General features: G+C 36.7%; 3 protein-coding genes across 4 annotated transcripts; 2 read left to right on the top strand and 1 right to left on the bottom strand.

Annotated features, from left to right (window-relative positions):
* Positions 1–3041: 3041 nt before the first annotated feature.
* On the top strand, positions 3042–60170 carry cdk17 (cyclin dependent kinase 17). Of its 2 annotated transcripts, XM_059510779.1 has the most exons (17): positions 3044–3414; positions 34594–34742; positions 43755–43919; positions 47928–48061; positions 50281–50406; positions 51983–52039; positions 53161–53275; positions 53395–53489; positions 53571–53633; positions 53770–53893; positions 54689–54809; positions 54889–54986; positions 55950–56055; positions 56406–56448; positions 56634–56724; positions 56802–56879; positions 58551–60170. In XM_059510779.1, exons 2-17 carry the CDS (start codon positions 34616–34618, stop codon positions 58586–58588), a joined length of 1581 nt encoding a protein of 526 aa, XP_059366762.1. In that variant the 5' UTR covers positions 3044–3414; positions 34594–34615; the 3' UTR covers positions 58589–60170. The 2 variants fall into 2 exon arrangements, with proteins under 2 accessions (XP_059366763.1, XP_059366762.1); XM_059510780.1 differs by lacking the exon at positions 43755–43919 and having other exon boundaries at positions 3042–3414.
* Positions 60171–60692: 522 nt separating this feature from the next.
* On the bottom strand, positions 60693–77355 carry LOC132105567 (ETS domain-containing protein Elk-3-like). The gene is made up of 5 exons (XM_059510778.1): positions 77027–77355; positions 67693–67901; positions 66668–67438; positions 63240–63362; positions 60693–61346 (listed from the first exon to the last, which is right to left on the bottom strand). Exons 2-5 carry the CDS (start codon positions 67897–67899, stop codon positions 61230–61232), a joined length of 1218 nt encoding a protein of 405 aa, XP_059366761.1. The 5' UTR covers positions 67900–67901; positions 77027–77355; the 3' UTR covers positions 60693–61229.
* Positions 77356–84596: 7241 nt separating this feature from the next.
* On the top strand, positions 84597–95918 carry lta4h (leukotriene A4 hydrolase). The gene is made up of 19 exons (XM_059510777.1): positions 84597–84802; positions 85755–85885; positions 86423–86543; positions 87552–87620; positions 87769–87873; positions 87953–88005; positions 89097–89169; positions 89969–90109; positions 91396–91419; positions 91530–91600; positions 91695–91806; positions 91955–92099; positions 92665–92768; positions 93017–93087; positions 93172–93226; positions 93329–93424; positions 95061–95143; positions 95227–95331; positions 95495–95918. Exons 1-19 carry the CDS (start codon positions 84647–84649, stop codon positions 95610–95612), a joined length of 1833 nt encoding a protein of 610 aa, XP_059366760.1. The 5' UTR covers positions 84597–84646; the 3' UTR covers positions 95613–95918.
* Positions 95919–124350: the final 28432 nt, after the last annotated feature.

The raw sequence follows: 124350 nt of genomic DNA, 5'->3' as shown, positions 1-124350 counted from the left end.
ATCTTCCAAGTATAGTAGGCATTGGTTGGAGGAATGTTGAGATTATCTGCCAGCCAAACCCACAGTCTGGAGCATGGCAGAAGACCCACAGCAAAGTACAGCGGCTCTTCATTGTCCATCAGGTTTCTGTAGAAAGAAAGATACTGTACTTCTTCACAGCAGGGGTTTGCTGAAGGCTCACCCTGTGGAGTAAAGCTCTGCCTGCAGGCTGCCGTTCTCCATTTGCCTCAGGAAGTCTAACTCGATTGTCTTACTGGCGATGTCTTTATTCTTCTCCCACAGATATTCATACACATCATCCACTGCCAGACTGTAACTACAGCAGAAACCATGTGAATTACAGTATAATGCAAAAGTATCTAAGAAATGCACAAATCATCACTGAAGGTATCAAAACAACTGTTCATTACATTTTTGCACATATTCATACCTCATAAAATGTAAAAAAAAAAAAAAAAATAACATCTGGAATCGTGTAAATGGCTCATTAGGACTCACCTGAAACCTAGGAAACAAAGACAGAAAGTTCTTTCTTTTAAGATTTAATGTGATATTATGCAACACAATTTTATTCTGAAATTGCCATTCTGTCAATTTCATGGTTTTGTTTTTACAAATCTTCATTTAATATTTTCATGAAGAATGGTATGTGTTTTATCAATATTCGTAACCCAATACAGTTTTAAATACTTTATAAATGCTATGTAAATAATATTTTACTTGTTTAATTGTTAATGATGTTTGTGATTTAATGTTTTCCTTCACATAAAATTACATGCCTTATAATCTGACATGAACTGCAAGTGTGAGTGATCTCACGCTCACTGGTTCCTTAATTACATTGATGTACACTATGTGGTAATTAACTTTTGTAAGACATGACAGGATGAGGTCTTTCTTCTTCTTTTTTGTCTCTGAATTCCTGTAATAAGGATTAATTCTCATTATTTAAATGAAATGCAAATGAAATACAGTAAATCTGAGTTCATTAAGAAAAAAAGTGTTTTTTTCTCAATTTGTGGTATCAGTGTGTGATTATGAACATGTTTTGTGCTGTTTGTGGTCTTTGTCATGCGTAAATTGAGAATAAAATAACTATATCAGTTGCAACATTAGTTTTTAATTGCATGAATCTTTTTAAATTTCAATAACTGTATTCCCAAATTATGAAGGAAAGACCACATTTTTTTTAGAATGAGAGTAAATTTATTAATTATAAATATGTTAGTAAGTAACTATCATATACATGATACATATGTCAATATGAAGTATTCAACACATTATTTGTTTTTACTGTTTTTTTTTTTAAGAAGTCTCTTCTCATCAAGGCTGCATTTATTTGATCAGACATACAGTAAAAAAGCAGTATTGTGATATATTATAAAAAAAAATTAAATAAGCTTTTTTTCATATGCTTTAAAACATCATTTATTCCTATGGTGGCAAAGCATATAGCTGAAGTTTCAACAGCCACTGCAGTCTTCAGTGTCATATGATCTTTCAGAAATCATAATATGCTGATTTATTATTAATATGTTGGAAAGATGTTGTGCTACTTTTTTTGGAATCTGTTGTAGCCTACTTTTTTCAAGATTCTTCGATGAATAAAAAATTAAAAAGAACATAAATTATTCAAAATAGAAATCTTTTGTAACAATGTGAATCTTTATCACTATATTTGTCCATAACATATCCTTGCTGAATAAAAGTATAATTTTTTTTTTTAAGTACTGAACCCAAACCTTTGAACGTTTACAAATATTTTTTACAAAAGATTCAACCGATAGCAGAACTTCTGACTCATAGCATATAGTTGCTAAGGTATTGGGCTTGAGGAAATTTAATTTTGTATATACTGCATATGAATCATAGTTTCACAACAATTATTAATTATGAAATGACCCGTTGAGCAGTTTAGTGGAGACCAGGACTAGTTTTCACAAAATGAAATTTCCAAAAGGCCTATAACTTAGCAACTATATGGTATGAGTCAGAAGTTCAATTACACAATTGCACATAATCTTCTAGAAGCATTTTCCCAACTTTCGCCATATACAGAAATAGCTTACATATCATGTGACATCACGCTACTTTTTTTTCAATGATAGACATGATTAACATCAATTACTTGGAGAGGCATATATATAAATAAACTATAATAATAATAATAATAATAATAATAATAACCTATCCTTAAAATGATTTACTAACCCCAGTCTCCTCTATAGATTAACAATCTTAATTAGACTCTTGCTTTAACTAAAAGCCAATGTTACCCAAAACTGTCAGGACAGAGGAAGTACAGTCTGTTAGAGGAGATGCAAAATTGATTAATGACTGGTTTCATTAACAATAAACCTCAAACTAAAACATTTAAATCTTAATTTGGCTTAATTAGGCTGCATTATATGTGTGTGTGTGTGAGACCCTGGACCACAAAACTAGTCATAAATTGCATCTGTATATTTGTAGCAATAGCCAACAACAATACAATATTATTTTTCTTTTATGCCAAAAATCATTAGAAGAGTAAGTAAGTATAGGTAAGTTTTTTTTTGCACCTTTAGGTTTCAGATTTTCAAACAGGTGCATTTCAGCCAAATATTGTCCTATACAAACCATACATCAGTGGAAAGCTTATTTAAAAAGCTTTCAGATTATTTATAAATCTCAATAATAATAATAATAATAATAATAATAATAATAATAATAATAATAATAATAATTATTATTATTATTATTATTATTATTATTATTATTATATATATATATATATATATATATATATATATATATATATATATATATATATAAAATAAAATAAAAAATTACCTGTATGATTGGTTTTGTGATCCAGGGTAACATATATGCTAATAAAATTTCTAATTAGAACCAATAAGCTTTTACCGCTGCCATTGAAAAACCTTTTCAAGTGCATGAGGTTCAAACCTACAACCTTTTTTGGCTGTCAAATTAGGTCGTAACCACGACGCCAGTTCACCCACGAGAGCAGATGCGTCATAGCGGCAGTTAGAGAGCAGGTGGCGCTGTTTGTCAACTTTCAGACGATTGCTATGTTCAAATAATTGTTCGAGAAGGTTTTCCTCTTACTCCGATGTCACCCCTGCGCGGAGGCGTCAGTAGACGGGCAGCAGCAGCACCCCTCCCGGCCACGAGCACCCTCACCGAACGCTCCAGGGAAACGATCGCCATAGTGAACCGCACGCGGAACGCTCTTCTGAGGACACCAGCGCAAGTTTGACCGATAAAGGTCGGCCGAAGAAGCTGCGTGTTTTGCGTCGGAAAAAGCGGCTTGTGTTTGTGTGTGTTGGCGGAGAGTGGAAAGACGGCATCCGGCCTCCGAGAAGCAGGCGAGGGCAGGGACTCGCGTCCAAACAACGTTTACCGTCTCTGGTGAGTCTTCCGTGGCGTTTCTTGTAACGATCCGTGTAGGCTGAAGGTAGACGTTAGTTGCGACGCTCTTGTAATGTTTGTCAGTTATGTTTAACCAACCAAACTGCCAGGTTTGGGGAGTGTTTGGATCTGATTAAATTTTGTTTAATCGACGGTTGGTTTGTCAACACGAACTATACGTCATGTTTAAATGCCGGGTTGTTGGTTTAGCTATGAAAGGAAAGCACAACCGTTGTTTTTAAGTGTTTATTTAAGCTTTGACTAGTACCGAATTCCACCACCTGGTTGAATAACAATCCTGACAGGCTTTGTAACGTTAGAGTTGTTTTTGTAGTTTTGTTTCACGTCTGTCTTATAGACATTATAGAATCCATAATGTTGGAATTCGGTTGTTGTTTTGAATAAACATTATAAAAAGTTGTTCGGTTGAACCAGTTGTTATGCTGTCTGGGGAAAATGCAAAGAATGTTAAACAATTTAATCCCATATTTTTCTGTTTAAAATACATTTTATTGTCTGGAAAAGTTTTCAAAAGTTAGTTAAAGAACTTATTTGCTGTCAGAAACTTAAGTACAAATGTATGCGTGTATGTATAAGTAATCATCCAAGAATAATAGGTGCTTTAAAATAATGTAGCATGCAGTTTTACAAGGAGAAACAATCAGCTGCTTATTCAAAATCTTAGTATGATCAAAGTCATGCTGATTTGTGATCTTGTTTTATTGTAATAATGAATAACACCCTTTAAACATTGCATCTGTATTATGCCATTAAAGTTTTCACTTAAAAAGAAGGCAGTGCGCATTTGTAGTTGACAGTCTTTGCACTTTCAGACCCTTTAAATTTCAACATTTATCTGAATATCAATCAGTGTTTTTAAATGGCTTAATAGACAAACCACAGATTCAGTCCTCATCCTCACATCTTCCTACAGTCAAACCACAGGTGACTTTGTGACGGTGGGAGATGTGTTGATGGGTTTAATGAATCGTGAACGTGGACAAATGTATCTCCGCCCTCCAGCACAGCAAAGGGGGTTGCATTAAAATCCGTAACTGTGTAGAATATCAACGTGGTACAAACTTCACATGCCCTTCGTTATGCCAGGGCTATTTGTGAGTCGTGCAAATGGGGAGGATGAAGATGTGCATGCATTGAATTCTGCAAATGAGCATGCATGTATGCATGGATATGAGTGCATGTGCCTTCTTTGGATGCGATTATGGGCCCGTGGCCAATTTAGGGATTTGCCATCCCCGGGATGATGCCTATTTCTCAATCAGTGGCTCTTGAGATGGAAATGAGGGTGCGTTTCACAGCCTGGCATGCAGTTGTTGCATGGATGACCCAAATCAGGGACTGTGGTTTTGCTGTTCTCAGTCTGGGTGGCTGGATGTAATGTGACCCACATGGTGATGGACGATTGTTGAGTATATGAGATATTATAGGCACGCCGTTGTTTCTGTGTATGCTTTAGTGTTTGATGATAGTTGGTGTAACAGGAGGACAATGGGTCCATGCCTCACCCAGATGAAGTTCATAATACAGTTTCACGTCGTGTTAGTGTGTTGTGAGGAGCAGGGTTACATGGCCTTTGTTGCTTCTGGGCCCTTTGTACTTGTGGTGGTAGATCATGCTGAATATGCATGTCCCATAAAAAGGCATCATGAAAAAAGCATCTCTCACTCTTATTCTCCGCTTGCTTTTTCACACACGCCCACGCACACTTTGCGCTTTTATTTTATTTTATTTTAAACTACTAGTCTAGTTAACTAGATTTAAATTTTTTTTTTTAATTATTATTATTATTTTTTTTTTAGGAAATTGAGTCTTTGTGCAAAATCCATCATCATATTGTTTGGGTGTGCTTGGTTTTTGTCAGGGGGCCTGTTCTTCAGTCATCGCTTATTACATCTGAGATGAAATGTCACATCCAAGATGATATCATCGTGCTAATCAGGATCTGGCAAATTCGGTTCTTCGGATGCACCTGTTGTTGATGATTAGAATGGCTGGATTGAGTTATCTGAGTTAATTGTGTGTTCATGGGTTGGTTTAAAAGGGGCTATGTATCAGTGCTCAAAACCACGATCAACAATGCAGCGATTGGCTGTCTGCAAGACAGCAATGTAATGACATCATATAATTAAAAAAAGACACCTGACGAAAAAAACGTGACACATTTTTTTGACTTTTATAAGGCAACAGCCAAGCGAACAAAACTACATAAATGTTAATAGATAAATGGAATGTGCACAGTTTTTATTTGATTTTTTTTACATTATTCCCAATTATTTATATGCACAATTTCTAATATTTGTACAGGCTTTACACCTTCTTAAGGGTCAAGATCATGTTAACTGCATCTTCCACACTCCCATCAAGCCACTCCCATAATAGCTGTGGTCACTCAAATTAATGCGTGGCTCTACATTATCTGTATGTGTGTAAGACTCTATTACAATTATGAAGTAATAATTTTATGACGAATAGAATGAGTAAAACTGACTGTCCATAGTATTGAAGACTACACAACCAAATACATTTTTAAATGATCAATATTTTAAATTATTAATGTCCCTGGATCAAGTAGGATAATTAGATTAAAATAAGGCCTACATTTTAAAATACTCTGAATCAGAGTACAGTAATTAGCCTATTACTATTAATAGATAATTTATTATCAACAGGGCTAGTAATTATTCATAGATTATTGATTCTAGTTAATTCCTTTGTTTCGTCTTTTAAATGTTCCTTTCTAAAGGAAGGAGGTTTATTTTATTTATTTGTTTATTTTTAACTTTCAAACACATTAAAATGCACAACTTCACTTTATTTCTTATTTGCATGCAATGCAGGGATTCCCAAACTTTTCTTAGCCGAATCTCTTTCACCTAATATATTTCCTTAAAGTACCCCTGAGATTTTAAAATAAGAACTTTAATATTTAGGTATCATGCTTTGCATGTTCACAGTTCTAACATTGGTTATTGGTCACATGTAGGGCTGCAACTAACGATTATTTTGATAATCGATTAATCTGTCGATTATTTTTACGATTAATCGATTAATCGGTTTATGTACTTATATTTTAGTTTTTTCCATTTTTTCCCCCCAAGTAAATTATTAATAAAGGGTCTTTATCATTCAGCATAGATTTTTAAGAGATTTTAACCATTTTGCATGGTCATATCCTCATCAAAAATATACCTGGAGTTGTTTTATTATGTGTTAGTATTCCCTTTGTTGAACTCTTCTGCAATCAGACCACTGACCCATACTCTAGCAAATTTCACAAGGAGATTTCAAATAATGTTTTCACCATGGCAGTCCTTAGAGCTCCTAAAGTAGTTTAACATCCCGAACAAAGCTTATTAAGGAATCTTTCAGAACATATTTTCACGAAGAATAAGGATAAAACAGAATAAGATTGCAGTGCGTTGTATTTTATTATTTACTGGGAAACAGCTTTATAATCCTTTGAATAAAGTGCCAATGGCATGAAACCTGAATGGAACTCACAATTTAAAGTAAAATCCATCAGAAGGTTGTCCAGAAAAAAAAATCGGACACACTAAAAACCTGCTGTGTGAAAAAGAGCAGTGAATACTTAGAAAAAAGTGCATTTCAAATATCTTTAAACATTTACCTCTCTCATTCAGTCATAATTAGGCTGCACGACTGAATTATGAACTGGTAAACGACAAACTGATCACAGAACATGTTTGTAAAGCTTTAAATGTTAACTGTTAAAAAGCAATGTTATCAGCTTTTACGACTAAACATTTGCAAACAACATTGTACTGGAGAATCTGCACAAATAAAAGTCTTAGGGGCCATTCACATATCGCGCCTAAAAACACATGGAAAACGCTAGGCGCAGCGCTTTCTCCTTTCCAAAGCGCTCGTGCGGTTGAGCCCCTGAGGCGTCTGCCTTTGCTAAGCAACCATGACGTGCTCTCTCCTTGAAGACGCGGAAATTTCAGCAAAGGATAAATGGATTTGCAGCTCTAAAATCGCTTGCAGTAGCTCTGCTACTAAATTTATTTCAAAATGGAAATCCATATACAGCTATGATCAGCTGTTCCTTCATCTTGGCCGAGCTTTAAACGTTGTTACGGGAAAGGATGAAGCTGATTATTTAGTTCTTGTCACATGACCCGCGGTGCGCTTGCCGCATTCTGAAAAGTTTAAATGTTTTTAACTCGATGTGGTGCGGACGCGCCTGGAAAAACGGGCGCGTCGCGACCGCGTCGCTTCCATTATGAGCGCGCATACATTGGAAATAACGAACATGAGCGCGCAAAAGACGCGATATGTGAACGGCCCCTTAAACAGTTCAGTAGTGCAGAGTTTACAGGTTAATCTTCTTTTTTGAAGGCTCAAAGTAAAGTACTCCCACATCCCGCTGAATGCTGGAGAGATGCTGTTTCGGGAAGCACGTGACATAAAACGAGGCCAGCTATTGGCTATTCGCTACTTCTCCTGCTGTACTGGCTGAGTAAAACCTCCGGTGGCTCATTACTGCCACACTTTGGTCACCGCAGATTTGAAATATGCCCGAAATGAGCCGCTTACGGCAAATAAGTTATTTAGCAACGAATCGATGACTAAAATAGTTGACAACTATTTTAATAATCGATTTTAATCGATTAAATCGATTCGTTGTTTCAACTCTAGTCACATGATATGCAGTTCATGTGACTGTAAGCATTTAAACAGAGTCTAGAGAAATTAAAATAGGGAAAAAACAGAATCCAGAAATTTTTTAATAGACAATATGGAATTTTGAAAAAGAAAGAAAAAAACTGATTTCATAGGGCCTTCAGAATTAAATTGGTTCGAATTTGAATATATTGCTGTTTAATATTGTAGATTCCATGATTTCAGTTAATTAGACATGCTTTTTGATTAATAAAATTAAAATTTAAGCATTAAAACAGAGTTTAGAGAAACAAAAATGGAAAATAATAAAATTTGGAAATTCATAGGGCCCTAGGAACATATTGCCATGCGAGTGTTGTTGGTGGTTACCGATGTGTTGCTTAGTCACTAGATGGTTGCTTACCTTCAGTTGATCCTTCAAAGTAGGCAGTATATTCTAATTCTATATCTCCAGCTGAGTGTTACTTATTAGTTTCCCATTAATAGGGTTTGTGGGAAGGAGACAAAATGATGAAAGAAACAAATTGAGTGTAAAAGTGAGAAAATGAAGTAGCAGCGTGTTTTTTACTCTGGAGACATGCATGTTGGTCTTATTGTGTTTCAGCAGAGCGATTGTTCTTGCTTTCTTGTGTGTTTGTGGATGAGATGAGCAAGGTGGAAGAAGCACATTGTTGCAGGCATTAATGTAACTTGACCTGTGCAGAGCTGCTAGCAGTCAGGCGGTGGGTTGTGTTATATGAGAACCCGTGTCTCTTGTTCTCTCTGCAGTGGGTTCTTGTACTATCAGTAGGTCAAGGACATGATGGATACAGTTAATTTGTTGAAGAACAGCTGATGCTCTGCTCTTCATACAGTACAGATACCTCTGACTGCACACCCATACGCCTCTTCCCACAACACACTATTTTCATACACACCTATTCACACAAACCAGACACAAAAGTCAGTGTTGCTCCATGTGGTGGTCTTTCTCTGGTCGTTGTTCTTAATGTATATAACTATCTTTCTCATGTAAACCACCAAAAACATTGTCCAGAGTCTTTCTGAGTGCATCTGAAATGGTTTTTGGTTGAATCGGTTGAAAGAAAGGCACAGTATTATAATTACGCTGGTTTTGGGTTCATCTAAAGCAGATTAGGCGCATATTTAAAAGCTGCATTTTGTGCAAAAAATTAAAAATAAATACTTGGGATTTTGGAGAATTGGAGAAATGGTTATCCATACTCAGAATTCGTGCTCTGCATTTAACCCATCCAAGGTGCACACACACACACACACACACACACACACACACACACACACACACACGTTTGTTTTTGTGAAAAGTGGGGACATCCCATAGGCGTAATGGTTTTTATTCTGTACAAACTGTATATTCTATGGCCCTACACCAACCCTACACCTAACGCTAACCCTCACAGGAAACTTTGTGCATTTTTACTTTCTCAAAAAAGCTCATTCTGTATGATTTATAAGCGTTTTGAAAAATGGGGACATGGGTTATGTCCCCATAAGTCACCCTCTCTTTGTAATACCTGTGTCATACCCATGTCATTATACAAAATGTCCTGATATGTCACAAAAACATGCGCACACACACCGTGAACACACACACACACACACCATGAACACACACCCCGAGCAGTGGGCAGCCATTTATGCTGCAGCGCCCGGGGAGCAGTTGGGGGTTCAGTGCTTTGCTCAAGGGCACCTCAGTCGTGGTATTGCTGGCCCGAGATGCAAACTAACATTCTTAGGGTTAGGAGTCAAACTCTCTAATCACTAAGCCACGACTTCCCCTTAAAGGACAAAAATACAGCTGCAAAAAAATGAAAACAATTATTATAATAATTTTTTTAAATATTTTTCTTTATGTAATTAAATGTTAAGTTATATTATTTAATTGTAATAAGTTATTTAGTGTAGTATATAATGTTTATAATTTTTAAGGATATATAGGATATATACATTTTATAATTTTATATATTTAGCCGAATATTTTAACTAGGGCTGGACGATTATGGCCTAAAATCAAAACCTCGATTAATTGAACATTTTGCCTCGATTACGATTATTGAACGATTATTTTGGTTTCGTTTTTTTTTTTTTGCCCTCTTAGTTCACTGACAAGGTTTGTACTGTAAATATGATTGACTATCAGCAGTTATTTTATCTATGTTCTTAACATTTTCTTACTAGGGTTGGGTATCGTTTGAATTTTATCGATACCGATTCTTATCGATTCCTAGTTTCGATTCCAATAAGATAAATCCAATATAAAAAAATTAAGTCAAACATTTAAATGTCAAACATTTTTACAAAGCATTCTGTTGCAGCTGAATAACATGAGCAAAAATCAGCAGCCTAAAAAACTCTGCAAGAGGAATTTTGCCTGCGATTAAAAAAAAAAATACCATAGCAAAAACAACTAGATTTATATAAATTTCAAATATTAAAGTGTTAAAGACAAGTAATATGATATGTCAGTAATAAGAAAGGAACAAACAAATCAATTAGCAATATCATAAATAAATACAACTAAACTAAATTTCAGGTACAGAAACTGTAATTAAAACTTTAAAAACACTGCATAGTTTTCTTTTTATAAATAAAATAAAGATTAAGTTATTAATCTTTAAGTTATTAAATATATTCAGTCAAGATCAATGAATGATTTTCTTTTGTTCTTTGATTAACATTAATGACAGGCAGCGCGTTTATTAGGCTGTTGTCTCTTTAAGCAAAAATACTGCACATTTGTGTTTTCTTTCTCCTCTGTTTATGTTCACGTAAGACAAAAACGGCTGTGTTTATGATGATATACTGATGTAACGTTAGTTTTCTGTATCGTAGTTTCGACTCGGAACAACCTTTTCTACAGTTAAAATACATAGAACAGTCCGAGAACGGACACAAACCGGGAACCCGCAGCGCGACCGGCGACCGCTGCTCTCTGTGCACACGCTTGTGCTTCATGTGCGCTGCACACAAACATGCTATAATAAGTTGAGATTCTAAGCTACTTTAGTGATAAATCACAGGACAGCACTGACAACTACTTTCTGTGTTCCTCTGTGCGCGCGATCTTCATAGCTACTGTTTATATGAGTGTTCGTGCCACAATGCAGCTGCGCGAAATGGTAGCTCGATATAAGAATACACATCCGTTCATCTAATCGCTTAAATGTCCAAACCATAAATCAAATATAATTGACAAAGTTTAGTGAAGACGCAAGGCTCACCGCTCACACCACTTTGCTTTTATGCCACTGACTGGACGGGGCAGAGTCATGTGGCTACAAACTCACTAGTATTCTTTTAAGGGGGAAGTGTTAACAGGATAAAAAAAATAAAAAAATAACCGACATGGGAAAATTATGTCGGTTAGAGGTTATGAATTTCGGTTTTGATTAGGGATGCACCGAATATTCGGCCACCGAAGATTTTCGGCCGAAAATGGCCCAAAAGAGCATTTTTGGTTTTTGGCCGAAAGACTTTTATCACCGAAACAACACGGCCGAAATGTTGTGATGATGACGCAAACAGAAACCGCGACCTGAACGTGCACCTGCATAGCGCAGACCACGAGCTCCCCGCGTCATTCACTTCACACCAGTGAGAACATTCTCTCTCTTCTTATTCCTTTATTCGCAGCACTAAAGCGTCTCCTAACAAAGAGATTGAGACGGACCACGAAGTGAGAACAAAGAAAGGTACAGTCTTATAGAGTCTGTTAGCACACGTCTCACTGAGATCTTATCCTCTGCACTTCATCGCGAATGTGCTTGATCCGCGTTATAAAGATCATTACTTGGATGCGGAAATAAGGCAGCGCGCACGAGAAATGATCCAGGCCGCGCTGGATGCGGAGAACCCGCGTGGAGACGGAGAAGCGCCAAGCGCAGGAGACAGATCAGAGCGCGGAAAAAAGACTCGTCTCTTGGCATTCACCCTCGTTGTCTGATATTTTCAGTGAAATTCTGCAAGAAAGTGCCTCAAATAATAATACATTGGCTATTGTTCTAGTTCTTAGGCTACTATATATGTGACATTTTATTTACAGTAGCCTATATATATATATATATATACACACACACACACACACACATATATATATATACATATACATACATAATATCAGATTGTAGCCATATTTCTGCTAGATTTTCTGCTAGATTTCTGCTTTAATTTGATAAAACAAATTATTTATGCCCTGCCCCTATTTAAATACACTCTCTCAAATATTTCTCAAATGTCAGGCAGATGACAAGCTCAACTGCTCAACAGCTAGATGGTTATCTGTCTGAAGTCCCCATCCCCAGAAGTGATAACAGTCTTGCCTACTGGAGAAGTAATGCACTTTCTAGTCCTACAGAGAACAATTTCAAATGCACTTGACCTAAATGCACTTTGTTTTTATGAGAGAACAGTTCATTTTAAAACCTTTCTGCAGGCCAGTAGGCCTGTACATTATTATTTAATATTCACATGAGTGGGATACATTTTTAGTTTGAATTTTATTTTATACTGTGCATTGTTGCAATGTGCTTAATAAATATTGCATAATTTGTAATTATGTATTTTTATGTTTTTTTATAATTTATGTAATTGTAATTATCTTTGAAACTTTAATATTAATTTATGCAATTGCAATGTCTTAATTTTAGTAAAGTTAGTACATGGTCATAGCAATAAATGCAATGGAATAATTGGCATAATTTCTTTCGGTGTTTCGGTTTCGGTTTTCGGCCTTGGTTTTCTCTTTTTCGGTTTTCGGTTTCGGCCAAGAATTTTCATTTCGGTGCATCACTAGTTTTGATTATTTTTCGATTAATCGTCCAGCCCTAATTTTAACACTAATTTTGATAGCACTTATAGACGGTTTCAACGGCCACAACATAAACAAACGTTACTGCGCATGCGCGCTTTATTGGACCTAACTTAACTTCCGGTAGACTTCCAAATAGAATCAATAACAACAGCCAAGTCCCTCTAGAGTAGATATTTTTTGATAACAAACAAAATATGTTTGCCGCGTGAATCAGGCGGACTTAATGAAAATGCAAATTCATTCTTTGGCAGCAGGAGATGTTTTAAAGCATAGACATAAAGCGCGAGAAATAGAGGTTTCCCCAGTAACAGCTGTAAACCGAGCAAAGCTGGTACGCTCACACGCTGCTTTATCAGGCATATAACACACAAGTCTTCCTTCAGAAATACAGCGATATAAAAACATCTGTGCCTCGTTTTGATATTTAAACATATAAATGTAAGGAATTATTATTATTAAACGTGCAGTACGTAACGTTACTCATGTTTATTCAGCGAAGCCTTTTTGAAAATCGATCAGTTTTAAAATTGTGGCCAGTCTCCAAAAATAAATAAATGTATGGGAAACACATCCCGCAGCACAACCACCTGACCCCAACTTCAGTCTACTCATCACCTTGACTTTAACTGCGTTTGTAGAAGGCACTGCAGCCAGACCGATATACACAACACAGACCGGAAGTTAACTTAGGTCCAGGTGCGTGCGCCCGATGAAACAGTCTATTAAAAAAAAAGTTAACTGTTGTGACCCACGTATAGTGTTCTTTTTTTATTTGTATGTATGTATGTATGTATGTATGTATGTATGTATGTATATATGTATGTATATATATATATATATATATATATGTTTTTCCGCTTTATTGATTTAAATAATTTTTGGTACAGTTAAAACAGTTGAGACTGATATAAAAGTAGTTTTTTCCTGCATGCTGAATGTAGGTTAGTTCACATTCTTGAAGTGGTTCACACTTTTTGGACCCTGTTAGCAATGAAGACATCTTCTGGAAAGGGCATATTGCTATTGGCAACAAGATCTCGCTCCATTTCTCTCTTCCTCGTTCTGCCACTCTGGTCTCGTCTCTAATTGTCAAGAATGTGCCCCTGATCAGGTGCCATCACATTTAGTGTGTATTGACATTGATTCTTCCAGTTGTGATTATTCTCACTAGTTCAGTGTCACTGACAATATTGGAGGTGAGCACACATTGTTCAGAACCTTCTCTTCTGCCACTGAAAAAGTGGGAAACCTCACAGGAAGTGACCTAATTAGAGAGTTTATGCATGTCTGTCTTGTTGCTTAAATGACATCATAATTCTGTCATGTTCAGTCCCCACACATTTCTGTAAACTGCCGTCGGCTATTTGAACAATTGGTAACCTTTCAGGAAAAACAACCGGTTCCCAAACACAGGAAGAGAGGCGTGTAGTACAGGACCTGGATGTTGCTGTGTGATCTGGGTGAACCATTACTCGACTTTTCTGATACCTGCAGCCCTGGACCCTACACAATGAGAACTATTTCAGCCATGCAAAGAATGTACGTGTGTGTTTGTTTTAGAGCCCGACCGATATGGATTTTTGGGGGCCGATGCCGATATTAACTCGAAAAGAGCCGATTTATAAGCCGATATTTTGATTTTAAAAATAATCTGGATATTAGACCCATTTCCTATAAACTGCATTTACACAACATTCAATAGCAAAATATCTGCCTGTTCTATGTATGTGGGCTGTATAAACCATTTTCCAGAATGGACTATGTTAAAAAAAAAAGCCTTAGATTACAGTCTCAATGACTAAACAATTGCACATCAAAAGTATATATTTTTTAATGATCAAAAAACAGTCTGGTTTTAAACATTTAACACTTTTACTTTCTTCCAGTTGAAGCTGGTTTTAACAGTCTGTGTGTTTACTGTAAATAAATTATAATACTAAAGTTAAAGTATTTGCAGAAGTAGTCCCACACTTTGCTGCTACAGCATTCACCTTTTTCAGCCATCTGTAGGCAGAAAGATAGACAGAGAAAGAATAAGCATGTGTATTAATAATATCACCATGTATCATTACTCATGTCATCATTAGAATTATAATAATAATAAACTGGGATCTCCTACATAGGCAAAAATGAGAAATATATATATTTTTTTTATTTGTCAAGCAATAGGTATTACCTACTTATATTTAACAATATTATTTCAACATTTTCCTGTTATGTCTGTAAAGCTGCTTTGAAACAATATGTAAAAAAAAAAAAAAAAAAAAAGCGCTTGTTCAGCTCACATTTATTTACATGTCCCCTCTGGTTTAATCATTTCTGACGCACCTACTGTAGTTACTGTAACTACACTATATTTGCTCTCACAGACACATTCACAACAGACCCGTATATCTTCTCCTCTTCTCTTTGTGCAGTCTGAATCAAAAAATCGTCTTGCCTACTATTACCGGAAGATTACGGAATCAATTCGAAGTTGAATGGTTAACGTTAGTGTCATGAACACACCGCTGTCAATTTTGAGAAGAACCACCTTCAAACAAGTTAATAGCAAGCATTTAAGGGGCCTGCTAAAAAGGAAGCTATTAGCGTTAGAGTAACGTAACCAGCCTGAATTCACCAAATTGTTCTCTGGACCTGAGGTTAGCCTCTTCTTCCTTGCTTCTCTCTTAATTCTCATCAGCAGGACTAGCGCTATCGCTCGCTTCTTACAACGGGACAGATACATGTTTGCTGCTGACCGAAAGGAGGAGGAACAGACTATGAAAGAGCTCCCGCTAAACGTTTTTAAAACTCCGCCTATGCCATAGCGCAGCGCAAATCGCGTTGTATCTGAAGGGCAACGCTGAGCCCAGCGGCAAGCGCCGTGCATACCGCGTACTGTGTGAAATGCCCAATTACGCGGTCATTATGTGGGAAACACACCGCATAAGAATAAGTTAAACGCTAACGTTGTAGTTTGACCTCCTATTAACGTTCACGCTCTTCCACTGATAAACATGGTATTAGCTTTGTGGCTAATCTAATATAGCAATGCATTAGCGGCTGTAAGTGATGTTACAGAATATTTAGAAGTAATAATGATAGGACCGTTAGCTAGAACTACCACACAGTTTTTATATACAGGGTATGAACTAAATCTACAATCATTTCACATGACGAACGACAGACTCACCGTCAAAACAGTTGATCGCTTTCTTCTGTAGTGGACTTCTGGCGCTGTTGTTAACTCTGGAGCTGCAGAGCTACCTCTGGTGGGCACACTATGCAACACTCATAACATGAGTGAAGCATGAGACTCTGTTTCTCATGTTTCATCGGCCGTTATAAATGCCGATGCCGATTTAAATGCAATTAGCTTATATCGGCCGATAATATCGGCCGGCCGATATATCGGTCGGGCTCTAGTTTGTTTATTTGTGTGCAAGTGCTTGTCATTTCCCTCAAGTCCCAGGTTGATTTGAAGAGGTAGGCTATTAACTATATATATATATATATATATATATATATATATATATGTATATATATATTGCTGATATTGACATTTTGTTACTTACCGTATTTTCCGGACTATAAGTCACACTTTTTTTCATAGTTTGGCTGGTCCTGCGACTTATAGTCAGGTGCGACTTATTTATCAAAATTAATTAGCATAGAGCGCCCTCTCGCGGCTGGAGACGGTAATGTTTTTCTCTTGGTTCTAAATAAATGCGACTTATAGTCCAGTGCGACTTATGTTTTTTTCTCATCATGGCGTATTTTTGGACTGATGCGACTTATACTCAGGTGCGACTTATAGTCCGAAAAATACGGTACTTGGTTATATTAGTTAAAACATTTTTTTTAAATGGCATGGAATATTACCAAACGGCAACAAAAAAAAGTCATTTTAAGCTTAACTTGCATTCATTTGCATCACAATAATATTGCATGATGAAAAACAATAAATGTTATTATTTTTTAATAATAGTTATTTATATTTCGTTGATAGTTGAATAATTTTATTATTAAGTGTGATTATTAGATGTTTTATTTTTAAGAATGTACTGAAAGTTAGTTTATAAATAATAAATTATTATTAATAATTAATATGTTATTACATTAAAGTTATTATAGTACTACATAATATTTAATTATTATATTAATATTTATAGAATTTGATGAATAATATCTGAAGGATAGTTTAATAAATTAGTAATAATTTGTTTTATTCATGCATTTTTCTGATTGCATGAAAATTTCATAAATTATTTGAAAATAAATAGGCCTAGTATTGTTACTACTACTACTAATTATTATTATTTATTATTTTGATGACAGTTTAATAATTTAGTAATAAACTTTTTATTCATATTGTTATCACATGAAAGTTATTAAAATAATACATTATTTATATTTTGACGATAATTTGATAATAATAATAATAACAGAAGCAGTAATAATATTGTTAATACTGTATGGCACAATAATATAATGCTACATTAATGCAATACTATAGTATTTTTAAAATAAATATAGTATTAAAAATTGGAACTGAGTATTGGCCATTGGTCATTTAAACAAAAATCAGTACTGGTGTAGATCACTTCAAATAACCGAGTTCCTGAAACTCTAATGGTAGTGCATGGCATTAGCAGCTGCAAGGTCATGACTATACATTGAATGCACTGTAATTCGTTTTGCTAAAAACGTCTGCCTGATGAATTAATGTAAATATAAACAGTGTATTTAGCATGTAATATGAATGTATGTTCTGTCTCTGTGTGTGTTAGTCTGTTCCTGGTTCAGCTCTCTCTCTCTCTCTTGCCAAACTTCACATTCTGAAAGGTTTCTTTGTATAGTGCCGCACTGAGCTGGACTGCTTCAGCATCCCACAAATACACTCACACGCTAAATTCTTACAGTACCATCCAGTGCCCATCTCACATTTGGGCCAACTATGCTGCATTCGCTCTGTGTGCCATATAGTGGCCTACTTTACCCTGTGACCAATTGTGACACCAATTGTGCCGTGTGTGTCCATCTGTATGTGTTACGCTCTGATTGGCTGATAATCTCTGGATCAGATTCAGGATTGAGATTGAAAGGGTCCCTAAGTAGTGTTCAGTAAGCAAAAAATTTTTTTTTAATTATTTGAAAAAAATGTCAATTAAAAATAAACAAGTTGTATTTATGTTAATAATATCTTTTTTTTATAATTTTTTTTTTGGTGTTCAAAATGAAAATAAATGTAACTTAGTTAATTTATAATGTGTATGTTTCATCTTCACCATAATGACATAACTGCATTGTAAAGGTCACATATCATGTGTTTTATGCTCACGCTGTGGTGAACTGAGCTGAATTAAAAGGCAAGACTTCTTGTTACTGTGGTTATTGTACCTAAATTTGTATAGCTCTGTGTAAACAATACTTGCACAATGACTGGTGGGAAAATTTCCCTCTGCACTTCCTGTGAAGTGATGTATTGAAATGATGTGCATCTTTTCCCTAAGCTGTTGGCTTTGCACTAAGCATCGCAATGTTCTTGGAGGTAACTTTTTTTAAATTATTTAAATTATATTTATTTATTAGTTTTTTCTATTTGATCATTTTTTTGTTGTTGTTGTTTTTACAATTAAAAATGCTTAGCTTTTTGTGCCAGAAAAAAAAATTAAATTGTAATATTTATTTGTAAATATTTTAAAGCATAGCTTAACTGTAAATTAACTATATCATTAGCTTGTAAATTGGGGAGCTACTGCTTCTTCAGATGGCTGCCTTTGGCTGTGGGGTTGTGTTTCGCAGTATTTTTTTTTTTTCAACATCTCGCACCATGAATGTGCCATTTTCAAGCCACAGTGTCATAAATAGTTAAGTTTTTAAAAAACATGTCTCGAGCCCCTGCACTATTTCATTCTAGCTGTTTTGGAGTGCAAGAATGCGTCCTGTGTGAAGGGCCCCCTAGGGACATGGTTTCAAAAACTCTGTCTGTGAGACTCCGACAGAGTGAGAGTGTGTCTTTGAGACTTCTTTCATCCTTCTAGCTTTAAAATATTTATGGCGAGGCACATCGATAGGGAACAGACGCTTTGGTGTCACTCACGTTCGACTGAAGGAGTGTCTGTGTGTGTGTGTGTGTGTGTGTGTGTGTGTTCTCACAGTGATCTCACTGCTTCTCTCATCTCCCATGGTGTTTACATTCCAGCGTCTCTAAGCAACAGCGGAGCATCGCAGATCTCTACACTCAGCCCCCCCCCACCCCTCCTCGTTTTACTGCAGTAAAGCACACTTTGTTCTTGTACATAGAGGTTGATAAAGTTACCTGGAGTTTGCTGTCATGGTGTCACCACAGAAATGTTCTTTCCCCCATCAGTATGTTATGAAAGTCTAAGAGATCAAATGTTTATCACTTGAAATAAAATCAGTTTAACTGAAATGATTTAAAATGTAAATAATAATAATAACAAAAATCTTAATAATAATAATAATGAAAAAAAGTTTAAAGAAAATAAAAACTTTATAAACATGTTTTAAAACATTTTATTAGTTATATTTTAATATAACCAAGACAAACAACAAAATTACTAAAACTAACTAAAATGAATATGTTAAAACATAAAAATAGAAATGAATTCAAAATATTCATAAAAACTGTAGTATCTCATTGATACTAAAATGACACTGAAGGTCAGTCAGTGCTTATATTGATTGTACATTTATTTTATATTTAATTCAGTGCATGAAAATGTGATATTTGAGCTGTAAAGCTGTCATTTAAGGGTTTGACTGCTTAGCTGCATAAACTTTTTTTATTGTATTTTATTTGTATTACTTTAGAATTTTTGTATTTTATTAATCTTAAATGGCTTTTATAGCTTTTTATAAAAAATATAATTCAGAATTTTATGCTCCTCTCAATTAAAAAAAAAAAATATACTCTCATAATTCCCTCTTTGTGCAAGGTCTGCTTTCCAAGCATATATAGTTTACCCTGGGCTGTCCTTTTCCTTCAGCTGTGATCGATTACAGTACGTTCGTTCTTGTTTTATTCCCCAGGTCTTGGGTGATTTAGCTGATGTCTGAAAATATGTGCACATTATGTGCACTGGAGATGTCCTTAAAGGGACAGTTCACTTAAAAATGAACATTCTGTAAACATTTACTCACCCTCAAGTTGTTGCAAACCTTTATGATTTAGTTTTAGCTGCTGAGCATAATATAAGAAAGTTCAAACAATGTCAGTAACCAAGCAGCTGACAGTAGCCATTGACTTCCATAGTATGGGAAAAAATACTATGAAAGTGAATGGCTACCATCATCTGTTTGGTTACCAACATTCTCAACCCTCTACGTTGCGAGTAAATCACTCGCATATGTGACTAAATCTTCACTCTGAGCGACTAGATGTCTAATATTAGCCAATGGCTAATAAATTCTCAGATTTTACTCACCATTATGTGAATTGGAGGCTAGGATTAAGTTTAGCTCAGATATATGTTCACTCGCCGAACACTCTCTTACTGAGTGCTTCAGAGTTTCTCTCTCCGTCAAGCAATCTGTGATATTTTTCAGTTCATCTCAGTGGATGTACCTGTGTTTAACGTTACCGTAAACTCTACTGTAAAGCGAATCACTTGCCGTCGCTTTGGTGAGAGCAAAGAGAGCGAAAAAGTCTTACATACATGCAGAATTGACGCGCTACATCTAAACGATATACTTCGTTGAAATTTCCTGTCAAAATAACAGCGTTCCTATGATTTTTTTTTTTCAGCTTTTAAGAACTGCCGAGTTTTTGGTAGCGGGCGGAGCTAATGCGCAAATGACAACCTCATTGGCTGGTGCTCACCTTTTATCATCCCTGTTTTGATTTCAGCAAATCAGTTCACGCGAACAAAGACAACCTGATTAATATTCTTGAATCCAGTAGCTCGCTAATCCTTAGTGCGTTTTATAATGTGCTTATAAGTAGAATTATCATCTTATAAGTATTAATATTCGTTTTATTTATTTATTTTATTAACAGAAACACTGAATGACCAACAAAGCACCACCACCAGTCCAGTTAAAATGTTCAGTTAAAATGTGTATGCATTCATACATGGTAACCAAGTTTTAATTCTAATTACTAAAGTTCTATCAGTAAATAATACTTGTTTATCATATTATAATGCTTCACTGACTGATGTTAAGAGTGTACTTTCAGATATTTAAAAAGCGGTGGCATTTAAAAAAATAAATGAAGTCTCCACGTTCAGCGCAAATCCCGCCCTGCAGCTGATTCTAAGGCCGGTGACACTGGCTGCGTGGCGTGAGCGACGAGCGTGGCGTTTCTGCTGCGTGTCAGTTGCGTGACGGCTGCTTCGAGTTTTCTGTGTCTTTACACACCAGAATCGTTACTGACGCAGCGCTGGCGAAAGAAGAAACTTCTTTCAAAAACATTAAAAATAGTAATGTTTCCAAACTTTTGGTCTGTACTGTGTATATATATATATATATATATATATATATATATATATATATATATATATATATATATATATATATAAAATATAAATTTTACTAGCCAATGGCGATTCAATTGGCAAGTTGTCTGTAGAGGGTTGATTCTTCAAAATGTGTTCAGCAGAAAAAAGGAATTCATACAGGATTGGAACAAATAGAGGGTGAGTAAATGATGACAGAATTTTCCTTCTTGGGTGAACTTAACTTCATGCTTTCCACCACCAGTTAGCATTGAGTCCAGAGTTGGCAATGGTTTAGTTAGCACTGTGGTTAGTAAAGTGGGCTGTTGCACTGGGTGAAGAGTAGGTCAGCAGATGTAGACCACCCTTCCCCCCATTAGTTGGTCAATATGGTTGACTGTTATCTTTTGACAAATGCATTTCCTATTGAAACAGGAAGTTTAGGTGTGATATATATAATTGCACTTTGTATAGCATAACTAGCATAACAAAACCGTTAGTTGCTATCCATTTAAATCTTTTGCTTGTACAATACAAGACGAGTTATTAATTTGCTGTCGACACATTTGCACACACATTTATTGTCCGCTTTATCCGCTGATCATATATCAAATATATCAAAACTAAATTTTTCATAAGTAATATGCATTGCTAAGTACTACATTTGGAAAACTTTATAGGTGATTTTCTCAATATTTAGATTTTTTTAATTTATTTGGTTTTCTATTTGTCATATTGTCTTATTCATGCTTGTACAGCACTTTTGTAAACACACTGTTTCTAAAAAAAATGTATATGTAAACTTTAACTTTGACTTTGAAAATTGTTAAATATGTTCACTAATTGAAATGAAATAAATGATACATTAGACTGAAAAACTTCAACTTTAGCTTTGCAAGTAGGCCTAACTGAAATAAATTTAAGTACCAATATTACTAAAGCTGAATAAAAATGAAAGCTATATATATATAAAACTAATACAAAAACGCATAAACTTAATTCATACTGAAAATTTTTAATAAAATCTAAAAAACACTATATAAATAATTCTAAAATTACTCTACCAAGCAGTCATTGGAAATTTAGGTCAGCCTTTTCGATTAATTTTTGATGGTTAATTGTTCAGCTTTTTAAAGTTCACTGGTCTATTGATTAAAAATGTGTTTTTGAGTTGTTAGTTCAGGTCTATGCTAGCTAAACCTGTTTGTTATTGAGAATAGAAGAAAGTCTGGAATGATTAACTTTGAGTCAGACGGGCGTTAAACTCCCTGTCCAAAGTTTGGTTAGATTACATGGCACGCTAAAGAATCTAGCGCACTGCAGTGCCACCATTCCTCATAAACCGACCTAGTTTCTCACATGCACTGAGTTTTCAAAGGTACCTTTTAATATATTTATAGTATCAAAACCAATAAGTCTAGAAGTTCTTTTTGTATTTGTTTGTAGTTATTTTTATATTCACATTAAGTCCAAGGATGCAGGGAAATCTTTTTGGCACATTACCCAGAGGGCTCAGCATGCTTTTGTTGTTTTATTGTGCTATTTGTTTGTGATTCTGCACTGAAATGTTACTCACATGTTGTTTTTGTTATCATGGCATAAAAGAGGATCATGGGATTAGAAACCTGATTCAGTCATTCGGGTGTCAGGACGGTCAGATGAACTGCTACCAGACCCATCAGCTGAGAGATCTGAGCGAGTGCCAAATGTGCACTTCCTGTTGCAGGAACGTTGATTTTGACCACTGTCTTTCAGTGTGTTTTGCTGAAAGGTTTGTAGCGGGAGGCAGAAGCCCGGCTGAAGTGCCGGAGTGACACATCTGGGTGATGGAGGGAAGCTGGCCTGGGCTACGGGCTAAAAATATAAGGCTTAGTGGAGTAATAGAGCATCTCTCGGGCGAAGAGAAAGAAACGAATGTGGGACATTGTGGATGCTTCAGGGACACAGGGAGGGACGGGTGCTCTTATTCACTTACCTGTTAGTACTCGCCCCCTTTAAAACTCTTCCCTTCATCGCTCTCCTGACAGTTAATAACCAGGAGTACCATTGTAGTACAGTTACAACACAATGTGATAAGCCAGATGATTACATGTTATGATTCACTTTACTTTTTGTCCAGAGCAGTGCCTCATAAGTGGTTTTGAATTAAAGTGACGTGACATTCAGCCAAGTATGGTGACCCATACTCAGAATTTGTGCTCTGCATTTAACCCATCCGAAATGCACACACACAGAGCAGTGAACACACACACACACACACTGTGAGCACACACCCGGAGCAGTGGGCAGCCATTTATGCTGCGGCGCCCGGGGAGCAGTTGGGGGTTCGATGCCTTGCTCAAGGGCACCTAAGTCGTGGTATTGAAGGTGGAGAGAGAACTGTACATGCACTCCCCCCATGGCCCGCCCGTTTCAGTTTCTGCTTGTTTAGATGACCTGCTTCTGGATGATTTGAACTGCATATGACACAAATACCCATATAAACAGATTTTAAAAATATGTATACAAGGATCAATATTGATTCAATATCATGAGGGGAAAAAAAGAGAATACCTTTATATTGATGTATTATTGTTTCGACACTGCTTTATTTACAATGCCTTGTTTTATATCTAAACCTTATTTATAAACAATTTTATATATTTTTTTTTTTATTTGTTTGGATTTCAGTTGTGGTTGTACTGTGCTTTTGAGCATGTAAAAGTATTATTTTTAATTGTTGATTTTTACAATAGTTAGAAATGTTTATTATTATAATTATTATATGTATTATTATTATTATTATTAATAATAATAATATTTCAGTTTGTTTTTACAATATTTACATGGGTTTTAATAATAATTATAATAATACATTTAATTATTATTCTCATTAAAACCCATTTAAATATTGTAAAAACAAATCAATAATAATAATATATTACAGTGTTATTTATTTAATTAATATTAAGTTATTAATTTACATACTTTGGAATTCTATGTAGTTTTGTGAAATATCTTGGACTACTGTACCATGCCTTGGTGCATGAATATTTATTCATTCATCTTCATGGTATTCCTATCTGTACATGCTCCTTTCAAACTTTCATCCCTGTTGGTCATATGGACACAGACTGTAATATCGGTCTGAGTCTGACCTTCCATTGACACCAACGTGTGTGTGTGTGTGTGTGTGTATCAGAGACTGAGAACAGGCAGTTCCCTGCTGGAGTCAGTGCTGCTCGGTGCTTCATTCGTCATGGGGGATTGTGTGTGTGATCATCCTCTTATCTCTCGCAGACACAAACACGTGCAGACACATTAATGAGCACAATACTTTCTAGACTGCAGTGAGTGGGTGTTAGGCAAGGTTTTGTCTATTTTCATTCATAGGTAATCTACTATATTTGTCTAGTACTCATAATTTAGTGTACAGTACGGAAGGACAATACATTTGATAACAGTTGTATTCCATCCTGTGTGATACATATTACTTTGAAATATGATTGGATGGCATTTGTGTAGATGATCTGGATATTTGTATCCTGAGATACTTCCAACAGTGTCAGACACCTGAGAGTTTATTGAAATGAGAACCATAATTAATCATACCTTAACAGGATTGGGAATAATTTGCAACTGATTTGCAAATGATTTGCAAATAATTTGTACTGATTTGCAAATAGAAATTATATTTACTATTTTACACACTGTTATTCAGTAGTGGTGCCATGGAGCTACAGAAAATAAATTATTAAATTAGATTATTGTGTTAAATTACGTAATATATCAGATTAGAATTAAATATGATAATTATATTTATAGTAGTGGAGTTTGACCGTTTGATTGCACATTATTTCTTGTAATAAATGGTAAAAATGCTATCAGAAGTACTGATGTTTTGTATGGTAATTGCTTAATTGCTATATGACTGGTCAAAGGTTTTTTTTTTTATGTTTTCGAAAGAAGTCTCTAAGGCTCACCAAGGCTGCATTTCTTTGATCTAAATATAGATACTACTTTGAAATAATATTACAATCAAAAATAACTGTTTTCTGCTTGAATGTTTAATGTCATTTATTCCTGTGATCCAAAGCTGAATTACTCAAATCTTCAGTGTCTCATGATCCATCAGAAATCATTCTAATATGCTGATTTGCTGCTCAAGATGCATTTATGATGATTATCAGTGTTGAAAACAGTTGTGCTACTCTGTTTTCAACTACTAGACTACTACTACTACTAGAATTTTTGTGGAAACTGATACATTATTCAAAACTGCATTCTTTTGGGACTCATCTGATTGATACATAAATTCCCTGGGGTATTCCTGTCTCTTTCTTTTATTCTGTGTGCTTGTTTATTTCTGTGTAAGAATTTGCTTACAAAAGGGCAAATGTGGTCTGTTGTTGTGACGCTTCATCGCTTCATATCCTCTGAGTCTCTTCTCGTTCAGTCCTGCAGCTGAGATGTTTTGATTTTAGAGATCATGTGTGCTTTTGTTTACTTAAGGCTGACAGACTGCATTATCTGAGTATCGCCACATTCCTGTCTCAAGGATTTTTGTTTGTTTGTGTGAGAGAGACGGCTGGAATGGAGGATGGTACTTCACACAGAGATGCTGTTGTGACTCCTAATGATTGTGATTGAGTTTTTCTTCTGATTTCTGACTTGATACTCGAGTAATTAAGTCGTGTGCTAAAGCTCTTATAAATTATGACATTTGAATTCAAGAAGGTCTTAAAGCTTTTTAAGAGAGCTGGAGCCAGTCTTGAGCAGCATTTGAGAAGACGTCTCCATCAGGACTCTGTCTTCATGAAAAATTAATCTTGTTTTGGGTCTGTCCTGATGGAAGGCTTGCTTTTTGAGGTTTTCCAGCTGAATATTTCAGTGTTTATGTTGATACGAGTGGGCTTATATAAGATTCATTGTGACTGATACTGTAAGCTGCCTAATGCACTTAATTGAGTGTTTGTGTGAGTGTTTTGTTTAATAAACATATTAACACAGCAACAAAAGGGACTTGTGGAAAGAATTCAGGAATAAATACTCAGGCAGGCCTAAATAAATAATCAAAATGATTAAACTGATATATTGTGCATAATGGGATTTTGCAAAGTTTCGAAATGTAAAATAAATAATTAAATAACACTACCATTCAAAAGTATGGGTTCATTTAAAAAAAATTTATTCATGAATTCAAGTTGGGCTGCACGATGTGTCGTTTAAGCATCGATATCGCGATGTACGAATCCACGATAGTCACATCGCAGGATGTGCGATGTAGGCTGTCGTAGTTGATCCGTTATTCATTAGCTGCTCCCTGGCCCTTGACGAATGTGATTCGTGGATTAATTGCACAGCAATTGTAAAATTTTAAGTCCTGTCAGTTTAACAGGGCAGAGAGAGAGAGAGAGAGCGCGCGCGCGACATTATTTATTTTGCTTTTACGTGAAATCCATATTCCCATTTTTGCTTGCCCAAACAAAAAATTAAGCAAAACATGGATCTGCTTTCTGTTTCTGCTATACTTTGGTCCATATATAAATAACATGGCTGAAAACACTTCTCCCAAAACTGTACACCATTCTTCTAATTGAGAAAATAAAGGCACAAGCCTCCCACATTGAAGAAATAAATGAAATACAGTTTCAGTCATCCCACAAAAAGGACATCCCTCCTGAACCTGGGGATCGAGGTGTGCTCTGTATCTGTTTGTAGCTATTAACCCATGCACAACTCTCCACTGAAGGTCTCCGGACCTTTTTTCAATGGGAGGCTTTTACAAGGCCCTCCAGCAACCCTTCGGGGAAGAGCCTGAACCGAATAGCTCTTGCCATTTTGACTCTTTAACTCCTCCTAAAGAGTGAGTGAGAGAGAGAGAGAGAGAGAGCGCGAGTGAGCGAACCCCGGCCGCACGCTCACCGTCTTCAAACAACACGAGCACCATCTTGCTCTCTCTCCCTCGTGCATATTAATCAATTGACACGATGGTGTCGATGTTTAAATCATTTAAAATGAGAATGTAAGTGTGCTCACCCCATTTTTGTTTGTTAGAAAAAATTAGATTAGATTTCATATCGCAGAAAAATAAAATATCGCAATGTAATTTTTTCCCAATATCGTGCAGCCCTAAATTCAAGTCACTTTTATGCTTGATCAAGGCTGCATTTACTTAATGAAAAATGCAGTAAATACAGTAAAATTGTTCAATCTTATTTCATTTTAGAATAACAGTTTACCATTATAATATGTATTTAAAATGCAATTTATTCCTGTGATGTAAAGCTCATTTAACATCATTACTCCAGTCGTCAGTGTGACATGATCCTTCAGAAATCAATCTAATATGCTGATTTGCTCCTCAAGACATATTTCCTATTAACATTATCAATATTGAAAACAGTTGTACTGATGGTTTTTCAGGATTTTTTGTAACTTTACATATGTCTTGATTAGGGCTTGACAATATATGATCGTGTGCATGTCGTCAGTAAAGTCGGTTCTGTGATTAGCGCTAAATCCCCATCACTAGCAAATTTAATATGTAATAGTATGCAATCTTAAGTCCATAGAGTCCTGGCAACCTAAAACCAAACCATACCTGAACAAAAACTACTGGAGATTTTCCTCCATATAACATGGATCATTTACATTCACCAACACTACTTCTTTCATGCACAAACACAAAGCGACACGTCCTTTTGCCTTCGTCATTGTGCCTGACATCAGCCGTCCTGCGACTCTGCAGGCAGTCGTCTGTATGAATGCATTTATTCCATCTGTCTTCCCATCAGTCATCATGAGAACGTTGCTTTTTGTTTACAGCTGGGGCGAGAGTGATTTTGAAGAGCGTGCTAATGACGTGCTCAAGTGCTTTAAGCATCGCGGAGTGGACGGACAGATGAAAGAAGCTCAGAACAGCCAGATCTCCCGCTCGTGCTCCTCTTTCTGCGGCTCTCATTATGCTACACTGTGTAAACGCCGGGACGATGCATCTTTGATGTTCTGCGGAGGGCAGATGTGCTAATGCACGCTAACAGGTCAAAGCGAACACGTCAACAGGCCCTGATATCTTTCTGACGTCAGTAGCTGATCTCTGGAGCTTGGCTTTTTCAAAGGTGAAGTTCACTTAATGGGTGTAAGCTAAGCAGATGCTTTCACCAGGCCTGCTTGATTCAGACGGATGGGTATGAAGCGGCTTGTACAGTCATGCGTGTGATATGCCTAATTACACTCGCTGTTAAGCTTACTAGCTTTCTCTCTGTTTGCCCTTTTTTTTGTCATTTTAGTCTCACTTGCCTGCAGTTTGGCGCAGATGAGCAGAGTTGCCGTGGAGATCTTATGCTTTGTAGTCAAACACAAAGACATCATTCTGCTTCTTCAATGTCTCTTTCTCTTTCTCTCTTGTTCGCTTGCCTCTGTTTTGTGCTGCTCGCTCAACCACTCTTTGGGTGCACGGAGTGGGTAAATTCCAGATTCTGATCTGTGAGAAAGAAGATGCTGAGAAATCCCAGGAAAGACATGTTGCCATGGCGATGGGAATAGACTTTTTGTTTGTGTGTATTTGGGAAGAGATAGAAAGAGAATCGAAAATTCCCTGGCTTGTCAATCTAAACCGAGAATCCTCCAACATTCATTTGAGATTCGAGATGTGTTTTCCAGACTTCCCCTTATAATTTCTGAGTGACGTAAAGGTTAAACATTTAGGTAGATTTTGAAGGGGAATATATATAAAAAATACGACTTTTTTTTTTTAGGATGCATGATATATATATGTGAGACCATATCAGAAGAAACCAGTATTTACATTTATTTTTAATTATTGTTCATATTATCTATCTGATTAGTGCAAACAATGATGGTTGCAAACAATATCAGGGTTTTTCTTTAATATAATAAAGACATTATACATGTAGGTAAAATGTAAATACCATTTAAAAAGATTGAGGTAAATAAAACCAATGCGTGTTTTTTTTTCAGACACACCATGGCTGCATTTACTTGATAAAAACAGTAATGTTGTGAAAACAAATTACAATGTAAAAAATAGTTTTATATTATAATATATTTCAAATGTAATTTATTCCTGTGATGCAAAGCTGAATTTTCAGCATCATTACTCTAGTCTTCAGTGTCGCATGATCCATCAGAAATCATTTGGTGCTCAAGAAACATATTATATTATCTGTTTATAGCAGTTATACTGCTTAATATTTTTGTGGATATTAAGCAGTTATATTATAAACCCCGAAGTTTGAAAGAACAGCATTTATTTGTTTTATAAATCTTTTGTAACATTAAAATTGTCTTCTGAATGGCCAAGGTTGATAGCGCAAACCCCATATTATCTGTTATTCTGGTCCCCAAATTTTTGTCTCTGGGATCCTTTTACCTTTTTAAATCATCACAGGGTGAAAATCATCTGGGAAAGAAGTAATTGTAGACTTCTCTTCAATAAACCGAATGATTCAAGGTGTCTGCAGCACAGACCGTCCCGCAGGTTTAATACTTTGTGTTTGTGTTCGTGTTCATCTCAGTGTGTCTGTTTAACTTGCTAACCCAGTTTCTGTGTCTCCAGGCTGCACTTAATTAGCCTGTTGTTTGATGCCTCTGGCTGGTGACTGGTGTGATGTTTGATGTCAGGCCTTTCCGCTCTAATTACCCTCGGCCCGTGGTGCCACCCGGCTGCTGGGGTCGTCCCAGAATTCATCAGCGCCAGTCCTGGTGTTTTGTTTGTATGTGTGAGTGAGTTATTGGGTAAAAAGCGTTAATGTTTGCAAGCTCTGCAGGTTTGTGCAAGTGCATGTGTTTGTTTTCGGGAAGCCGCTGTGAGTTTGGGATGTATTATCTGCTCCTGGCCGCCCCCAGCCAGCACGAGGTGCATGAGGGTTTTGTTATGGTGTGGGTAATACGCCCTCTCTGTCCTACACAAAGGTGCCTTATCTCTCAAGAGGAGCACATACAGGCGAGGTGGGCTAATCCCGGCCCGGGGGATGTAAACAGATTCTCTCCCGGCGTTTGATTCCCATGCTTGTGTATGATTGGATGACTGTAAAACTACTCATCTGGAGACAAACAGAAAGATGGAAAGAGCAAAGTAAAAGCAGAACAAATAGCAGAACAAATTTAGCAGTTTCTGACAAACTGTGCATTAGTCATGGTGGATTCTGTTCTATCCGTCTCGTCCGTCCGTCCGTATATTTAGATCCTAAACTTTCTATTTATAGACCGGAGAAATGATGCTGAAAATTCTGCTTTTCATCACTGGAATAAATTACATTTTAAAATATATTAAAACAGTTTCTTAAATTTTAATGATATTCCAGATATTTATTATTATTAATATTATTATTTTTTTCTTACAGGATTTTTTATCAAATAATTGCAGCCTTGGTGGGCATGAGAACATAAAGTAAATAAAAAACATAAATATATCTTACTGACCCCAAACTTTTAGTGTATGTTAATGTTGTGGACAAAATGTTTTTTATTGGATGTTTAATTTAAAATATGAAAAGATGTCCACTGTTGATTACATTTAATAATCTACACTGTATAATTTCTGTAGACCAAAATCCCCAACTACAACATGTATATCAAATGACCTATAACCGTTTTTGCATATTTTTCATTATCAGTCTTAATGCGGCCTGCTGTTCCCCCTCCAGCAGCCCACTTTCCTATCAGTGTGATCCCCTGGAGAGCTGCTGTCTGGGGACGGATATTGCACCAGGCCGGGGGGCTTAATGACGGGAGGTGGCACGGTGACAATAGACGGCACTGTCCCAATTCCATTCGCTCATTGGCCAACAGTGCAGCATGTCACTGTAACAACAGTGTCAGTGTCCTGCCGACCAAGAAGTAGACAAACCGAGAGAAAAAAACAGTACGCCTGTACACTTACTTTTGTGACGCGTTTATTTTATTGAGTCAGATTCAAGAGGAGTAGAAAAACCTTTAGAGAAGCCATGCATGAGTGATTTTACATTTTAAAGGGTAGTTATTAGTCTTGACGTAAAGTGATTAACCTTTTATAATCATGCTAAAACCGCCTGAAGAAATTGCAACAGCAATAGAGGACCAAGATGTATTTGAATAATTATTAGGAATGATTTAATAATTAATATAAATTATTTCATTTTATATATGTATTTATTTAAATGCATTACGTTTATTTTTTTTATATTAAGCTAGTAAGTTTATATTTAAGGGAAGATAGTGGAAAAACTTTTTTTTTTTAAATGCAATGGTCAGATTTGAGATTTTCAAAACACACTTTTAAATGTTTTTTTTATTGCTCTTTATCTATTTGCATCCGTATATTTCAATTAAATACATATCTTGCAGAGCTGTTTTCTCAAAAACTAATATTTTATCCTGCACTGAGCTTGAAATCTCTATTTTAGCAGTACATATACAAAACTTGTTTTATTCCTATCTATAAAACTAAATATAAAACCTTAAACTGTCTTGTTAGTTTTTTTTTTTTTTACCCTATTCACCTAAGGTTTCTTGCCTTACATTCACTGTTTAAATGTATTATTTATTTATTATTAATAAATGTATTATTTATGACATAAAGTCACTGTAGACCAAACATCAAAGTCTGACACTGAATGTCTGCGTGTCTTAAATGAACGGGATGGTGACTTCGGCGAGTGTTAAAGTGTCTGTATGTGTGTGTTCAGGCTGGTTGTTCCTTTTCCTGGCAGGTCTAACAAAGGAATGCCAACTGTTCAAACACAAGCCCATAAAAACACACGCTTATGGCCACAGGGTGTGTCCAGACCCTGCCGTCCTGCATAGCAGAGTCAGATACCAGCTGTTTGAGAGGATGTGCTCTGTCAGCATGCACATTTAACTGTCCGTCGGTGCTATATTGGCCTGTAGCAGTAGTCTAATCATTCATATGAGAGCTTGTGGCCCCCCTTTCTTTAGACTGTGTTGGGTAGACAGATGGCATGCATGCTTGTGCATGAATTTATTTGAGAGGAACCAATTTCAGATGCTCTGACTGGCCGTTTCCTGTAGTTGCGGGCAGATTTGTGTTTTTTGGATGCGCTTTTCACTCTTTGTGGCGTCTTGAAATCAGACACCATCTGAGTAAAGCCATCTCGCTGTAACCTGGTGTTCTTTTGTGCGTCAGTTATTTGTATGATTGCATAGGGGCCAATGTTATCAGTATGTGCTGTACTTTTGGTTCAACTAGGAGAACCTTGGATGGTTTAATTTGTACCTTGCTTTATGAACTCAACAAACTCAACCTGTGTGAACTTGGGTGTGTGAAGTCTGACGGTAAAATACAATGGACAGAAAGAGTCCCGCTGCCTCCCATAGCAAGGTGTTTCCTGCCTAAAACGGTGCAAAGTCAGCATGTATTTAGAGAAATACACAGGCACACACACATTAAACTGTATTAAAAGCCTTTAGAGAAACCATGCATGAGTGATTTTTACATTTAAGGGTTGTTATGCATGACGATTAACCCCTTTAATCATGCTTAAATCAACGTTATGCATTCCATGAGTAGTTTATAGCTTTTATAAAATGGTAACAGCAATGCAAATCTAGGATGACAGGATTTATTTATTTATTTATTTTAATAATGATGAGGGATGCAAGCTATGAGGTGTATTTCAATATTTACATTTATTTCAATGCATTGGCATTAGGGCTGTGCAAATAATCGAATGCGATTTTCATGTGATTATGAACACAATATTGCGTAGCTTGTCAGTGAACTACAGCTCTGTGTATTAAATGCCTCTCCATCTGAAAGCACATGCTGGAGATTTACTACTGATCACAGGACTAGCTTTACTGACCAGATGAAAATCACATTAGATTATTTGCACAGCCCTAATTGGCATTTGTTCATTTAAATTTATTATGCATGTTTTCTTTTCAAATTACTTATTTTATATACCATTTGAATACTTTTATTAAAAAAATATATTATTATATTATATTAATATACTTTATATTTTATTAAAATTAAATTTATATTTTATATAATACTGTTTTTACATTTAAACCTTTGCCTTTAACTTTCATTCAATCAGAAATGTATATTTTAAGATTTTTATTGTTGTTTTAAAATATATTATTATAAATAAATGTGTGTATAAATAATATCTGAGATTTATTTTAGCAATCTCATTTGTACATTTGACTTAAAACCCTCATTCAGTCATAAATTATTACAATTATTTGTTTTACATTTTACATTTTTTTATGTCTTTTACTGTTAATAGACCCGGTGTCATTTTATATTTAGAAAATGCATTGGTGTAAAGGGAATTATGGGAGTGTGTGTTTTAAAAATGCACAACCATGTATTGAAGTGCCTATAAAAACAAAATACAGTCTCATGAATATTTGATTAAAAGCCTTTGGATTATTAATGTGGAGTTTTTTTTAATTATTTGTGCATGTCACATGCAAGTTTAATTGGCCTGCTGTGTAGTTTAAAAAACTATCCCACAGAAACTTACTAACACACACACACACCCCCCTAAATGAGGCCTTCCTGTTAGTCAGTATATATTTAAGACCCTATGAAATGGTTTGACAAGCATTTTTCCCCTTTTGAAACAGGAAGTTAGTGAAGGACTCTTAATTTAAAACCACACTGAAAGCAATCAAATCTCATTCAAAGTTCATTCATTCGAGCAATTGTTGGTTGGAAAAGTAAATGAGAAGGTATGAGGGTTATGACTGCCGAAGATGCACCAGCAAGCCATAATTTTTCTTTAATCAGCTAATCGGAGACTAGCATCTGGGGGATGGAATGTTCTCTTTCTAGTATTTTATTGGCATATGTCTGCGTTTACTAGTTGAGTCATCAGTATTTTGGTCTGTTTTCCTGGAAGAGAAGTACAGTAAATTTGAATTGACATGCAATGAAAGCCACAAAACTCTCATTTAAATTTAATGTAAGATCATTATTATTATTGACATGCGATAGCCTAAACCAATTCTAAATACTCTGAATCTTTTTGGATTTGTAGAAATGAACAAAGGCATGATTAATGAAACACATTGTCCTTTTTTTGTTTTGTTGGTCACTTTGTCCTTAAAAATTAGTCAGAAATACACACATCATAGCGTCAACCCTCAATGCCACAGAACTTAATAATAAAGTAATAAATTCAGTTTTTAATGAAAAGGATTTTTTGCACACTGCATGACCCACAGATATTCACAGGCTGCTGATGATTAACGCTGTGTGTGTGTGTGTGTGTGTCTGTCCTGCAGGCCCCCCCTGCCTCAGGGGCCCATGGAGAGGATGAAGAGGTTTAAGAGACGTTTGTCGCTCACTCTGCGTGGAAGCCAGACGATCGATGAATCGCTCTCGGAGCTGGCCGAACAGATGACCATCGAGGAGAACAGCAGCAAGGACAGCGGTGAGTGTGTGCGCTGTACCTTTCCTGTTATTTGCTGTGTCTATATTGTGTGTGCAGGGTCACTGTTAATGTTAAGTAGCTCAGATTAGAGGCTGATTTATTAGAACTTTGATTAGCTTGTGGAACAAGAGCTCTGGAAACCTGGAAGAGGTCCATGGGAGCGGAAAAAGGACCTCCTGTGTTACGACTTGGTCGCAGGGGCTCTGTAAACTGATTATTAGATTTTCTAACAAAACTAATTGATTAAAGTCTATTTATATGATGTCACACACCACTGCAGTGTAGAAAACCTTTTTTGCATGCGTTCAACATTCATTTTTTTCACATTTTCATCTTTATTTCACTTATATATTGCTCCCTCAACATACTGTATATCACTACACTAATATTTAAAGACAAATATTCTGCATTCTTGCAGATATGTGAAAGACGTCTTTGTGTTTGCTTTGACCTGACCTCTGAGATTTGCACTTGGGTAGTGACTTGTGTTTCTTTTTGAAAGATATAGATCCTGGGCATTTAATCGAATCCCTTAAAATAACTTAGAACGTGTACTTAGTTGTTTCATAACTACTTCAGTTTCAGTATAAGTTTCTTTGACAAGTCAAGTCATTCTGGGGTGCTTAAAACAGAAATGAGAAGCTTGTGTTTTTGTGAACTCTTACCACTTCTCTATACCCTTTGGAGACTTTATTCTCCCTTTTTTATGTTAAAGGAGTGCAAGTTAAGCTCAGTCAACTGTTTGCTGATTGCATAATGATTATTAACACTAAATAATTTTGGGAAATAAAACTGAGTCACTTAAAATGCTAGTTAATGAGGAAAATATTTAGAGGATACTTTTTGTTTTGTTTTTTAAAGCTGTTTAAATCAGTGTTTACATTCCATTAATTTTACTGTTCTTTTAGGTTTTTAAAACATTGTTGTCTTGACAGTGTAGTTTTTTTGTGTTTTTCCCCCTCCCACCTTAAAATCCTGTTAATACATTGTTTGTCTTGTGTCTGTACTATTCAGGGTTACTTGAAATTAAATTTTAACTGAAATAAAATATATAAAACTTTTGTTAAAGAAAATATTTCAGCTAGTTTCAAAGGCAACATTCCTAATATTTATTTAGTTTAACTTGGTATACTAAAATTACTAAAACTGAAAAAAAAAAAAATTAATAGAAGTTCTATAAACGTATTAAAAACAACGAAAAGTAATAAAAATTGTGTCTTACTGTAACCAGGATTTTTGTTTTATTTAAAGAAAACGAGCTTGTCTTAATGTCTTAACTTTTCGTTGTCTCTTTTTTTGCTCACAGTATTTACACCCAGAGTATTTTATTTTCTCTGGGTTGTCTGTATTGACCACATTAGCTCGCGTCAGTCACCCTGACACAACCATTTCAAGCTGCGTTGAAAACCTGTCATTCTGATCTGTCATAACTGAAGCCTGCACCATTTTATTTGACCATCAACAGTGCTGAGCCAGGACTGATGTGAAAGAGTCTGCTGTTATGCTTCCAGTCAACCTGAATGCCTGAAGCAATGCAATTTCAGTTGAGAAGAATCTCCCTGTCCTCTTCCTCAAAGTGCTTTTTCTTCTCTTCACTCTTGTATGTTCAGCTAGCTAGTAATTACTTAACAGCAATGACACCCCTGTGAGAAGAATGAGAGGAAGGGAGCATGTGACAGCTTGTGAGAGATGGGCTAAATGAGCTCCTTTGCTTTCGGGCTGACCTGACGGATAAACTAGAATCAGACAAACTGATTCAGACTGTACTATGAGACTCTGTGTAAACTGGAAGCCAGTGTGGTTTGAGTTCCAGTGCAGTCCTGCTTGCCTTCCATCCCCGGCGCACCGGCTGGGTGTATTGAGTGCTTGACTGAGGTAAAACAATAACCACATTTATTGAAAGTACAGATTCAACTACCTTGGCCATTTCAGCCCAGACTTGGAGCACCTATGAGGGAGGGTTTTAATGCAATTGGGAAATGTGGTAAAAATTTGCTTGTATGTAGGGTAACTGAGTTCAGGCCTTGTTGCTGAATCGAAAATCACTCTTGAAAGAGGACACATTCAGCTGAGGGTGAGCTTGCCATTTACATCTGAGCATGAACTTCATGTAATGAACTGAATCAATCCCAACCTGATCCCAACCTCGTGAGAAGAAGCAACTACAAGGTGATTTCGTATGATTTTGTACAATTTGAGTCACACAAAAACAGTTTTGCCCCTAAACCTAACCGTCAGTGGGATGTAAGCAGATCAGGAAAAAAAACATGCGATTAAGATCATACGAATTCATACAGATTAGCTTAAAATAGTTACTAATTGCAGCATTTTTAAGCATTATAGATGCATTAAATCACATTGTAGGCATCAGAATTATGCTGTGTTATTGGATTTCTCACTTTGACCAAAATATAGGTAGAAATGCACACAGTCCCAGAATATTTACCAGTGCAACCTATTTACCACAGATTAAACTAGTGGTTGATTATTTTTTTTATGGTTGATGCCAGTATCTACTATCTGCAATTAAATTGAATTTATGCAATCATTTATATAAATATTATGTAAAATAACATTTATAAAAATAATTGGAAAAATGAGGAAATTAACTATATATATATATATATATATATATAACATTTTTAATTAAAAAATATGAGCAAATATTGGCCAATATATTGCCATTGGCGATATGTTTGTCTACCACTAGGTTAAATCAAAATGAAACATGAACATATGTCGATTGTGAGTCATGCTTAAACAAATACACCCACATACGTCAAGGAAAAGCAGAGATCATGTGGGCAGCCACGCCATCATTTTCAAGTCTCCATTTTGGTCCATTTACACATGAACCCGGAAAACCCGGAGTTTTCAAACGAAAACGGGGATCACCAGTATTTTCAAAAGTCTCCGTTTTCAAACATGGAAAACGCTGAGTAGTGTAAAATTAGCAAAAGTACAAAAGCAAAAGTTATGCATTTTAAAACGAAAATGCACTAGTGTAAATGGGGCCTTAGACATTAGCCGTATATGTAGATATCGAGACAGCTTAGTAGGGTTGGCACAGAGTCTGTGTATGTGTTCATCTTTATATCTGAATGAACAAGGCCTTATCTGCATGTCCTGATGCATTGCAGCTAGTAACATTTATTACTGTGTGGACATTGGTCTGACCGCAGTAAAAACATCCTCTCTCTCTTATGCCCTAAACACTAACACTAGCATCCAGAGAATGCAGGGGTTGTATTTATTCTTTTTTTCTTTCACCAGTGCGAGTGCACAGCAGTCTAAACTTGCCCACTCAGCTCTGCATGCACATTGACAGTGTGGATGTTTTTAGGGCTGTGTGTTGAATGTGAGGAATGGCAGTGCTGTTGACCCAGCCATTTTTTTAGACAGACTTATGAATGTTTTATGAAGACCCTGCCATTACGTAAGGAACTTATACCACTCTCTACTCTTTCCTTTAATCCACATATTAGCAAGGGTTTCTAACTTCTGCCAGCTTCATCTCGGTCAGGGTGAATCCTCAGCTGCTGTAGCCCATCTGGAAAAACGTTCAGAGAAGTATTATGCACTGTGATGGGTGTAAAATAATCGTTACTTTAAATAAATAACTTTTATTTGAAAATAATGTTGGAGATGTATTTTTCACTAGGTTTGTTGGGACATCTGAAATAATCATTATTTAATTTAAAGATTTATAAGTTCTGTGTTAATTTTACATTAAGTGAGCCATTTGATTTATAGTCTCACTTTGCCCTCAGGAAAGATGTCTATGCAATATGGAAACGAGAGCAGATGAATGAATGTTTCCGTCTCTTTAATGTGAAGAAAATTACACACTGCTTTTAGGTTTCACATCACATTTTTAAGATCTAACTTTTTAATGTCCAGTTATGGATGAAGTCAGCAAGATGTCAGATGCAGCAGGCACAGTTTAGCTTGGAGAAAGCATATGTGTGTGTGTGTGTGTGTGTGTGTGTGTATGTTCATGTGTGCAAGATAGTACACACACACACACACACACACACAAAACATTCTTTATTGTCCCCATAGAAAGTAATAGGTCTTTTCTAATTACCACTTTCTGCATTTTATACATTAACATTTACATAGTGACACTTTTAATAACTTTTATTTTTATATAACAGTATAATATATTTTTTTTATTAGTAACATTTTTAATAACTGAAAAATATATAAAATTTATTTTATAAATATTTAATATGTGTGTGGTATGTGTGTGTTTGTGTTTCATGATAATATATTAATATGTTGTTTTTGTTATTGTATTAAAATGCTTTATTTACTATTATTTAGTTGTTAATATTAATAATGGTAAATGGACTGCATTTATATAGCGCTTTCAACAGACCACATGGCCATCCAAAGAGCTTTACAAGTTGCCTCACATTCACCCATTCACACACCGACTGCGGTGTCAGCCATTCAAGGCGCCATCCAGCTCGTCGGGAGCAGCTGGGGTTAGGTGTCTTGCTCAAGGACACCTCGACACTTGGTCAGGTGGAGCCGGGGATTGAACCACCAAGCTTCTGGTTTGTAGACAACCTACATGAACCACTGAGCCACTGCCGCCCCAATAATAATAACACTTAATATTGTTATATTTTTGGATTCCGGATTAAAGCAACCTCCAATAGGCAAGTGTTAAACTTTGGCTTCCAATCGCACAGAGATCATGCTGGGATATCATTAGGATGGATCAACCTTGTCGTTATTGGTGGTTTGAGCCAAGCAAATGCAATGCCAATGCACATATTTTCTTTAAATCATTATATATTTATCACACTTAAATGGTAAATGGACTGCATTTATATAGCGCTTTCAACAGACCACATGGCCATCCAAAGAGCTTTACAAGTTGCCTCACATTCACCCATTCACACACTCATTCACACACCGACTGCGGTGTCAGTCATTCAAGGCGCCATCCAGCTCGTCAGGAGCAGCTGGGGTTAGGTGTCTTGCTCAAGGACACATCGACACTTGGTCAGGTGGAGCCGGGGATTGAACCACCAAAAAAGAGGATAGACGCACAGTTGTTTTTCTGTACTGCTTCCTTAAATTTCAGCAAGTCTTTGTTTTTTCATGTTTGTGGTCTGGTGCTGCCAGAACAGGACAGTCATGTGCACCATCTGCTATGCTAAACTTAATCTTTAGAGTCATGTGTGTGGTTTTGTGCTTAGTAGTTCCCCTACACTCCCTGAAACACGCTCCATCTCAGTAAGGAAGAAAGAGAGTGAGTTTATGTCTGCTTGTGTTCATTTTGGCATTCAGGGTGCTGCACAAAGACCCCTAAGAGCCCGTCACCGGAGACTGTAGGCACGGCAACCGTAGACCCATCCTCGCTTTGGGCCCAAGAGTTTCTGCTGACGTGAAATATTTTCCTCAGGAGTGCTGTTGCTTAGCAACAAGATGGATAGGCATAGAGTTTCCATTTTATATACTTATGCACTGTAAAACGACAGTATGTTCTCAGTAGTGTGAAAAATAGCACACGTCTATCCAGATTCCACTATTTTGTCGTAATTGCACCCTCTGATGGTGTCGGTCAGCAGGACCTTCCTTCATCTGACAGCGTGACATATCGTCACGGCCAGACCTGCTGAAAATTAGCTGGGGAACATTCCAGAGTTTCCATGATGCTTGTATGGAAATAAAGTCCCTGTGCACAGCTGGCCGTGAGTGGGACCTTACCACATGGGCTCGGGTGGATCACACCTGTGCCAGGTGTGTGTGTGTGTTTGGTTGGATTGTCCTTAGTAAGCAGGTTGAAAGGCCTGTTGTAATGAGAGACACAGCTGTGGTGTGGGAAGATATGAGAGACCGAGAGAGAGCAACCACAGTGAAAAAGAGAGCGCTCTTTTTGAATAAATGAAGATACAACACCGTCAGCATTTCATGCTCGGGCATCAAAACAGAGTACATGGAATCCGAATTGGGCTATTGATCTACATATTTTTATTTTGACTTTCCTTTTTTGTTGACATCATCAAACCCTAGTTCCCCTCCAAAAGAAAAAAATCAAACCTAAATTTTTGTTTTTGTATAGGTGTTGTTTCAGTGTTATTTGAGGTTTTGTTTTGGTTTGGTTTTGTACTGTTTGTCTCTTCTTATTTTCAGTCACGTTATAAGTAAAATGGTTTGTGAACAACTTCATTTTGACTTTACCACTTAACAACAAATCCCAAAGAATAAAATCAAGCCTGCCTGTTTTGTTTTTGTTTTGTTTTGTTTTTGTTTTTCCTAGGTCAAAATTGATTCCTTGGTCAAAAAGCACTAACATCCTGATCACTTGATAATGGTACCAACAGGTCTACAGGTTCCCTAATAGAAACTATATATGTGTATATATATGTATATGTATATAGTTTCTATTAAGGAGCCTGTAGACCTGTTGGTACCATTATCAAGTAGGGGTGTAACGATTCATTCGTTTTCTCGATGCATCGATTACAAACCCTGTCGATTCATATGCATCGATCTTGAAACATGATTTTTGAATCGTGAATCACCGATCTTGGACAGCAATCGATTCAAAATGCTAAGAATCGAATGAATCGCGATTTCTATAGCGATTCAATGCTTTCAAAATGTATACACATTAAATTACTACACGCACGAATTAATGGAGACCTTGAAGAGTGTTCGTGAATCGTGCCTCTTATCTGTCCTTCACGCGCTCCATTGTTTACCGCCTGAGACTGTCACAGGATTGCGCTCGCGCTCCGTTCGTCTCTGACGCAGCTGACGTGTGAGCTATAGGACTCGTGGCCAGTAGTTTTACTTTTCTGTAGTTTGTCAATGGCTCTCTGCATCTTACCGACGGAGTTACCGGTGCCGCGTCGACAGCTGTATTTATTGCATGGACGGAGCAGAAATGTAAGTGTCTAAATCATACGCACAGATCCATTGAATGATAAATGTTTTTAAACAATGCGGATGAACCGAATATACGAAGGAAACTTTTAAAATTAACCACAGCATTAACAACGACCTTGAAATAAGAGCGCGAGATTTATCTGATAATCAGATGCATGAAAGTAGCGTTTGTTTCATTAGCAAACAGACATCTGCCACGTTTTCTCTCAGAATCATTCGCTGATGGAGAGGAAAAGTTAAATAGAGATGAAGACGTTTTCACACTGAAAGAGAAGCGTCTCATAGACGGGCCAGGCTATATCTGCAGCTAAACTGAATAAAAGCAGAATGAACTGATGAAACAAAACAACAAAAACCCCACAAACAATTTATGAATGATGCAGTGCTAATTGACATTTATTACAGTACAGAAACTATAAAGTATATTTTCTACCTTATTCTGTGCAGAAAATGTAAATAATTGCTAATTAAATGTAGCCTAGTATATAAAACAATCATAAAATTGCCATTAGGAAAAAAATATCGATTACAAATGATTGATTATTGTCCAGCAGTCTATTTGATTTATTACAGGTAATTAAAAAAGAAGATAATTCCTTGTAAAAAAATAATAATAATAATAATAATAATAATTATTATTATTATATAGGCTACATACATAAAATGATTGTATTTGACATTTCTGTCACTTCTGAAATTATGGCTACGCCCCTGGTGTGACAAAATGTTAGCTTATACATAATACTCTTTAAGCTCTTTTTTAAAAACTTGGCTTACATACATTTTTACGTATGCCATGTCGCATCATTAAACTAGCATTTAACAATGGAAAAAAGTTTTTTTTTTTTTTTCTAACCTATGGTTCTCTAAACATAAATGCTACTGTAATTTGCCCCCTGACTAAGCATTTAAAGAATTTAGTAGAAGCATTTAAATAATCCCGTGAATGCACTTAAAGAATGCAGAATAGAATCGTTATAATCGAATCGAATTTAATTGTGAATCGAATCGAATTGAATCGTTCTAAATTTGCAAAAATCGTTCTTGAATCGAATCGAAAACCTATGAATCGTAATCGAATCGAATCGCTGCCTTGCCAAAGATTCACAGCCCTATTATCAAGTGATCAGAATGTTAGTGCTTTTTGACCAAGGAATCAATTTTGACCTAGGTGGATGCAATTTAATAGAACATTCTGTGGGTGAAATACTGTTTAAGAAAGACATTTTAGCTTGGGTTGTTTAGAGACGGAGAGCCTCACTGTTTGTGTTGTTCTAGATCTGAGCATGCTGCGGTAGAATGACTTTTAGATTACAATGTCCCAGGGAGCAGCTCGTTATCTCCTTATGTAATGCAGTACCACTGCGGTGCTGTGTGTGTTTTTTTTCATGTGTGTGTGTATGGGTGTGTGTGTGAGCTCAAGGAGGGGTTGGTTGACCGGACAGGTGGTATGAGCAAAAACAGGTGGGAAGGACAGGTGCGCGCACACACACACACACACACACACACACACACAGTGCGATGGTCATATAACCTCTACAGTCGTTGATTAAAGTTAATATATGTAGTGTATATTTTATTTGAAAGGCACATGTGTGTCAAGTGTCAGCAGTGGTTCTATTGGTTAATAATGTGTTGTCATATCGACAGCTATTTAATAATAAACTCCCTTTTTTGATTAAAACTTAAGTTTGTTTGATTGATGCTTTGTCATGCCTTGTGTTGATTTGGCTCAAGTGGCTCCAGTATCAACAGCTGCTTTCCTATTGGTTTAAATGTTGCTATAGCAACACCTTTGCGATGATTGGCTTGTCTTTCGATTAAAAGTGAAAAGCACAGCAGGTGTTGCCTTCCCAGCATCACTCAGCTTGATGGAAAGTGAAAGATATGGGTGATTATGTCAAGACGTCACCAGTTTCTAGAAAGTTGGCAGTTTCCTTTTAATTGCTGTAGCTTGTCTTTGACCTCAGCATAACCTCATGTAGTAAAGTAATACTTTTAATGAAGTATTGGCTGCTTTGCACTTATGAGGATATAAATCTGTTCATGCAATTACACTGATGTTTTGTGTGTGTATTGATGGAGGTCTTGTTGTTATTTCAGAGCCCATTGTGCGGAATGGCCGGCCGCCCTCCTCCCACAGCATGCACTCGTTTTTGCACCAGTACACGGGCTCCTTTAAGAAACCTCCCCTGCGCCGACCGCACAGTGTCATCGGGGGCAGTTTGGGGTCCTTCATGGCCATGCCTCGAAACGGCAGCCGTCTCGGTGAGTGGCCAATCATAACACACTTGCAGGCTGTTTTGAGGAGCCTTCATTTAAAGACCTATTCAGAAGTATTCAGCATTAAACATGATTCTTTAAAAAGACAAAATTCAATCCATTGCATTGGACTTCTCAAAACAACAAAAGTTTTATATTTTAATATATTTTTTTATTACATTAATCATAATTACATTTAATATTTGTTAATATAATAATTTTAGTATTAATAATCTTAAAAAAAAATCCGGATGAACAACGATTAAAATAATGATAATATTTTTAGTTATTATTATTAATGTTTATGTTAATAATTTGAACAAAATATTATAGAATTAGAATATTATTTATTATTATTATTATTATTTATTTATTTTTTTTTTAGAAAATAAAGAAATATTGAAATAAACAGAAAAGAATATTAATATTATACTTCCCTGTCATTGTTTACTTTTTAAAATAATTGTTCTAAGTATGTATTAGTATTAGGCCCGGTTTCATAGATAGGGCTTAGCCTAAGCCAGGATTAGGCCATAGTTCAATTAGGACATTTAAGTAATTTTTATAAACATGCCATAGAAAAAAGCATTACTGTTGTGCATCTTAAGATAAAAAACGAAGGCACTGATATATTTTCAGATCAGTCAGTTCAAGTTTCTTTCAGTTGAAACAGCTCAGATTTACATTTTGGTGTAGAACTACTCTTTAGCCTTATCTGTGAAACTGAGGGTTAATGTTTTAAATATTTGGCTCAATCCTCTGGGTTGGTTAATGATGGATCCTTTTTAAGGATCATGGTGTGGATGAAGCACATCTGAAGCTTGTGAATGACTCAAGTCGCACTCACCTACAACCAATCCCAAATTTGCCAAGACCACGCCCACTTTCACTTTATTGGTTATTTCAGTTTGACTGCCAGCGAGCAGTTCTTCTCTCAAATTTTTTTTAGTTATATTAAAGGATCGGTCATGAGTCAAAAATTCAGCTCTGCAAAATCTTGCTATGCGATGAATGTGAGTCGCTCAACCTTATCTCCCTGTCGTCATGGGAGCAGTCATGTCTAACCCCGGTGTGCATGTGTGCAACTGCGCGAGTGGGTGTTCACACACACACACACACACACATACACACTGGCAGGAAGTGAGTCAGGAGAAGGTTGGTGGTAGGCGATCGAACAAGAAGTGTGTGTCACAGTTGAACGGTTCCGTCCGGCTTCTCTCAGAGTGAGTGTGTGTTTGGTGCTTCTCATACATGAGGCTGTTATTTACCAGCATCTCAGACACAAGTCCAGACATGTCCGGCCCCCATTCCTGCATTCTTATCCTTACACAGTAATGTCAGTGAGCGGCTGTTTGTTTATTTGGCACCGTTTGTGGAATTTGTAAGCTGTGATGTAAATGCGTTAGGTGATCATCTAGAGTTTCCTTGAATAGGACGCATTCCAAGTCAAAGACAGTCTGGAGTTTATTAGAGTTTGACCCACTTTCGTTCTTGCAGGATTATTCCGTGCCACACTTGGAAAAGTAGAACACTTCGCATTCTAGACTTTCCCAGCATTAGTGTTTAAAAGATGGGTGGAGGAGAGCAGAAGACAGAGAGATGGGGTGAGGCAGACAGATGACACGCATCAAAATTACAAGTGAGCTTGTCTCGGGCTTGACGGAATGAAAGAGCACAGCGCTTCTGATGTTGAGAGGAGGACGTGGAAGGAGATGAAAGTCAGGAAAGAGAGAGTGAACCGAGGGAAATGGCGTGATTTGACAGAGTGACTCGTTACCTCACAGTATGTTGGATTTAATAAAAAAAAAAAAAATAGGGCACATTACCTACGACTACACACGCTTTCACACTTCATCACACACACCATCTGGCTGTTTCAAAAGACTTCATTGGTGTTGAAGGGATGCAGAAATGAGGCCACAGCGGTTACTAGTCATGAAACTGGATCTCTCCTCATGTCTCTCTAATAAGATATGTCCAGGTCACGTTTCACCCCAAGGTCAAAATATAAAAGAAATACCAAGAACTTTTATTCTGCATATAAACCATGATGCCTAAGATTTTTTGCACTGACTTTATTTCTATTAATTCCCCCAAATGATTTCATTTAATATTTTCTATTCTTATTCTATAGCTTTGGGCGTCGTCATGTTTCACTGTAGACATCATCCGATGCCAAATTTGTAGACATCACCCAACCCTAATACCAATAGTACACTTTTTTTTTTTTTTGTTCACATTTCAGTAATGGTAGCTAATGAGGTTTTCTTGTGGTTTTGGCATAAACATTCACTTCTCTCCCTCTGGTCTGAAGATATCCGAGCGGGCAGACAGCAGACTGCTGTGCCGTAATGGATGGCCCTCAGGTTAGATACTTTTTACTGCCTCTGCCAGATAAAAGAGCGGGCCGATATGTCACCCTTGGGGGACTCCTCCTTATGAGGTGAGGGAGGAGGGGGCCTTACAGCAGCAAACAGCCTGCCATATATCTACACAGCCCACACAACCACACCTTTAGACTTTTTTTCTAGTTCCCAGCTCTCTTTTATGCGGTAATATAATCTCTTTTCTTCCGGAAAAGCTTTTATTTTCCATTGCTTTTAGGCAGCCCCTTTTCCAAGTACTAAAAGACTCCATGCACAAGCACATGTACATGAACACGTGTTGACTGGACAGGACTCTTAATTCCCGGCCGCTGGTTTTCAATTTGTGAATGTGCATGTGGTTTTTAAACCCTGATTACATCATGATTTGGCCCATAGGCCAGCTCAGATAAGCTGGATCGAACTTTTATGTAATAAGAGAAGAGTTGAGGACATAGTTAACAGACAAGTGCTGTATAAACAAAAAGCACATGGGACAGTGCATATCCCTTCACACTTTTCTTGTTTATAGGTGACAGATGAATTTGAACAGAGGATGTGTGTCAGTGTTATGGTTGACTGGTTTTCATGAATATCAAGAACTGCAGGAAAATTATTAACAGACGTTTAGCTTGATGTGCTGTGCATATGTCGCTTTATGTACACTGTGTGTGTGCGTGTGTTTAAATGGAAAAGGATGAATAAGGTCTTTCACTGATGGAAGAATCAAATGCTGTATTTATAGCACACACACACACAAACACACACACATTAAACTGAATCCCGAATCACTGTCTGTTTACAGATTAGTGTGTCCCAAACCATAGTATATTAAAACAGAATTTCACATGTACTTTTTAACTTATTTTAACCATAAGATAATGTAATAGTAATGTCCTTAAAGTGCATCTTATGCCTAAAATCAGTCAACATTTGCCTTTTTGATGGCTGTTTTGTTTTTAAGAATTTTGCAATGTAATCAGAATCAAATTTAGTTTATGAAAACGATTGGTAAATGCTTTCTTAAAGTAAGTTACTTGTTTTTAAAATGATAATATAATTATCATTTGATTTTAAATACTTTTTTTACACGTTTAAATAAAATTTCCACCTTGAATTAAACTATTAAAAATATTACATATACATTTAAAATATTAAATTATTTTATTTATTTGTCAAATTGTGAAGTTAAAATGTTTTTATTTAAATAATAATTTTTAATCATTTTAAATATAATAATAATAATAATAATAATAATGACACCCCTTCATTTAAATTTAGTTAAGCCCAATTTTTTTTTAATTATTATTTCTCATTACCTTTTGAAAAGCCAAATATAAATATCCAAATATCCAAAAATAAATTGAATTTAATTATATAATATTTTTTATAAATTTTTTCAGTATAAATTAAATTCAGTATAAAAGATGTAATGAAAAAATATGATCAAACTTCCATTCTTTTATTGGGTATTAGTGTAAGCATAAGGGAAGTATTGTAAGTATTAGGATTCAGCTACTGCATGTACGAGTATATGTGCTAATAAAACCTCCCAGAAACCCTTTCCATAGCTCATCAGTTAGACCAGAAGCACCTCGCACCACATATATCTCACATTTTCATTTTCTAACCTCCTCTTCGTCTCTCGCAGACATTGTTCATGAGAATCTGAAGATGGGTTCGGATGGAGAGAGCGATCAGGCCTCAGGGACGTCCTCGGACGAAGTGCAATCGCCCACCGGTGTGTGTCTCCGCTCCAGAAGTCACCGGCGCATATCCATGGAGGTAAGACAGAACGTGTGTGGCCATAAATGAATCAGCTGCACAAACCTGCCACACACACTCACTTATTCACAGGAGGCAGAAAGCGTGCGTGTGTTACCCTGAAAGCTTCAGACTGGGTGATGTGTCACTACTGAAAGCTTTATTTTTGGCCTTGGGTAGGTGGAGGGATTCCTCTGGTGTGTTTTCTTTCTCATCCTTTCCTATTTTCTCCCACGTCCTGTTAGTTCGGCTTTTCTCTTCCCCTTTCTCCTTGCTGAGATGATCTTAAGAAACGTTGAGGTTTTGTGGGCAGGTGCAGATGTTATAAGAGGAACTGCAGTTCGAGAACTCTCAGGTGTTAAACGTTAAAAGGTTTTGAAGATTTGAGATCTTTGACTAGTTTTCGTCTTAACCAGCCACAACCACAACAAATAACAGAACATTTCGTAAATCAAGATCTTTGGTTTCTTTTTTGTCAGTAAGATTTTGTTTCTATGTCTAGGCTAATAAAATACATAGTCCCGCCCATTGTGAATTCTCATTGGTCCAAAATAATAAAATACATAGTCCCGCCCATTGTGAATTCTCATTGGTCGTAAATCCCACTCGTTAAAACTATGTATTGAACATCAAATATGTTCTGATTGGCTGCGATTATGATGCGTCATGTGGCTTTTTCATTTCCTTTGAGTACAGAAAAATCACTGTAAACAGGCGTCGCATTTGCTTCGTACTGTATCAAACTGTGATTTTCAAATCATATATATCTGTGTCTGTCTGTCGAGGTTGGGCTGCTGTTTGATATTAATAACTGGCTTTCTGTCTTACCGCACACAAGGATCTGAAAGGAAGGGATTCGTCCAATTTTTTTCTTTTTTTTCTCACTCCTTCCATTTCCACTTTCTCTTTTTCTCTCTGTAGTACAGTTTGAATAACACTGTTAGAGGATTTTGAAATAGACTACTTTTTAAAAAATCAGAATTAACCTGAATGCATCAAGACATTCACGTCACACTCTTGCTACATAAAGCTTGTAAAGCTTCTTATTCTGGGGTTTTAATTGCAAACCTCAGTCCAAACTGGTTATTTGGCCATGTGTTCCTCCCTCTCTCTGTCTCCGGGGTTCTTTTGCCTCCTGCTGTATGAATTGGGTTACTGCAGCTACATGCACAGTTTAAAAGCCAATAGATGTGTAGAGATCATTTAACAATCCACAGGTAAATCTCATGAAGAGGTGTCAGGTCACATTAAAACATTTCATAATTAACAGGGGGAAAAAATAAATTTGTTGGATGTATTCTACTATTATGATTTTGTGACATTTGCTAATTATTTTCAGTCTTTTTGATTTTAGTTTTACCACCAACATCTCCTTACTGCAACATATAGAAAAAAATATATAAATAATGTACATTATAATTAAATTTATAAATAAATCATATTGAATAATAAAATTATTTATCCATTTGAAGCTTGTAGTTATAGAATTTATGCTCATTTTGATTGGTTTAACCTTTTTAATAAAAAATAAATAAATAAAATTAATTACCAAGGCTTAGATATAATGTTTGCTTGTAATAATGCATAATTTACTAAGAGTTTAAAGTTTTTTTTATTATTATTCTTTATTTACTTATTATTATTTATATGTTTTTTTTTTTTTTTTTCCTTCTCAATATTCTGTCATGCATTTGAGTGTTTTACTTTTTTGTTCAAATTCATTGATTCTCATTAGATTCTCATTGCTGGGACAGTTATGAAAATCATCTTGTCTAAACACTTTTAAAAATTGGCACAAATGATTTGATCTTGCATTAAAGTGATGAGAATTGTGTGGGTAAATGTGCTTAATTTAAAGATTAATGTGCTGAAGTTTATGTTATGAAAAAGTTTTTCTTGTGCTGCGCAGTGAGATTATAACATGCTGCGCGTGGATTTAAAAGTAGCCTGTGGGTGGAGAAAAAAGTCATGCGAGAGAGAGAGATGTAAATGCAGGAGATTCAGAGCATGATGGAGGGTTATTTATGGAAGATGCTAATGCTCTGGTTTGAGAACAGCTTTATGAAGTCACGCTATCTTATTTAAAACAAGCACACACACATTGCTCTCAGACGAGACACACCAAATGAATAGTCACCAAGCATCAATTATTAATCTGATTCCTACTTTGATAAGAACTGAGCTAATTTCGTCCCTCGTGACTGATTTGCTTGCATATGTGTGTGTGATTTAATTCTCAGGACCTGAATAAACGCTTGTCTTTGCCTGCTGATATCAGGATTCCTGACGGTTACCTGGAAAAACTGCAGCTGAGCAGCCCTCCGTTTGACCAACCCCTCAGCCGACGGTCACGTCGAGCCTCGCTGGTGAGTTTGCATGAATAAACCCCCTGAATTATAGATTATGTATATAGATCAAAAGTGACAGGAGAGACATTAGTAATGTTACCAAAAAATCTATTTCAATTAAAAACTGTTCATTTTAACTTGTCACACAAATAAAATATATTTTGAAGTATTTTAAAATAGAAAATCGTACATTTAAATTTTAATAATATTTTAGAATATTAGTTTTCACTTTTTCTAAAATAAATATAAAAACTAAATAAATAAATGAAACAACAGACCTCAAACTTTTGAACCATAATGTATTTTACAATCAAGTGTTGTCTGTGAAATGCATAATAGTGTGTTTTATTATACATTTAAAGGATGGGTCATTTGAAAATATCAGGATTTAACCACCCTCATTTTGTACCAAATCCAGTTTTTGCACACGTCTAAGATGTTTTTAGCCATCAGTGCAATGAAATCATACAATAACCACAGTCAGTCAAACGCCGGTGTTGCTAATATATGTTAATCAAAGCTTGTAATGCTTTTGTATTTGCATTTGCATTTTTCTGCCAAACAGACATGGTTGAATCTCTTCGATTGCATCCAGGTCATATTACACACAAAATGTAAAGATTCAAAAATAATTATATATATATATACCGTTTAAAAATAACATTTACATCGAATTAAAAATATAAAAATGTGTTTTGCACAAAGAAATGTCTTGATTTTTTTAATGAAGTCCATACAGCTTTTGCACTGCAGTATATTGTACGTTTTCAGAAGCTGTGCAATGACATTGTGGGTCACGATTGTTAACGAAATGCGATCTAATCGAATTAGATTTGAGAAGAACAGAGAATAGCTCGCACAAAACTATCATATCATGCCTTTGAGACTAGAATATATGGGAATAGAAATAGTGCACACGCCAAACATGCAACTTTTAAAGTGCTTTTTTTGCAGGTGGAAAACTCATGGTACATGCTTTATTGTATGCAAAGAAGAGTTTTGAATGATTTGCTCCATGATTAAAAGAAATTGGTTTGGAATGGCATGAGAGTGAGTAAGGATATTTTTAGCTGAGCTGTTTAAGATAAAAGATTATGTCAGCTGTAGTTATTGAGTCCACAGCAAGCTTTTCAAAACAACACGGACTGCTGCAGATAAACCCGGCCTGTGGACGAGAAACCCAGTGTCACACATTGTGTCGTACTCTCAGTGGAGTACAAAGACAAATACCATGTTCTTTGTCTGTTGGCCGCATACATAGAGGGTTTAGCATGTGAAAAAACCCCTGCTTTTGCGTCTGGGCTTCTTGGCATCCATTGTTCTTAGCTGCCATCCGTCTATCTCGTCCCCACGTCGAACCCTCAATGTGTGTGTAAAGGAGAAGGGGTTTATGTTGGCATTCTGGTGCCCCCTGGTGTCCATGGCAGTCTGAATACTGTGTGTGATTAATAGCTTTGTCTGGGAAATAATTTGGGCTGCAGATATCAGAGACACGTGTTTCTCACTGATAAGGTCTGTTGAACACATGCAGGCCTGTTCAGCATTAACCAGATCGCATTAATGAAGCAATCTCTCTCCTTCTCTCTTTTTATAGTCAGAAATCGGCTTTGGGAAACTGGAGACCTACATCAAACTGGACAAGTTGGGAGAGGTACGATGAGCCTAGTCCTGACCTTTCATCAGTATTTTGCCCTGTCAGAAAAGTGCATTTAAAAGTGATTAATGATTCGGTGGATGATACAACAGAAGTCCTGGACTTACACATCACACAGAAGTTTTTATTAACTGATACCATTATAAGAATACTCTGTTTGCAGCTCTTTCTGCCTATGTGTTTATCCCATAACTGAACATGTTCATTAATAAGGGGGTCATTGAGATGATCGTTGTCATTGATGCCAATCTTTACTGTACATAAGATATATTTCAAAATACTATTGTTTTTTTTATTTATTTATTTTTATACTTAATATTTTACTTTAGTTTTTTTTATTAAAAAAAAAGTTTGATCCTTGTCAGTGAATAATTAATCAATTAAATACATTTCTAGTGTAAAACTAGAGTGCTGAATTTTTTTTTTGTGCTGTCAAATCGATTAATCATGATAAATCACATCCCAAATAAATATTTTTGTTTTTAAGAAATATATGTAATATATATTTATATATTATATATATTTATGTTATATATATAAATATACACACTACACACACATATATTATGTCAACACAAACTTTTATTTTTTATGTGATTAATCGCAATTAATCAATTTGACAGCACTAAATCACACAAAATTTTGATGTGATTAATCGCAATTAATCAATTTGACAGCACTAAATCACACAAATTTTTCCAAGTACTATTTATTTCTTTATTTTAAATTTTTTATTGTACAGTAGGGACACAATATTTATTTATCTTACTGCATCCCTAGCATGAAACTTGTGTGATTATACAAAAATTATTTTAAGTTTACATTTATTTATTTATTTGGGATAGATTTGACTTTATTTTTAACCAATAGCATTAGTTGATTCTTGTCAGGAAATTATTAATCCATTACATGCATTCCTAGTGTAAAACTTGTGTGACTGTTATGTTTCAGAGTATTGTTTTTTTTTTTTTATCTACAAAAGGGATGTAATTCATTTATTCATTCATTTTACTACAATAACATTGCATGATACTTGTCAGTAAATGATTAATCTTTTGTTACATACCTAGTGACTTTTTGCTTTCTGAAATCTAATCATTGCTATAATTGTATTAAAGGGGACGTATGCCACCGTTTTCAAGGGGCGGAGCAAACTGACGGACAACCTAGTAGCTCTGAAAGAGATCCGATTGGAGCATGAGGAGGGCGCTCCATGCACAGCTATCAGAGAGGGTGAGGAATCTTTCTCTTTGTGTCTTTTTTCTCTTCATCTCTCCTCAAAAGCCCTTTGGATGCCAAGATATTCATGTCTATAGTGCCCTGAATTTATCCTGCCATTTTCTCTCTTTCAGTGTCATTACTGAAGGATTTAAAGCACGCCAACATCGTCACGCTTCATGATATTGTCCACACAGACAAATCCCTTACTCTGGTCTTTGAGTATCTGGTGAGTGAACTTCTCATGCTGCTCCTCTCTTTCTGATCCATTCGTTTATTTATGTATTTGTTCTGTGATGGCTTCCTGCAGGATAAGGATCTGAAGCAGTACATGGATGATTGTGGAAACATCATGAGCATGCACAACGTTAAGGTCTGTCCCGTGTCTGTTTATTCTACACCAAATGGATTTAACAAAACATAAACTGTCGGTTTGTTGGTATTAGTGCAATGCAACACATGAAACATTGTTTCTGGTCATCTAACCTGTAGTCCATGTGTGGTTCTAGATTTTCCTGTTCCAGATCTTGAGAGGACTGGCGTACTGCCACAGACGCAAGGTCCTGCACCGGGACCTGAAACCACAGAACCTGCTCATCAATGAGAGGGGTGAACTCAAACTGGCAGACTTTGGTATGTTTAGCACTAAGCTATATATATATATATATATACATATATATATATATATATATATGTATATATATATATATATATATATATATACATATTAGGGCTGGGCTTATTGCATTAATGCATTAATTGATTTATTTTATCGCATCATCACACGCCTCAACTGATGCGCTCACATTAACACTCCCGATAAAGTCTAAGCATTAACATTCACAAACCGCTTTTCACTTTATATCAACTTTATTATTATTTATTCAACATACATACCAAGTGTAATATTTCAAATCGTCCCCTTGGAATTATAAGGTTCTATCTGACATTTTTGTCAAAATTGAGTTATTCACATATTCTTATTCTGTGTCAACGTATTTACATTATGTGATAGATTTTGTTGTGTACATTATGGGACTTTTTATTTAAAAAACAATAAGTTTCTATCTACACAGTCGAATGGAACACAAAAACTTTGAAGCTCAATATCTCAAAATACTCGGAATGCAGATAGAACCATATAATTCCAAGGGGACGAAATGTAAATTTTAGTATAGTATATTATACTATATACTTTAGTTTAGTATATATTTTGTGAACTTTATATGTTGTCTTTTATGTATTTTTTTATATTATAATATGTATATGTTCAAAATATGCATTTAACTTTATATCATTTTATTCATTTTTCATAAAAATTGTTATATGCATTTTTCAAATTTTTTTTATTCATAAAATGTATATGATTCATTCACTATATATATTAAAAAAATTTAAGTGTAAAAATACATGTTTTTTTGTTTGTAGGTCTGGCACGAGCCAAGTCGGTTCCCACTAAGACGTACTCTAATGAGGTGGTGACCTTATGGTACAGACCTCCTGATGTACTACTGGGATCCTCCGAGTACTCCACACAGATCGATATGTGGTGAGTGATGTTTCACATTTACATTCAGTCCTGTCCTGTATGCTCTGTCTTATCGTCTCTGTCTCTTTCTCTGCCTCAGGGGTGTTGGATGTATATTTTATGAAATGGCTGCAGGTCGGCCGCTGTTCCCAGGATCTACCGTTGAAGATGAGCTGCATCTAATCTTCAGATTACTGGGTGAGCGAACACACACTCACCCACACACACTCACTCACGCCCAGCTTTCCAACTAAATGATTCAATTCAGAGCCTGTGTGATGAAACACACACTTCAACTCCAGACATTACGACATTAAACACACACACACATTCTCACACCAGATGTGTCATGGTGTTCAGTCTCAGAAGTGCTTCTCACCTGCTTTAAAAACAAACTGCAACCATCTGAGCTGCCATGCTTGCTGTCCACACACACACACACACACACACACACACGCACATGCTGCATGGAAACAGTGAGATCACATGGTAGGTTATCACAGTTCAGTTGAAACCCTCACCTGATGTGTTTCACTGTGCATCCTGCAGTGTGGAAATATCACAGAAAAAAAATGACCTGGAAAGGAGGTTTTAAGCAATATAAAAAAATATATAAACTGTAGCTCAAAACAGTGCTGCATGATTTTAACAATGCCATGGTCATGGGTTTGATTCCCAGGGAAGGCATGAACTGATTAAAAAAGGTTAAAAATACCTTTCATTAAACTTGTTTTAAATAAACGCATCTGTTAAATGCATATATGTAAATCATATTTTAAGCAATTTATGGAATTTCCACTGCTTAGAAATAGAGATTTCTGTTTTAAGTCGTGGTAAAGTTGTGGAAATCCTTGAGAGCATAAACTTTTATGGGAATTTTGTAAAAAAAAAAAATTTCATTATCACATATTTCTTTTGCTAGAGATTGGATCTTCTGCAATATCTATGACGTTATTTAAAATATTAACATTAAGTAAATTTATACATGCTGTACTACACCTCTTCCATGATAAACATTTTTTAATTCATGAAGTTGTGCAGCATGTTATTTTATAATATAATTTAAATATGCACTATATATATATATACACGTTACAAAAGAAACTGTTCATTTTAGAATGTATAAGTGTTGAATGGATGTTTTGGCTTTGTGTGAAACAGGTACACCTACAGAGGACAACTGGCCCGGCATCTCGTCAATCGAAGAGTTCAAATCCTACAACTTCCCCAAATACAAGCCTCAGCCCTTCATCAATCATGCACCCAGGTACCTGCGCTCTATCTGTGTCTCTCCAGCTGCTGCTTTGCTGTTTCATGCAGTGTGTGTTTGTGATGAGTTTGTGTGCTCAGTGTCTGTGCGGCAGCTTCAGTGTGTTTGTCTTGCCACACAGAGCAAATGACCATGACCTCAAAGCCTGTGTGTGAGTGTGCGGATGCTGCTGTGGGAATTTTTGTGTGTGTGTGTTCTGGTGTATGTTAGAAAGCCGTGTGCGTGCCAGTAAAGCAGGATATCCTGTGGAATTTCTGAGGCCGTTTGCTTCCTCTTTTACGGATGCCAGTCTAATTTGTCAACCTGCCGGTCACATCTCTCTCACTCTCCTCCCTTCCCATCTACAGGTTGGATACTGAAGGAATAGAGCTGTTATTGTCCTTTCTAAGGGTAAGAATGTGCCAGAACAATGGATTGCGTTAAATACACACGCAAACAATTGTAAATGTTTTTCCGTCTCTTTATCTTGAACACTCTTATTTTCCCATTAACCCTTTTAAAGCATTATGATAACTTAAACTTCCCTTTATCAGTCTAACAAGGCTTTCATCCTTTATTTATTTTTTTATCTATAGTATGAGTCCAAGAAGAGGATCTCTGCAGATGAATCAATGAAACACTCCTACTTCAAGAGTCTGGGCATGCGTGTGCACACACTGCCAGAAAGTGAGGATCTTTACACACACACAAATTACATAATCACTCATATGTCCTCATTCTCATGATATGCTGTGCTTGTGCAGGCATATCCATATTTACACTGAAGGAAGTGCAGCTTCAGAGGGACCCCGGTTACCGGAACTCTTCGTACCCAGAGACAGGTGTGTGTTTGTTTTCTACTTGTATTTTTGTTCAGATACTCTGATAGTAGTCAGTCAGTATGGGTCAGTGTCCGTAGTTTTGGGAACTGACACTAGGTGGCATTGATCGTGTAGACCAATAGCTATCAGTGATGCGCGGGTCAATGTATTAATAACTCGCACCCGACCGATGTTTTTAACTAACCCGCCCGCAACTCGGACCGCAAAAAAATGAAAATAAAATATTTTCCCCGACCCGCTTCCTGACCCGCATTTTTTAAAAGTAGTAAATGCGTCGCCCCTTTATATTAATAGAATTACTTAAATAGGCTTTAGCCTACAGCATAATAAGCGTTATGACCGCACACATAAGGCTTGCCACAAAGAACTGGTTAAAGTAATGATTATGCATGTGTCTAAATTAGCAAGGAGACATTTAATTGTTTAGTAATAAACTGGTGTTTTCTGTGTCACTGCTAAGATGAAGGACTCGCCATGAAAGCCAGAGAGAAATGCACATTTCATATGGATTACATTATCAGAGAGTAGCCTATTTATTTTGGTTTGAATATTTTAGTTTAAAAGTAGACATTTCAAGCATTCTGTAATATATTGCCTATATTTCTTTTTAAACCCACCGACAAAAAGATTAAGACACTACCTGACCCAAAATATCACCCAAAGGTTCTACAACAGAAAAAAAGCTCTCTCTGCTTCGCCATCTACAGGTCTTAATCAAGGGTATGCTGCGGTCCATTCGCTATTAAAAGTGCATCTTCTCTTTTTCGTGGCCATTAACCTGACCGAACAGCGCGCGTGTCAACAGTTTGATTGATGTACGACTGAGCCTATAAATTAAATTAAATTTCTATTTTATTTGATTTATCATATGGTTTATTATGAGTGTACATATAATGAATGTTATATTACAATAAATTAAATATTTTTAAAGTATTAGAAAATAGTTTATTATTCATAATATTTAATACAATTTTCTAAATATTCCAAAAATATTTTATAAATATATTTATTACTTTAATTAATAATACATTTTATACATATAAAAACAATTTATGGTTTTTTAAAAACATTATTTTGTAACTTCTAATACTTTGTGCTCTTATATATTAATGTAATTATTGGGTAATAATAACTAAATATATTTTCTAAATCATGATGTACTCGCTCATTATAGTTCTGTAAACTTAATAAATTGTTACATAGTGTACCTTTTAAAGTTAATTATATAAATAAAAAAAGCATTATTTTGTTTGCTTGTACACCGTGGTCTGTCCTCTAACAATAGAACTAAATATGTATTTAAATTATATATTTAAAATATTTGAAATATTTTGTAACCTTGCACACTTTATTCTCTCCCTAGTAATATTACTAATATATTTTATAACAAAAATTTTTTACATTATAACAAAAATATAAATGAAATATTATCGTCATGGCATACTCCTTGTTTTCTGCTCTAATAATATAACTAATATAATTTATAACTAAATATATATTTTAAATTATATGTCATTTAAAAAAAATCTTTTGTAAACTGGTACACCGTGTTCTCTCCTCTATATAAAGCTAATACATTTATTCACTGAATATTTAAAATTATTCATTATAAGACTCCTTTTCCTCCTTTTGCTCCTTTTCACTCTCATCCTTCTGTCTCTCTCCTCACAGGCAACAGCAAGAACAGACGGCAGAGCATGCTGTTTTAAGCTGCGTTCCCTCACACTCTTGCCCATCGCTCTCACACTCTAACACACACACACACACACACACACTTGACGGATCAGTTCGACAGCTCTTAGTCTCCGTGACTGTTGTAAAGACTAACAGACTTAGTCCCCCCTCGCTCACAGAGAGAGGGGTGTTTGTTGCGTCTGCATGCGTGGTGAAGGGGATCGGCCTAACCTGTCGAATCCCCCCCCAGTGTCCCACCATCCAGCATGCAGCCTTGAGCCAGAGCGCCCATCGGCCACTCGTCTGGACGCCCTTCCCCTGTGTGATGCTTAGGGTGTGCGAGTGTGTGAACGTGTATATATTTATTGACGGAGGGGTTGTTTTGCTGCTAATTGACTACTGTCTCTACGTAACTTCCTCACTCTCGGGGTGCCCCTCGTGGACACATCAGTCCCATGTTTTTGTTTTGTTTTAAAAGAACGATTATAATTCTGTTGAAATATAATGTTGATATCGCAGCTGTCCGTCTGTCATTGTGTTGTTTTACAGAGGAGGAATGAATGCCTATACGAGTGTTTTGACTTTGTTTTTGGTTTTCTGGCATGGGGATTGTGCTTCAAACCGAGCGACAGACTCAAAACATTCATTCCAAAACCTCAAATTTTAACGTATCATTTCAAGAAAAAAGTGAATTTGTTCCTCAAAGGCAGCGTCACGTGAACCAGGGACCATCTCGACCAGGTGGACTTGCAAAACGAGGGTGGAAAAAACTAACACTGGACCAGCAGGAACTTTGTGACCTCACGGTTTTGAACTGAGAACCGGACCATCTCTCCCTTTGCATTCATTCAGAGTGATCCTATTGGAACTGAAGTGCTTGTATGCCAGATGTGTTTTTAATTCTTTCTTTGACCTTTGGAGCTCCTGATGGATCATCAAAACCAGTTTCTTCTATTAATAGAGCTCCTCTGTAGCTTCCGAGTGTATGCGACGCTTGTAAAAGAGTGAGAAAGTAAGGTTGTATGTGTGAAAATGGAGAACTGTAACTGTACAGAGCCACTTGAAAGGCTCAATGCAAGCGATGGCTATGAAGATGAGCTAGTTTCATTAACAGTATTAAGAGATTTTTTTTTTTTATGTTACATATTGACCCTTCTGTGAATAATGGTATGTTAATGTGGCATGGAGTTCGACTGTCCCACATTTGTGCTTGATTTTATTCAGAAGAGAAAACGATATTGTGTGTATAAAAGAAAAATGTAATAACAAAAAAAAAAAAAAAAAAAAACTTTTTGACAGCAGCGTTGGACCAATGTTTCTTTTCCCCAGCATTTATAAACATGAAGAACGCATAAGATATCAAACAGATTTTAGATAACTTTTTTTTTTTTTTTAAACTGACAGATGTTAATTGTTTTCTGGAGATGCGTGCGTGAGTGTGTGCGTGATTGCGTGTATATACGTGACGCATGGAGTGCGTGGTGTCCTGTAAGCTCCGCCTCCGTGAAACACTGACGCTCTCAGTCCCAGCTGTCGGCTGAATTGACCGTTTAACTCTTTGTACTGCAGATATTTATTTCTCTTAATCAGTGAAGTAAACATGGTCTGTTTCATACAGCGAACTCTCTGTCGTCTGTTTATTATATTTGTGTGTGTATCTGTGTGCATTTCATCCACAAATGCAAGGTGTTTGTTCAGACGCGGGAAAGTTGCGTTGTGAGTTTTTTTTATTAAAAAAAACTCACACACAAGGCACATTTTCTTGACTCTTGAAAAGCAAAAAAAAAAAAAAAAAATATATATATATATATATATATATATATATATATATATATATATATATTAATACGAGAATACACCTTTTTTTTTTAAATCAATTCATTAATAAAAAATAAAAAAACCGGAAGCTATTACAAAGCTTTTCTTTCCAATATTGAAATGGAATTTCGTCTATTACAAAAAGTTTTTAAGCAAGAAAATAATACAAATACACAATTCTTACACAAAAAAGGCACAGCCGGCAGTACATTTGAAGCACAGTGCATACAACGCAATATTATACAATATAACACCCGACAAACAACAAACGAACAGAAACCCGGTTCACAGCCTCCGAAAGATTAAAAAAAGAGACTTAAATGCTAATGAGATTCCTTTAATATGGATTAAACATTTCTTCTTTTTGAACTGCTTGAGATCTTTCCAGTTGAAGCACCCTGGGAATGGAGAAGGTCTACGCTGCTTTAAACGTGTTTTACGTCGTTCAGCATCGTTTGTTTCTATCTGAAATTGAGATTATGAAAAATAACTTGCCAAAAAGTCCAGTCTAGAACACTTTCTCCAGGATACAGATTCTCCAAGGCTCCGTTTCCACTTACTCACCGTCTTCTCAAAAGGACACTTCATGTTCTTTGGCATTACCTCATCATAATTCCCTATTTTAAGAGTTTGCGGAGGAATTTTGGTGAGCTGTTTGGATTGCAGCCTGAGTTAAAGAAGAAAACACACAGTTTGCTGGTCCAAAATTCAACAGAACTGAAGGGTGCTGTAGGTGAAGGTGGCCACAAGGGGGTGAACTGCAGTCTGGCTCAAAAATGACATGAAGGTCCATAATTCCTTCTTAGTGTGACATCAAAGGTGTAATTCTGGGGAGGGGGTATGTGGAGTGTCCAGAAATCAGGATTTCTGGCCGCTGGAGGAGAGGAGGAGAGATGAGGAGGAGGAGGAGGAGGATGAAGAGGAGTCCAGGTTGGGGAGGGGTAATGGGAGCGGCCCGTTCAGCAGGTTCGGGAACTGAGAGTCAGAAAGAAAACAGGACATTGAGGTAATGCTACACATACTGAATCACAATGTCCTCATGTGCTATGTTTACTAGTTAAGCAGAAAATAGTGTATAGTGAGGGGGAAAAAACATTTTTAAAATATTGTATCAGGAAATGTCATATAACCGTAAATTAACCAGATCAAATAATAGATCACATCTTAATGGTTAAATCTTATCGAGAAATGTCCAGGTATTATTCAATAGGATATAAATTATTTTATATATATATATATATATAAAAAAAATTTATATATCATTTATATATATATATATCATTTATATATATATATATATCATTTATATATATATATATAATTATTTTTTTTTTGCTTAAATGTATTATTATTAAACTTTTTTTTATTATTTATTTAGATTTTGCAGTTAAATACTACCTACATTTAATTTATTATTATTATTTTTACTATTTATTTATTGGTTAGATAAGTCTGTTTGTTTGTTCATATTTATTTAGTTTGTTATTTCTGATTTTCAGGTGAAATGAGCATGTGTCCATATATGTATTATTATTACTATTAGTAGCAGTATTGTTCTATTATTTATTTATTTTTTTATTTTTTTTTATTTTTTTACCTAATAAAGAAAGATACAAACAAATGAATAAGCCTGAAGGACTGATTTTTGTATTGTGACAACATTTTCAGGACATTTTCCCCAGAAATCGTATTCCTGTGTTACAGAAAGGAAGGTTTTTTTTGTTTGTTTTTTATGATTAAAATCATTTCTAAAAATACCATGAATTGAATTCAGTACAACAAATGCCACCATAAAGTGTACTTAAAATTGGGTTTCAAAAAAAAAAAAAAAATCTTACATTTGATTTTTTAAAGAATACCTGGGCATTTCTTAAGTTTCTGTAAATATCTCCATAATACACCTCAGTGAGGACCCTGTCTTTGTGGTTCACAAGACAAACACTCGTAGTACATCACGGTAGCACTAGGAGAGGAACTTCCTGTTATGTGATAGCACACTATACACACAGGCACAGAGTCTTTTTCAGTTATCACCCCCTCCCTTTTTTTAACAGGAAGCTGTTTTTTCCCCCATATCCAATGCAGAGAGGAAACATCTGTAGCTTATTTCCAAACCCTAATACACACACACACTCACACACCAGTAAATCCATTTCCCGGATTGACTCAAAAACATCTCACAAGCAACAATTTTTTTCTGGTATATATTTTACAGGTACAGAAAGAAAATAAATAAATAAATAAAAAAACCCAAAGATGAATTGCACTGAGAAAGAAAAAAATCCAGACGTGCCACAAAAGTTTTCCACTGCAGCCAATAACAGCAGGAAGGACAATCATGTGACCAACCAGAAATCTCCCACTACGGCCGCCCAGGGAGGAAGTGAGAGTGGGGGAGTGAGTGTACGTCTGTCTCTGTGTGTGTGTGTGTGTGTGTGTGTATGCGGTAGTAAAAGTGCACATCATGAACTGTCACCATTTCTGTAAAGGCGGAGCCAAACAGTCGCCCGTGGTTACCTTAATGGTTTCCTGCTGGCTAGCGATGTTTACAGTAAAGACTGGAGTCTCCCCTCAAAAAGCAAGATGAGCAGAAATATAAAGTTTGCGTTCTGCCTTTTTTGTTCACTTACACACACACACACACACACCTCCCTACACACTCACTCTCCCCGGGGCCAGAACAGGAAGTATCCACAGGATTTCCCCTCTCGCTCACATGAGGACTGAAACATGACACCAAACACAAACACGCTCTCGAAACAGACAAATGAATCTCTTTCTAAAACACTCTCGCATGTCACTGCGAAAACACATCCTCACAAAATCAGTTTCCTATTTTTTATAGATTTGAGAATGTTTTGTGCGTACCTGAAAGAGTGACCCGTGGCCCTGTAGCCTGGCTGGGCTGAGAGGGGCTACCGGACTCAGGCTGCTCCAGAAATGAATGGAGGACAGGAGAGGACTGGGTGTCAACAGCAAACCAGAGGGAGTCTGAAGGGAGAGAGGAGTAGGGGAGGTATTGTGAAAGGGGGGAACAGGAACATTAGATGTTATTTGTATTAGTCACTGAAGTCATGGATCATGAAATCCCAATTCAAAAATGTCTTTTTGAAACTTTGGAAAGACAAATGTGAGTCTCTGCATGTCCAGACACGTCTTTGCGTCAGTTTGAAGGCAATAGCATGTGAAACCTGTCATGCACAAGTAGTCTGAGAAACCCTTTAAAAAAATCTTCCCAGATTTTTTCACCTGAACAGGACAAATTTGGAGTGTTAAGGGTATGTAGCACAAATGCAATGCATGTAAGCACGACTGTCCTGGACATAGCTGACACTTGTTTTATCTGTCCAAGTGGCTGGAGCATTTTACTCAATCTCACGTTATGAAATAACTGTCTGTTGTAGATGTTCAGTATGTTTAAAGCAACAGTTAACCCCCAATTAAACTTCTGTCATGTGCTCAAACTCACGTCATTAAAAATCAGTTTAAATTTGTCTCTTGTGGACAATCGTCCCAATTTAAATTTTTCGAAGGCAACCAGGGACTGATGATCTCCAATACAGGGTTGCCAGGTTTTTCACAACAAAACATGCTGCTTAAAATTAGCCTAATTGTTTTAAGTGGGGTAAAATACCCTTTTTTTTGTTTTTGATGGGGTTCCCCTTGTAAACCCCCTGGTATTGGGGTCACTTAAACCGCGGACATGAAAAAAAAACTGACTTGGCAACACTGCTCCAAAAAGGCACCATTAAATTAGTCCATAAGGCTTGTGCAAACTTTCTGATGTCCTACAATGTCAAGTTACATGCCATACTAAATGTAAATGAGGATGTGATGGATAGACTTGTGGGGTGTAGGCTACACCATCCCATAATGCTCTTCTCCATTTTCTGATATAACCGGATTTTTCAAACTGGACTTGTCAATAAGTTCTTTGCTGATTGTCTTGCGCAACAATGCATCTTGCAAATTTTCCACTCGCTTGCTTAAAGATGCGATTGAAGCATATATTGCACTTTCATGAGAATCACATTTCCCAATTCACATCATTCGCAGTGCCCCACGCAAATTCATGTCTTTGCATTGACTTTATATGTAATCTACTCGCGTAAATAATGAAATTAGCTTTTGGTGTGCACACACCATTTACAGTCTTTACAATGACACATAGTGTATGAAGTGTCGTAATTCTCACCAACTTTCAAAAGGGTTTTATGGAGTCTGTCTGCTGAAAGTTTTTTTTCTAAAATACAGGTACGTTTCATCAGCTGGACAATCAGTATGCTTTTAAATAACAGTACAAACCACTGAATGCACTGTACTTCTATCCCTCACAGTCTCATTTTCATTCCTGTCAAAAATTAAACATGGTGTTACCCTAAATAAGACAAACATTTTACTAAAGTATACTTCAGTTACTCTAGGCTAGGGTAAAATAAAAAAAATTCTAACCGTTCATACTTTGTATGCTCAACTTGCACATGCGCCTTGTATAGTTTTTACACTAATTAGTTTGACCAGAAGGTGACAACACTCCATGACCTTTTGTTTACAGTCAAAAAAACAAGCGATGGTGATGGCCACAACAATAGGGGTCTTTTGCTCCGCACTCAGAAAAGAAAAGAACTCAATACCGCAGACATCAGGTAAATGATATTGTCGTGGTTTTCCATGTTCGTTGAGTAAATATTTTTAAATGCCGGATAGTCAGTGTTTTGTATGCATTTGGCCAATCAGTGTACACTGCATCAATTATAGTTCCTATAGAACTGTTTTAGACCCTTCTCTTATATAGAAGCTAGTTTAGTTCCTAGAACTAAATAGGTTCCTAGTTCTCACGGTTTAAACACGCCAAAAAGCGGGAACTTTCACCAATAGTTCTAGGAACTATAAAAAGTTTCCTCCTGTGCGAAAGCCTCTATAGACACCTGCGATGATAAATTGGGTTAACATATATATGAGAAACTCTAGTTTAAATGTGTAAAACGTTCAGAGAGAAATAGTCACAGGGATGCATATGTATCCGCTTGTGTTTGTTTAGAATGACATAAGTGTAAGTAAACGATGACAAAGTAAATTTTTGGGTTACCTGTCCCTTTAAGAGAGAAAGTGGGAGAAAAACCCACACAAGCATGTAGCTTCCCATGGGTCATGGACTTTGGCTCACCAGGTTGTGGCTATAGGGCAGCATGTGAAATCAATTTCTCGTTCTCGCTCAGTTTTTCTCTGTCCTGTGTCACTATGCTGTAGTGTGTGAGATTACGGACATATGGCTTTACTTACAGGTCTTTCTTTTCTCACTTAGGCCATTCTGTCTGTCTTTTTCCTCTTCCTGTCTCACTCTACCTCTTTTTAAAAACCTGTCTGCCTGCTACGCATTTCTCCCTACACACCCAGTAAATGCCGAAACGAATAGCTGTATTACCAGAATAGGTGTGTGTCCTGTCTATTTGTTACCTGTTGAAGGCTTATAAACACTGCCGGAGAGGATGTTTTTGTGTTCAATTATAGCTCAGTTCCAAAATGTAGTAAGCTTCCTACAACGAAATGAAATCTAATCCGAAAGCTCTACACAGGCAGCAATTAAATACTAGTGCATAATATGCTTCTTGAAAAGCTAACAACATGATGCACTGCCATAAAAATACATTGCATTTATATTGTAATAAAGCATACTGGAATAAATATTTCTATAGTTTAAAAAAAAATACTTTTATTAAATATAAGTACAATTCTAAAGTATGAGAATGATCAAAGTTGCTTGGTCATCACTAACATAATCAGACCAATATTACCTATTTGTTAAAAACAATGCTGCCTTGCCTTCTCACAACTGAATCCAAGAGAACTTTACATTAGCATGTTGCTAAGCTAACTACACAATATTCTAAAGAGCACTCAAAAATGATTGTCTAAAATGTCATTTTTTATTTAAATGTGAACAATATTGATCAATAATATATGATATTAAGTTAAATGTAAGCATTTTGGCTATGCTTGGCTTAGCTGTTCACTGTCCATTAAATATAGCTTTACATTAGCATGTTGCTAACCTAACTACGGTACACTATATTCTAATACAGTAGTACAAAAACTACATATAGCAAACAAATGTTGTGTAAAATAGCACATTTTTCTTGTAACAGTAATTTTTGGTATTGAATTAAATCTATTTGACATTTCTTTCTCTTTGAAAGAAAAATCCTTTGCTTTGATTATTAGGAAACAGATGTATGTGTGACATAAATATACATTGTAAATGAAAAAATGTAAATGAACATGTGACAGTTTAATACCTGTGCAGTGAAAAAGGCTGGTGTAAGTGACCCTGAGGGCAGTGCTGGGCTGTTGAGGGCGATGGAGCCCAAGTCACTTCCTGAAAGCAGTATGGAAGGGGCGGAGATTTCCAGCCCTTTGGGTTTCCGAGCTTTGGGAGGCAGTCCGTTGCTACCGGTCCTCCTCTCAGGGGGCGTGGCCCAATTCTGGGCCCGCTTCCTGTGGCCGGATGATAAATTTAGAGGCTGAGCGCTCTGCTCTGATTCGTCTATGCGAGCCTCTGGGCTGCGCTCCGGCCGCAGCGTGTAGACAGGGCTATGAGAAGGGGAGGGGCTACGGGATGAACAAGGGGAGGTTTTTGAAGCGAAGAAGACCTCCGCAGATGCAGGTGGTGGTGAGGAAGCCAGGGGAACGGTCTTTTCTGATCGATTAGTGACAAAGCGAATCACCGTTTGTCCCTCCTCCCCTCTATCGCCCTCTCGCTGCTTCTCAACTTTAATTGGATGCAGCAGCGGAGATGGGCTTTGGAGGGAACTGACTGTGAAGGACGAGTAGAGACCAGAGTGGAGATACTCGTTCCTGTAGGCAGGGCTTCTCAGCGATGACAGCGACAGCTTTGGAGACTCCTCCCCCTCGCCGCAATCTGACTCCACCTCCTGCAACATGACGCCCCCTGCGATGTGACCCCCACCCTGACCGAGCTCCACCGCTTGGGGATCCATCTTCAGAATATCAGGGAACGAGACAAATTTGTAAACAAACTTCTGGCCAATCACCTTCTTTATGATGTTCTGCAAAAGAAAACAGATTACAATACAATTACAATACAGTCAAATGGCAATTTGTAACTATTTTACATAAATTGGTGGCTAATTCGTATGAATTTGTACAATCTTGGTTGTACGTTTTAATACAATCTGCTAATGCCCCATTGATGGTTGGTTGTGGGGTGTAAAATTCTCCATACAAATCCCATTGTATAAATTCATTACAAAATCGCCACCTCGTAAAATTGTTGGATTTATCCAATTCGAGCGTGTGTAACCTTGTCATAATAGTAGCGTAATGCTCGGCTAAGCTTGTCGTAGTTCATGTTGGTCTTGTTCTTGCGCAGGCCCCAGAGTTTGGCGACTTCTTCCGATTTGAGCAGCTTGAACTCGCCGTCGTTGGACGTCCAGCAAATCAGGTGCTTATGGCTTTGGTCCAGCAGTAGCTGCAGCAGAAACTGCCACAGCGTGATAGCACTCTCCATATCTATAAACATTAACAGTTTACATTTTAATAATCATAATTGGGCAGATATTCTTTTCCAGAACACAATAAGAACCTAGTTAAATTATTTTTTTAATAATTTACAAAATTTCACTGAAAAGTTCGGAACTAAAAATGGTTCTTCTTTTTCGATGTGGAAAACCCATTTTTGTAACCTTTATTTTTAAGAGTGTGGGGTCATTTGACCAATTCAGATTGTGAGTTTCATTCCAATGAATCGGTTAGAGAGTTATTTGTTCTTAAGTCAGACTGTTCACACTATAGGCTACACTCTTACAAAAAGGTTCTTTATTGTCATCAATAATTCCATGAAGAACCTTTAACATTCATGGAACCTTTCCAATGCGCAAGGTTCTTAAAAACGTACTTTTGATTAACACATGCTCTTCACACCAAGAAATAATGCTTCTTTTGAGAACTCTCCAGGAAAGATCCCATATTGATGTAAAAGGTTCTTTATGGAATGCCAAAATAGAAACTTTATTGTTAAGGCTGTTTTGTAACAAGAATCAAGAAGAATCAAACTTTAAATGGGAAAAATATAGAAACTCTTTAGTCATTTTTGAGCGAGATACTAATGGTCTAATCAAATTCAATGATCTTTGCTAAGCTAAGCTAAGCTAAAAGTGCTACCGCCAGACCCGAAGATTGGCTGAATGGAATAGAAAACGTTAAAACTCAACTGTTTAACTTTAGGGGAGTTGGAAAATGAAGTAGAGTGTTCCTTTAAGGACATGTTTAATGACCCTAATAAGGTTTAAGAATCTGAAGGAAGATGCTGTGGTACAGCAAAGCCTTAGTATATGTCTGTGAATTAGCGCAGACCTGTGCCTTGTTTCAATTGATCTGATAATCAGACATCTTTCCAGGAGTTAACTGCATTCGTAAAAAAAAAAACCTTCCTTTAACCATTTTCATGCAGGTTTCAAACAGGAAGTGGTGAAAGGGAGAGGCCAGAGCATCAGCCGTACAAACGCGGCCACATTAAAGAACGCTCCTGAATTCACCGTCTTCCTTTAATTTCCCCATTTTTCTTCTGCACTCTTCATCTCTCGCATGAACAAAAAACGTCATTCCTGAGTGCCCTCATGCAAACTCTGCAAGCATTTCCTGTTCTGTTGTACATTAACGCACAGGCTCATAAACAACAAAGAGCTATCAGCCGGAAAGACTGACACGGGAATGAATCGCAAATAAGCAACATGTTCCAGCATCGACCGTGCTGCTGAACTCTCTGGGTGACGGAGGTGTCCGCTCAAAGGCGGGCAAATACATCCACTGGTGAACAGAGATTTCTAACAGGGTAAACATGAAGTCTATCTACAAGATCCTGTTTAGGAACAGATTAGAGTGACCAGGTAGAGATAGGTGGGTTAAGAGGGCACAAAATAGTTGAAATGTCCCAAAACTAGAGCCAAAACATACAACAAACAGAAAAGGAATTCTTAAAGGTATAGGCCACTCAAAAATTAAGATTCAGTTCAAAACGCCAATTAAGTTAAGGTTAGGGGTGAATAAGTTAGTTTTGTTTTTTGAATAAACTTTTTTTTATTCAGCAAGTATGCATTAAATTGATCAAAAGTGACTAAATTGTTATTTAAATAACAATAAATATATTGTTACAAAAAAAGTATATTTAAAAAGAATTCTGTTCTTTTGTACTTTCTATTTATCAAAGAATGGTTTCCGAAATAAATTAAGCAGCACAACTGATTTCGACATTAATGATAATAAGAAACGTTTTTTGAACATTAAATCAGCATATTAGAATGATTTCAGAAGGATTATGTGACACTGAAGATTGTAGTAATGATGCTGTAAAATCAGCTTTGCATCACAAAAATAAATTATATTTAAAAATATATGAAAACAGGAAATGATCATCTTGGATTGTAATAATATTTCACAATATTACTGTTTTTATTGTATTTAGATCAAATAAATGCAGCCATGGTGAGCATAAAATACATTAAAAAAAACGGCAAATTTTTTAACCATAGTTTAGCTAAATCTGAGATCCATTTGATCAAAATACCGGCTGATCCAGAATAACAGTAATAAAAAACATGAAGTCAGACACTTCCCTTTAAATTGTTCTGCTGCGTAATCCTTGAACATCACCCAAACTGTTATTATCAGACTATAATACAGCCAAAATTAGTCCGACATGCACAGACACACATACTTAATCTTTATCCACCATGACCTCCCATGATAAGACTGATAGATCGTCCAGTTTTTGTGAATGGGTTTCAGAGCACAAAATGGCTAAAAGTGCTCTTTATATTCTGGCACTGTGGTAGGACACAGACAGGAAGCTGCGATCTCACGAAACAGGATGTGCACAATGATATCTGCTCACATTCCTTCAAGAAACCTTAGAAATAAACAGAGCCTTTCATTGTAACATTTATAGTTCAGACAACATGATTTGAGTGATGCTAAACTGTCCTGCACAAGACAAATAAAATAGACTGACAAAAAAGACAAATTAATTATTGTTTCAGCACACTCAGATATAGACAACAAAGCTGCATTCAATCTGGATCCACTGGGTGAAAGATAAGGATTTTCTAATGAACAGGAGTGAGTTTTTTCATCTTTGCAGTCTGGGATTGACTCCAACAGGAAGGTGCAGTGGTTCAATGTTAAAAGCCCAACAGTACAGGAAGTTTAAAACTTGCTTGGGCCACTTCCTGTGACCGTTGTCGTCATGCCCTTTGGCCACATGCTTACCCTTAGTGTACTCTCATAACCTCTTTCTCTACATCCCTGGTTAAAGTTTAGGAAATATAAAAATTATATATACATTACAAAACCGGTAGACTTTGATCAGGAAATGCAACATTTTCATTGTTTTATTGAGCCTTTTATGGTGACAAGACTAACGTTTTACTTTTCAAACCACAGGTAAGTTAACCTGTTACAAGTTAAAATAACAAGTTGAAAACAAAATGCAATATACAATTAGAACATACAAGGGAAAAATAACTAAAATAACTAAATAAATGTATATATAAAATTTGAAATAAGTGTTTTCAGTACACTTGCTACTTAACATTTCTAGAAATGTTTTCTCAAGTGCAGTTATTAAATCTTTAATTTAAATATAAATAATTAAAATATATGTTTAATAACTTAATTTTCTATTTTGAATCATGAAAAATCATGAAAATCAGTTTAGCTAATAACATGGTAGCAAACAAATAAATAAATAAAAACAGACCAGTTGCTTACAAACAAACAAACAAATAAATTATCATAAAAGTATTCCAATATGATTTTGTGCATTACCAAGTTTTCTAAGATCACATAAAAGCACACATTTCAATATGTGCATGTTTTCATTGTATGAAAAGGAGCAGCATGAACATTTTTCTAAATGTCTCCTTTTGTGTTTCAGAACAGAGTAAAGTAGGCAGCTTTGGTACATCATGATGCCTCATGAATGACCACAGACTTTTCATTTTTAAGTAAACTATCCCTTTAAGAAACATGCATATATTTAATATGTTGCAGCACAGAGTTTCTACTTATTTTTTTTAGTGGATATGTGGTGTTTAAGACAAACTGAAGTTGAGGGGGTGGTGTTAAGTGTTGGGATGCAGGACAGCAGGAAGACCTGGGTGGAGGAACAGTAAAGGACCTCAGGTTGAGGTCTGAGAGGCGTTTAAAGGAGGAAACCAGTTTGACTCGCATTCAAAGCTGCCAAATGTGTGTGTGTTTGAACACACTCCTCAGTTTTAACTAGCGTTACATCATGCCCTTTGGTAACTGTAAGTCAGTCAAGTAAGTCAGGGCGGGCTGGCGTTTACTGCAGCTTTATTTCTGTCTGAGCCAACACTCTCCCGAGACAGATGGAGGGAACGAACGAGACGGAGTGGTAGATGGAGAAACGAGGCTGGCTGACTCACACGTGTGGATAGCTCTGACACGAAGCGTGTTTTATTGGCCAAGTGGAACTCCCTGGTTGCAGACGGCCTTATTTTGGAAAAGTCTTTGTCATATTTTTGACAAAGACACATAAGCTTAAACTTTCACCCTGGTTTTCGCTCATCAAACTGCCGGCTCTGGAAGTCATCAAGGGATTGATTGAATAATGAGCCGAAAGGAGCAAACGGCCCCAAACTCTAACAGGACAGGCTAAAATCAAACCGAAAACACTTGAGGTCAACATGCAATGGTGTTCGTGACACATTATGCTTCTGTAATGTGATGTATTTCCAAATAATGTCATTGGGAATCAGTAGGATTTAGAAAAACGGTTGCAAAATGAGTAAATATAACATAATATTTATAAAGAAAAAAAAAAGTTATTAAATTTCGATGTAGTAAAGTGATGTATTTTCTAAAAAAAATACACTGGTTTTATCCAGTGGGAATCAAGTTGATCATGAAAAATGTGTAAATAAATAAAAGTTTTAATAGTAAAAAGTTTTGAAAAAGTTTTTGAAAAAAAATGTTGTTTGTTGTGTTGCTGGTATTGGTAATGTGACATATTTAATTAAAACACTATATTTTATCCTTCAGGATGCAATTAAGGTGGAAAATTAGTAGATATTTTATGAAAATTAGAAAAGTAAAAGTTTATTACATTTTGATGAAAAGACATTTCTGAATAAAACTCTTTTGATTTTATTCACCGGGAATCAATGTGGTGAAAAATGTTTGCAAACTGAGTAAATGTTTTAAGAAAATGAGACATTTGACATCTGTACTTAAAACACTTGATTATCCATCAAAAATCAACAGAATTTATTACAATGTGATGATAGATTATGCTTATTTTTTCACTTTGGAATAACAATCAGTGGACAATTCCTGAAAACCTGGAACATGTATTAAGATTTTGATTTCATGTTGACGTTCTGCTTCATAATTTGGTGTGCACAACTTTTATTTTTGTCTTTTCAGATGCTTTTGGTTGGAATATCAGCCAGAGGGAGTGTAACGAGACACAAACAGCAAGATTCGGCCAAACCTGTGGTGACAAAGGAGGAAGTGCTGAGAAAATGCTGCCAATACAGACTACAGATATTTATCAGGAAGTATTGTGTGCTTTCTCACACACACACACACACACACACACACACACACACACACACACACACACACACACACACTCATTGAATACTCTCCTACATATGTGACACAGATCTCATTATACATACTCATGTAGCAATTTACAGTCATATCTCATACTTAACTCTTGGGCAGAACATGAAAGCTCGCCGTACGCCACATACCCAGTTATTTTTCCCAAACCCCCAAAGACGTGAAATAAAACCATTTCCTGCTCCAGCATCCTCTGAGCAGAGCATCTGCGTTAAACGACCGTAAAACTGTCTATATCAGGACTTCCTCCAATTCTCCTTTGAAGGGCGTCTTCCTGGGAATGCCGATCCCGAACTGAAAGGTAGGAATTCCTGCTGCGGGGAGCAAACACTGGAACGCGGGGACCACACGGACACAAGGCACAAATGGGAGGTTTCCTCTTCTCTTTTCATGCTGGCACACACCTCTCATCCATATGGACGTCTAAAGACAGACATGCTTTGTGTGACACCATGATCAACGGACTCATTGATACCCAGATTAACTGCCCTAATCAAAGGACATAAACAGAGCGAGCTGATTTCCAATGCTCTTGGCAGTTTGGAGAGGTTTCTGCACAGAACGTGTCTGTAAAAGTCATTGTTAGATTATCAGAGGGGAAAAATGGAGAGAGAGAAAAAACTGCACATGCAAAGTCTCTGTTTTATCTTTCACTATGAGCAATCACATAAACTGTGCAGAAGCCAAGTCTGTTCTAAGACACACAAATAAATAACGGACCGTGTGCGCTAAACAAAAAGACACACTCGAACACAGCACTGCATTGGCTCTGTTCTTCTGCTGTTGTCTGGCATGCATCAGCGTCATGGTCATTGGGTTTAAAGATGTTTTAGCACACTGCATGAAATTTGGGATGAAATGAATCATCCATAGTTTTTCAGTTAGATGGCATTGGTAAGTCCACAGGGATTCTGTCTCTCAACATGTCAATCAATTTTAACAATAAGAGTAGTACTCTTTAGTTTAAATGTGTGTTTTTCCCCAAATAGTGCGGAAAATGTGAAAAAATCTATAGATACCATCTGAGCCTAAGAATCAGTAAGAAAACAAACTGTTTTACCACTTTAAATGCTTATTTACCTCAGAAAAACTTTCGATTTCTGAGTTTACAGTATAGAAAAATACACTGAAAAAATGTGTTGTGAAGTAAATACAGCAGAAAATATGTATTATTTTCTTCAATAAATTATATGAACTTTAAAATCTACTCAAATACTTATTTACATCTTTGGTTTATCTATACCGGTGTCTCATATTCGTTTCAAAGTAGAAAACTTTTAAAAAGTATAACATTTAATCAAATCTACCTCAACTACCTATACATTTACAATGCACTGTTCCCATAATGCATTGGGAAATGAATAATTAAGGTCATGTTTTTGCACAATTTGTCAGTTTTATTTGCACTTTTGTTGATTTGTTTGCATTTTGAGTTAATTTTCTACTCCTCATAACTTACCTATCTACAATTATTGTGTTTTTGTGTACCAAAAATTTTGCTAGTTGTAGATACTTTCCAAAAAAGTGTTCATGTATATTCATTATTAATTTTAAAGTTTAGTTTAAATACAACTACAATTGCAAGTTGCATATATATATGAATTTTAGATATTCATTTTATTTTACAAACTAGATTTTATAAAAATTGCACTTTTCGAGTCATTTTTAAGTGTACAGCTGAACTTTTTTTTTCTCGGATGGCCATTGGTGAGAAACTCTTGTGAGGAGAGGAGCTTGTTTTCAAAAAATGCCAATGGAAAACACCCAGAAAACCTGCACAGCATCAAATCTATCCAGCCCATCTAACCATACAGAAACTAGACAGGAGGAACATGTCTGTAGACACAGAATCAGGCAACAGCTCAGTCTGTCAGTGGCTTAACAGGCAACATACAGTATACCACCTGATAAGGTTGATTTTTTTTAAGTTTCCCACACGGCGAGCGCTTGTGTGTGTGTGTGTGTGTGTGTGTGTGTGTGTGTGTGTGTGTATATATATATAAAAGAGGAAAGAAGAGAATCTTTGAGGTGAGAAGATGCACTCCAGGCTCTCTCCAGTGTAAAGTGACACGCTCACACCGTTCAAGACTCATGCAACAGACACACAGGGACAGTTTGGACCCAAAACCCCAAGCCCAGTGTTTTGAATGGCCCCCAGACAGCTTTTAAACACCAAACTTGCCGTCGCACTCACAAACCCCTCCACTGTAGCGCCAGCGGAAACTCGTAATGAGATTAGTTGGTGTGCGCAGACATTTCTTCGCCATGACTAAATGTGCGCTCTTCCTGCGCACACAGACTGCAGTGGAAAATTCAGTGAGCTCCTGCTGAAGAGAGGGAGAAAAGAGCCATGAAGGACTTCTCTCCACAACCACATTTCTCCAGAAAGAGCTGCAGCTCTTGAAATTATGCAGACAGATCTGAGAACGTCTGACGGCATGTCTGTGTCCATATAGTGGCTTCAGAAAGAATGCGGACACTTTCAAATATCAAAAAAGGAAAACATTCCTTATACTTTAAACTAGATTTTGGAATGCTTGCATTAAACTTTTTTTTTTTATCTAGTTGGCTGTTCTATTGAAATAATGGTTCCTCTTTTAAGCAATTTCACGGAAAATACAGAAATATTATGGCACAAAAATATAGATATAATAATCAAAAAGGGCTTGGAAAGCGTTCCTTGTTTACATTAAACTAGGCATCGCTGCATTTTACTCTTTCATTAAACTGTTTGAATCTAACTGGCTGTTTGATCAAAATGATGGTTCCTCTTTTAACCCATTTCAGGGAAAATACAGTAATATTAAGGCTAAATAAATACTCAAATAGCAAATAATAATCTTACTAATCACAGTTGATAGTTTGTTTTAGCACTGAGCTTTTTAAATGTCTTATGTTTGAAATAATGTCTAGATGCCAAAAACGGCATAATTGCAATGTATCCAACCCATCTAACCATACAGGAAGTAGATAGAAGGAACGTGACTGTAGACTTTACATGCAGTGTGTCCAAAACTTCAAAACAGAAGGAAATGGCATCCAAAGCGGCATTAGATTTAAAGAAAGATGGCACAAGCATGCTTTAAAAGCAAAACATCTCCTTCTAAATGATAATACAATAGTTTAAAATGAAGACCAAAAGTATGTGGACACTTTCTTATTGTTAGAGTTGAACATGAACATGAACTTGACAAACTACACCTGGTTGCTATGATACGACACTTGTGGTGAACCTGGGGACATCTTGGGTTAGATCTGAGGAAACTCTAGCATCATCTGCTATCTGAAGTCCATGTGTATGACTTACAGTAAGTCTCCAAACACATTTTGGGCTCACAAACATCGATCTCCTCCAATCATATTAAATAACCCCCAGCATATCCAGACGCAGGAGTAACATCAGCTATAAGGCTGAACTGAAGTTTCTTTGTTTGCTCCAATGACTCATTTTCAAGATGCTGTCTGCTGCCAGTTTCAATCCGGAAGCGCATGGCAATTAGTCTGCTGCTGTTTCCAGACAAACCAGAAACTCTACTAGTGCGTTTAAAGCGCCAGGAGCCAAAATTCACTCTTTTCTAGCAGCCCTGCTTTCGAATATACAACCAACAAAGTCTTTCAAACAAACATCACAAAATCGTGAGCTCAACAGGTATTCAAACTTTCCTCAGCCGTGCGTAAACGGTGCGTAAATTGCGCGTAAGTAACGGGAACCGTGGACACTTGAAGTGTCTTCTGTGTCTGTTATTGCTCAAAGAGATCTATTCGTTTTTTAACACTAAATACTTAATAAATGTACACATTTAAGTCTCGCACATCACTTCTGAACATTTCAAACAGCTCCGTCGTTTGGATACGTTCATTCTTTTTGGGGGGATATCAAGTTTCAGTCGTGTACTTTGGAAGTTTTCTCCTTTCAGTGTTATTAGGAAGTAATTACACGTTTAAAAACATGCATAAATCGTTCGAGTAGCATGGATGGATTATTCACATACCTGTGCGTAATGGTCAGGCTTTTTGGGGTCCTCTTTCGCTTTATTAAAAAGAATTCCGTATAATGGGCTGTTTTTCCATGCTGTCGGCCGTCTCGGCAGCTCTCAGTCGGACTGTAATGGGATCCCGACTGTTTTCTCTCTCTTTCTCTCTCTCTCTTTCTCTTTCTCTCTCTCTCTCTGAGCAGGAAGTTGGTGCAGGCAGACAGCGAGCCGGCTCACTTCCTCTCGCCGTGCGCTATTCCCCAGGCGCTCGGCCCGTCTGTGTAAACACGCTTTTCCTCCTCCAGCCACCATCCGACGTTCAAGAGCACGAGCACACATGCGCACGCAGTATACTGTAATCTGAATCTGCTGCGAGCGGAGCGCACTGACGTCACCCTCTTCCTATCCGGGACCCGCCGGGAGGAGCCGTGTTCCTTCCTCTACACACATGTGTGTATATGAGTGTGTCTGATACTGACGTTTGGGGATAGAGTTGCTAGAAAATGTCCCATAGCTTTACTAAATCAGGGAGAACAAAAAAAAAATTAGAAAAAAAGGAGAATAAATGGGCCATTCTGTGAAATGGGTGATTTTCCTTTTGAAATGGTGACTTCTGTGCATTTTTAAAGGATTTCAAACATTCTGTTAGACAAAAAATGGGCAGTAATTTGTAAAAAAAAAAAAAAAAAAAATTGTTAATTAAGTTAGCCTCATAATTTATATTGTGGCATCGCCAGCTAGATTAATACATTTTAATTTGTACTGAGAATATGATTGTGGGTAACTGGCCTCGCCAGCCTCGTTAAAAGTGCTTTAAAAATATTACAATGATATTTTCCCACAAATATTCACATGAAAAAATTATATAATTGAATAAATGACTGGATAAATAAAGAAATACTTGTCGAATATGCTTTATTGGCATATCAAAAGACTGTAGACGCACAATGCAACAACAAGTGACAACAACAATGCAACAAACAAGTGATATTAGCATATAAAGTGCCTCTCAAATAATAAAACGTAGGCCTGTATCTATATTTCTGTAGCTACTACAAATAAATCTCTCTCTTGGTAAATGAGTGGTATGGGGCTCCACGGGGGGTGGAACCATCTTCCGATTTCCTGGAGGGATATCCACTGACCACTGACAGGAAGCCGGATCCTTCAAAGCACACACACACACACACTTGACGAGTTCTCTTGACCTCTTCTTTAAATTCTGATTTAACTGATGTTGGTAATGTAATAACTGAATGGCTGATATTCATGAATATGCCTGAGTCCGTCCACTTGAGATGTTCACACACTGACATTTTAAGGGGCATATGAAAACAATTACGATCTCAGTAATAACGCTGTATTTAAAATGTCTGTTCATTTGCCGCCATCTAGTGGAGGGTGAAGACATTACAACAAGTGCCTGTGAACGTCTTTACAAGAACTGACGTCCTGTCAATCTTTAACAGTAACAATTCATGTTGAATTAATAATGATAATAATAATAGCAGAAGGGCATTATGATAAAGAAAAAAAACCTTATAAAATTATGTTCAATTTTTTTATTAAATTAGCATGAAATTAAAGCATGGTGGGAATTGCATAAATATGCCTACATTGTACTTTAAACATTAGATTATTTAATTTCCGCGTTACTGTATTCTATTACAATCATGAGAGTAGCCTATGTGCATTACAATAATGTCACAGTGTAAAAATCCATCTTTCCCTTTCATAGGTCACTTCGATGCTGCGGTGACGTCACCACGTATGGGAACACCTTCGGTGTGACGAATGTCTGAAGCCCTATACCATCCCGCCAATCCTATTGGCCAAATAGCGCGTGGCACCGCCCAGTCATGCGTAGGCATATATATACCTGGTGCCGCGCGCCATTTACCTCAGATTTCATTCCTTCAGTACGAAGCGAATCTTCTGTGCCCTATTGTCTCGCGTTCTCAGCGAATCATCACGAGCAGTATACTCCTCTCCGCGGACGCGATGAGTTTTAAGAAGTGCAAGGACCCGTGTACCAGGTACATCGTTCAGGGGGACACTCATGACAGGTGCGTAGTCTGCCTAGGCTTACACCACGCACAGGAGGCGCTTAGCGGCCTTTCTTCATGCCCCCATTGCGATGGCCTGCGACTCAGGGTCCTTCGCTCGAGGGTAGATGTATTCTCCGATGTCGCCGTGTCTAACCCCCGCCACACCACTTCTGCGACTGCCGAGGCACCGCACGAGGTGATAGCTTGGGGTGACACGTGTGACATGGAGCTCGAGGACAGTTCAGCGATGGAAAATTACTCTCCACATCGCTCGCTCTCCCCTACCCTAATACACAGGAAAACTTTTGAACCTGTCGTTTTCTCCTGTGAGGATTTACGGCCCACACCGGGGGCATGTAGTGCCATCTCCTTCGGTTGTGACCGTCATGATGACGACGTTCTTTCCACTGCGGCCTCGGGGTCTGAGGACTTCGCGGCCGACACGAGCCCTCTCCCTCCTAGTGGACAGGAGAGGCGTGTTTCCCCCTCCTACAGTGAGCTGTTGGATGTGGTTTCCCGTGCAGTGGTTACATTGGGGCTGGAATGGGAGGTTGAGAAGGCCGAGGCCCAACCTTCTTCGAAGCTGGACGACCGTTTTCTAACTAGTCGGACACCTGCGCAGCCCCGGAGGCCTTTACCCTTTTTCCCGGACCTCCACCAGGAGGTTTCGAGGTCCTGGAAACAGCCGTTTGCGGCGCGCATCACGAACGCTGCAGCCGCGGATTTCGCCACCATTTCGAGCATGGCGAGTCACGGCTATACAGCGATACCGCCGATAGAAGAGACTCTCGCCGAACATCTTGCGCCTAATTCGGCCGCGGCGTGGAAGTCCCGCCCCCTCCTCCCCTCGAAGGCGTGTCGAGTCACGTCTAGCTTAGTGGGAAAATCCTATATGGCCGCTGGTCAAGCGGCTGCTTCGCTTCATTCCATGGCGATCCTTCAGGCCTACCAAGCGGAGCTGTTAAAAGGATTGGACGAGGGGGACGGCATTACACCTGAGGCGGTCAAGGAACTACGGCGAGCTACTGATTTGGCGCTTCGTGCTACCAAACATACTGCTCGAGTAGTGGGCCGTTCCATGGCTGGATTAATTACGGTTGAGCGCCACCTCTGGCTTAATCTCACCGATATAAAGGAAAAAGATAAATCTTTCCTCATGGATGCCCCTGTGTCTAAGGACGGTTTATTTGGAGAGGCGGTCACTTCAGTGGTGGAGAAGTTCACAGCAGCGAAACAACAATCAGCCGCTTTCCGCCAGCTGATTCCCCGCAGACCCAGAGAGGTTGAACGCCGTCAGGCGCCCGCGCGTTCTCGCTCAACCTCCTCTCACCGCCAGCAAGTGCCCTCTCGGGAAGAGCCTTCACCTATGGCGCCCCCTCGCAAGGACTGGGGCCCTAGGGTTGTTCCACCGGCTCAACAACGCCAGCGAAAAAGATTGAACCTGAGTTCGACGGCCAAGGCCTCTCGCCCTCGGGCACATAACAGCAGCTCCTGATTTTTTCGCTGCCTGCCAGGGACTGTGCCCTCCGCTAGAGAGCGCTGTTGGACCGCTTTCGCGCATCCAACACTCTCATTGCAGTCCCCACGCTCAAACCCTGACTGTTTCGCCGCAAACAGCGCCTCGAACAGCATTGGAGCCAACTGTAACACCAATCGCTTCCTCAGACACTATGCACGATCCAGTTTTCAGAGCTCGAGGAGCGCTTCAAAGGGTCTTCATCGAACGGCCCGTCATGACGGCTCGCTCAGCCGCCGCTGTTTCGCTAGCGGCAGAGCCCGATGCTCAATCTGTTGGCCTAATTCCTGCCGTGGACATGTTTCAGGATTACGTACAACGAGATACAACGCCTGCTCTGCATATACTTCCCCTGTGCACGAACACCATGAGTCTTTCGTGCCCGGACATTTCTATGTGTGCAACAGCGCTGCAGGAAACGAACATGTTGAAACCGCTAATATTGTTTCGGGCCGCGTGGGAACGCTTGCCCGGCATTTCTCAATGGGTGTTACGCACAATTTGTCACGGATACACCATTCAGTTTCGGAAAGGTCCGCCCCCTTTCCGCGGAATTCTCTCCACGGTGATAAAACCGATGGACATGGCGGTGCTGAGACAGGAAATGTTAGCTCTACTGAGCAAAGGGGCTATAGAAGAAGTACACCCATCTCAGATGGAGTCAGGGTTTTACAGCCGTTATTTTGTGGTACCAAAAAAGGACGGCGGATTACGACCCATTCTGGATTTACGCCGTCTAAATCTTACACTCAGGTCGAGCAAATTCAAGATGTTGACGGTAAAATCTATTTTGTCTCAGATTCAACCAAACGACTGGTTTGTCACGATCGATCTGAAGGATGCTTACTTTCATATTCAGATCATCGAGAGACACCGGAAGTTCCTCAGATTCGCTTTGGAGGGCAAAGCGTATCAGTACCGCGTTCTTCCCTTTGGCTTAGCGCTAGCTCCCCGTACATTCTCAAAATGCATGGACGCAGCTCTGGCCCCGTTGCGGCTCCGGGGCGTCCGTGTGTTAAACTATCTGGACGACTGGCTGGTGTTAGCGCACTCTCAGACTCAAGCACACTCTCATCGAGATATTGTGCTAAATCATTTACACAGCCTGGGTTTACGCGCAAACTTCCAGAAGAGTGTATTAATCCCCTCTCAACGGATTACCTTTCTGGGAGTAGATTTGGACTCTCGCGCGATGACAGCGAAGCTTTCTGCCCCGCGCGCTCAGTCGATTATGTCATGCGTTCAGCACTTCAGGGCGGGTCACACAGTGACAGTGAGACTGTGCCTCAGACTACTAGGTCTAATGGCGGCGGCGCTTCCCGTGATTCACCTGGGTTTGCTTTACATGCGCCCGTTTCAGTGGTGGACGAAACGACAGAATATTTCACCCCGTTGTTCTCCGCATCGAACGATCTCGGTGACGCGGAGGTGTGTGATGTCGTTAAAGCAATGGACATCAGCCGAATTTCTCCTCACCGGGGTTCGGCTGGGAATTTGTGCTTCCCGAGAGACTGTCACGACAGACGCGTCTTTGACCGGGTGGGGAGCTGTTTGTCAGGGGCGCCCAGCCCACGGAGTGTGGACAGCGGCACAACGCAGCTGGCACATAAACAAATTGGAATTACTGGCGGTTTTTCTGGCTCTCCAGTATTTTTCGAGTCTACTGACCGACCGTCATGTGCTTCTCAGAACGGACAACACTGCGGTCGTGGCTTATCTGAACCATCAGGGAGGATTACGTTCTCGCCCTCTGTGCAGACTGGCAAGGCGGATTCTTCTTTGGTCTCACGACAAATTTCTGTCGATCCGGGCTGTTCACATCCCCGGACGACTGAACTTCGGAGCGGATTTATTATCCAGGCAGACTCTGGAACAAGGGGAATGGAGATTACACCCCCAAACGGTGAATCACCTATGGCATATTTTCGGGGAAGCGGAAGTGGATTTATTCGCGTCGAGCACGACTACGCATTGCCCGCTATGGTTCTCCCTGAGCCCTCCATCACCCCTGGGTCTGGATGCGCTAGCTCACAGCTGGCCCAGGACCAGCTTGTATGCGTTTCCTCCGATTCGGCTAGTCCCAGCGGTATTATGCAGAATACGGCGGGACAGAGTGGGACAGCTGTTGCTGGTGGCTCCGCGATGGCACACACAGCCATGGTTTGCGGATCTCATCAATCTGTTAGCGGGCTCTCCGGTGGAGATTCCCCTCAGACGGGATTTATTATCGCAAGCACAGGGACGGATCTGGCATCCCAGACCAGATCTGTGGAACCTGTGGGCGTGGCCTCTGAGCGGAGTGAGTTGATATGTCCCGGTCTTTCTGCTGAAACTACCGAGACTATATTGAACTCTAGAGCAGTTTCTACGAGACGCTTATATGCTTTCAAGTGGAAACTGTTTATGACATGGTGTGAAACTCATGATGTGGATCCAGTTTACTGCCCTGTGGCTTCAGTACTGGAATTTCTTCAAGACCGTTTTTCGGAGGGATTGACACCAGCCACCTTGAAGGTTTATGTGGCAGCTATCTCAGCTCACCATGAGCATATAGGTGGTGTTTCAGTGGGTCGTCACCCACTGGTTTCTCGCTTTATACAGGGTGCGCGACGGTTGAGGCCTTTCCGCCCTGTGCGAGTTCCTTCATGGGATTTATCCATTGTGTTACTGGGTTTGTCAGGGCATCCGTTTGAGCCCCTGGAAACTGTATCGGATAAGCTCCTGTCTCTTAAGACACTTCTTCTCATGGCTTTATCCTCCCTTAAAAGAGTTGGGGATTTACAGGCTCTCTCTGTCTCACCCTCGTGCATGGAGTTTGCACCAGGCTCTGTGAAAGTGTTGTTGCGACCTAGGCCTAATTATGTTCCTAAGGTCGCGTCTAATCCTTTTCATTTTCAGCAGGTGGTCCTGGAGGCCTTTTCTCCTGCTGCGACAGAGTCTGGAGATCTAAGTCTTTGCCCTGTGAGGGCGTTGAAGACTTATGTGGATCGCACTGCCCCATGGCGTGAGTCTGACCAGCTGTTTGTCTGTTTTGGACATAAGAATAAGGGCCATGCAGTTACGAAACAGCGCATGTCCCATTGGCTGGTGGAGGCTATTTCCTTGGCCTATGAGGCGCGCGGGCTCGCTTCGCCCTTAGGAGTAAAAGGTCATTCCACAAGAGCAGTGGCTTCTTCTCAAGCCTTTCTCAGTGGATCTTCTATGGATGATATCTGTGCTGCGGCAGGTTGGTCCTCACCGAGCACTTTTATCAGGTCTTACAGTCTGGATGTGAGGATGGCCCCTGGCTCCCGGGTTCTCTCCGCTTGAGCAGATGCTTCCTTGGATCCAAGCTATCAGGTACGTCAGGCGTGATGGTATAGCGTTCCCATACGTGGTGACGTCACCGCAGCATCGAAGTGACCTATGAAAGGGAACATCTCGGTTACGTATGTAACCTTGGTTCCCTGAATAGGGAACGAGATGCTGCGGTTCTGGCCGTGCCGTACCTTGATAGTTTTCTTCCCTTCTCGTCATGAAATCTGAGGTAAATGGCGCGCGGCACCAGGTATATATATGCCTACGCATGACTGGGCGGTGCCACGCGCTATTTGGCCAATAGGATTGGCGGGATGGTATAGGGCTTCAGACATTCGTCACACCGAAGGTGTTCCCATACGTGGTGACGTCACCGCAGCATCTCGTTCCCTATTCAGGGAACCAAGGTTACATACGTAACCGAGATGTTCTTTCTTTTTCTTTCTTTCTTTCTTTCTTGCTTTCTTGATTCTCTCCCTCCCTCCCTCCCTCTCTCTCTCTCTCTCTCTCTCTCTCTCTCTCGATCCTAAAATCTTTACTTAAAATCTATAATTTTGACCCATACAATGTATTAGCTACTTCCGGTTGCGTTTGCGGTCATATTTGAGTTATATGAACACCCTCAGCCACTAGAGGACAGTAGTTCATCTTTCTCGCCATGGTTGTAGCTCAGAAGAACTACAACTCCCATGATGCCGTTCACCCGACCGGTGTTACGTGAATGTGTGTGGGTTAAAATCCATTCGCAGCACGAGCGGAGTGTTCTCTGTCTCAACCATGGCTCCTGTGTCAGACCCCAGCTCATTTTCCTCTCTCTCCAAGTGCGCCACCAAGCACTTAAATCTCATTTACCATGTTGACTTTGACAGGCACGTGCTCAAAGGAAAAGTCGCCCTGACTGTGGAAGTTCTGGAGGATAAATTCGCTTCTCTGGTACAGTTTTCATTGGTTCATCAAAGCTGTCATTGTGTTTGCTTGACTTAATCACTACACCTCACAATCACATACACCTATGTGTGCGTAAGATGCAGTGTGCTGTATGCTTTTACATTGTTATTATTGCTTTAGTTCATTTGTAATAAGTACTAGAATCTAATGGATTGTTCCTTGAAAAAGATCGCTACTAATAGCTACTAATATTTAATTATAAAGACGGTTTATTTAGCCATGCATGTAAAATATGCTCATCTTACAGTAACAGTGGGGTTGCATATCTACCTGAACTTGATACTGTATTTAAATCCGCAGCCTAACCTGATGACATTTAATCGCATTCAAAGTGTGTTGTTTATAAATTTGATACGTTTATTCAACCATCAACGTTTGCAAATGCATGTGCGTATTTTTTTCTTGTCATATTGTCACTAATGTAAAATGTATCTCATCATTAATGAGGTTTATTAGTCACGTACTGTGTACCTGGTTTACTGCACTTGATCTGAACTTTGATTTCAGGATCGTCCAGATCACATTGATAGACTTTTACCTGAACTTGTTGTACAGGTGCACTTAATAAAGATAAATCTAAGCTTACATAACTGCTATGCAGTTTGCATTTCAAAGGTGTGAAGTGAAAACCAATATACCAAACATGGATTTCCATGAATTGTTTTGACAAGATGTGACCTCAACCATAAAATACCTACTATTAAATATCAAAAGTCACACCTATTTAAACATGAAGTTTGCAACCTTAAACCATACACCGTAAATATACTTGTGTTATTATATCTATTTTTCTAACAGATTTAGGTATATATTGTTTTATTTATATCTTCTCTCTCTCTCTCTCTCTCTCTCTCTCTCTCTCTCTCTCTCTCTCTCTCTCTCTCTCTCTCTCTCTCTCTCTCTCTCTCTCACTCTCACTTTCGATCCTTCTTTCTAGACGCTGGACTCAAAGGACTTGAAGATCTTTAAGGTTTCTGCAAATGGCCAGGCTGCGCAGTTTGCTCTGGGGACTAAGCATAAATTTAAGGGATCCCCACTAGAGATCACTCTGCCTTTTGAACTCTCACGGTACTGACACAAACCTGTTCTGTACTAAGAAAAAGCAGTTTGGTTTTCTACTTCTAACATTTAAGTTATTTCTGTTAAGTGATTCACTACCAAGATAAATGCACTGTGAAACATGCCTGCAAATGCATGCTATGTTTTGCGAACAAAGTTATCGTCAGTGAGCTAAATTTGGCTTGATCTAACCAAGTTCCCCAAAGGAAAAATATTTAATTATTATAAAGTTAATATATATATATATATATATATATATATATATATATATACAATATACAATATATATATATATATATATATATATATATTTTTTTTTTTTTTATTATGCAAATTATATTATATTATTACAAAAATGGAATCATTTAATTGAATGCATTCATTTAAAAGGAATAGTTCACCCAAAAATGAAAAATAAATTGGGTGAAAATGTACTCACTCTCTAGATGAGTTTGTCAAGTCAACTTTGACAGTCCTGTTAATTTCGATGCAAAGTTTTTCCTCATTGTTCCCAACTTGTATTTAAATGATCTGTGTGTGTTTCAGTGGGCAACATGTGATTGTGGAGATCGAATATGAGACATCTCCTAGTGCTACAGCACTGCAGTGGTTGACCCCCAAACAGACTGCTGGGAAAAAACATCCATACCTTTTCAGCCAGTGCCAGGTATGTCCTCGCTACGAGTGGGTGATGTGACCAAAACTTTTATCACTATTTTTAATTACTTATTAAAAATTTAAATTAATTACAAGCAACAGGACAAATAAATACAATAAAATAAAGACACAAATGAAATGGACCTAACTGGAAACCTCAAGCTCTATTGGTCTACCATAAATAAGAAATACCACATAAGATAAAAAAAAGAAGAAAAGAAACAACAGCAATAAAAACTTACCTGTATAAATTTAATATACAATACCATTTTTAATGTTAGACATTGTTTTAATGTCTTTGGTTTTTTGATTAACATTAAATGACACAAACAGCAGCAGGTATATTAGGCTGCTGTCACTTTAAGACTTAATGCACAGGTCCAAAATCTGACACAAATCTGATATTGTCCCTGCTGTTTATGTTCACTTAAGACATAACTAGCTGCATTTATGTTGCCAAGATGGCATTTTGATTAAAAAAAAAAGTATGCATTTGATTGTTCAAATGCAATAAGACATCAGAAAGTAGTTATAGGTTTTCAAATCACTTGATTTTATACCACAAGGCTTAAAAGTGAATGCAAATTCTAAACCTTTGTGTTTGCATAGGACTACGACATCACAATCATCCAAAATCTCAGATTCAATTTATTGTGTGTACCGTTTTTTTTTTTTTTCACCACTACTGGTCACCATTTCTCATCTTATCACACTTACCACCACAGCACGTGTGTGTGAAGACTTGTGGTTCATGTGCAATTTCCTTGAAATATTAATATTTATGCAGTCATTACATTACTTGAGTTTTGGTGTAATTAACATTCAATATGGCGTCTTTTATGCATTTGCAATGTGACCAAACAAATGTTTCCAACCTTTTACTTGTTAGAAAAAACATTGCATCAGTCAGGGTTTTTATAGTAGTAGTTTTCAATTAATGAGCATACTACATTGCATGTAATAAATATTGTATGTTTTTTTTTTTTATATCTACTCTGACTGTCTCTACCTACAACAGGCCATTCACTGTAGGACCATGGTGCCTTGTCAGGACACTCCATCAGTGAAGCACACTTACTATGCCCAGGTAACATGCATGAATTGCTTGAAGAACTAATTATATACTCAATGAAGCAGCACTGAAGTGCATGCCAAAACCATCTAAACTAAAAGGAAACTCATTAAAATCCACAGTTGTTCTGCCGGTAACACTGGAACATTTTTCTGTGTCTCAGGTGTCTGTCCCCAGAGAGCTGGTGGCGTTGATGAGTGCATTGCGTGATGGTCAGGAACCAGATCCGAGCGACAGCAGCCGGGTCATCTATCGCTTCAGGCAGCCGGTCAGCGTCACGTTTTTTTATTTTTTATGAACAGTTGTTTTTCCAAATGCTGTCTTCATATCTTTTTCTTTTTTTGCAGGTCCCAATGCCCTCTTACCTCATGGCTGTTGTTGTTGGCGCTTTGGAAAGCAGGTGATCTTCTTTCTGTTTTGTCAGTTTTGATTTTAGAACCATGCTCATATTTTCATATGAACAAACATATTTACATATTCAGCACTCAGCATTCAGTTGTGGCTGATGTATATCACATTCACATTGGTTGGCCAATCATAATAAGTCATTTATATATAGGTATAGTAGCAAACATAGCTTGTTTTAATTCAAAAGGGCCATAAAACATTGGAAAAATGTTTATGTTTGGTGATCAAAAGTTTGGAACAATGAAGATTTTTTTTTTAATTTATGAATTTCTTTTTTATTTTTAACATTTACATTTGATCATTTGGCAGATCCTTTTATCTACCGTAAAGTGATTTACAAATGAGGACAACAGGAGCAAATCCACAAAAGAGCAACAATATATAAGGGCTGTGACAAGTCCTGGTTAGTCGTACATGGCAGTACATATACTGTAGCAATAAATAAAAAGAAAACAAGTAGATTGAATCGAAATAGAATAGATATTTCTTGTGTTAGAGTTTCAAGTGTAGATGGAAGAGATGGGCAGAGTTGGGCAGATCATGCCAGCAGCATGTTATAATCAGTGTTGAAAACAGTTGATGGATCTAGTTCATCAGTTTAAAACTGGTTTGTGGATGGAATGTTTAAAAGATAGAAAGTCCCTTTTGATCAATTGAATGCATCCTTGCTTAAAGTATTGAATTCTTAAAATCTTACTCATGCTGAGTAGAATGGTAGTGCATAATATATATGCAACAGAACAAAATGTTAAGCAGTACAACTGTTTTCAACATTTTTAAAAATAAGAAATGTTTATTGAGCATTAAGTAGATACATTAGATTTATTTCTGAAGGATCATGTGACACTGAAAATTTTGCTTTGAGATCACCGGAATAAATTGCATTTGAAAATAAATGAAAATAGAAAAAGTTATTTTAAATCGTAAAAATATTCCACAATGTTATTATTTTCACTGCACTTTTAATTAAATAAATGCAGCCTAGGTGAGCATAAGAGATGAATCTTAATAATTCCAAACATTTAATATCTATGTCCACGCCTCCTAGATGAGGTGTAAATGATCTTTGTTTGTGGTTTACAGGGAAATTGGTCCCCGATCTAGAGTTTGGTCTGAGAAGGAGTATGTGGATGAGGCAGCGTTTGAGTTTTCAGAGGTGAGAGGATTCTTTTCTGATGCTCTAGACTGAGTTTTCGGCACTTTTGAATGTTAAAGAGAGAGTTCACCCAAAGATGAAACGATCTGTCTGTGCAAGAAACAACAGTATTTATATAGTTTTTTACCTCTGATTCACGCAATGTGCAAACTGATCAAACTCTCCTGAGCGCGTTCTCAAGCAGGCTCGTGAGGCCTCTACTTCTTCTTCTTCTTCTTCTTGCTTTATGGCGGATCGCAGACTTATAAGTGCATTACCACCACCTATCTATCAAATGGACTATTGACACTCTTAATTGAGATTGTAGACAGCGTGTCAATGGTTGATTTGAGAGATAGGTGGCAGTAATGCATTTATTAGTCTGCGATCCGCCATAAAGCAAGAAGACGACTCCTCACGTGCCTGCTTGAGAACGCGCTCAGGAGAGTTTGAACAGTTTGCACGTTGAGTGAATCAGAGGTAACAAACTATATAAAAACTGTTCAGTTTCTTGCACATCGTTTTGTGTCTTTACACATAAATGTATCGTCACGAGCCATGAGGTTTAATTTGGTTTTGTTTGTGTAGGTTTTTTTGTTTTATTGTATGTTTTAGCCGTGATTCCCATCCACTTACATTATAAGACTGACAGACCAATGATTTCAGTTAAAAATCAAAACACACAATTTTCATTTTTGGGTAGCTATCCCTTTAAGACAGATTGTGATAAACATATTTTACACCACTAAACATGCATTGCTTGCATTTTAATTTTAATATGACTAACAGATAACACTGTTTGCTGCTTTCTGTTCATCAGACTGAGACCATGTTAAAGACGGCTGAGAGTCTGGCAGGGCCGTATGTGTGGGGCCAATATGATCTCCTGGTGCTGCCTCCATCTTTTCCTTACGGGGGCATGGAGAACCCCTGCCTCACATTTGTCACTCCCACTGTACTGGTCCGTGAAATTCCTCTTCATAAATATACGCAGCCTTCTGCAACTATTAGATGTGTTCACACAGACATGCAAAGCCACATTTAGAGACTAAAGTTAACAAGTGTTCAATCGCGGTCTATGTAGGTTCTGAACAGGTCCTGTAAACTTACAGTATAAAACACATAAATAAATGTGTTACAACATTATATACACTATTTTAAATGTTTGGGCTCAAGATGATTTAACAAAAAAAAAAATTCATGCTTTTATTGAGCAAGGATGCATTAAATTGATCAAAAGTGACAGTAAGTCTTTTATAATGAAATAAATGATTTCCATCTGAACTTTCTATTTATTGTCCATAAAACAAATGTATAATGGTTTACACAAAAATATTAAGCAGCACTACTGTTTTCAGCATTAATAATAATAAGAAATGTTTGTTGAGCAGCAAATGAAAAGAAAAAGAAAATGATTGAAGGATCATGTCACTGAAGACTTTAGTAATGGATAATGAATGAATAAATTCAGCTTTCAGCTTCAGCTACATTTTATAAAACATTTTTATTTTTACAAATTTTAGATTGTAATAATATTTCATAATATTATAGTTTTTTCTTTATTTTGTTTGTTAAAAATGCAGCCAAAGCAAGATACTTATATTATATAATATATTATAATGTTTTATATTTTAATGCTAAGCAATGCATATTTCTAAAGTAAATGTATATTTCTGAGTAAAGTTTCTCTTCTATATTAATTCACTACTTATTGCTCTTATTCAACCGGAGAGGTCAAATTCATTCGTCAAAAAGTGTGATAACCCTGAATTTTGTTCATGTTTATAGAATATACATCTGTTTTATAATGCATTATTTAATGAATTAACAGAACAATATACCAGAACCACATCAGTGTAAAAACAAAGATAAATAAAATATTTAAAACTTAATGAAAGTAATAAAACTAGTGTTTGTTTGTAGTTTAGTTTATTTATATCAGGACAATGTGCAGTTACATTAAAAAAGATGGCTGCACCAGATTTAGCATTATGCTAATTTCCATCTGTAGTCCTACACAATTAAAATAACATAACAAAGGCAATTAAAATATAAAAAATGATATAACAAAGACGGTTAATACGATATAAAAAGGCAGTTTACAGAGAAGGTTTAAAATACAAATATTAAGTGCAAATTATCAATTTGTGTGCAAAATTAGCTAGTTGCATTGTTATAAGGTACTAAATATATGGAGTGAATATATGGATATTGTTGATGGTCTTACTCTTTCGTTGTGTTTTTCAGGCTGGAGACAGATCCCTCGCTGGTGTAAGTAATCCGTGCATCAAAACATTTTTAGGTTAATGACTGTGAATTTGTTCTAAATCACATATCTTCTACTAATTTGAATGCACTCTGTGCTTTTGGTTTTGCCGCAGGTCATTGCTCATGAGATCTCCCACAGCTGGACGGGAAACCTGGTGACTAATAGGACCTGGGAGCATTTCTGGTCAGTCAGACACACTGAATATGCCGATCAGAAGTTAGAAAGATCCTGTTTTCTGTGATATGACCCCTGTAACAAATGAAGTCTTTCTCTGCAGGTTGAATGAGGGTCATACGGTGTACATCGAGAGAATGATTGCCAGGTGTATGGAGAGTGAACAGCTCAGGCAGTTTAAAGGCATCGGAGGGTGGAAAGAACTTCAAGAGTCTGTAAGTCACACATACATTTCACACTTAACTGTTATTCTCAAATCATGCAAATTATGTCAACTACTTTTTTGTCTATTTGGTGATTTTCTGTTTAGAAATCCTGATGCAATTTACTGGCTAATCAAGTCACTGCTGTATCGTTTTGTAGGTCAAACAGTTTGGAGCGAATAATGTGCTCACAAACCTGGTCCCGAGTCTGCATGAGGTGGACGTGGATGAAGCCTTCTCCTCTGTGCCCTACGAGAAAGGATTCGCTCTGCTTTATCATCTGGAGGAACTGATGGGAGGTCCAGGTACACACAAAATGATTTCTCCTCTCCAGTTTAAAGTGCCAATACTGCTTAAAGTAGGTCAAGCGTTAAAGTGAAAAATAGAAAATTCTGTCATTTTAATTTTTTATTTATTTTTTTACTCACCCTCATGAGTTTCCAAACCTCTAAACTGGTTTCTTTCATCTGTTTAGCACAAAGGAATATATTTTTTATAATGTGGGTTACCAAATAGTGGATGATATCCATTGACTTTCATAGTACTTTTTCCCTGATGACGGAATGTATATACAATATCAACAACAATAACATTTATGTTAATAATATATAATATTTAAATAAATATACAACCAATAAAATATACTTAAATACTTTCAAAAATATTTAAAGATATCTTAAAATACTTAAAGCAAGCTAAAAGTTAATTATAATTGTTATATTTATTATATAACAATATATGTCAAATAATTATATATATATATACAACATGTATATCTTCAAAATGATGTGTAAATAAATAAGCATTTTAAAGATCTAACAAATATTTAAACCAATAAAAGGAAAATACTTTCTCTGCCTTTAATTCCAGAGGTCTTCATGGGTTTCGTGAAGTCTTACATTCAGCTGTTTGCCTATGGCAGTGTCACCACAGAGGAATGGAAGAACTATCTGTTCACTTACTTCAAAGACAAGGTGAGAACTGATTCACTCTGTACTTGAACATATAAATGCATAATTATTGTATGCAAGATGCCATATATTGCGCAGTAATATAGGAATACAAATTGTTGTATAATCATTTGTCTTTTGTCATTAAAAAAAAAATAATAATAATAATAGTAAATTGGAAACATTCATGATGGGATCAACCAAAATTCCTGTGAGAATTCTAAAACCAATTCTATTTCCTGTTTAAATGTCTCTGTTTGTTTCTTTGTCAGGTGGACATCTTGAATAAAGTGGACTGGAATGGATGGATGCACACTCCAGGAATGCCCCCCGTCAAACCACAGTGAGCACTGGAGCACACGTTTGGAGTTTGTGTGTGTGTGTGTGTGTGTGTGATTTGATTTTAACTTGTCCTCTTTGTGCACAGGTATGATACCTCTATGGCAGATGCCTGCACTGCTCTGTGCCAGAGATGGGTGAAAGTGAGCCGTTCTCCTATTAAACCACACCAAAGCCTTTCACAGTTGTGAAGCTTCTCTAAATAACATTGAGTTTAAGGCTAAACCTCCTCTTTCTCTGTTAAGGCAAAAGATGAAGACCTGGCAAGTTTCATTGAGGCAGACGTGAAGAAACTCAACTCTCCTCAGCTCATTGAGTTTGTGGCTTTGTTGCTCCAAGAGGTAATAAATACTTTAAAATCCTAAATTGAAGGAGGGACCCAAGTCATGTCTAGAGACTACAGTATCAAAACAATATATATTTTTGTCAAGAACATCCTAGCAATGACCTTAGCACTTCCTGAGTCACAAGCAACAACTGTAAAAAAAAAAAATGTGAAAAAGATGACTAAGAAAGAGAGAGAGGGGGGGTTTTATATATATATATATATATATATGTACAAAGTGCACTTTTGTTTTTTAATATTTATTTTTTTAATTAATTACAATTTCAATATTTTTCATATTTTTTCAATGTAAAAACCTAAATTACAGTTTAACATAATACAGAACTGTTTGCATTTTATATAAATGTGATATTTCAATTTATAATTTATTTAAATATTAAATGTTTATTTTATAATTATTTTTTTTTATTTGACCCTTTATATATTTATTTTTTAAATTAAAAAAAAATCTAGTTTACAGAGTGCATGGCACTTAAGCATGAAATGTTCACATTTTTGTTTAAATGTGATTTACAAAATATGTATTTCATAAATTGTATTTCAATATTTAATCTTTGTGTAGATACCTATATAATTAAATTTTATTTGATGTAGAAATCTAATTTAGTCTTAATGTCTCAGTATGTTGTTGCAGAGCTATGTAAGTGATGCTGTAATAAAAACACATTTAGTGCTGCATAAATCATCCTAGGTGTATATGACTTTCTTCTTTCAGATGAATTCAGTTGGAGTTATTTAAAAAATGGTCTTTGATCTTTCAAGATGTTTGATGCCACTCAGTGGGTGTTGCACTGCATCGGTCCATGAGAATGCGCATCCATTAAAAAAGAAAGTGTCTCACATGGCTCCGGGGGGTGAACAAAGGCCTCCTGTAGCGAATCGATGTGTTTATGTAATACAAATATCCATATTCAAAACGTCATAATCATTTTAATCTAGTTTGCACTCACAGTTGTAAACTAAGCAGTTCCGGGTGAATGACGTATGAGGTCAGCTTTGTGCATGCCGCTCTGAAGTGACACACACAGAAACGCAGCGGAGAGATCAAAACAAAACAACGGTCACTAATTAGAAAGTACAAAGCGAGGATTTGTAAAGTAGAGTGTCGGGGGATTTCGATATAAGCCAAGAGGAGACTGGGTTTCCTTTGCTAAAGTAAAGAAACTTTGCTTCCTTTGCTCCTGTAAACAAACGTTGGTTTTCACGAGACTCACCAGCACATGCACAACACCGACCTCATACTGTATCTCATTCCCCTGGAACTGCTTTGTTTACAACAGTGAGCGCAAGCTAGATTAAAGTAATTATTACATTTTGAATATGGATATTTTTCTTACAAAATCACATTGATTCGCTACAGAAGGCCTTTAACCCCCAGAGCCATGTGAGACACTTTTTTTTTATTTTTATTAAACTTCTCATGAACCGATGCAGTGTAACACCCGCTAAATGGCATCAAACATCTTGAAAGATCAAAGACAATATTTAAAATGACTTTTGACTAGATTAATTTGAAAGAAGAAAGTCATATAAACCTAGGATGACTTCAAGGTGAGTAATTTATGGGCCAAATTTCATTTTTGGGTGAGCTAACCCTTTAAAATGTGTCTGTTTTCTTCACATATTTCCAGGCTCCCCTTCCTCTGTCCCATGTGAAGAAGATGCAGGAGGTCTATCAGCTGAACAATGTTAAAAATGCTGAGATCCGCTTCAGGTAAGCACCCTGTTGTTGTGGTTTTTTCATTATATGATTACATATTTCAGTATTTGATGGTGTAAAATTGGTTGCTTATGCAGGTGGTTGCGCATCTGTGTGAGGGCACATTGGGAGGAAGCCGTTCCCCTGGCGCTGAAGATGGCTACTGAACAGGGCCGAATGAAATTCACTCGCCCACTCTTCAGGTGAATTCATTCAGTTGTTTAGAGAAGTCCATAGTCATACATATTTTATGTAATTTCTTTGCAACAGCGAGCAACCATGTACACTTCTGTTTTTAAGTGTCCAGAGCTCATCAAGGCTATTTTAACGTGCACTTGCTAACCTCCTTTTCTCTTTCTCCTTTAGGGAAGTTTACAACTCCAAGTTCAGTGACGAGGCAGTGAAGACTTTTAAGGAGCACCGTGGAGCGCTGCACCCCGTCACAGCCATGATGGTGGCCAAAGATCTGAAAATCGATGGCTAAAATGCTGCTTTCTAATATTTTTATACATGAGCAGTGTTTCTATGCGTCAACCTAGTACTCCGATACTAAACTGCATATCACACCACGAACAGAAGAGTTATTGTGCAGAATGGTTTTCTCTTCATTGGCCAAAGCTTGTATTTTTTTTTAATGTCTCAGTCTCAGGGCTTAGAACAAAACACACGCATTTTCAGTATCATGTATTTCAGTGTTAAAAAAAGAATATATGGAGTATAAAGGATCCGCTATGTCCCTTTATATGACGTGTCCACGGTAATGGTCTGTAATAAACTCATCTGTACTAGAGGTTTCGGCTCTTTTATCCAGCACAACATGTATCCTGGTGAACAGCACATAAACATATGCATTTCATATGTACGTTTGTAAAAGTTGAATTATATACTTGTGTTGTACCTTACTTTGAGAATACTGAGCAATTTAAATATTTTTGCAAACGACTGACAAAAGCGCATTTAAAATGTTCATATTAAGTTTCATAATGTCCCAGCCATACAGCCACGACTTAAATCTATGACTACTAGAATAGTTTTTAGTTTATAGTACAGATCTTTGCAGTAAACCGGATCGTCTCGTCAAGGGAATAAATATCTTTAAGCAGTTCAAATGTATGTTTTTTTTAAACGTGTAAACATCATTACGGTATTTTGCTTGACTAATGTTATAATGATATAGTGAGAATATGGTGCAGCTGCTGTTATACGGCCAAAAAGTAAGATGATATTTTATGTCTTGTAAATCACTGAGATCAATATAGCAGGCTGTTTATATAAAAATCAATATACCGTATATAAAAAATGTCATTCTTTATCTCCCAGTAATATATCTTATTAAGAGGGAATTGAGATACTTAGTTTTCTGCGCTTTCATAAAACTGATTTTAAAATATAGACCCCATTAGTCCTAAATGAGCTCGTCTACCTACATCTGGAGGATCTTATCAAGCCATTCGCTCGAGAAAGCTGATCTCTTGTGATGAGGTTTTATTGGAGAAGCTGCGCCCTCTAGTGGTCGCATAAACCATTGACTGCCTCATTTCAGAAAAGCCGAGACACCCCTCGCTTGGAAAAGCCTGAAACGCAACATCCAAATGTGACCACCAGAGGGCGCAGCCTTCCATATGAGACACAGCAACTGACTGTGATGTGTTTTTCAGATGTGTTTTCTGAAAAGGTTGTAGCTAACCTCAGAAAAGTGTCTCTTAGGGGGCATAAAGACCTTTCAAATCATTAAACACTTGTGGCTTCAGAGGGATGTGGCTTACTTGGGCTCAAACTGAAAGGAATTCTATGCTATAGTCTAGGGATGCCCAAACTCATCTGTTATAGTCTAGGCTCTATGCAAACTCAGGTGTTTTTATATTCTTAATGTCTTTGTGTTATTAAGTATGTACCTGAAGCAAGACTTAAGAAATAGGTGCAAATTTCAGGGGTTGCTGGTTTGATCCCAGCTGGATAACTGTGATGTGTGTGAAAGAAGGTTTGTCCCAGAGCGATATCCAGCTGTGGTTATTCTTCTCAGCCTGAAAAAATAAAAAAATAAATAAAATCAATGCAGTGAATGTCTGTCCACACGTCGCAGAGCTCTGCTTCTGTTATGGGTTCACATTCCACTTGTTGCTTTCCAATTCCACTTAAAGGGACAATTCACGCAAAAATGAGAATTATGTCATTTACTCACCCTCTAGTTGTTCCAAACCTATATGAGTTTCTTTTCTTTTATTGAACCCTAAAGAACATAGAAGAAGAATGTTGGTAACCACCAAACAGTTTCTTGTAGCCTTTGACTTTAGAATAAAAAAAATACTAAGTTGATGGCTTTGGTATCCAACATTCATCAAAATACCTTCTTTAGTATTCAATGGAAGAAAGAAATTAATGTAGGGTTGGAATAACTTGAGTAACAGTATATAACAAAATTTCAGGTTAATTAAGACTTTTTGATTTAAAATGTATATAATGCAGTCCAATATGTTCATCCCATCCGCCACCAGAGGGAGACATTACACCACAGGAGCCCTGTGTATGCTTTACTGGCTCACAGACGGCACTGGACTGATTTACAATCGAGTTAAATTAATACATAGCCTATAAGAAAACAATTTAAATTCTAAATTTTAATTCGCAAGTTCCTAACACACACACACACACACACACACACACACACACACACAAAAACCAAAATCAAACAAAGACACATATGCAGATTTAACAAAGTCTACATAAATATTTGACTGTAATGTATGTAATGCATATTTGTACATTGAATTATATTTTTTCTTTTCATAGTGTGTGCATCTACAATAAGTGAACCGTGCTGAACCAGCACTGCTTTAAACATGAGAACGGGAAGCAGGAGTGACACTGTTTAAACTGATCAGGACTCTTCAGGACAAGACGGAAAGAGAAACATGCCTCTTTTGTCAAAGCCAGACAAAGCCTTACAGACCTTAAAGTGGGCAATTCAAAATTCTGAAGGGTAAGTTTTCACAAGTAAAAAAGATGGAGGGGAAAAAGTTATCTAAGCCATTACGTTCCTTCACAATAGCTCTGGTTGAAGTTGTGCCTCTTCTGATCTTCTCTCAGCTGGACTTCTGCTTTCCAGCCTGTCTTCTCTGATCTCCAGTCATCCGAGAAGCTTCTGCCAGCCTGCGAGCTGTCAAAGTAGCCCTGGAATCAAACGCCACTCCATGCTCAGCTATGATCAAAGGAACACAGGTAAGGCAGCCACAGAGACACATACAATTGGCATCTAAAAAAGTAAGCCGTCTACCCTCACACCCCTCCCTCCCTCCTGCTTTTTTAATCTCCTGCCTACTCTGACACCGAGAGGAGAAACGTGAAGCACACTGATCAGAATAAAGCAAAGTGATCAGGTTTTGAAGATGTGGGGGGAAGTTTGTTCTCGCCAGAAACTTTTGGACAAAGGGAATTCTGGGATAGAGGTGAGGGCGCTGGGTAAAGGGACATTAAAAACGCTTCACAAGTTTTTTTTTTTTCGGCTTTGAACTATCTTTTCCTTGCTTATAATCCTCTAAACACTGAGATGCCTGTCTCAAGTCAAGCACATCTTTTATTTCTTGACAAAATTACCACACACAAACACACACACACACACACACACACACACACACACACACACACACACACACACACACACACACACACACACACACACACACACACACACACACACACATAATATATGTGTGTATAGAAGGGGCTGGTTGTCAAGGGAAGTTATCTGATCGAATATAAGCTTTGAGTTAAAGTACACAAAGGTTTTTTTTCTCCACTGGATTTAAAATTACAGTATAGAAAAAAAAGCAAGCTTAAGAAAGAGACTGAACTGGCTGCTCACATCTAGTCCCTCAAAGAGAAAAATATTTTAGTAACATTTAAAGTTAATTAACATATTTTGATGTTTATTTTTAAATTGGAGAATATCAAATCAAATCAATCAATAGGAATCTAATACACTATCCTTCCAAGGTTTGGGGTCAGTAAGAGTTTTAAAAAAAATAAATGAATATTGTGATTCATCAAAACGCATTAAATTGATCAAAGGTGACTGTAAAGGCATTTATAATGTTACAGAAGATTTTTGTTTTTAAAATACAACTTTTTATTCATTAAAGAATCCTGGATGAATGAAAATGATCACAAACAGTAAACAGGAAAGATTGTTTTCAACATTATTAAGAAATATTTCTCCTGCAGAAAGTCAACATATTAGAGTGATTTCTGAAGGATGATGTGGCTTTGCATCACAGGAATGAATGAAATTTTAAAATACATTAAAACAGAAAACTTTTTTAAAATTGTTATATTTCTGTTTTTATCGTATTTTGGTCAAATAATTCAAGCCATGTTGAGCATAAGAGACTTTTCCAAAACATCAAAAATGATTCCAAACCCAAATGACATTTCTATTTTGGCTTTTAACGTCATGTTAGTAATGACGACTCATATGACATTTAAGTCATCAGAGTAAGCAAAACAATTAATGATAGGGACACAGTGTGGTTTAGTGTTGTCTCTCGCACACAAAACACAATCAGAAAAATATACATGACACTAAAATAACAATATACAGCAAATACTATTAAATCTAATAATTATGGAACAAAAGTTTATATTAAAAATGAATAACATCTCACTTTCTAGGTTCAAGATGCATGTCAGAAAGTGTAGAGACTTCCCATTTGCACCCGGTTCCAGGGACGAAGAAAAAGAGGAAATAGATAAAGGTTTATCTAGGATCAAGTCTTGCTGATCTTGATGGCCAACAGTTCTAGCAAGAGATCAACCAACCGCTGACTTCACAGAAAAAACACCTGCAGCCGACAATCACAGGTAATCTTTCATTAAACTCTATCTGCCACACACACAAGAACTATTCACCTAGCTGGCTACTTCTGCTACGTGTTTATGATGAAGAAATATTACACAGAAGTTTATGTCCGGTAACCAGGGATGCTTATGCATACGCTAGTATATGTTATGAGAGAGCAGATATATATTGTAATTTAATGGTCTCATTTAAACAATATTTCAGTAAATACACACACACACACACACATTATTCAGATTTGCCAGTTTATCACAAATCACTTTTTGAAATAATAATCATTGTAGAACAAGAAACAATTCTATCCAACCTGCCTAAGAACACACATTAAGGATTAATATTTCAGTCCTGAAACTGCATGTTGTCCTTTCACACAAAGTGAAGATGTTTACAATAATTTACTAAGATGTGTTCTTGTATACCGAAAGTAGTGGATGTTAAGTATTTAAAAAGGTACTAAAATGTCTCTGGAGGTACTAAAATTTATGCAATAGGCATATGCTTTTGATATGCATCATCTTCAGTTGGCATAGATTGTTTAAATTTCCAAAATGCTTAAACTAATAAAAAGCTACTAGTTGATCCAGATAAAAGTGTTTGCAAAATGTATAAATGTCAAACAGATCTTTTGAGAGGGGCTTTTTCTGAATCTGCTCTTGAGTAATGCATTTCTAGTAATCGCTTTGTGTTTGCAAGATTAGTGTCTACAGAAACAAAGTGACATGGCAAAAAAAGGATAACTATTAAAAAACAAAAATGGAGAAGCGGGTGCCTCCACCACATTCTTTAATAAACTTCCTCCATTGGGTCTCTTCACGTATATTGTTTTACATACAGGAAATTCCATCTGTCATGGGATTTTTCACCCATTGCAGGATGTGGTTTCCTTTGCATTCATATTAAAGGATGCCACTTATGGGGGCAGGGGCACATGAGTGACTTTCACAATCACAACACGAGGTATGACTTCACAAAAACAGCACATTGATTTATATTTGACAGTTAAAATGATTGTTCAGAACAATTAGCCATATCAGGGTGATTGAAAAGCATGGACAAAGAAAATAGTGTGCAATGGGCTGAATGCACCCAGATGTAAAACACCTTTCTAAAACACCTCGTCACTAAGCACGGCAAAATTTCAATATGTGCAATGACAGTTGGTTGAGCTTGAGATAAAGTAATCAACGATTTAATGATTTTTAATGTCGCATAGTTTTGTTAATCATTTTAATTAAAAAATAAATGAACAGAAAATCAAATAAACAGCTAAGTACTAATAACATGTAAGTACTAAGTACTAATTGTGCAATGTAAATTGCAATTGTTATTATTTTTAATTATTTATGTTTTAGAATTTGTTTTTATAATGTTTTTTTTTAGAATGATTTCTTTATATTTTATAATTTTATTGTGGTATAGCATATAGTTGGGCTAAAGCATATTATATATGCTAGATGCATTTAATTGTCCAAATGAAATTACAATTACAATGCAAAGTTCTACTTGTAATATATAATTGTAATATATTAAATTTACATAATTTGGGATCAGAAAATATTTTCTTCAGTTGAACTGTACCCTACACCAGAATATGATTATGAAATAAAAAACAAGTATTATTTTTATGATTATTTTCTTTATTAATAAATTAATAATAATAATAAATATTCACCACCAACTTTGGGACTTGGAACTAATATATAACTAATATATTTTTTTCTTTAGCTCAGTGATGGTATCATACACCATAATAAAATCTAAAACAAGAAATAATTATAAATAATAATAATAATAATAATATTTTTATTCACTTTTGTACTACACATTTCCTTTAGCCCCACTGTGCTATAACACAATAAAATAATAGAATATAAAAAATAAAGAAGTAATTCTGAAAAACATTATGAAAACTAATTCTAAAATATAAATAATTAAAAGAAATAGTAAAGTAAATTATCCATAAACTTAAAAGCTAAATAAAATAATAGAATATAAAAAAAGAAGAAAAATAAACATTTATAAACCAAACCTTGGGGCCAGGAAACAAACATTCTCATATTTAGCAGTTGTCACTCATACCAGGCATTACATAATGTTGCATGTCAGGAGAGATATAAAGCAGAAGTGCGGTGCGGTCGATGGGCAATAATGCTGAGCGTCTGAAGACTAGCATATGGGAATCTTTCACTTTTACTTGAAATGGTCAGAAAGAAAAGAACACGCATGGAGATATCAGAGACAGATGAGCAAGAGCCGTCCACAGATTAATGTCATTTATATGAAGAGAGAGAATGAGTGAGAAATTGAGAGCAGGAGATTCGCAGGTGTTGATCAATGTCAGGCGGCACGCAGAGGTGATCCGAGACACAGACAAGGTGAAAATAGGGAGGGAAAGGAATCTAACATTTGAATGACAATGAGATAATGGATAAGTCAAAAATCTGAGACACAAGGTATGAGGAGGAAAAATTAGAAACCGTGTGCATAAAGTTAGGAGACATGGAGATGGACTGAACAGAACCCCATCATTCCAGTGGCTTTAGCTCCAGATGAATCCTCAAATGAATTCATCTCTTACTTTTGCTGCATTGTTTTCCTTAAAACATCTTTTACAACGCTAACTCTTTTCACATTTAGTTTACTAACTCTTTAACAAGAGTTACTAGTATCCTAGTTCACATATGCATGTATTTAAATACAGATATTTAATTAAATATTTTCAGATTTATATTTAGATGTCATTTTATAGATTCTATCATATTATTTTACAGTACATTTTTAAAATATAATTGAATTGACAAAACAAGGCATTATAATTATATTATATAACTAAATATAGTTATAAATAAAATATCCCATATAACCATATCACATAGACATCCTACAAAGAGAGCACGAGGCTTAAAATATAGCATAAAAGGACAAAATATTTGTTTTAGTGATTATGTTATTAGAAATTGAATAGTGATATTGATTTTTGAGCTTGATGTACTAAACAAAAGAGAACTTTTAGAACCATAAGGAATCATTAGTACTTCAGCAGATCTTAAAGTTTATGAAGATTTTTTTTTTGGAAGCACAGTGTAATAAAATCCATACAATGTAATTATTATAGTAAATATAATAACTAGGTACTCACCCTGAACCTGCCCATAAACCCAAGTACTTACCTTATATTATCCAGTACTTAAAGTGCAACATTATTGTTAAAGATTTGTAATTTTAAAATGATTATTTTTCTTTCATATCTATATTTATTTTGACATTTCTTTAAGCTACAATGGGGCTAAACTCTAGTCCCAAACTACTACTACTACTATTATTATTATTTGAAAGAGAATTCCATAATATACATAATTCACATTTTTAAATGGAATTTACATCATAGAATAGAGAAACAAAAACTTTTAAGAATCATGAAATACTAAATTATGACTAAAATATACTGTAAGTAGACTTAAGGGGGAGATATTATCTAAAAATGATATAAAAAAAGATGTAATTTTTGTATGACAGTATGATAAGACAGAGAAGCTCACCTCTGATTCACACAGCTGCGCTTGCTCAATATCTGACCATCGCCCACCCAGCTCTGAAAGGTCACAAGATTGCCACTGTCCTGAGAAAGAGAAGTGTAGAGAGATGCAGGGTGAGCATTTATTGTATGACAATATTTGGCCGAGATACAACTATTTGAAAATCTGGAATCTGAAGGTGCAAAAAATCTAAATCTTGAGAAAATCACCTTTAAAGTTGTCCAAATGATTTCTTAGCAATGCATATTACCAATCAAAAATTAGGTTTTAATATATTTACAGTAGGAAATTTACAAAATATCTTCATGGAACATGATCTTAATGATTTTTGGCATAAAACTAAAATCCATAATTTTGACCCATATATTGTTTTTTTTGGCTATTGCTACAAATATACCCCAGGGACTTAAGACTGGTTTTGTGCTCCAAGGTCACATTTATATATTACAGTAATTAATTTATTAAATTATATATATATATATATATATATATATATATAATATTTTTCAAATATATTATATTAATACAATACATTGCAATGCAAATAAAGATGAGAACTATTGTATTCTTATCAAAACATAAATTAATGATTTATTAAAAAACTTGATCTTGACATCCCACTTCAGTAAATTTAAATGTAAAAAATTTAGATTTAAAATCTGCTAAATAAATTAATCATTATTTCACAGATTTGTTTAATTGTTTGACAGAAAAAAGTATGATGTTTTAATATAATTTTTAATAAATTAATACTTTTATTGTATTATTATTATTATTATTATTATTATTATTATTAATAGTAGTAGTAGTGTTTTGCATAAATAATCTAAATGATTAAAAGATACTGTGATAATATTATATTAATATTATTTTATTAAATGCATTATGTTTTAACAATCATATACACTACTGTAATATTATCATCTTCACATTTTATTATATATTTATTCAAAATGAAATGATTTTGATACTTCTGTCAAAATGTAAAAAAAAAAAAAAATTAATAATAATAATAATTTTGTAAAAGAAATTAGTCACTTTAAGAAACTGTGTAATGGTTGAAGATGTTTGCCTAATAGACTGAGTTTCATTGTGCAAGCAAAAGAAAAACTGAAAGTTAAGCAAATGATCAAAATTCTCCTCATCTCAAGTCTTCAAAGCCGACTTCCATGCTGCCTACACAGTGTCCTCTTGTGGGAATCAGAGGAACTGCAGTCAAAGCTGTAATACACTGGGTTCCTCTCCGACATTCAAGTGTGATATCTTCACCCAGCCCAGATAAGTTCATAAAGGGCAGGAATCAAACTCTCGGCATTCACATTCCAGACTTCATATTGCTTAATGACAGGGAGGAAGTCTGAATTGCCTTGTCGAGGAGAGGCGGTTTTGGTGCTCTTATGAGTAGTGCCATCATGACAGCGTGGTGATGAAGGAGCTCTCCACAGCGAGCGATGGTTGGAGAGCCCTCGAGAACATGTCCACCCACCCTGAGTCTGTTTCCCTACAGCGTCTATGAGGCCCACAGAGCAGCTCTCGTATCACACGAGGCAGGGTTCAGACACAAGTGAGGCTCGGCTCACCTCGTCCAATCAGTGACAGCCGAGGGGTTCATGGGAAGGTGAGGCGCTGCTCAACCTTGGCCAATCAGAGATGACATTGAATGTTTCCTGTGGCTCTTGGGTTTAATCGAGACTCAATGTCTGAGATGAGACCGACTCAAGAAGAGCGCCGGCTAGACAGACACAAACACAAGCCTTAACTTCCCTTTCTGATGCATTTGGGAAAAGCTGCTAATATTGTTTCTTCTGCATCTGAACTATGTTCCAGTAACATAATAAGAAGAACTTCCCCAAACAGGGTGCACAAGAAAACACCAACAGCAGTGGGGGGAAGTTTATCGCATTATAAAACACAAAATTGAAAATGTACTCACCTTCAGGCCACCTAAGATGTAGAGGAGTTTGTTTCTACATTATAACAGGTTTGGAGAAATGTAGCATTATATCACTTTCTCACCAGTGGATCATCTGCAGTGAATGGGTGCCATCAGAATTAGATTCTAAACATATGATAAAACATATGATAACAGCTGATAAAAAGTCACTATAATCCACACCACTCCAGTCCATCAATTGACATCTTGTGTTTGTGAGAAGCAAATCCAAAGTACATTTACAGAAAGTACAGTCCATTATCTATAAAAACGTTTCCTCCAGTCAAAAAGTCCATCCCGTTGTCCTTTCACATCAAAATCCACTCGCATATTTGTTTATAACAATAATGTTTTGAACTGTTTTCACTTGTTTAGCACAAAGACTTTTTGCTTAAAACTCTAATTGTTGGACGAGTGGTGTGGATTACTTGTGGATTATTGTGTTTTATCAGTTGTGTGGACTCTCATTCTGACGGCACCCATTCACTGCAGAGGAGCTGATGTAATACAACTGATGAAATAAATTTCTCCAAATCTATTAAGAAGAAACCAATTCTTTTGGGATCCCCTGAGGGCAAGTACATTTTCAGCAAATTTGTATTTTGGGCGAACTACTCTTTTAATGGCAAGTATTTCACTGTTTTCCTATAAATCTTATGGCCCCACCGAGTGATATCACATACAAAAACCCATTACCTTCTCACTATTGTAGTGAACCCGAGTGTAAGTAAAATGTGCAAAATCTTCTCTGGCTTCATCAGGAGTGGGGAATGCAAACAGTGACTTCACATGCCAGCTCAGTGGGTATCTCTAACAGGATTACAACAGAGATACACACCTGAGACTGTGACTGAACAGTCAAACTGTCCAGACAGGCTCTATTACATCTGCCAGATTACACTAAACATGAAAAATCACCAATGCAAATAAACTCATAAATCCTCAGCACTGTACAAATGAACTAGAAGAAAATACAGACAGAGATGATGAACGAACCCAGAGGGAGCACTGTAGGAACTATTCGAACATTTGCAGTCAAGATCAAGAAACTTTTAAATGCATGCTATTGCAATGCAATGCAATAAAAGTTAATTAACATCTACTATAACATAATATTTTAATAATACTTCAGAATCAGAATACATGGGTAACTAGCTAAAGTATCAACATGTTTTGTATGAAGAATTTTGGTTAGACAAAAGACAAAAATGCAAAATAAATTAATAATAAAATATAAAAATTACCAGGAATAAAAATAAAAATAATAATAATAAAAAAATGTTTTTGGGCATCCCGAGTTCGAGTCCTGGCTCGTGGACCTTTCCCGATCCCATCCCCACTCTTTCTCCCACTTTGCTTCCTCTCTAAATACTGTCCTGTCACAATAAAAGACAAATTACCAAAAAAATTTATAAATAAAAAAAAAATAAACCTTTTTGGGCACATCTATATAACAAATAAACAAAGACATTTAGAAAGCTCATTAAAAGTAGTTCATCTATTTACCATAAGCTCACATGTGATAAATAAAAACGGAGTTTAATGCACTGTATGAATGACCCAGCTACAACAGCTTTTATTTCAGTGTGTTTAAAATGCATTGCTTCATCTCTAAGTCAGTCCATTATCCAGACCCAGTGACTTGGGACCCGAGCACAGGCAGAAGCACCATAGCCCTGCTCGGCATCTGAGGAAAGCAGAAAACCAAGAATTAACTGTGAAAAGAGCAAATAAATAGGTGCTTCTACTTGAAAAGCCTGTAACAAAGCCTTTTGAGGACCTGAGAGAAGACATGAGACAGAAAGAGGGAGAGAGAGAGAGAGGAAACAAGTGTTTTGTCTCAGCCCAGAGCTGGTGGAGGGGCAAACTGCCACACAAGGCCGTTTTTGAGGGAAAGCTTTTAATGAAGCCCGGGGGGAAAGGAGAGCTCATCAGACGGAGACACATCCTCTAAGATCTCTCTTTTTCTCTCCCACACATTGTATATCACATACATTCACATATACATACTCTAAAGCTCTTTCTCTAGACTTTTAACAAGAGCATGGCATGATTTTATCCTCTGAGGGCATTTCACCTGAGGCTACAATTCCTAAGTATATCCTATACTCTCTTGTCTCCACCTACACAACCAGCTAACCAATGACCCATAAGCCTGAAGGGTTTTACTATATACTGTAAATCACTAGTTAAAGCTCACCAGTGTCTCGTTGACCTCATCTCGACCCTGGTGACATCCAAAAATGACCCCTTTGCAAATTAACAATACTGACAGGGAGAAAAGCCACGTTTATCATCAAAAAGCTGATGTTTAGTGCCAAAATGACTTGTCACCTTGTTGCTTACTGGCTCAAGTTACTCCCATGATATTCTGGGGCCTCATTTATGAATGGTGCGTAGAAAAGTTTCTATATTTTTTTATATTTACACACATACCAACATACAAGTCAGTAGATCACACACTTTGCGTGAAACTGTGGTATGTTGATAAATGAGGGCCCTGGTCCCTAGAAATGACAACTATCTTTAATGCATTTTACTATAATTTGTTTTATTATCCAAAAGGCCTAAATCCTAAGTGCAAAACACCTGATCACCTGTATGAGACCTATGGGCAATATGCACACACAAAAAAAGCTTCAGCAAGCACCAGTAATGAATTATTTACAAAAAATGTAAATCAACATGCCAAATGCAGCAGGTTGTGGGTTTAGCACGACAACCTGTTTGCCAGCATGCCCCTTGAATCCAGATGAACGCCAAATATAGGGTTTTACTGTTTGGTAAATTGTAGTAAATAGAAAAATGGCTTGGGATTTCTAACCTCTGGATGTGTCAAACATTGCCTCTGCTGCAGACATAGAGTCCTGTGACAAAAACTCTGGTTTAGTGTCATTACCTTCCCTCATTATAGTATTAGCTCTATAAAATGCCCCTGTTGTTTTGGGAGGAATACTTACCTGGCTCATAATGGAGAGGCTCACACACAAATAGTGACCCAATGTGGACACAAACCCAAGTGAAGCACATACAGGGACGATTGTCTCAAATGAAGGAAGCTAAAATCAGCTCTGTCCCCGGAATGCTGACAGATGGACAGGAACATTCTTTAGCAGCATTTCAGTCCATCTCTGAGTCTGACTGGTGTCTAGGATCGCATCGGCAATGCTGACAGGAAGAGAGAAATAATGAGGGAATACAGAGAGAGAAGGCAATTTAACATCACTTGCACCATGCATGGAAGTAGAGAGGTGTGAGCAAAAAAGAAGGAAGACTTGCCAATTACGTTGTGCTCAACCTCCTGCTCCTCCATTATGGAGCTCTTTCCTTTCACAGTGCTGTCTGGCTCTCAGCGTGGCCTTTCTGATTGTGTGAGGCGTCACGGCCTCACTGATCTCTCGCCGATACAATGAGATCCTCAAGCTGCATAACTCTACATCATACCTACATATCGCAACATATCGAATATCTGAATTTAAAGCATGTAGAAGAGTCGAACAATAAAGAAGAATCATTCCTTGCATATGCACCGTGGTCAAACATGGAAAGCGAACAGCTTTTAAAATGTATCATTTAAAGTGTAGCTACATCAGGATGAGAGAGACAGATACTCAAATAGAAAAAGACAGTCAGATAGATAGATAAATATGAGAGTCAGGCAGATAGACAGACAGATAAATGCTGTTGAGTCTGTTGAGTGGACTTTAGTTTGGCGACCTAGTTTTCTCAGACTTCCAGTTCTCCCTCCAGTCATCCCTGTGTCTGTCAAGTTCATTAGCCCCTCATCATTCAGGAGAAACGGCCCAAATCACACACTGTCCCGCAGAAAAGACATGTTCTCATAAGCCCATTACGTCTGAGATCTCAGAGTGGTATCTGTGTCCATCAGAGCCGGTCATGCCACAGTCTCAGGAACAATGTCCTCTCCTCAGGACCAGTGTGGGATCAGCGCTGAAGAACAACAGGCCATTTGCAGCCAATTTCCAGCTCAGCACATCATCATAGACCAAAAATATTCACACAAAGACTGAATAAAATCAGAACAACTAATCATAAAGAAGAATGATGCAATGTCTACATGTTTTCCAAGCCAATAATTTAGACTTTTAGTATTGATATTCTTCTGTAAATAACACTTAGATAGTATGATAAAATGAAAAATCAAACAATCATTATAAATTTCCTTCAATAATATATCACAATAATGTGTAAATGACCGTGCAACATGATTCAAACACTTTCAAACCGTCCGTCACTTTCAGATGAGAATCTACTGCTGTTAAAGTTACTAAAACTGAATGTGTTTTTTTTTTACACGGAAATCACTGATTGAGTGTGACAGATGAACTGAGAGACAATATTTGCGGCACGCTGCCTCTCATTATTCCAGCTCTGTTTCAATCATCTCATGCAGAGCTGACGTGAGTCTAAACAAAGACGCATGGCAAAACATGATCACAGGCTGAAAGAAAACATCCCTCAAATGTGATTTCAGATGAACCCAAGGGACAGTACACTCAACTCACTTATTTAAATTCATTTGTACATCTTTACAGATTCTTGCTTACATGTCACACAGATTTATTCAAGATTTAAATCCAAGCAGAATGTTTTGAAAATGGCTAAATTTGAGTGAAACAAGCATTGGATGAACACATTTAAATCCACTAAATAAAAGGATATAAATAATGTAGATACAGTGACATATCACATTTGATAGCTCGCTCATCTCTCGTGTTGTGTTTTCACTGTGCAGCATTAGGAATCCACAATGTTCCAGTCATTCTCCACTGTTGAATCGGCCCCTGCGACTAATATAGCAAACCAGCAAAACCAGTGGGTCCCAGGACCCTCTTTCTCCTCCTGCCCCTACACCTACAACACCGAATCAAACCCAGGCCCCCACCCCAGCAGTCAGCCCTCCACCCAGCCCTGGACTCGATGGGAGGTATGCAAAATCACTAACACATCATTTCGTTTTTGCATGATGGCATTTAAATGAATAGTTTGTTTTTTCTTTGCAACAATTTTGCATTAAATCATCTGCTCACCAGTGGATCCTCTGCAGTGAATGGGTGCCATCAAACAGCTGATAGGCAGAAGTGACGGTTTAAAGTTAAAATGCCTTGATGAATTTGTTTCGTTCAAAGCTTTTCACTTCATCAGAAATTAATTGGTGAACTGGAATCATGTTTTTATCAGCTATTTGGACTCTCATTCTGATGGCACCCATTCACTGCAGAGGATCCACAGGTGAGAAAGTGCAATGCTAAATTTCTCCTAAACTGTTAAATTGAAGAAACAAACTCATCTACATCTTGGTTGGCCTGTGGGAGAGTAACTTTGAAACAAAATTTCATTTTTGGTTCAACAACCCTTTGAAATTGTGAAAAACAGAACATTTTAACAGTTAACAGTTTATGAAACTGAATGCTTTTTTGGATTACAACTATGTCTTCTTGGACAACATGTCTTGACTGTGGAACTGTGAGTTAAGTGGCATTCACAGCATATATTAGATCAATTTGGGGTTTGTGTTGACTAAGTCAATCTTTATTTGGCAGTCATTAGCACCCATGAGTTCTGGCAGCATCATTACAGCTGATCTTAATTTAGTTACATGCATCATAACACAAATTAAAATGATATCTTGGGGTGGAGGGAGCAAGAACTCACACATGATCTGAGAGAGAGAGAGAGAGAGAGAGTGTTAATCACTTGGCATGTATGTGAATGTTATTATTATTACATTGTTTCATTGGTTTATGACTTTATTCTAATAAATTAAGCCTATGAATAATATTAGATTTAATAATAAAAAAAAGTATAAGTGACAGGGTGACAACCAATGTGCCATATAAAACAAATCAAATCTATATAAAAATTCTTAGATACCAGGAATAAATAACTGCTAAGATTTCATATTTCATTAACAGCACATCCTGCACTTGTAAACACTGTATGTATTAAACATGTGTGAAATGCATTGTACAAAATCAGTCTTTTTTCTCCTTTCTGCCGCATTGATACTTAACCTCATAATGTGATTATAGATGCATGCCTGTGTCCACACATTTGAGTCAGAAACCACCCAAACAGCCCTTTGTGTGGCAGAACTCATTTGTCTGGAATTCCAATGCTGTGGATTTGCTGGTGGTTTTGTTTCGGAGCGTAATTCCACACTATGTGCTGACAGAACACAAGACCTCTGTTACTGTAATCACACTAGTCACATTCGACAAGTGTTTATTTTGACTGTAAAAAGCAAAAGGTCCTGAACTGGGCTGTGAATTTGTTTCTATATACTTTTGGTCACTTCTATGTTTTTTTGTTTTAGTTTTTTTTTTTTGCAAAGGATTAAGGAAAAGCCAGTTTTGTGAGTTGCTTGATTTTGAATAGTTCAGAAGATTCACTGAGTTTTCAGTTATGTTTTCTAAAAGTATCAACTGAGAAATGGCAAAAGTTGGCATAGTGATATAATAAATATATATGTGTGTGTGTGTGTATACTATATAGATGTATATACAAATATGTATGTATAGATAGATAGATATTAACATTTAAATAGCTATTTTAATTACTTTACATACACATATCTAATTAAAATGTAATTACACTATATATATATATATATATATATATATATATATATATATATATATATATATATATATACAGTACACACACACACACATATATATATATAGTAAATTTATATATAAAGAGAAAGTGTAAAATAAAATTGTTTATTACATTTTATTATTTTAAATAAAAAGAAAACAATTTGAAAGAATAGAAAATAATAGAGAATGTTAGTGTTAGTGGTTTAATTATTATTATTTTTAAATATAGATATTTGTATTTTATTATAAAATGTATTATTTTTAAATGATAAAAATAACTAAAATTTATCACAGGTAACTTTATATATTAAAAAATGTTAAAAAAAAAGACTCATAATAATAATAAATCTAATTTGTGATCATTTGTCAATGAGTTATGATCTTTTTAAATTGATCAGACAAAAGAAAAACACACTTCAGCTGCACTTTTAAAAACTGTCAGAAGAAGAAAGCTAGAAATCAGGTTTTCAGACGGAAAAGCAAAGCAACAGTCAGTTTTAGGGGATAAAAAGGGAATAGAAGAGGCTGGAGCACATCAAAGCTGCCTTGTGTTTGCTCTGGTCCACAAGAGGCCTTTCATGTGTTAAAGTGTGTGTGTGTGTGTGTGTGTGTGTGTGTGTGTGTGCGCGCGTCTGTGTTTTGGTGTGGGGCTGTGTATTTCAAACCCTGCAGCACTACCTGTGTTTGGAGGAAAGAGTCTCATCTCTCTGAAGCGCTCTGTCCCTTGAGGCTACGGCAGACGTACACACACACTTTCACTCATGAAGGCACAGATGTATAAGTGTGTATCTACACGCCCCCTGTCTATACGGTTTATCTCGAGTGTGTCAAAGGCAAGTCGTGGAGTTGAAGGGTTATGGGAAGATGTGTTATAAGGAGACGGAGATGTTGGGGGTGATGTTTGGATCCTGACTGACTAATAGGAAACCAAGCAGACTGTGAGGGGGACCACCCACAACGTCTGGCTCAGACCTAAATTCTGTCTGACATCCTGAAAGCCACTGGACTGGCAGGAGGAGGCAAGGTCAACAGATGTATAATGGGACAGACAGTTGTGTAGCGTAGATTAAATTGAATTGTGGGGACTTTCCATAGATTTCTATTACTTTTATACTGACCAAACAGTATTTTCTATCCCCTTACCCGAAACCTACCCCTTACAGAAAACCTGTTAGCTTCATCACACACCACAGGCCGGTCCCCACATTGTCAAAAATGGCAGGTTTTACTATCCTTGTGGGGACATTTGGTCCCCTTAATGTAGCATAAACAAGTACACACAAAATTCAATTATTGAAATAGACATTAACTGAAATAAAAAAATAAAACATCTAAAATATTTGTATTTTTTAAAAATTATTTCTATAAAACAAAACAAAAAAAATGTATTAAACTATAAAAAGTAACTATAAAATAAACTATAAAAAATATAAAGTGTAGACATATTTAAATCAAATATGAGAAACTAATATAAAAGACAAAAAACACTTCAAAATTACTCAAACTTTAACTGAAATTAAAATGAAAAGAGAAAACATAAATAAAAAAGAAAATAAAAATATTAACAAAAACTACAATAGTATATTCTAAAATAACACTTGTCCTCGTCTTACATTTTATTCTTTTTTTTGATAACGCGCTTCACTGAGATGTGCATCACAATATATAAGAACAAATCGGTTATTATGTATTTTACTACTAATTTATATAAATGCATTTATTGGTGTTGTGTCAGCTTATTAAATGTCTGCATGTCCCAGTTTAAGTGTATGTTTATACTACCAAAAAGTAACCAATTTGGCATTATGCATTTATAGAACTGCATATTTGCATTGATAAACAAATAAAACTGATACTTATGCACTCATTTGGTATGAAATCTATTTTGCAATGAATAAGCATTTCTAAGGCAGGGTGGGTGAAGCGCAGCTCTAGGGAAACATGGTGGCATATATAAATGCATCACAAAAACAACCTCCAATGAACTCAATTGTCCAGGATAAGAAGAAAAGGGTGAAAAGAAAGAAAGACTGATGGAACGAAAGAATGATGGAAATAAAAGTAGAGGAAGATGACCATCAAAATCCACTTCCAATCATTGTGAATCAGCAGTGAGAGGAAGCCGAATTAGCAGCAGTGATTATGACAAACAGCCTGCAATCAATTGCAACATGAGAAGATGGGGTTTTTCCAGGACAGCTGAGTGACTCAGTCCAATATCGTCACTATTCTCCCTTTCTAGACTGACTCTGAGCAGAAGTACTCTTTTACTCTCAGAAATAAGGCCTTTCGCACTGCTTTAGTTCCAGAATTAAATGTACAGTATTAAAGTACAGGGACGATTTTGCGCAAACTATTTTCGCTTACCATTTAAAGGGTTGCATTCGCACCAACAGTGTGTGCTAGGATTTGACATAAGCCGGTCGTCAGTGACGTTATTTGTGCGTGGCGTTCAACAACGGAAACAAAGAAGAACAGCGTTAACAACAGGAGGATGAAGGACGCTGTGATCGGAGCTGTTTTTTGTTGTCTCGCGGGTTTCAAAATAATGGTAATTATTATTAAAAAGGCAGTTTGGTACTAAAATCGCACCCAGTTCCGGCGGGGCAAAAAGTGGGTATTTCCACAATTAGTTTTGGTACTATGAATAGGTTCCCATGGTGCAAAAGGCCCTAATGTGAGCAAAATTTAATTAAGCAGAAACTATAGTGTGTAAAATTTAACACAACTTTAACTCATATCACATTTGCATCACACGTCAGTCGTCATGCATCATGTTCATCAGCAAATGCATGCAATGTCAGATGATGTACAGATCTAGGCAGGTGTGTTCAATGCATTAATTGGCTGAAAAATGCTTGAATAGCAGATGCACTGGCATCAAGTAAGGCCTGAAACAAGTGATCGGCCATTTTACCACAAGCTTCATTCTTGCCTCAACAAAGTTGGTGACTGAAGTCCTGGCATGTTCAGGCCACATTAACAAGCAAGCGTACTCTCCTTTATAAGAATAATGCAGTACATGTAACAGGTGTCTGCCAAAATTCCTGTCTTATTTAAACCACCCGTCCCATACCAGCCCTGTAATCCTATTAGGCCTAATTGAGTGAAGTCGGCAGTCTTTTTCAGTTAAACCAAGTACAGCCACTAATAGGATTCAAAGGAAAAAGGTTCAGTGCATGGAATATATGCTAGTGTAGGCTTTTAGCCTTGAGCGGGGCAGAGCGCTGTGCCCTGGGGCACCTGTGGGTTCTGATCTGGCCAGAGGGCTAGACAGGACGTTAAGAGGGAGGGGATCTGTTTAGGTGCGCAGGGATTATTACAAGCAGTAAAGGTTTTACTTTTTACATTTTAATTTTTAAATAAAATCCTGCACTCTAAAAAATGCTTGATTCAAAGCAACCCAGCTTGGGTTATTTGGCAACCTAGCGCTGGGTAAATATTGGACAGAATTATTTTAATCCATGCTGGGTTGTTTTATTTAAAGGTGTCATAGAATGCATTGATATAGTATTTTACTGTACTCCAGTAAAAATTAAAAAATTTAAAGTAAAATTATCAATACCCCACAGATAATATTTCATAGCTTGTTGAAATTGCCACTTTTAGGGTATGAGCCAAAATGCTCTGTTTATGGCCATGTCCCTTTTAAATGAGAATTTCCTTATGTTGCATTGTTTATGAAATAAAATGTACACAAACCTTTATTTCGCTGAAGTGCACCAAATCGGTGGCGCTGAGAACCGCTCTTTCCTATAGAGGACTCAAGAAGCCTGTGCTCTGACTGTAACTCTGGGTTATTTCATCGGAGACAGGAGAAAATAACCCAGTGTTAAAGATGACCCAGCACCTGCGTAAAAAATATTACAAATAACCCAATAAAATGATCCAACCAGCTGAACCCAGCATTTGGGTAAAAAACAAATAACCCAGCATTTTTTAAGAGTGTGATAGTAAAATAAACCTTCAGAATGTGTACTATCTGACAAAAACATGCAGATCACATTTCAAGCTATAATGTACTGTTACTTTTTTGCATTAAAAGGGCTATATCTATATAATAATAATAATAAAAGCAATAATTTTACATTATTTTAGATTCTAATAATATTTTATTATTATTATTAATAAATAATAATAATAATAAAATGATCAATTATTATTACAAAACATGATTATAATCATTAACATGATTATAAAACAGTGGCATTATTGTCTGTTGTTATGAGATGGTTCTTTCATGTGATTTTCCACTACATAGAATTGCTTTGATCGTATTGATTAAACGGTAAAAGACAAGAGAACTAGACTCTTCAAAGATACTATCTGTCTGTCCAGACTGACCTTTGGCTTCTGATCAGAGTGAGCCTATGTCTGTGTTTGATGGGGAGAGGTGTATCAAATAGGGCCACTATGGCCCTTAATATGGTGTATCACTAGGGGCTCTCGTAAAACCCCCAGGCCGGCGTCTCAGAGTCATGGCTCGGCCACACTGAGTAGTTGCTGGCACCTTTTGGACAAAATAGCTGAAAGAGACACGGGAGTTCGTCTCCAGTTGGAATGTGCAAGTCACTTGTGAGAATAATAGACCATGAAGATCATAAAATAAAATGTATATAAAAAATAATATTATGTGAATTAAAGTAGAATTATTCTGTGGAATCAGTTAAATAAAATTATAAAGTGGTGATAAATCTTCCAATTTTGTATACATTCTTCAGTTTACGTCAAAAGCAGGAAAGTGGCTAGGTGTTAGCCAGTAAAGGAAGTCAGATAAATGCTAATCAAGATCTGAGGAGAACATCATTAGCATTTCCTAATCTCATTCAGATTACTCTGTTCGTCCCATTGAGGAAAGTTAATCTCTAGAATGATATTTCTTTGGTTTTCCAAATCCTTGTGGAATCCTCTGGATTGTCAGTGAGTGGTTTTCTCCACAGGCTCCCAACAGGCTTTTTATTGTAGTAATTCAATCCATTTGCTTACATCTTATGTAAGATGAGAGAAACTGGGATGTGTACTGATCCTCATCGAAGATGCCATACAAATCATTTAGCATGAAGAAAGGCCACTTTCATAGCCATAACAGGGGTGAAAGCATTCTAATATGTGTGATCAATTGGCTCGCACCGTGGAAAAGCCATGTTGTTTCAAGGCTACATACTTTAAAAAACAGTGAGAATGGAAATATGGAGGTTATCTTGTTCCATGAATTGAATTTCCAGCTCAACCCCCCGTTTACATTGTCATTTAGAAGACGCTTTTATCCAAAGCCACTTACAAATGAGCACAATGGAAGCAATCAAAATCAACAAGTTTTTTTTTTTTTTTTTACAAATTATATAATAAATAAAAAGAAAACAGATAGAAAAGAAAAAGAATAAACTAGTGTTAGAGGACTTTTTTGCTTTTGTTAATTGTATAATAAATAACAAGAAAACTAAAAACTAATAGATAGAATATAAAAAGATTAGAGAAGCTATTTAGTTTCCCCCCCAAGAAAATAAGCAGTTAGTAAATGAATAGAGTGCAAGTCTAAAAGGAACAAGTTTTTTTTTTTTTTTAAAGAATAGGATTAGAAGAGTTAGAGGGTCAAATAAAGATGGAAGAGTTGTGTTTTTAGCCAATTAACTCACCTTGATAAATACATTTCAAAATAACAATTGTGCAACATGGCTTAGACTCTAATTAAAAGAGTCAACACTTTAACCCCGGGTCAAGCATACCAGTGATGTGCATGTTTAGACCACAAATCTGATTTAACAACTGCACACAAAGAACACATTTACTGGTTCAGCAGTTCTCTCTGCATCTTGCATCAATTGAAATGATTCTGTTGTCCTTTACGACCCAGGTGTGAAGAAATCTGAAATCTAAACTCACTATTAAAATGTTTGAGTTTCTTGTTTCCTGCAAATCTAGAAATATCAGGGATATTAAATTTTTGGTCAATGGTCAATTAAATCCTTTTTCATTAATTGTGAATGTAAAACTTGGAAAGTTATGAAACAGTAGTTATATTACTTTATTTTATTGTTTAAAAAATATTTATTTCCTTTTGTTTATTTGTAAATAGCTAAATATCAGTATTCAATATAATATTGGCAATATAACAGTAAATAAAAAGAATATTATATCATATTATATCATTAATTAATATAAGAGTGAAAATAATATTAAATATAAACAACATTCCTATAAAAATATGAAATATATGAAATGTAGTGAAATTAATACTTTATTATTAACAATGTTTCCCTTAAGTTGCCCTCATGAACAGCAATTTTTGCTATGAATATTTAGTAAAATTTTAGATTTCTGTAAAAGATTTTTAAAATAAAAAAAGTAAATACAAAGTATAAATGAATACATACATAAATTCGCTAAACATTCCCCAATATGTTATGAGTTGTTCTAGAGTATGTAAACTAAAGCTCTTCACGTGTCACCACACTAAACTATTAGTTACTGTAGTTGACCTAACAGACTCCCAGTAAGACCAAGACCCCCAATAACTCTCAGAGATTAGAAATGACAAAAGAAGAGGTAGAAAGAGAAGTTGAACAAGAGCGATAGAAAGAAAAAATATCAAAGAATTGGATTAATTGGCATAATGCAAAGTATCTGAGCACAGCCAGAGAGGGTGTCAGCTTTTGGAGAATCGCTGCCATTCTCAAAGCTGGACCGTCTGCACAATTAGCCGGATAAACTCTGACCCCAACAGAATAATTAATGAAAAACAGAGGATGAAGACAAAATGTGCAGAGCCGTTTGAGTGAGTGAGGGAGAATAATACATCAAAGAGTGTCAGTAATTGGCCCTGTGGCTTTCATTCCTTGCCCCATTTCTTTCAATTCAATGACTCAAAATAATGGGTTCAGGTTCATTATCAACAGCTCGTAAGCTTAGGAGTGCTAAACGGGCTCGGGGTTTGTGTCGATGGCTTAGAGGGACCCGCAGATGAGTCCACACAAGTAATGTGTGATATTGTTGTGCCATAGAGAGCGACAGTTTGGCTTTTAAGAGCGATACTTATTGGTAAAATCAAAATGCTGGAATATAACTGGTACGGTCCGGTAAGTCATATCAGCATTTAATGCTTTCTATACTAGAATCACAGTAGATTGAGATATTGTTTATATGCTGGTCATATAAAATTTATTATTTTGGACAAAGTGCCAGTATGTGCAAACTTCAGGGAACAGAGAAAGTTTTTTTTTTTTAAATCCATTAAATCTTTCCTGTGTTGCATCAAATTAAACTGTAATGAAAAATTGCATTACAAAATAGCTGTATAATAATAATAATAATAATAATAATAATAAACATATTGTGACAGTGTTATGCTACATTTGACAAGGTAAATTAAATCTAGATAATTTCATTCACATAATTGTATCATTGGTGTTGCGTGTGGTATAGTGACGGGCCATTTTACGCTTCATATTTTTGGCTTCTAAAGTGTCCCACACTAATGTGACATCAGCCATAAAATCACAGTCCTTGTAAGGAAATTAATTTCATGTGCATTTTTTACATAACATTTTGAAAACAAAAATGGCTACTTAGGTTGTTGGACTTTATATATTTTAGACCTATGAAAACATAATTAAACAAATACTTTAATATTACTATGAAGTCCAAATTTTTTCTATAAAGTTCAATATATGTCCAAAAAAATAAATAAACCTAAAAAAAAAAAAAATTAGAAAAGCTCTCTCTTTATCATTTACCATTTTTGAGCAGAGAATGCAAGATATTAAATATATTTTTTCTTGGTGTTGTGCATCGCTTGTTAAAGTGTGTGTTTGTGTGTAAATAAAAGCATGTGCATTGACAGTGCTGCTTTCATGCTCTTGACTCGTGTTGTCCTAGCATATCACGTGCAATTAGCTCTGCTCACACACATAACAGGCTAACATAAGTTGCCAACATGCGATGAGCTAAAGTACCTCATAACGGTTCATTACAAACCTAACATACTCCACCTCACTACAACGAGGTACAGGATTGACTTTGATGGTTTTCCCATACCTGGGTGTGCCATATCAGCCAATTAATAACCTAATAGGTCTTAAAGTCAGGCTTTTGGTTTGAGGAGCACCCTGCAGCGATGAAAAGAGAAGCATCGTCTTATATTAACGTCACCCGAGTACTCAGCTGAGAGAAAAACGAGATGAGAAACAAAAAGCCAAAGCCCCTCAAGAATGTGGGATTCCCTCCAATGGAGAGTGTTACTGTGCTTCATTGCGGTGGCATGGTTCTGACAGCCGTTAATGCCATTACGCTGGTTTATAGGAATTCAAAGGACTTCTGGGCATGTGAAAATGCCAAACATAAAAAAGGAAAGAAATTAGAAAAGGAATTTTTTGTTTGGCGCATAAAGCATAATTAATATCAATACACATAACACACATCAATCTCAATGGTTCAAAACTGTCAAAATATAGGTTTCAAATCATTTTTCATTTTCATTTTTTTCCCCCAAACATTTTTAGATACTTAAAAATACTGAAGCCCATTTCTGCCTCATAGTATAAAATTAAAAAAAGTAACTGAGATTTATAAGACATTTTATCACCAGGTTATACTGTGTGATACTGTAAGTCACAAATGTGAGAAAGTTACAATATTGAGATATAAAGTCACAATTATGATGACATATAAAGTCATATTTTGAGGTCAGAAACTGAATTTTAAATTAAAAACTGATTTTAGACTTGATGAGTGAAATCCTTAACCAGTAATTATGAACTGGAAAGTTATAAGTCAGTAAGTACATTATTTATAACATCTCAAAAATTTCTGTGAGATTTCAGAGCAGAGTATGATGTCAGTGTCCCATATTGAATATTTAAAATAATATTGTGATTGTGAATATAATTTAGTATATTAATATGAAATATAGAAATGAATCTTATAACTGTGAAATATAAAATTGCAATCACTATAAATGAAGTTAAAATTACGTAAGATATACAGCAATGCCAATTATGAGAGGAAAAAGTAGCAATTGTATGATATAAAGTCATAATAATAAGAAACTTGAGAGCTGTGAAGTCACATTTCAAGATATTAAAAGCTGCATCATGAGATACAAAGTTATAACTGTGAAATATAAAATTGCAATGAGGAAAAAAGTTACTATTATTAGAAATACATTCTCATTTTTAAATATAATTGAGTTTGCATTTTTTTTTTTTGCTACAAAAAATTAAGTTGCACTTGTGGAATAAAGCCACAATTATGTGAGATGGGAAATAGTTAATTGAGAGCCATCTTATTGAGATATTGATTATACTGCGAAACATTCCAAATTGTAAAATATAAAATCATAATTGCTATAAATAGTCAATTATGAGTTTTTTTTTTTTTTGTTAAAGCAAAAGTGGGCTTCTATGTAAATGTGTAGGCCTATGCGATTTCACTGCATTAGAAAAACAATATCAAAACAAGTATTTTTGATTAGAAATCTGATAAAAATAAAAAAACTTGGCACTGTTGCAAAAAAAAAAAAAAAAAAGGCTTTGAAACCTGAAGCTAATTCTGAGAAAAGCCACTTGGTTTAACGTTTTGTTACCCACATACAATGACATTCAGACATCTGGCTTAAAATACTCTTTGGGCCAGCTGTAGATGATGCACCTGTTGTGTAATAAACCTCTCTCTCTTGGTATCAGCCGTGTTGTATGTGACCGATTTCCAAACATACCCTAAAAATACCTTATCTGATACACCACAAATCAGAGGTGATTTCCTCCATGAAAGTCCAGAAGACCAGCCTCTGTTCCCGCCAGACGGACAAGGCCTTTCATTCAATCACACTGGTCACTTTGTACTAGCGTCTGTTTTCTACTCCACCATCAAATTCAACTCAGGCTGTGCTGATTTATCAATTTGGTCTGGGAGAGAGTGTGGAGAGTTCGCTCTGTGGAAGAAAATTACAATGATCCAATTTGAATCGCAAAATCAGTATATTAATCTTTAAAGAAATGTCTGGATATTACAAATCATTTGATTAAGTCGTAACAAAGAAGAGGTCTGAAATATGAAAAGTTCATCCTCTTTTTTGATAACACTGTCAATGAGCTGATATTTTAGGTTTTGTGAATAAACCTTTGTTTCCAGTAGCTACGCAATGCAATAACGTGCATTTCATTTAACACAATTTGAAGACAATTCAGTGACGTCTGAGTAGAAATGGAGCTAGAATGTTGAGCGTAGTATGAACAGAACTGTATATGAACAAATTTACTGTACGTATGTGTGTGTGGATTATCGGTAGATTTATGTGCATTGTGATGACTGAAAACTTTTACAGTATTTGAGACGGCCATACACACTTGTGCCTCTGTGTATGTCCACACATGCACATGGACGCTCGTTAGATTCTACACACACAAACACACACACACACACATAAATGACACCGACTTGAAGAGAACGTGGACACAAACGTTTCTTTGTCACTCTTCAAACCACGTATTATTAGTTCGGGTAAGGTCAAAGTTGATCTAATTTTCTGCTTAGTCTTCATTAAACAGCTATTGCATTATTTCATTTTACACAATTAGATTTCAGCTGTAATGAATATATCTCAATCTAAAGCTTTTGAACAGGGCTTTTATGTGCACTTGGAAGAAAAAAAAACTTTTAAAGTAAAATGTATTTTACTCCTGACCACAGGCCATACGATCACTCACATCATAAACTCAAATTTCAGGATAATGCCAGCAATTGTGCGGATATCTGGAGTGACAACCTGTTAAACTTTTGATAAAGCTTTCATCTTACACTCATAAATAAGAGTTTAGACACTTTATGTACAATCTTCCAATCAGATAAGACATGATTCTCTGTTTAAAGGCCAAATTTTATCCCCCGTTTCAATCTTTCCTGACATTTGAAGTAAAATGGATTGATTGTGTTCAGTTATTTTACAACGGACAGACCAGACAATGACATGAGAGCTAGCGGACTTAAAATAAAACAATCTGGTCTGATATGGAGTCTATAATATAGTTTCCAGCCATGGTAAATCAGTATATATATAGCTTTTACTGTTCATCATACCTAATCTTAGTGATTTGAACAGAACCATAAGCTTAAATATTAAACTTTGGCTTGTCCCTCAATGTTTATTACTATTTAAAATAAGTGTTTTCTATTTTTATATATTTTAAAATGTAATTTATTCCTGTAATGCAAAGCTCAATTACTCCAGTCTTCAGTGTCACGCGATCCTTCAGAAATCATTCTAATATGCTGATTTACTGCTCACAAAATATTCTTATAATCTCTGTTGAAAACAGAAACAGGTTCTTTGATTAATATAAATTTCAGAAACAGCATTTACTGTCACTTTTGATCAGTGTAATGCATCCTTAATGAATAAAAGTATTGCTTTCTGTACATACTAACCCCAAATTTTGAAAAGTAGTGTACATTTATATCCATTCAATAATGCTTCAATTGCTCTCTATCTGTTTGCTGTGTTTGTGTACATCAGAAATGTCCTCAAGCACTTCAAGTTCCCAGTGATGAGACCTGAAATTAACTTACGATCTGTCGTTATAACACAACTCTCCACAGCCAAAACCCAACAGTGCAGGCAAATCCATTTAGGTGATTCAACCCAGTGATTAGCCCAAACCCAGATAAAGAAGGCCTTTCAAAAGCACAGCTTACCCATAACCCCTTGCTCTGAGAGTGCTGGGTCCTTTTAGTGAGTCTGGCATGTGGAGGCAAGTCATGTGATTCGGTTTGGTCATTTTGGGTTTTTAAGGGGATCAATGCAAAGTGGGGGGCCGAGTTAGAAGATCATGGGATACAGTTAGACACGTCCAAAAAAAGTAGTTCGGCCCCCAACTATTGAGGATCAATTTCCTAATGAAAGCAGTTTATTGATCAGATTTACTACGGCCACTTTTCAGTGTGTTATATGAAGCGGATAGCTTGTATTCAAATAGCATCAAATGTGTTTCAGAGTCGCCGTTTGTATTGGGTCTGCAATTAAATCTGCACGTGCACAGGGACGCTGGGACTGAATGGGACAGGGTACAGTGAATTCCTCTCAGGTGTGCCTGTGAACAGTTTGCCTGGTCGTCCCTGAAGAAGTAGAGGCTAATTGATTTAAACCGAAAATCACATTAGACGTAATCGCATCTTTACTGGGGGAACCAAATTTCTATTCATTCCTTTCGTAAATGCACAGCCTACGAGGCTGTTTGTGTAACACTGCCAACAAGTAATATTTTTTATGTTTTTCTGCCAGA

This window comes from Carassius carassius, chromosome 26 (genome assembly GCF_963082965.1).
Source record: "Carassius carassius chromosome 26, fCarCar2.1, whole genome shotgun sequence".
Classification (NCBI taxonomy): domain Eukaryota; kingdom Metazoa; phylum Chordata; class Actinopteri; order Cypriniformes; family Cyprinidae; genus Carassius; species Carassius carassius.
Note: the sequence above shows the minus strand (reverse complement) of the source record. Positions and strands in the feature narration are given on the sequence as shown.

Bases quoted from the DNA above. Each gene is read 5' to 3' on its own strand.
- LOC132105567 (XM_059510778.1), bottom strand. From the start codon at position 67,899: ATGGAGAGTGCTATCACGCTGTGGCAGTTTCTGCTGCAGCTACTGCTG. The intron at 63,363-66,667 runs GTATTAAACTGT...CTCTCCCTTCAG, and splicing joins CAGCCTTTTTCACTGCACAG to ACTCCCTCTGGTTTGCTGTT. The intron at 61,347-63,239 runs GTACGCACAAAA...TCTGACTCTCAG, and splicing joins GCCACGGGTCACTCTTTCAG to TTCCCGAACCTGCTGAACGG.
- lta4h (XM_059510777.1), top strand. From the start codon at position 84,647: ATGGCTCCTGTGTCAGACCCCAGCTCATTTTCCTCTCTCTCCAAGTGC. The intron at 92,100-92,664 runs GTACACACAAAA...CTTTAATTCCAG, and splicing joins GGAACTGATGGGAGGTCCAG to AGGTCTTCATGGGTTTCGTG. The intron at 93,425-95,060 runs GTAATAAATACT...ACATATTTCCAG, and splicing joins TGGCTTTGTTGCTCCAAGAG to GCTCCCCTTCCTCTGTCCCA.
- cdk17 (XM_059510779.1), top strand. From the start codon at position 34,616: ATGGAGAGGATGAAGAGGTTTAAGAGACGTTTGTCGCTCACTCTGCGT. The intron at 43,920-47,927 runs GTGAGTGGCCAA...CGTCTCTCGCAG, and splicing joins TCGAAACGGCAGCCGTCTCG to ACATTGTTCATGAGAATCTG. The intron at 56,056-56,405 runs GTACCTGCGCTC...TCCCATCTACAG, and splicing joins TTCATCAATCATGCACCCAG to GTTGGATACTGAAGGAATAG.